At 43.7% G+C, this 136,406-nt stretch overlaps 1 protein-coding gene and 1 long non-coding RNA gene across 5 annotated transcripts; one reads left to right on the forward strand and one right to left on the reverse strand.

The window, feature by feature from the left end:
• Positions 1-13,257: 13,257 nt before the first annotated feature.
• Positions 13,258-79,235, reverse strand: LOC109280370 (uncharacterized). The gene is made up of 5 exons (XR_002086671.2): positions 79,139-79,235; positions 45,751-45,822; positions 43,593-44,051; positions 37,632-37,852; positions 13,258-17,327 (listed from the first exon to the last, which is right to left on the reverse strand). It is a non-coding gene; the product is annotated as an uncharacterized LOC109280370 (long non-coding RNA).
• Positions 32,908-101,274, forward strand: CXADR (CXADR Ig-like cell adhesion molecule). 4 transcript variants are annotated; one of them, XM_019476268.2, is made up of 8 exons: positions 40,161-40,322; positions 74,689-74,858; positions 76,220-76,424; positions 76,665-76,826; positions 78,778-78,900; positions 79,229-79,367; positions 79,776-79,962; positions 100,723-101,274. In XM_019476268.2, the coding sequence occupies exons 1-8, from the start codon at positions 40,253-40,255 to the stop codon at positions 100,762-100,764; spliced, it is 1,098 nt and encodes a 365-aa protein (XP_019331813.2). In that variant the 5' UTR covers positions 40,161-40,252; the 3' UTR covers positions 100,765-101,274. The 4 variants fall into 4 exon arrangements, with proteins under 4 accessions (XP_006270160.1, XP_019331813.2, XP_019331812.2 ...); XM_006270098.4 differs by lacking the exons at positions 40,161-40,322; positions 100,723-101,274 and adding an exon at positions 32,908-32,962 and having other exon boundaries at positions 79,776-85,421; XM_019476267.2 differs by lacking the exon at positions 100,723-101,274 and having other exon boundaries at positions 79,776-85,421.
• The last annotated feature ends 35,132 nt before the right edge of the window (positions 101,275-136,406 follow it).

The following is a 136,406-nucleotide window of genomic DNA, read 5'->3' on the forward strand; positions in this document are numbered from 1 at the left end:
GGCAGGACAAATTATGCTGAGAGGAAACCAGCACAGGTTCGTAGCAGGCAGATCATGCCTGACTAATCTAGTCTCTTTTTATGACCAGGTTACAAAACGCCTGGACACAGGAGGAGGGGTGGATGTCGTATACTTAGACTTCAGGAAGGCCTTCGATACGGTATCCCACCCCATACTGGTGAACAAGTGAAGAGGCTGTGACTTGGATGACTACACAGTCCGGTGGGTGGTGAATTGGCTGGAGGGTCGCACCCAGAGAGTCGTAGTGGATGAGTTGGTTTCAACCTGGAAGGGTGTGGGCAGTGGGGTCCCGCAGGGCTCAGTCCTTGGACCGATACTCTTTAATGTCTTCATCAGCGACTTGGACGAGGGAGTGAAATGTACTCTGTCCAAGTTTGCAGATGACACAAAGCTATGGGGAGAATTGGACATGCCAGAGGGCAGGGAACAGCTGCAAGCAGACCTGGACAGGTTGGACAAGTGGGCAGAAAACAACAGAATGCAGTTCAACAAGGAGAAATGCAAAGTGCTGCACCTAGGGAGGAAAAATGTCCAGCACACCTACAGCCTAGGAAGTGACCTGCTGGGTGGCACGGAAGTGGAAAGGGATCTTGGAGTCCTAGTGGACTCCAAGATAAACATGAGTCGGCAATGTGACGAAGCCATCAGAAAAGCCAATGGCACTTTATTGTGCATCAGCAGATGCATGACGAATAGATCCAAGGAGGTGATACTTCCCCTCTATCGGGTGCTGGTCAGACCGCAGTTGGAGTACTGCGTGCAATTCTGGGCGCTGCACTTCAAGAAGGATGCGGATAACCTGGAGAGGGTTCAGAGAAGGGCCACTCATATGGTTAAGGGCCTGCAGACCAAGCCCTACGAGGAGAGACTAGAGAAACTGGACCTTTTCAGCCTCCGCAAGAGAAGGTTGAGAGGCAACCTTGTAGCTGCCTATAAGTTCATCATGGGGCACAGAAGGGAATTGGTGAGTGTTTATTCACCAAGGCGCCCCTGGGGGTTACAAGAAATAATGGCCACAAGCTAGCAGAGCGCAGATTTAGATTGGACATTAGGAAGAACTTCTTCACAGTTCGAGTGGCCAAGGTTTGGAATGGGCTCCCTAGGGAGGTGGTGCTCTCCCCTACCCTGGGGGTCTTCAAGAGGAGGTTAGATGAGTATCTAGCTGGGGTCATCTAGACCCAGCACTCTTTCCTGCCTGTGCAGGGGGTCGGACTCGATGATCTATTGAGGTCCCTTCCGACCCTAACGTCTATGAATCTATGATTTGGGTCAAACCAATTTATGAAACTTCTGTCTCAGACCCCTTCCAGTTTCAAGTTAAATCAGTCCCCCAGCATGCTCTGTAGGGCTGGGCTGGGCTGTCTGCTCCAGAGAGCAGGGCTGGCCCCACCCCTGTGCTCCTTAGCTGGAGCAGTGAGGGCTGGCTGACAATGGGGTGGGGGAAGGGGAAAACCCAGCTGGGGGTGCAGCTGTCTGCAAGGGGAAGGACTGCCTCTCCCCCTGGGCTGGGGTCTGGGGCCAGGGAGAGGGGTTAAACACCCCTTCCCCTGCTCAAATGTACTGCTGGCTGTGACTGGACTACAAATCCCAGAGACACCTGGAGCAGGAAGAGGAAGTGATAAGCAACCCTGCAGAGTCCTGCTGCTCTAATTCTGGACTGCAAAACCCAGAGCCCTTGGGGGCAGCAGAAAGAGGAAGTGAACACACAGCCAAAGATCCATGCTCTAGCACCCCCAGGCTTCTGGCCTGAGCCACTGCAGTCATGTGGCTGCATTTCCTGAATCAAAGGTAAATGTCTGTTCACTTTTGTTTCAATTTAATCTGTGCAGTTTAGATTAACCTGCAAAGACTAAATCGATTCTACCTTGGGCTTTTTGACTGTACCTAGCCCAGAAGCACAATAATCAGGTTCTTCACCCCGAGCAGCAGCAGAGGCAGAGGTAGTGGCAATACTCCAAGTCAATGCCCGTGGCTGGTGTCCCTGTCACCCCACTTTATTTACGCTACAAGAGCAGAGTCCCTTGTTCTTTACCACAGCTAAGTAAACTACCAACAAAACTGAATTTTGTACCAAGACTGAATACTAGCTTGAATATAAGAAAAATAACTTACAAGACTAAGAGTAAAATTGCCATCCAGTAACTTTGGTTTTAATATGCAACTCTTGTTTCAATGGGTAGTATACATTCATCTCTTGTGACTCCGAGTCTTTCAAGGAAAGATTTTTCTGTGTTAATTTATTATGTTTGGATTCAAGTAGACTCATATACAAGCCTCTTAATTAAGGCAGTGGTTTGAGATAACAGAATCTCTAAATCGAACCAGAATTATCTAAATTGAATCATATAGGCTCTATGTTTGGGAGTAAATCATGGCTGCCCGCACACACGTGTGGAGAGAAGGTGCAGAGAGCAATGAGATGTACTAATTTATGATGAAGCTGCTTGTTCTTTCTGAATGCTGAGTGTGGGTGGAATCAGTAGCACTACATAGCACAAAGGGACTGTGTTTGGGAAGTCTGTGGGTGTGTTCAGGACCTTACTCCTCTGTGCAGCAACTAGCACTATAAAGGTAGCACTGGAGGTGAGCACTGGCTGCACTTTCTGCACATTCATAATGCCACTGCTGAGTTCTTTGACATCAACATATATTATAATTGCCTCTCATCTGTGTATGGGCATATCACAGGGGCAGGCAATTACTTCAGATGGAGGGCTGCTTACCCAGTTTTGGCAAGCTGTTAAGGGCTGCATGGGTAGCCCTGCCCCTTGGCAGGTACCCTGTCCCCTGGTCACCATCTTGGGACCAATAGCCCAGGGCCAGTCCCAGTCGGGCCAAGAGCAGGGCATAGGCTGGCAGGGGTCTGTGGAGCCCGGCTGGGCTGCATCAGCAGGGAGAGCGGGGAATTGGTCCAGCTCCGTAGAGCCCCTGCCGGCCAGGACCCTGTACTCCTGCCACCCTGCTCTGGACCCTGCTGGCGCTGGCCCTGTGCTCCCATGCCTGCTTGCTCCCAGTGCACCCCACCCCCCCAGTCCTGTGGTACAGGCAGGGGGCAGCGCACAGCTCCAACCCCCTGCTCCATGGCAGGGAAGGAGCTGGTGTTGAGCATGGAGAAAAAGCAGCCTCTTGCCTGCCCCATGGCTGGTGCTCCCTGCTGCAGCTGCTTACAGCCCACATGGGTTATCCTGAGCAGGCACAGGCAGCCCCATGTGGGCTGCAAGCAGCTGCAGCACGGGGTGCTGTCCACAGAGCGGGGGGGGGGAGGCTGATTTTCCCCACGCTCCGCATAAGCTTGTAACCTGCCCCCGCTGCTGGCCTGGGCCCCACGCTGGTCCCAGGCTTGCCCGTCAGGGCTGTGTGGTGGCAGCAGCAGCTGCAGCCCCCCACTTGCCATGCCGGGCAGTGTTTGCTGCTGCTGCCACCCAAAGCTCATGTGCTGGGCAGCATAGGGGTGGCGGTGGCAGCCTCACTGAAACTTACCATGGCATGAGCTCCAGGCAGGAAGCAGCAGCAAACACTGCCCAGCGCAGCAAGCGGGGGGGCCACAGATGCTGCCGCCACAGCTCAGCCCTGACCGGCAAGCCCAGAGTCGGCACAGGGACAGGTTACAAGCTGGTGCTGAGCACAGACGGGGGGCGGGGGGTGGAGAGTGGCCACTTGCCCACCTCGTGCCTGGTGCCCCACTCTGCTGCTGCTCGCAGCCCATGTGGGGCTGCCTGTGCCTGCTCAGGACAGCCCCATGCAGGCTGCAAGCTGCTGCAGCAGGGAGCACAGAGCACGGGCCATGGGGTGGAGGAGAGGTTGCCTTTCCTGGGCTCTGTACCAGCTCCTTCCCTGCCCTTCCCTCCCCCCCCCCCCCCCTTACCTGAGGTTCCGGCGCCAGAGCAGCCACATGGTCCCAGGCCAGAAGCCCCTGCTTGGGCTTCCAGCGGGGGGGGGGGGGGAGCGGGGCCAGCTGGGCCCTGCTGTTGGGGGAGCCCGCCAGGCTTCCCCTGGGTCCAACTGTCCCTGGTTCCTGTCATCTTTGACAGGAACCAAGGACAGATACATTTTAAAGTTTCAAAAAAATTTTAGGGGCCCCACAGGCCAGATAGAATGGCCTCGTGGGCCAGATTCAGCCCGGGAGCCGTATTTTGCCCACCCCTGGCATAAGAGCTGTTTTCTTTTCTTTCCAAGTCACAATTTAGTCCTTGCTAATTAGGCCACAAGACTGGTGCTCCATGCAAAATGCCTTCCAAAGAGATGATATGTTCTTATTTTGGTAGAATAAATTAATCCATATTTCTTTGTTTACACAATGCTTTCTAATTTAAATAAAGAAACTCAAGGATATAGACAATGTCATAAAATATTCCCTAGCTTCTGTTTTTTGCTGTCTATTTTTTTTGTTATAATTATTGTTTGGGGATGTTAGTACCTGCATGAATGATGCAGTAGCATTCTACAAGGTTATTTCTTACCCCTTATGGTTGTTTCAGAGAGTTTGTAAATATTAGGAATAGCCATTAAATATAACTTATGAATCTCACAAACCCCAGAAGTTCCTGTTATGTTTAAGATTAATCATAAAGAATCCAGAGGCATAGTTAGAAAATAAATGTATATATGAGCATTACTTCAGAGTTTACAAGCAGCAGAACTAGATAGTTCTCTGAGTAAAGAGAATAGCCAGTTCTTAAAGAGCTCTACCTGCACTTAATAAAGACAGTGAATAAGCAGAAGGATGCAGTGTATGCAATTAAATTAAATGAACTCATGCACGCTCAAAATCAAGTTTGTTCATACATGTACAAAAGAATTTGTTAACAAATAATTGTTGAACGTGGTTACATCCTCATGAAACACAAATCCATCAAACAGAAAAGCTCCATGCTGGTATTCTAATTTGATAGCACTACAGTCTATATTTACATCTCCAGGTCACCTTAATCATGAAGGGGCAAGCAGGCATGAATATATTTTCTTTGCTTGGAAAGGCACAGGTAGCCAAAATTTGAGTCCCAGTCACGTGTCAAATAATTGCTTTGTTTATTAATGCAACAGATGACAAAGCACAGAGAGGCACTGATACTTGTATAATCTAAGATTTAAAGCTGTGTAGCTGTAATGTGGCTGTATCACATAAACCTGCTACAGTGGGTGTGAGATGAGATTTTTTCTTTTACTTAAACACCCCTCTCTTTTCTTCCTTTCACTTTCTGGGTGCAGTTGGTAATGCTTTCTCTTTTTTCCTTTGTGCTCCTTTTCCTCTTTCTTTTTCCTCTGTCCTGTAGTTGAGGACAGAGGCTCTTCAAAAGAAGAAGCCCTACTCCTATTGTCTGGTGCTAGTGAAGCTATAAAGAGTAAATGGCTCTGGTTTTTGCCTTTCCAGACAGCTCTGTTGATGCTAAGCAGCTGAATAAGAATAGGCTGATTAGTAGTAGGTTCTTTTTTCATGTCCCACTACTGTTGATTAGATAAGAGAAGTTACCTAATCTCTAGCAAAAGTTCATCTGCACTTTAAAACAGGCTAGAAAAGTGCTAATATAGAAAGACCTATAGTGACTTGGTCTAAACATGGTTATCATAGTTAATATGTGTTAAATAATGCATGACAGCTCCCCCTGTGTTGTCCAAGACGGCAGATATAAGTTGGGTTTGCTACTCTCAAGGCATGTTGCAGAGCTCCTTTTTTTCTCTGGGGCATCTGAGCAAAGCCAGACAGATGGGCATGTGATATTGTGGTTTGTGTATGGATTGTCCTGCAAGGATTTGTGCTGTATGATTTTTTATTTTTTTATTTTAGTAATTGTACATCTCACTTGTTCTAAAAGCACTTATAACCAAATATAAAGTTTTCAATTAAAATAAAAATGTCTATTTTATATTCTATGTGTGTGCCTTAGTTTCATCCCACGGGGCAAAAATTCCCAGAGTATCAGTCCTAATAGCTTATAGCAGTACATCTTGCTACCAGCAACAAAGACAAACGGCAGCATTGTTATTCTATGGACTGTACCTTTTCAATAGCTGTATTGCAAGCCTCGGGCTTTGTCTGGGTTGGGTGGGATGGAGTGGGGGAAGGCAGGGTGAGATCTGTCTGCAGTTCTCTGGTTTCAGGCTTTGTCAGTTGTTTTAGCAGAAGATGATAGTGCTTTGGCAGGCTGTTGTGGTTTTTGTCTGGTCAGCTTTATCTCGCTCTACCATACAGGGACCTATCACTCTCTGCCTCTGAGGGGTCGGTCTATTTCTGTTGTTGTGAGTGAAAGACATGGAAACAGCCTAAAATTATTTAGGGTACTTTGAATAAGGCATCATACAAATGCCCTATTCAAGTGCCCTTGTACGCCTTGAATAGGGTATACAAATGATGCCCTATTCAAGTGGGGGGGGGGGGAAGTGGGGGAGGAGCTTAATCTTTTTCACTGGTTGCTTGCTTTTACCCTTCTGTATTCAGTGATCTATTATCTGAGAGCAGTAAACAGTGACATAAAATGCAAGGTTCGTTTTGCTGAACACTGTCTTTGACCAAAGGTCATTGAAGAAAAACTACAGCTTGGTGGTGTCAGGCATCTGTATAAAATTATTACATTCTTGACTGACCAGTATTTTTCTTGTATGATTTTGGTCAGGTGAAATAAATGGGCTATTTAAAAAGAGTAGCATAGTTCAGGTATTTAAGGAAAAATCAGCCAAAGTTTTTTATTTCCCAATTAATTATATGTTTACTGTTTCTTTCCATTTTTGCTTGTTCTTCATCCCTTTTTCTACCAGCAAGCGCTCATTTTAAATCTTGATTCTAATTCTCTATCAGAAGAGGAACTCTACATGAAGCTGGTGAGATGGTTTTGTATATGTATGTATGTAATGTCTCTCTCTCTGTTAGAACAGAAAACAGCTTTCTCCTGTTTTCTTCATGTTGTCAGTACTAGCAAATACTAACACTTATCATCTGCTTAACATTACAATCTTAATGGAACCCTTCAAAAAATAAAATTAAACAGCTTAGGTGGTGCATGCTTTCTTCCCCCCACCCCTTTCTGTGGTATATAAAGCAGGCTTTAGTTGTATTAAGGTTTCTTCCTGCATGTTTTTCCCTATGCCCAGCCTACAGTTAAAAGTATTACCAGTTTTTAACCAGGTGGAGGAAGCAAGGGGAAATGCCAATTTTTCACTGTATTTGACCATTAAAAACTATTGTACAGGTACAGTTATACCAACCATATAAAGTAGTAAAATGAAAGAGAAAAAACTTTATGGTATAAGCAAGCCATTAGAAATACCAAGAATATAAACTATGGTCTTCCCTAGCTCTTTTTGGAAGACTCCTACTCATATAGGAAGTGTTTACTGGGAACCTGTAACATATTTCCTGGGTCCCCAAAGTAGGCCACTATAAAGTGTTTGTATGTGGCCCACAAAATAACTTTTTAATGGTGACTGTTTTCAACAGAATGAACTGGGCACTAGGGCTGCAGCCATTGATTATTCAGTAGTAATTTACTAACAAACCTTAGCAGCACCCCAGTAATTCTTCTTATTTTTAAATTTATATGGCTGTAAGGCATACTATATTTCATCCATTGAACATAAAGGTGCTGCATGGTAGATTTATGTTATGTCCCACCCATTAAGCTGCCCTCCATGTACAAAAGTTTGGGATCCCCTGTGACAGGATCTACCTCCAAGGGGATAGCCCTGGCATTCCCTGAAGGACACTCCTATTCTAGTCCTGTCTTGCTGGTCTCTCAGGCCAGCGCCCTATGTCTGCCTGCGATGCTCTGGACAGCCCACACTCACAGCTGCTCTCCCCTGCCCCAAGCAGGAGTGATGCCCAGCCCAACCCCCACTTCCTCCCCCCACCTTCTAACCAGTGTTCAGGAGGAGCCAGGCCAGGCACATGTGGGCAGGATGGCATCTGCTCCAGCTTGCCAACTTTGCTTCTGCATAGCAGCAGTGGTGCCTGCCCACCCGCCTGCCTGGTGCACCATGCTGCTCTGTCTCCCTGCTGGACTGTACCTCATGCCCCTGCCCACCTGCCTCTGTCTGCAGCAGCACCACTGACTTGGGGGCTGCCAAAATGCAAGTTTCCCAAAGGCACCCTTTTCCCTAAGGCTGGTCCTAATGGCCTGACTTTCCTGGACCCCTTCCAGCTCCCCGTCTATTTGCTGTATGGGGCACTTCCTCCTGTTGCTGTATGAGGCGTACCGGCTCTTTAACATGTTGTTCCTTTAGCTGGAAGAGCTCCACTTTCCACATCTTCTGTTTCAGTCTCAGTTGCTTGTCCAGTTCCTGATTTCCTTGATCAGCTTGGTGTTGGTCTGTCAGAGTAGTGTGAGATGTTCGTTGTAGTTGGTATTCTCTGCCATTAGCTTCTCCTTCAGTGAATGGGCCTCCCTCAGTACCAAGTTTAGTCCTGGTGAGCTTTTCTCCTAAGACTTTGGTGTTGCCCTGCTGCCACTGAAGTTCCCCACACTGCTTGCTTGCCTGAGTGGACTGCTCAGCCTGTAAATAGTGGTAGAGGTACCCCACTGGCATTAGCTCATCTGAGGGCTCTAGTACTAGCCAATTCCTCATGTGATGTGGGCAGGAGTAACTCACTCTTTAGGTACTTTTTCTGCCAGCTCTTCACCTCTTGCTGGACCTCTTCCTGATGCTTACCTTGGGCTTTTAGCTGCTTTTCCAGGACCTCCAGTGATGCCTCTTATTTTGACCTCTCCTTGGTCCCTTCAGTGCCATTCAGCTCCACCGTTCTCATGGTCAGATCCTTCTCTCCAGTTCAATATGTCAACCTGGCTACTTCTTCATGGAGCATTCAGTTTCTCTTCCCATTTTTCACTCTTTTCAGTTTCCATGGCAAGTGCTTAGTGATTATGCACTTGAGTTCTTTACTTCTCTTCTTCTTTCCCACCTGTAGTTTCTGTTTCAAAGAACTATCTCTGCCTATGATTGTTCATGGTTACAGAGTTACCATATTTCTAGTGCTAAAAAAGAGGACACCTGGGGAGGGGAGGAGAGCAGGGAGGGTATATGACTGGGGAGAAGGGGGCATTGATATGCCTGTGCCCTGCCTCTGCCCCTCACTCGTAAGCCCCTGCCCTGAGAGTGGTGCCTCTCACTCCTGACTTGCAGCACCCTGCCCCCCTATGCCAGCTGGTGCCCCACACTCCTGACTCACAGCCCTCTTCCCCCTGAGCCCTGCTGCCCACACAACTCCCATGGATGGACGAACACATGCACTGTCTCTTATCTGGGAGCAGTTTGCTGGGGTTTGCGCACAGAGCATGTGACCCCTGAAAGCCAATCACCTTCCCTGCTGCTCCCAGCCCCAAGCAGCCAAACTACTAGTGCCTGGGAAAGCAGAGGCAAAGCAATAACCTGAACACTTGCTTACATTTTAAAAACCCACCCGGACAAAAAAAGAGGATATGTATGGTAACCCTACACCTCAAGCTTGCATTGCAAGCAGTTTGCTTGCTCTGCCATTTCATCCACAAACAGGTGGAACTCCAGTAGTTGGCCTTTCAATTCCTCATAGCCACCAGCCTGGTGATGACTTCCCCTCTGTTTCTGCCACTCTTCGGTTCTTGTCCTTTGGTGGGCAGCTGTTCAACTAGCTTCTGTTGCACCCCCTTGCAAATGTGCTGGGTGTCTGTACTTTGCAGCGGCAACTTTTTAATTTTCATACCTAAATATTGTAAGGTATTTACTGTCTGCTCCAACAATCCCTGACTTGTCTGAGTCTGTGCCCGTCTGTTGTAACCATACCTGGAACATCTCCATCCTCTGTGTCTGTGCCAATTGTAGCTTCCTGTGATCACTTGCCTCTGCATGCTGTTGTGCAAAGAGCTGCAGCACCTGCTCCTCCACAATGGCCATCTCATCCATAGTTCCCCCTGATTTTGACTGGAGTACCTCTCTGTCTTGCCTTTACTGACTTGTTTACACTCACTTCACCTCCTCCCAACTCTGCACACTGGGCTAGGATCTTTAACTGCTACCTGTTCCTACCAGCCCTTGGTTGGCCCAAAGGTCTCCTTCCTTTTAACAGGGAAATGTCTTCATGGCACATAACTTTCTGGCTAATGCATCATGTGTGACAGAATCTGTTTCCAAAGGACAGTTGCGATGTTGCCTAGAGGTCACTCTGATTTCTGTCCTACCTAACTGGTCTCTTGGACCACTACCCTATGTTCTCCTGCCATGACTTGATGTATAGATAAGATATGGGAGGCTTCCCTCAGAGATCAGAGTAAGCCCTTGGTGCTTCACTCAGTCTTGCTCATCCCTGGGTGGCCCCCTCCTGACCCCAATCCCTACTGAAGCAAGAAGTTATGCTTCTGGCCTTCCCCTGTCCACAGGCTGCCTGGCCCTTCATCACCTACCTTTATGGCTCAGCTGTCCCCCAGCTCCTTACCCCTTCAAAATCGGAGCCAGTCTGGGCTGCTGGCTCTGGGTTAGGCTTATACAGCCCTTCCTCCTTCCCCTTTCTGGTCATTTGACCACCAGTCTTCAGGGCCAGGCTCAGCGTTTCCTCTTCCACCCACATTAGCATGCTTATTGTTCTGGCCTGCAGCTTTACATCCCCTCACCTGCTGCCTGTCTCCCCAAGCAACAGAATGACTGAACTGCAGCTAGCTTCTCTGCGGCACTGCACTGTCTCACTTCTAGTAATAGGGGCAGGGTCCCCTCCTACACCCTTGTCTTTGAAGAGCAAGGATGCATCTGCAAAGGCTTCCTTTATTCAACTCATTAATCAGTCACTGAAGTCACACTGTTGTTATGTAGGTGCTAAAATTGAGGCAAAAAAAAGAAACATAAATAAAATAAAGATAAGGGCATGATTCTCTGATGCTGTAATTTAGTACAGTTCATTTTCCTCAATAGGCCTACGCTGATTTATGCTGAGGATACACCCTCAAAAACATCTGATTAAAATAATTTCCTTTCTTCATTGTCATAGAGAAGTAGGGCTGGAAGGGGCATCCAGAGGTCATCTAGTCCAACCCCCTGGCCTGAGGAAGGATCATCCCTATCCAAACTGTCCCATACAACTAGAATCAAAACTCTACGTAAGACTACTCTTAACTCTGACACAACATAGACCTAATAGCCTAACCTGCCACAAGTAAAGCAGTGGAACCACGGCAGCCAGTGTCCTGCTTCTTTGAAATGTTGTCAATATATGCTCAAGAGGTCACAGGCAGAGGTCCAGGCCCCCTGCTACAGAGGAAGGCACAAACCCCCATGGTCCATACCAGTCTGAGCGTAGGGTAAATAAAATTCCTTCCTGATCTGAAATATAACAATTGGTCTAACCCTGAGCAGAAGGGAAAGATCCTTTAGCTAGAAAGCTCCAGCTTTGCTCCTAGCAGGAGAATTAGCACACCCCAATTGAAGCACCCAGCCTTCGCTGTTGCCAACACCCAATGCCTCTTGGGAGGCTTAAAAACACCCTGATGCATATAGCAGAAAAAAAAAAGGGGGGGGGGGGGAGGAGCAACCAGCAAAGCCCAGAAGCATGGGAAATACCCATGGTAGTTTTATAGGCATAGCTTCACCTAGATCACCCCTGGCCAGTGGCTGTCCAACCTCTTCTTGAACACCTCCAGTGATGGAGAGTCCACAGCTTCCCTAGGCAGTTCTAACAGTAAAGTGTTTCTGGATATCCAATCTAAACTTACTTTGCTGCAACTTCAAACTATTGGTCCGTGTCCTCCTCTCTGCAGCAAGAGAAAAATATGCTTTCTCTCTTCTTTGTGGCAGCCCTTCAAGTATTTGAAGACTTTTATCATGTCCCCTCTTAACTGCCTTTACCACAAACTGAACATGCTTAGCTCCTTCAACCTCTCCTCATATAACTTGCCTTCCAAGACCTACATCATCTTTGTTGCCTGCCTCTGGACCCTCTCTAGGTTCTCCACATTCTTTTTTAAAATATGGAGCCCAGAGCTGCACACAGTACTCTAGATGAGGCCTAGCCAGTGCTGAGTAGAAAGTCATTATCACCTCCCATGTCTTGTACTTAATGCTTCAATGGATACAGCCCAAAATCACATTGACCTTTTGTGTGGCTGCAACACACTGCAGACTCATATTGAGCCTGTGGTCTCCCAGTACTTCCTAGTCTTTTTCCATAGAGCTGCCATCCAGCCAGGCATCCCCCATTTTGTATTTGTGTTTTTGATTATTCCTCCCAAGATGTAGCACCCTGCATTTGCCCGCATTGAAATTGTTGCCCTGAGCGGTCAGACCAACTCTCAGGATCTCAATATTGTGCTGTTAGACAGGAGGGTGTGACACAATTGCACCTATACAAACACACAACTCAATTACACACACCCTCTATCAACTCAGGCACATAAACATCCAAACAAGCCTAGGGACATGCATGCCTCTCACCAATTCAAGCACCTACACACTATACACACCAAAAGTTAGACAAAAATAAATTGTCAATACCCACACACTCAGTACACATACACGGATTACTAATTCATATATCATGCACACAATCACATATATACACACTCACCAGTTCACACACATACCACCCGCCTACACATACACATAGGTGAGTTCCTAACTTGAATGGTACGGTATGTATGTGTGTGTTTGGGGTACCTGGGATACTTTGGGGAAGGTTAAGGTGAGAGAGAGAGAGTTGAAGTGTAGGGAGTGAAAATTGCCAGAACCTGGATTAGAAGTTGGCTGAGGAACTGAGGCTTGGGTTTACTTCAGATCAAGTGGCCCCAGGGTTACTCAAGGTCACTGGTGCAAGGGAAAAAAAGCCCGGTGGCAAGGAGGAGACAGCCAGGAAAGAAACTGAGGCAGAAACCTAGGAGCTATGGGGAAAAGGCAGTGGGGACAAGGCAATAACAGTGGCAGAGATCCATGGGAAAGGCAGTGAGGATAAGACAAAGAAGGCAAAAAAACAGGGGGTTTGGAGGCAGAGAGGAGCTCAGGACAGGTGTTGGAGGTGGCAGTGAGCCAGAAGCAGGAGAGGGAGAAATGAGACACAAGTTAAAGGGGTAAGGAGCAGAGATTGGAGCAGGGCCAAACCATAGTAAAGCAAAACCCAACTCGGGATCCAAATAACTGTTTTATTAAACAGACAACACACTACACAGCCCCATGAAGTTATTGGTGTACACAGGCAGACAAGGTTCCTTGGGTGAATTTGATATCTTTTATTAGACCAACCCAAATGGTTGGAGAATAGTTATTAAGCAAGCTTTCAGGTTCAAAAACCCTTCGTCAGGCTAAGGAAGCTTCAGCAGTTGGTGTGTGCTCTTCCTGGATGGAATGAAAAGTAAACAAGCCAGGGGCTGGGCTGGGCTGGGCTGGGCTGGGCTGGGCTGGGCTGGGGACACACACACACACACACACACACACACACACACACACACACACACACACACACACACACACACACAATGGCAGCAGGAGAAAGAGACTTGGTGGAAGGGCTGGAGTCCAGGTAGGGAAGAGAAGCAGAGTCCAAGTCCTTGGTTGATTAGGGGGTGGGGGTGATAGCTACCTATCCAGGCTGGAAAGGGGTCCTTGTCAAATAGGTGTTGTCCAGAGGGGGGTTGCCGGCAGGACATCTGGATGGATAGGTAGTATGGCATGGTGCTGGTCCAGATGGAGAGGGCATCCCAAGGAGTCAGTCTTCACTACCCCTTTTTGTGGGGCAGACTATCTCTGATTTCCTGTGGGAAGGGCCTGTCCAGGCAATGTCAGTCCTCTTCCAAAGGGCTCCAAGTATTCTTATTGAGCATGTGCAGCCTTGACACAATGGTGGGTTTGCCTCATCTTTTGTTTCTTGAATGCTGAGGGTGGTACCAATGGCTGGGTCGTTGGTCCAGATTTTGGTGTTGATGGTTCATTCATTCAGAGGGAGCTATTTTTAGACCTACTGCCATTGTCTCTCAAGCACTCTCATTCATTCCCATTCATCCAGGAACCAAGTTACATAGGAGGGGTACGTATGAGTCATGGGTTACACAACAGGGCATGGGAAAAAGATGGAGACTTGACAAACAAAATGGAAACTTGACATGACTTATGCTAACTTACATATCTAGGCCTAAATCATATAGTACCAGTAAAACAGTAATATAGAACAGTAAAAATCAATATAAACAATAATTATACAATATAAAGAAAGAGAAAAACAAAACAACTATAACTTGCTACCAAAATAAAATGCTGAAGCTTATCCTATGTCTTAGCTCACTCATACTTATCTATAGGGAGTAGAGAGGTAGAGAAAGAGTCAGAATGGTTGGGGAAGGGGAGGGAATGCATTTAAAAAAAAAAGAAAAGCTGGGGGGTTTTCTACAAAATTCATCCTGTTAGCTCTAGCCAAACTTTTCTTCTGAATTGAGCTTGCATCCTCCAAAGTATTGACAGTCCTTCTCAGTTTCATGTTGTCTGGAAACTTGTTCATGAAAAAGGTCTATGCCAGCATCCAAATCCTTCATAAACATGTTGAACAGCAGCAGGCCCAAGACAGACCCTGTAAGATCCACTCAAAACCACTTATTGTGACTGGGACCTGTTAATAATTACCCTTTGCTTATGGCTGTTGAGCCGGGTATCTATCCACCTTGTAGTAGGTTTATCCAACCTACATTTCTCCAATTTATTTATTAGAAGGTCACAGGGGACCTTGTAAAAAGCCTTGCTCTAAAGCCCAGATACATTATATGCACAGCATTTCCTTCATCCACCCAAGTAATTACTTTGCCAAAGAAGATCAGGTTTGACACAATTTGTTTTTCCTAAGTCTGTGGTGGCTGCTTGTTATCAGCTTTTCTTCCTCCAGATGCTTGCAAATGGCCGTCCTTCGGATATGCTCCAGTAACCTCCCAGGTGTTAAGATGAGACTAACTGGTTCCCTGGTTTCTCCTCCTTACCCTTTTCCTTAGAGAGGGGCACTAATATTGGCCTTTTTCCAGTCCTCTAGTACCTGGCCCATCTCCCACAACTTCACGAAGTTTATTGCCAAGGGCTCTGAGATCTCCTCTACCAGTTCTTTCAGGACCCTGGAATAAAGCTCATCCAGCCCTGCTGACTTGAATTCATTCAGACACGGCAAATACTCTCTGACCACCTCTTTCGTTATCTCCTCCCTCAGCTTGCCCCTTTCCTTATCCAGATAATCCCTACTAGGTGTCTGGCAGCTTATTTTTTTTTGTGAAGTCTTTCATTCCCTAATAGGATATTGACATTTCACTTGTTCTCCAGTCCTCAGAGAGGCACCTGAATCTGTAACATAAAAGGAAGTTATATATATTAAGAGCTTTCCAGGCCACCTTAATCATAAAGGGGCAGGCAGGCAGGCATATATTTTCTTTGCTTGGAAAGGCATAAGTTGCCAAAATTTGAGTCCCGGTCACATTTCAGACCATTGCTTTGTTGTGGTCTACAAGAAGAGAATGGGAAGTAGTCCTGCTTCTCGGCAGGATTTTTCTGCTTTCTAAAGATCACTTCCACTGAAACTAATTTGTTATGGGCTTCCCTGTCTTTTACTCTTAAATAGATTCACTTACTTGAGAACCGGAGCTAGGAAATCAGGAGTCTTCAAGGGAAAAGGACTCTGAAAATGAACTAATTTAAATAAACTTTTTTAAAAAGAGGTTTATGTTTCTTCGCATCTGTCCTGGTCTTTAAAACCAGAATAGGCATCTGTGCTGACTTGAATTTAAATGGTCCCTGCAGGCTTTTTAACTCAAAGATTTGTTTATTTTATTCATTTGGTTGCTTCTTAGTTCTTCCGTAGGGATAATTCCAAACAGCCTCTTATGTTTGAGTACTTGCCTTGCTATTTTAAGCTATTGCATCTTCAGTAGAGCTTATCTATTAATTAGCACTTAAAATGTGCTTCACATGTTGAATTCCATCCAGTTTTCTTTACTGTGCAATTTTACCTGGAGCTTTTCTTTCTTTCCTTTGTACATTGTTAATAATAATATAGTTGAATATAAAAAAGAGACCAGTTAGCAGTAAGTATGAAATTTGGAAATGCTCTCATTTGATTCAAGATAGATAATAAACCATCCCCCTCCACTGGTTGGAGCCAGCATTTTCAAACATCAGGGGTTGAAATTAGATGTCTCACCAACATCCTCATCCATTAAAATGCCAGTGACTCCCTGTTTAAGATCTGTCATGGCCATGTATCTTGTTCTTCGACTGCATCTCATTCAGTGCTCTGTAGCTTCAGAGACCAAACAGATCTCTGCAGGCACACAGATCTTTGTCTACACAGGGGGAACATGGCTGCCTTGGCACTGCTGCCTCAGTCTCTCTTTAAATTTCTCACTGGAATTGTGTGACTTTCTGTAGATAATTAACTATTTATTGGACCAGAGACACTGGCTCTACAACTCGGTGGTTACAACACTCACCTATTTGGGAAACCCAGATTTAATCAGACATTTGAGCCTAATTCTACAACATCTCAAGTGCATGCTCCAACTACAGGGATGCAGGCTATTTAGTGTCTCTCTGTATCTGGAAAAGTTAAAAAAGTTGACTCTTTCCCTTGTGGAATGAAAACAAATGTCAAAATCTCTCTTTCATTTTCTGAAAATAGGTTCTTATTTTCTAGCTGCACCTATATTTTACATCTGTGCTGTTGTTGTTTTCTATTCTGTTCAGATTCTCCTTCCTGTTATCGTTAGTGTGGTATCTGAGCATCTTCCATAAATAAACAGAGAAAGTAAATAATAAATATTGACAAGAATTTGTCATGTGCATTGCCCTACTTTCAAGGAGAAATTGCCTACAGTGGGTTTGGGGGGTTATTTTAAGTAAATTGAAAACTGGATTAAAGAAACGAGTTTTCCATTTGGATCAGAAGGTGGTAAGGTTTGAAGTACTTCTTACTAGATGAAGTTGTATGTTCTTGGATTAGTACATGAGGAAGCCCTTGTCTTCTGCACAAATGAGCTGCACTCTTGCAAGAAACAATTTATTGTACTAAAAGAAAGGGGTTGTCAGAGTCAGTGGAGGGCCTGAAGTGTGTGGAGGCCTTCACAGATAAGACCTCTTACATTCTGCCCCTACATGTGCAGTGAACATAGAGACCCTAAATGGTCACCCTGTTCTAATGCTATCTCCAGCTGACTCTGCCATGTTTTATTCTCCCACATTTTATCATAACTTATATGATAATTAAGTTGTAATAGCTCTGCACTAGCTGCACAAACTATGCTATACATCATGAAGTTGTATCATGTTCATATTAGCTCAGCCTCAGTTCATACCTGAGTTTCTTTATAGCCACCATAGATATTTCAGAACAGGAGGTGCAGAACCTGAAAAGTGCAAAGGCCGTGTTAATGCCAGTATGTGAAAAGGCAGTTGCATTGCCTGTATTTTATGCTGGGATTGGGAGGTTGCAAAATCAACAAAGCCCCAGACCTGCTCTATTTAATGTTATGTACTAACATAGAAATCATAAGCCACAAAAGAATTCTAGTGCTACTTTTGTCTCCAATCTGTTTAAACTGCACTGCATGAGCTCAGGGTAGCCTGCATTCTGAACTAGGGGCAAACTGTAGCTCAATTATAAATGAATGTGGAATTCCAGAGCTGTTCTTAAATAACATGCTATTTACTACTTTTATTATCCCAGAGTAATCTAGATTAGGCTTGTCCAACATATGGCCTGCGGGCCACCATGCAGCCCGCCAAGCCATTTTCTGAGGCCCGAGGTGCTGCAATGGGAAACGAAAGTAAATACTGTTTACATTTGTTCCCACCACTTGTCCCTCCCCCAGCTCCTTAGCAGATTCCTAATGGCTGCTGAAGGGCTGGAGAAAGGACAAGGTTCCCACACGCACAGCTTCAGCTTGACGTTGCTGGCGTGGTGAGGCTCCTCCCCTCCCCCCTCATTGCAGGGTTTCCCTTCCTAGCCCTGCCCCTCCCTTCCTCATTTGCATATCAGCCTCACCCCACGCTGGTCCCTGCCGGCCGCACAGGCTGGAGCAGGTCATGGTGTAGCGGACGGGTGCGGGGGGTGCAGACGCTGGCTCAGAGGGATGCTGTGGCTGGGCCCACGGGAGATATTGCTGCTGCTGTGGCTGTGGGGGCAGGAAGCTGGCACTGCTCCTGCCTCCCCTCATCCCCCTGCATGCGCAGACATCACGCTGGGGGTGGTGAGTTGCAGGCTCCGGGGAGGGAGGGAGGGAGGGAGCCCCGCTGGTTGGGCTCGGGCTGCCCCAAGGGAAAGGGAGCAGGGGGGTGTCCCTGCACATCCCGCACCCCCCTGTAGGGTCCCCGCACATCTCCCTGGCTGCTGAGCCCAGGCGCGCAGGTGTGGGAGCATTCTTGAGGCTGCCCAGGTGGCAGGGAGGACACGGTGGGGTCAGGTGGCGCCCCTTGACCTTTGTGCCCCCAGGCCATGGCCAGACTGGACAGGCCATGCAAGTGCCCATGAGTGCCCACCCCTGGCTGGATGTTGCCCCGAGAGAGCACCTGCAAATAAGAAATTAAAGATCTATGATGCATTTCAACCAAGTATTTGAAAACTAGGAGGCATGAAACCATGGTAATAGAAAGGTCTGCTAACCTGGGGAAAAATCAGATCCCTGCAACAATTCTCTGCAGTAAATACGGCACAATGTCAACAGAGGTTTTGCATTCAAAAATGATTTTTGCCTCTCTGCAAATTGTGGCTTTCCATGCAGACAAAGGCAGGGAATTAAGGGTGCAGCAGGGTGGTACGCTCCTCTCCAGCACTGCTAGGGGGTTGTTTAAAACAAAACAGTACTACCGGACCAAATTGTTTTTATTTTGGATTTTAAACCACACTTCCAGACCCATTTCATTGTCACTTCCTGCAACTTCATTGGTGTCAAAGGTCACGTGACATCGCTTCCTGATGTGATACCGCTTCCTGTGAAGTCTTTGAATATGGCCTATATTCAAAGAACTTATATCTGCCTATAAGTTCATCACGGGGGCACAGAAGGGAATTGGTGAGTATTTATTCACCAAGGCACCCCCGGGGGTTACAAGAAATAATGGCCACAAGCTAGCAGAGAGCAGATTTAGATTGGACATTAGGAAGAACTTCTTCACAGTTAGAGTGGCCAGGGTCTGGAACGGGCTCCCACGGAAGGTGGTGCTCTCCCCTACCCTGGGGGTCTTCAAGAGGAGGTTAGATGAGCATCTAGCTGGGGTCATCTAGACCCAGCACTCTTTCGTGCTTATGCAGGGGGTCGGACTCGATGATCTATTGAGGTCCCTTCTGACCCTAACATCTATGAATCTATGGCTTGCAGGCCCGCTGGGTGATAAAAAATTCATGATCCGGCCCCACATTCAAAAAGGTTGGACACCCCTGATCTAGATAAACTACTGTAATTACATTTTCTCTTGCTTTATAGATGTAGTCTTGTGCTGTTACATCCATTGTACACCGTTACAAAGATCTGTCTCCTTCCTAACTCAAAACTATGTCACCTACTCCTTTGCATACTTCCTTTAGTACCTCCCTTCTTACTACTTCTAACAAATGGACTAGTTTTCAGTCTTAAGCCTCTTCAGAATTTATCTTTGGTTTACATATCAGCTTCTAGGTGCTTTACTAACAATGCTAACCTTTTATTGGTGATTTTGTCCCATTTTCCCACAATGACTTCTGTGTGTTCTCTCTGCCTCTATTGTCTTCCTTCAGTCCTTCCATTACAGCTGATATCTCCCAATATAGCTAAATTCTCAGCAACAGGTAGGCACTTGGAGTGCTGTTAATATTGCTTATTACATTTATCAAAACTATTCAATTGTTATCCTAAGGTGCCCCTACCCCATCTGTTGTAGCTGCTACTTCATATTTTTGTACTTAATGTGTGCAAGCATTTTGGACTTTTCCTCACTGGAACTTTTTTTCACCCTCTTACATGCACTGCTTTATATGGCTACATTATATATTTTTTTTTTATCTTGACCAAGTACCATAACTAAATGTATGAGACATCTTTGGAGGCAGCACTGGTTAATGCTGACATTTTTGGTCAAGTCTACAGATATTTGTTCTTTAATCCTCTCAAATGGCTTACCATCACTGCTAGAAGGACATTGGTTATCTTGTGGTAAACCTAAGACGCAGACAGAAGTGACAATTTTTGTCTGATCTGGTCCCTGAAAGTGATCTACAGCTGTGACCAAATACAAAAGCACAGCTGTAGTGCATTCTAAAAGCCCCGATCCTGTGAAAAATCTGAACCCTCGTTAAATGAGGGTTCAGATGAAGGCACTCCAAAGTGGAGCACCCTCAGTAATTTCTATCTCCACTTTCTAGGAGCAGGGCTCAGCTGAAGCGGCCCAGCACTGTTCCTGGTGTGCTTTCTGAATGAGAGGGGAGGAAGAGCATGGAAGGAGCTCATTTTTGGGGTTGCCCAGCTGGCATTGGGGGGAGGGGCAGGTGGATTGGAGGCCTCCACCCATGACATGGGAGGCTCCAATTCACCAATTCCTCCATTCCAGTGCAGCTGGGTAAGCCCCAGAACAGACCTCCCTCCACTGCCTTCTCCACCCTGAGCCAGCATGAGAGCTGGGAGGCAGGGGAAGTGGGGCAGGAGGGAAGGAGGCAAAGCTAGGGGGACAAGCTGCAGAGACACAGACTGTCTCTCTGGATTGGCTCCAAATTGGAACTTGATCTCCTGCCCTCCTGATCCAATGGCTAATGTCTGTTGGGTCGGGAGGATCAGTCTAACTCATAGTGCTTTCTGTGAAGCACTATGAGTTAGACCCAGGAGCTGTACCCCTGTCTGTGCCTTAAGCCTGCAGATAAGCACCTTCAGACAACTATATGCAAACCAACTGCCATCCCAGAAAAAAGCTATTTTGCTCTAGCAGTTATGCTGGATTGGAATAAAGACAAATTCTCATGTTGGGGTAGACATTCTTTGCTCTAAGAGGTTGTATCAGTGTCTGCAACATTTATGTTTCTTGGGGCAGCTCGAATTTTTGCAGGATATCCTGTTAATGTGTCTGTGACCTACAGAGTATGAGCTATCCTCAGATGGAAGCAGTGAAGACCAAGCACAATAGTTTTATTGCCAAGGGAAATGGAGTTGCTTTCTGTGGGAAAAAAATGAGTATGCCAGTCTCCACCATGTTTAAATGTTTAGGATAGGGGAGTTAGTTACCCCAAAAGTAAAAAGCATGCTTTGTGTGTGTGTGTGTGTGTGTGTGTGTGTGTGTGTGTGGTGGTTTGGTTTTTTTAGCAGTGAAGACAAGTCCTAACACCAAATAACGGTATAGCATAGACATACATTCAGGGAAGAGAACAACTTTTTGATATCCATATTCATTGTACTTAGCATAACAGTGCCTAACAAGAGCCTTAGACCAATACTTCTCAACTGGGATGCCATAGCACCCTGGGTACCATGAGAATCTGTCAGGGGTGCCACAACGTTGGCACTGCCAAGGCAAAAAGAAATTGCAAAAACATGTGGGGCAGTTTCTCACTGCAGCAGTGGCAGCCTGGAGATAGATGCTGCTGCCACCATGTAGTCATATTGGAGATGAACTGAGAAGAGCTGCAGCAGCAGTACCCCTGTCTGCATAATGTAATACAGGCAGGTGTGCCTTTCTGCTGCAGCTGTTTCTCAGTTTCATTCTAATGTGCCTTCTGGTAACAGAGTTGCATGGCATAATTTCCTCCACAGAGGCAGCAGTGACTGTGCCACAGCACCCTCTTGGCCTACTCCTCCCTCCTCCCATACCTCGTGTGTCCTTTTGCCCAACCCCTACTCCTCCTACTCCCTTGACACTCCCCACATGATGTGTGTGCAGCTTGGCACCTCATCTCTGTATCTGGATGACCTCAGATTCTGTCCTTTGGGCCTCAGGGCTGGAATCAATGGGGGATCACCCTGGAGAACTAACAGAAGAACTTGCCCTAGTGTTTCCTGATACCACCAATGGTGTGAAGCCATTTGTGGGGAGTCCACTGCTATGCAAAAATATTGACTGGACTAGACAGACCTAGGGCTGCCTGCTAGCACTGTCTGCCAGTCACCTGAAGGAGTGAATATAATATTATGATATTCATCAAATCAATTAATAACATATTAAATAATAAAGGAATTGTACTGTAATAGTATTAATAATCATATTATACTAGTTTTAATTGGGGGGGCCACTAAGGGGACTGACAAATGTGCAGCTCCCTGCTGTAACTCATGGTGCTTCACAGAAAGCACCATGAGTTACAGCAATCCCCCTGACCTAACAGACATTCACTGGTTGGGCTCCAATCCACTGCCCCACCCCCACTCCGGCATGGGCTGGGCAAACCCCAGAAAGCAACTCCCTCCCCTGCCTTTTCCCCTTCCTCTTCTGAAGACAGCACTGGGGTTGGGACTGGGCTACATCAGCCCAGCCCTGCTCTTGGGCAGGGACAAGCAGAAGTTACTGAAAGTGCTCCAATTTGGAGTGCTTTCATCTGAACCCTTCATTACTTTTCATGAGTGTCTTCATTAATTGTGGGTTTAATTTATCCAATGATTGGGCATTTTTAAAAGCACTCTGCAGCTGTGGACTTCTGTTGGTGCACAGCTGTAGAGCACTTTAAAGGGGATGATCGTGTGAGAAACATAACTTCTGTTTGCACCCTAAATTTTGAAAAGATATGGAAGGGTGCCTTAAGTCTAAAAAAGTTGAGAACCACTGCTTTAGACACTATCATAATACAAATAATTAATAGTAAGTAAAGCTCATTTGGAACCAAACCCTGAGGATGAAATCTTGGCCCTATTTTTTTTGAATGGGAGTTTTTCCATTGTCTTCAGTTGGGCAAAGACCTTCATAGGCCAGTTAAAGCCAATGCTGTTAAAAAGTTTTTAAATAGCCTTTGACCTAAAGTTAAATTCCTCTTTTTTTTCTTTCTTTTTTTTTTTTTTTTGCTGTACACATAACCTTCACTTTCCTTTCTAATTGCAAAACATCCTGAATTAATACGCTGCCATTTTTAAGCAGAGAGACAGTTTTTCCAGTTATTCATTAGGTATTCTTGATTAACTAATTATTAACCTAGAGATTATCTTTAAAAGCAAAGTCTCCTTTGGTTTCTTTCACATAAGCTTCTGAAAAGCTTTATCAATACTGGGGATAAAGTACAACTCTCATAGCTCTTTAATGCATTAAAAGCAAAATCTCCTGTACTTTTTCCATCAGTCTCTTCATAAAAGGGTTAGAGTACAAACACTGAGTATAATTCATTTTCAGCATTGCCAAGATCTTTATTTTTCTTAATAAGGGCCAAATCCTGATCAGAATTGAATTGCACACACATTCTTTATATAAACACTTAAATTTCTATTCTGTTGATATTGCAGCATCTTTTCTGCTTTCATCTGTTTATTCAGACTTTGTTACAACACATTATAACAAGATTTCTGAATTTTCAGTACTTAGCAATGCAAAGGAAAGTGAAAATATAGAATGTTTTATATGTAGATGACAACAAATTTTAACAAATATCGATGACTTAATTTTTACAGCACTCCTTTTAGGCAAGTGGATATTATTACAGCCAGTCTGCAGATGTGTTAACTGAAAAATAGATCGATCAATTAATTTGCTTGTCCAGGGATGGTCAGTGGGTAAATGGAAGAACCCAAGAGTAAAATCCAGTTCAAATGCCTCTCAGTCAACACATCACACCTGAATTATTTTTGGTTCCTCCTGCAGCATCGAAGTTACTGATTAAGTTAACACTTTAAAGTATAATTTGAAGTGACACACTCCCCACTGAAATGTGCCTAGCAGGGAAAATAAGTTCAAACCACACAGAAAAGAGGAGAGAAATGCTTTTGTCAGAAAGGAAATATGAATCTGAAGTCTATGACTTGCAAGAGTAGTTTAACTTCCTTATATATGACTATTTGCAGAACCATCTCTAGAATGTCACCTGACAGTAAAACCTGTATTTAGAGCCACTTTCAATAAACAAGGACTTCAGAATCTTTTATAATTTCCCATTACAATACTTTATACTCCTAGACAAACAAAAACCACATCTACAAGACAACCAGTTTTTACTAGCTCACTGGATGTCCCTTTAAAACAGGTTTCACTGTAAATGATTTGTACTAGACAGTAAAACAAATTCTTATCTCTGAAAATAAGCTATTGTTTACAGTGTCAGCATGTTTTCCAGTGTTAGAGTAATTACAATAGAAATTGAAACTTGCCCAACCTGTTTACTCTGTTTTGCAAGATGATTGCATAATCCTAGCTACCTTTACAGCTTTATTGAAAGAGCTTTTAAAGGTCTTATATTGTTTGATTTCACCCAGCAGGTGTAGCAGCTTTAAAAAATGCATCTGAAATAGACTTGGAATAAGAATCAGAACCTGGTCTTTTGCAAAGAGAACAGATTCTGAAAAAATGCTGTAAGAAGAAAAATTCCAAATGCAATGAATGCAGGCAAGGTTCTTTGAATAGATGCGATATCTTTTATTAGACCAACTGAGTAGTTGGAAAACATTTCTTGGCAAGCTTTTGGGCACAGTCACCCTTCTTCAGGCATGGGGAATCGCTGCTGTTCTGAGACTCCAAGAAATGAAAGAAGCTAAAAGTGTGGAAAGATGTCAGTGAAAATGTAAATAGGTAGAATTAGAAAGACAAAAGGTGAGGCAGAGAGGTGAAGCAGAGGGGGGAGGGGCAGGGGGAAGAGAGCAAAGAAAAAAAGGCTGAAGGGAGACAGTGCAGTGAAAGAGTACAAAGTAGAAAAGAGGCTGTCAGGCAGGTACCTGGTGAATCAGATGTCAGGCAGGTTGTAATGTGTCATAAAACCAATGTCTATATTGAGTTCATGATTTTTTGTATCCAGTAGATTTAGGAAGTGAAGTTCGTAGGCTCATCTATGGAAGGTGTTTTGTAAGTTCCCTTTGAAGACCCCTTGCCTGCCTATGTCCTTAGACCAACACAGCTACAACCAAAAACCCAATCCAATGAAGAAAATATAGGAACATAGAACTAGCAGAGAATTTTTAGTCATCTAATCCTCTCCCCTACTGTTCTAGACAACCACAGCTTGTAGTCCTTTTCACTTATGCATGTTTATACACATGCTCCAGGAATGGAGGGGGAGGAATGCTTTAATTAGAGTGGCTCTGAGAGCTGCTTTAATTAAAGCCCCCAGAATGTCACATGTATCATCATCCCTGTGATGAAAAATGGAGGCAGGGGCACTTTAACTAAAGCTTGTCAAATGAACTTTAGTTAAAATGGCACCCCCACCACCATTTTTAATCGTGGGGACGGTAATACACATGACACTGGAGTTTGCTGGAATGCCGAAATTACCACACTCCAGCAGACTTGATCAATCAAGTCTGGAATAGCCTTGCTGTATATGTATAGGTACCCAAATGATCAAGATCCATCTTAACAGTAGTTACTAGTTAGGGGTTTTTGCCCCACCACTTCCATAGAAAGGTTACAGAACCTTGTTTTTCTGCGGGTTAGAAAACTTTTAAAACCATAGGGTCACTGGGCTAGATTCCCAGCTGTGCCCAGCCAGTGCAAGATGCAGTTCAGTCACCTCAAGAGAGAGAAGGGCAAAGGAACACTTAGGACACATCTATACTTCCTCCAAACAGTGTTAGAAAATGCCACATTTGAAGTACAGCACACGCACTCCACACATGCCACTCCTTAAAACATCCGTCAATGCAGTGCTAGCTACTTGCCAGTAAACTTGCTGTCTCAGGTTTGCTGGTACATGCCCAGCACTAGCCAAGGCAGCTATATTGTACTCACGTCAGGGGTAGTGTGTGCAGAGGGGATGAGCTGTGCTTCACTCATGCTCTGTTGTGCAGCCTAGAGGTGGTGAAGCCCCCCTGGTTCTTGAGTACCTACTGAGTGCCTCACTCCCCTGGTTCTTGAGTACCTATGTTCTTAAAGGGCTGATCCAACTCCCCAGTAGAGTCTTCCCTTGATTTTAATGGGGATTGGCTCAAACACTTATATGATTCACAGCAGAGTTTAAAGTAAGGTTCTATGAACAATGTTAAATCATGTTAGGGGCAGTGGTCTGGCCACACTCCTGTTCCTTCCACTAACATTCGCTCCGTCCTGTGCTAAGAGGCAGTTTGATGAAGGCTAGGGACAGACATTACACATGAACTGGTTTAAGTGATCAGAAACTGGTCTAAACCTGTAACAGAACAGAAATTCAGTGCATATAAACCAGTTTGAAAATGGCTGAAACCGGTTTGAGATCAACCTGGTTGAATGTAGTGTGGTTGTAGATCAACCTTATTGTTTTATAGCGTGGTCCTCATCGCTACAAGCAGCACAGTTATACAACAGTGGTACACCAGAGCAAGTAGGTGTGATAGGCTTGCTGGTGGTGATTTGCCGCAGGGGTTTTGAAAGGGTAAGAAATGATTGGAGGGCTTGGGATTCCCTTTCCTCACCAGTCAGGCCCCAGAGACTCACCCTCCATGTCCCCTGAATGGCCCCTTGGGTCACCTGGAGGGGGATAAAAGGGGCAGCGCAGCTGACTCACAGGAGACCAGCGAAGGGCCATGAGGAAGGAGTTTCAAAGAGCTGGCAAGTGCTGGGCCAGCAGGGCAGAAGCAGTTGCCCCAGAAGAGCCTGAAGGAGTGGGACCTACAGGCAGCAGTTGGACCCTCAGCAGCGCGGCATGTGGCTGGCAGGAGAGGCTCCCCACTGGGCTCCAGGATCCCGCTATAAGAGGCTGCAGCCAGCAGGAGAGGTTCCCCAGCTCCAGCAAGAGGTTGAGCAGTGACCCGAGAGGTTCCCAGCTCTGCTTCCTGCTCCTCCAGCAAAAGGCAGGGCAGCTTGACGTGAGGCAGGGGCTCCTGGAAGGTTGAAACCCCTAGCAGTTTGGAGTAAGCTCAGCACTGGTGGCTGTGTGGTAGAGTTTCTGCCCACCATGTAGGAAATCTGAGTTCATGTCCCAATTGGGCCAAGTAGAGGTGTTTGAAATGACAGGAAGAAATTCTTGTTGCAGTGGAAGGAGGTCATTATGTTTTCCCTCACTCCAGGTACCTATACCCTATATCTTTTGTTATTTGACATTTTGTATTTTGTGCCTTTTTATATTTCACCACCCAGTATTGTTTGTTCGGCTGTTAGTATTTTATACTTTGTTAAACCAGTCTTTTGTCAACTGGATGAATATGTCTACAAATGTAAATGCCTAACCTTTATTGAATCCTGCCCCCTCAGGGTGTTGTAGTGTCCCCCATACCCCTTGGTTTATAGGTATGTTCCTACTACTGTTTTCCTCATTAAAAGGTATATGGTTAAGTCCCATTGGTGATTTGGCTCCCCTCTATAGGGGAAGGAGGGTCCCTATACCTCCTACAGTGCTCACGTACCTGCTCTGATCCCTTCAATTGGAGAGGGGGTACATCTTGGAGTACCGCCGGGGTTACATAGGCATATGGGTATTCAGTTTAGGAAGTCAGAGGCATCCAGATGTGATGCTAGCCCCATTGTTCCCTTGTGTGCCACTGGGTAGAGTAACTGACATGCCATGATCATGTTAGCTCAATGGGTCACTTTAACCTAGGATGACCATATGTCCTGGTTTGGCTGGGACAGTCCCAGATTTCTTAGGCCATCCCAGGATCCCAGCCAGTTGGTGAAAATGGAAATAGAAGTCCTGGAATTGGCCACATATTATGACCCTTTGTTTTTGTACTGACTCCACTGCATGAGTGTGCAGCAGGAGAGTTGGCCTCAGGGAAAATGGCACCCAGGGCAAGCCTGTATTTTGCCTGCTCCCACTCCCCGCCTGCCCCCGAGTCAGTGGCACTGCTGTAGGCAGAGGCAGGCCAGCAGGGGTGCAGGGTTCAGTCCAGTGGAGAGGCATGGTACTCCAGACAGGCAGGCAGGCACTGCTGCTGCTGTGCAGGAGCAAAGCAGGTGGACTGGAGCAGACGTCACCCCACCCGCAAAGGCCAGGACCAGCTCCTCCTGAGCAGCAGCTGAAGGTGGGGGGCAGGTGAGGATGGACATCACTCCAGGCCACCTGCCTTGCTCCCACACAGTAGCAGTGGTACCTGCCTGTCTGCCTGGAGCACCATGCCTCTCCATCTTCGCTTGAAATACAGTGTCCTGGATGTCCTTACAAATATATCTATAGGGCGCTGGTCAGTCTATAGGGCGCTGGTCAGATCTATAGGGCGCTGGTCAGACCGCAGTTGGAGTACTGCGTGCAATTCTGGGCGCCACACTTCAAGAAGGATGCGGATAACCTGGAGAGGGTCCAGAGAAGGGCAACTCGTATGGTCAAGGGCCTGCAGACCAAGCCCAATGAGGAGAGACTAGAGAAACTGGACCTTTTCATCCTCTGCAAGAGAAGGTTGAGAGGCGACCTTGTGGCTGCCTTTAAGTTCATCACGGGGGCACAGAAGGGAATTGGTGAGTGTTTATTCACCAAGGCGCCCCCGGGGGTTACAGGAAACAATGGCCACAAGCTAGCAGAGAGCAGATTTAGATTGGACATTAGGAAGAACTTCTTCACAGTTCGAGTGGCCAGGGTCTGGAACGGGCTCCCAAGGGAGGTGGTGCTCTCCCCTACCCTGGGGGTCTTCAAGAGGAGGTTAGATGAGTATCTAGCTGGGGTCATCTAGACCCAGCACTCTTTCGTGCTTATGCAGGGGGTCGGACTCGATGATCTATTGAGGTCCCTTCCGACCCTAACATCTATGAATCTATATGGTCACCATATTTTAACTCCCAGTTCCTAGTAATTTGTTCCCCCCTCCCTCCTCCCTACCACCAGGGTGGGCAGACTGCACCATGGTAGGAGCAACTGTAGACTTCTTGAGTCCATGAAGCAAGTAAGAATCTCCTCCTCACCCCCCAGCTCTCAGTAGCACCTTGTCTCTGGCACTCAGCAGCACCTCCCCTCCCTCATCTCTGAGCAGAGTTTCATAGATTTCATTTTTAGGGTCAGAAGGGACCTATTAGATCATCAAGTCTGACCCCCTGCCCTGGGCAGAAAAGAGTGCTAGGGTCAGATGACCCCAGGCAGGTATTTGTCCAGTCTCCTCTTAAATACCTCCAAGGAAGGGGACAGCACCTCCTCCCTTGGAAGCATAGTCCATATTTTGGCAACCCTCACTGTAAATAATTTTTTCCTGATGTCCAATCTAAATTTGCTCTCCTTCAGTTTGTGGCCATTGCTTCTATTTACCCTGATGGGCACTCTGGTAAACATTGTATTCCCTATTTCCTACTGTCCCCCCCCCCCCCCCCCAATGACCTTGTAGATGGCCACAAGATCACGTTTGAGCCTTCTCTTATGGAGGCTGAAGAGATTCAGGTCCCTCAATTGGTCCTCATAGGGTTTTTCTTGTAGTCCTTTAACCAGATGGGTGGCCCTCCTTTGAACCCTTTCCAGGTTATCTACATCCCTCTTGAAGTGCGTCACCCAAAACTGGATGCAGTAGTCCAGCTGCAGCCTGACCAATTCCGCATAGGTGGGAAGTATCATCTCCTCAGACCCGTTTGTGATGCACCTACTTATGCAGGAAAGAGTGTGGTTAGCTTTACTTATTACTTCATCACATTGGTGACTCATATTCATTTTGAGGTTGACTACGACCCTGAGACTCCTCTCTGCTCTTGTGCTACTCGGTATGGTACTCCCCAAGGCTATAGGTGTGTTGATGATTCTTTCTCCCTAGGTGCAACACATGGTACTTATCTTTGTTATACTGCATCCCATTCTGTTCCGCCCACTTCCGCAGCCTGTCCAAATCTGCCTCAGGTACTCTGCCCTAGAGCACTTTCATCTAATAGCTGATTAACAAGAGGTAATTTTTCATGTGACTGACCTTTTTAAAAAGCGCTTTGCAGTCATGAATGTTTGTTATGTTACAGCTGTAGAGCACTCTCAGGGGCCTCATCACATGAAAAAACATAACTTTTATAAGTGCCCAAAGAGATTTTTTTAGAAGCTAGCCAGTTGAAAAGAGTCTCTCCCAAATAAACATGGTGAAACAAGGGTAGGGTGACCATGGGCGAAAACACACATGCAAGCACGTGCACTTGCAGCAGCTCAAATAGAAGTGGTGCAAATTTCAGCCAGGGCTTTTTGCTTCAGTGCATGTGCCCAGACATGCACTTTGGTGTGGGGCAAAGTAACCTGTGCTGTCCCCAGCAGTATTAAAATCTGCAGTTTCTTGGGCCCAGGCAATTGGTACCTGGGGACACTACTCCTTGTGCCAGATGGATTGCTGAAGCAGCTCTGAGAGTTCCCTGAACCCTTTACCCACTACAGCAGTGTGGCAGTGAGAGGTGTTGCCTGGCTGTGACCTGCTCTGCACCTGCCAGACCCGGATGGGGACTGCACAGCCAGTAGAGGCATCTGCCCCTCTGGGCCAGCTCCCAGTGGGTTGTGGCTACAGAGTTGGCCTTTGTGCAGCACTACTGCCATGTGTGCCCCCTGCCCAGCCATCTGGGAAGCTATTGACTGGAAGATGTTCTCAGTGTAGTGGCCTGCTTTGAACTGTGAAAGCATGTCCTCCTGGCCCCAATTAGCCAGGAGGTCAAGCACAGCCAGCTGGGTCCAAGGTGCCAGGTCTGAGCAGGCAGGGTCCTGCCACTGGCCTTCCTAGCAGGAATTCTGGTGTTCCCTATTGGAAAACTGAAAAATCCCTGATAAAAAAAATCCCAAAGTCATTTTGTAAAATACCCTGAAATTCATGTTCCTCCACAATTAAAAAAAAAGACCAGGAGAGAGAAGGAGGGAGACAGAGAGAGAGATCAGTTGGGCAATGTTTTATTGATATATCTACAGTGTTAAAGCAATTTGGAAGCTTACCAGTCTCTCTATCATCATAATAAAGTGAATTCTAAATACGTATATGTTTTGCTGCCCCCCCCAACAGGGGCCAAATGGCCCCCACAGGGGCTACCACCCCCCTTGCAGGGCCCATATGCCCCACCCCCGCTTGCTCCCCCAGCCCCTCAGATTGCTGCCCCACCTGGCCCCATCCCTTGCTGGCTCCTGCAGCCCCCCACCCTGTTGGCTGCCCCACTCAAGCCCACCCCTGCCTCCTCCCCCAGGCCCACAATGGCTGCCCCCCAGCTTCCAGTACTTTAAAAAAAAAAAAAAGCCTCTACTCACCGCAGTAGCAGGGGCTCTGGGGCCTCCTGGCAGAGCCCCCCCCCCCCCCCCATGAAGCATGGGGCAGCAGGGCCTGGGCTGGGGCTGCTGCAGCTGTCACCCGGCCCTGTGCTGTGCAGAGGGGCCCCAGTGACCCTGATGGCAGCTGCTACTGCTGGTGAGTGCGGATTTTTTTTGTTTTTAATTGCCAGGATGTTGGCGCCCAGAGGGGCAGCAATTGAGGGGGCTCAGGCGGTTGGGGAGGGGGGATGGGGCCAAATGGGTCAGCCATTGGGAGGGCTCGGGGGGCACGGGGGGCAGGCGGGGGCTCGGGCTGGGTGGGGCAGCAATCCGAGCAGCTGGGTGGAGCAGGCAGGCGTCCCCCCATGGTCCCCTTCTCCAGCCCCCCTCACCCTCTACTTACCGGCACTAGATCCTGGGTCCAGCTCTCTGCAGCTGGCACGCTGGCTGCTCTGCATGGGCAGGCAGTGTGCTTCAGCACCAGGGTGAGGGCCAGCCACAGAGACACTTTGACTGCTACCAGAGCATCTCTGTGGAGGACCCAGCCTCCGGTTGCCTCAGGGCATGGCCCCACTTTTTTCTGCTGTGGTTTTTTTTATCTCTGGATATTCAGGGGTCTAATCTTGTCCCTGTGCTGCAAATTTGCAGTGAGGGAATGGTTTCTTGTTCCCACACATGCCTCCTGTAGCGCCTTAAAGGGGTTTGAGACGCACATGCAGGCTCGTCTGGATGCACCCCGTATGTCCCAGAGATTATTGAGCATGCCAGATGGTGGGCACCATTGTGAAACTAGGAAAATATGGTTATTCTAAACCTGGGGTGAAAAGCAGGAGGTATAGAGACTAGCAAATTTCACAGCTGCAGTTCAACACCAATGGTAGTTCACTTAGGGAAAGTCTACTGGTGAAAAATCTTAATGTACCCAATCAGGGAGTTCTGTAAATTATTGATTGACCTAGAAATTACAGCAAAGTACACTAAAAATGCAATGAGATAAGTAAAGCAAAGCAACCCCCCCCCCCCAAAAAAAATTTTATATGGTGTAATACTTTAATAATAAAAAATCTTATTCCTTTTTTTGACTTGACTACATTTTAAAAACTTGTTGGTTTCCCTTTGGGAAAGAAGACATTTCAATTTAGGATCAAATTCTAAATTAAACCATCACAAAATGGTTTAGCTACTAATTAAAAAAAAGAAAAGAAAAAACAACATTTAGTATGTGAAGGAAATTATGTTTCCATTTTCTAATACTGTAGGGTAGGGATTGGCCCATAGGCCAGATCCAGGATCCTCCCTATAAATGTAGGGCTTTGGCAGCAGTTGGCAGTGGGGAGCTTTGGCTGCGCTGTTCCAGTGCCACTGTGGGACTGTGCACCAGCTGCAGAGATGAGCAGCTGCTAGATCCTAGCACCTGCCCTCCCACCTCTGACTCAGGATGGGTTTTTCTGGCCAGCAAGCTGGAAAAGGTTGCCTGCTCTTGTTGCAGGGGCATCAACTGTTCCAAGACAAAGAACAGCTGTTGGAAAGAGCAATTAGTTCATCAAGGTGTTAACTTTGAAAGCTGTTCAGGCTACTTAAATATAGCAGAGCACAGTACTCAAAGCTCATCTGTGTCTCTCCCAACTATATAGTTGGTCCAATAAAATATATCCGTGACAGAAATTCTTGTAGTTCTAAACAATGTTAGGCTAAGAAACCACACACAGCTGAATAGAGTACTTTAACAAAACATTTAATTTTGCACAGATTTTCCTTGAGAGAGAGGACTGGGAATGAGAGATGGATTTTACTCTTGGTTCTGCTGCAGTCCTGGTAAGGCACGCACACTTTTGTTCCTCAGTTCCTATCTGTAGTTCTGGGTGAATAATACTTAGAGCACAAGAACAAGCTACCGTGAGTCAAAAAAGTAGCACCTTTTCTGTGCTGCCCGAGTGGATGCTTTTATCCCATAGCAGATAAAATCCAGCCTCTGGCAGCCTAGCCCTTAGCAAAACTATGGCTTGTTTGCCTTCATGTACTGTGGAGTGAGAGTATGCACTTGAGCAATTGCTGTAGATTCGCTGATATACTGCAAATCTGTTTTCAGAGTGGGTTCCATTTGCTGCTTCATACATATATCCTCTCAGGTGTTAATTACATTACTGATTCTTTCCTGAGAGGTTCAAAGACCTCCTCCTAGCTTCCTGTAGCCTTCTTCTAACACCTGAGGTGATAGTAGGCAGGAATCCAAATTCCAGCTCCAAGAACTACTGCTGCCTCCTTTTCTTCACCTCTTTTTCTCCTCTAAATTTTGTTTTCATGCTTTGAGAAACTTTGCTTCCCCTGCTAGCTATTCCAGTGGAGCAGCTTTCACATCCAGTTCCAGCAAATTGCTTTATCACTTTCCCCATCAGTCAAAGTGGATACTGAAACAGTTTTAAAAAAAGGGGGGGGGGGTGGTATTATTACTGTACTCTGCTTACTTGACATCAGGATGACACCTGTTATTGAGGACTATATTGATCTCTACTACAAGGGAATTGTAGACTTTGTTGTTTTTGTAGTTGACCTGATTGCCTCTGCTGCATGATTTTTAATTTTTTTGACAAATAGTAAATTAATTGAAAAATGAGTTTTGTGAGGATCACAATTATTCATGAATTCAGGATGAATAAAGGTTTCAGATTAATAATAGTAGGGGGAAATGTCATCATCTTTTGTTTCTGCATTTTTTAGAGGAAGCCTTTTGCTTTGGAAATGGTGTTCCATTTTTTTCTGAAATATTGTGTAATGAAATGTTTTCCTCTGTTTTAAAACAGCATTTCTTGTCTTAAAAGAAACTGTATGATTAAAAGAAAAGAACAAAAAGTGGTGGTGATGGCATTAGTAATGTTAGTGATAATGATAATAGTAGATTTAATAACTTGGAAGCAGAACAGAACATTTTGTGTGCTGAGTGAGATTTCCCAGATTGTCTCAAACATAATTTTTTCCCCCCCATTTTTATCATTTTGGAACACCCAGGACAATGATCGGATGTGGTATTCAACAGTTACCTCATTCCAATCTAAACAAAAATAGCAACAAGTTGACTATAAATCTTCACAAGATTATTTCTCTTCTTCTGTGCTTTAATTACCACTTACATTGATAACATGTTGACATTTAAATGATCTATGTTGGCATCCCTCTTGGGACAAAGTAATCATTTAACATTTTTTGACAGAGAGAGAACCCTGTTAATTTGAAGTTAAGCAGAAGGCAGGGCAAGGGGGCACCTTAAAAACTAGTTTTGTTCCAGGCTGTTTCCAAGCTGAGGCTTGCTGATCATTACTTGCTGATCTTTTATTTCTCCTCTGTCAAAGAAGTGGCTTTAGTTCCTTTTTTGGGAGGTCATTTCATCTTTCCCAATAAAGCTGCCTATACCTATTGGTCCAACAACTCCAGTAATCTCAGAATCCACGTGATGTCACACACTGTAATGCATCTGGCAGAGCTCGGTACTTCATCACAAGTATGAGTTATCACTTTTCCACATGAATTCGCTGGACTTGTTGAGATTAATCACTTTTAAACATAATATTATTTAAAATAGTAGATTTTTGTTGATGGAGTACAGTTTGCTTTCTGGTTTTAGGGCCAGCATTTACGAGAGTCAGTGGTAACTTTTCCTTTGATTTAAATGAGAGAAGGACTAGATGTATAGAAACTAAACAGAATATTGACTTCACATTTCTTAACTGCATTAGAGGACTTAATTATAAGGTAGTGTTTACTCCACATCAGGGTGAGGAGCCTCAACCTAAGGATGAATCATTCTCTTTTACTGTAATGAGTATGATTATCTTATTATACTTTTCATGGTGTATAATTTCTTTGTTGACACAAGAGGGTATACAACAAAAGACCTCACTCATCCAGTAAGTCCATGATGCTGAAATCGAGTTAATGTTTAAAATATTAGCCTGCACTGTACGAAAAATGCAGAATTAAGTCTGACAAACAGACCATGGATGTATCTAGACGTATCAGACTATGAAGTTGTTTTATATTTAAACCAACATATGCAAAGGTTTTCAGTTTGTCTCCAGTGGTTCAAATAAGTAACAATTATGTTGCAACTATTTGAAAACCAATGTAAGATTATTTTCATTTTTGCTTTGCAACATATATCTCTCTAGGCCCTATCTGTACATGTCAGTTTAACTGTGGTGACAAGAAGTCAATTGTATTTATCCCCAAGGTTGATATAGTTGAACCAGTTTAATGTTTGCTTAAATCACAGATGCAAGACAAAGCAATTTAAGCAAGGATTAAACTGAATGAAATGTGTTTATGTTATGTGTTTGTCAGTTTACCTACACAGTGTCATTAAGTCACCTAATTAAATGTAAGTTAAAAAGCAGTGCTAAGTCTATAAGGCCCAGCAAGATGATCTGGTATAGTTGTTACTGAAGGGGAGTCTATAAAATTGTTGCAGAACAGAATTGGGGCAATGATACATCCTTGCTCAACCCTAGTTTTAAAGACAGATGGATCTGTCTCCAATCTGCTACAAAGAATGGTCATAGTCATCTGGTTGTGGAGAAGCCTCAGGACCTTGATGCATTTTTCAGGCTATTCCGTTCTTTCCATAAGGCTTCACAATTGATGTAGTCAAAGGCCTTAGTAAAGTCCAGTGAAGACTGTGGTGGTGCACCTTTGGGTGCTTGCTACTTGAAGAGCCTGAACAGGCTGTGAGGCAGCCTGCAGGTGACTGCAGAGCCAATCAGGTGGTCACATGACAGCCAGGAGGCTGCCTGATTGGAACAGAGCTGAGCAGCCAGAGAATAAGAGCAGGGCCTGAGGTACAGAGCCAACAATGGCTGCTGTTATAATATAATCCTGCTACAGAGCTGCTGCTCCCAGGAGAATCTGGAGGTCAGGATAGGAACTATGAGTCTGGAGAAGGTTCCTAGGGACCCAGTGGGGTTCCAGGTCCCAAGGAAGTGGCCAGGGGCTTAGGGAAGAGTGAGGCCAGCCTAGGAAGGGGCTTACAATAGTATGGGCCTACTGAGGGGCTAGGCAAGTCCCTGATTAGAACTGGCTGGGACTGAGGCCAGGGGGCTCAGACAAGCCAAGTGGAATATAGGGCTGCCAGGCATAAAATCTTTGGGGCTGTAGGCAAGCCAGGTAAATTGACTGCTTTATGGTGGGGCCCAGCCCTACTTAATAAGGAGGTCAGCTGCTGCCAGATTATCTCTTTGAATCTTGACTGGTCAATGCAAGTAAGCATATCCAGGGGTCAAAAAAACCTGCAGGAAAAAAAGGTGGAATGGTGCATGCAAGGGCAGTATGCACCACTCAAAACTGGAGTTGTACTCTAGCTGCTAGCCAGGCTCCGCATGGCAGGATCGCCACTGCTGCAGCCCTGGGAGGCCCCCAAGAGCCCAGGCAAGGCTTCTGGGTCCAGCAGAGTGCTGGTCCCAACTTATCATCCATCCCATCCCTGGGGTAACCTGCCATGTGCCAGAAGGTATGTGGCATAGGTGTTCCCTCTGGACAAACAGTGGTGGCACAAGGTGCACCACTGCTAGTTGTCCCCAGGAAACCGAACGTCCACGCATGTGTGGACACAGCCTTCAAGTTATTTCAAGACCCATCAATGAGATGTGGTAGAGATCAGGCTTGAGTTGAGGGACTGCTGCTGATTAGGGAAAAAATGTTAGAGACTGAATAGTTATGTCGTCATAAACAGTACTCTCAACTACTGTTGTAGAAAATAATATGCCTCCTCCCTATACTCTCTGACTATCAAGAACATAGAGGCACAGCATTGGCAGGTGAAAGCTTTAGCTGTATTTATGGTAACCAACCATTTTAGAAGATGACAGTGCACATTCACATAATTATTATCCCAAAAGAAGTGGAGGCATTGTACATCTCATCAGTAGGGAGTTCTAAATGCATAGGTTGAATAACACCCCCCACTTACCTAACTAGTTAGGAAAACACCTTCTTAAAGTTCATTTAGGGAAGAAGGGACCTTGATTTTTTTAAGGTCTTGGCTGTAAGATTTGCATACAGCCACTAGCATAAAGGAATGATATTATACTCTGTAAAATTACCCATTGATTTCATAATACTTTATGAACATTACTCGGGAACATTTGGCCAACTTGTGCCAAAATTCAATCTGTGGATAATGGGAACTTAAGATAGATATTTAAAAACATTTGGTTAGGAATGTGATATATATATATTTTTAAATGGATATCCCATTTGAGACCCTAGTGTGGATACTTTTATACTAATATAAAGTACTTATACACTGTACTGGCTTTAAGTGCATATTCTCAGGACTAAAAATAGGCTATTGTACTTGTCCAGAGTAGGTATTTACCAGAACTCAATGGCTAGGTACAGACAGTAAAAAAAGCCCAAGGCTGAATCGAGTCAGTCTTTGCAGGTTAGTTTAAACTGCACAGATTACATTGAAACAGAAGTAAGCAGACATTTTTACCTTTGATTCAGGAAATGCAGCCACATGCCTGCAGTGGCTCAGGCCAGAAGCTGGCGAGTGCTAGAGCATGCTAGCTCTAGAGCTAGGTGGGGCAAGCATGGCTGTCTTGTGTTCACTTCCTCTTCCTGCTGCCCCCAAGGTCTTGGGCATTTGCAGTCCAGAACTACAGCAGCAAGACTCTGAGGAGTTGCTCATCACTTCCTCTTCCTGCTTCCAGGTGCCTATGAGATTTGTAGTCCACAGTTAAAGCCAGCAGTAAGTTTGAGATGAGGAAGGGGTGTTTAACCACCCTCCCTGGCTCCAGCCCCTAGTTGGGTTTTGCTTGTTGGGGGCAGCTCCACCTCCCACCCCTATGACTGGGCTGCATCCCCAGCCAGGCTTGCCCCGCCACTCTTGTCAGCCAGCCCTCAGTGCTCTAGCTAGGAGCTGAGGAATGGGGCCAGCCCTAATCTCTGGATCTGACAGCCCAGCCCAGCCCAGCCCAGCTCAGGGCTGGAAAGCATGAAGGGGAACTCTGATTTAACTTGAACCAGGAAGGGTCTGGGACAGAAATTTCATAAACTGGTTTGACCCAAATCCGTTAAGTCCAATGCCACATTCAACCAGGTTTATCTTAAACCAGTTTCAGCCATTTTGAAGCTGGTTTATGTGCACTGTGCTTCTGTTCTGTTACAGGTTTAAACCAGTTTCTGATCATTTAAATCAGTTTATGTGTAACTTCTGTCCCTGGCCAATGTAAATGGTGCTCATTACAGAAGCAGTCTGGACTATGTGCCCTCCCAACTTCCCCTGCTCAGGGCTCCTTATACTTCTAAAAGCAGCATTGAAATTGATAGGACCCCTTTCCTTCAGGGTTGCTTTAGAATCCCTGAAATAGAGAGCTCTCATCAACATCACCAATTTTGCAGTTAAAGAGAGTAGAATTATTACAATGTAGACAGTGGGGCCATAGTCTCTGTATTTAAATAGTGCCAATTTTTAAGGTATATGCAGGTATCTGGTGTTTGTTACAATGTAAAAGATAGGCCAAAACTAGGACAGGACTCCTGTTATGCATTTCAGGAATTTATACACTCATTTGAAATACATAGGTGGATAATGTGTCAGTGTGGCTTCCTGCATGATAGTAAACTATGTTTGATGAAGCCCAATTGCAGCACTTGACCACATTCAAACTGAGGATTTCAAGACTAATGTATTTATAGCAATAAATGAAGATAAGGTAGTAGGAATGCTTGTCAAGTGGCTACAATACACTTTTGATAACACAGGTGTTTGATTATGGTTTCTATTTTTGCTGGTGTAGAGGCAACATCCAGGATCCTCCCCTTCCCTGGACTCTTTGGCTCAGATTCCCACCACTGCTGTCAGGTTCCCACTGTTACTCCAAGCTCAGATTGGTATGGACTGTGGGGGGAGGGTTTGCCTTCCTTTGTAGGGGTGGGGGAGCTGGCTTTCTTTCTTGGGCTCTCCAGGTTGTTTTAACCACCCCTGTAGTAGCAGGACATCAGCTGCTGTTGTCCTCCTACTTTACCTGAGGCAGACTAGGATGCAGCTGCTGCCTTTGTGATTCTGTAACAGGGTTGACTGTGTAGTTTTGACTTAGGAACAGGTTAAGACAATGATTTGTATGGGATGCTTTGGGTAGGGATGAATTACCTTGTCTCGGGGGACCTTCCAGCCTTACTTTTCTGATGCTATAGACTACTACTGTGAGCAAGGGCTCTAGGGTTTTGCTCCCCCTCTCTGAGCCTGCTCAGAGGAGATGCAGAACAGTGATTCTCAGCCTGGGGCCCTGCAGGTGCCTCAAGATCCTTTCCAAGGTGCTGCACAGTGTTAGCATTGCTAGGTGTGCAAACATGAGGAACAAACTAAACCCAGAGGTTTCAAACCCAGTGTTAAACCCATTTCCACGTGCTGTGGACTTCCAGCATTCTTTGTGAGGGAAGGATTGCTGCATTCTTGTTCTGGAGTCGGAAAGAAGAGCCCAAAATGAGGAGCTGGAGTTCTTTGAGGGGTGGCAGGAGTCTAACAAGGGCTGAGAGCCACGGCTCTTAAGTGGCCACCATCAGGTGAGCACCAAAGCACCTGAGAAGTGCTGCCCAAATTACCGTGACCCATGGAGCTGAAGCAGGTGTACCTGTGTGGAGATATCTGCCTGTGCATGGAGGGATGGTTCTGTGTGTGGCTGTGTTTGTGTAACGTTTCTGCATGTGGAGGGATCTGCTGGTGTATGTGTGGGTCTCTGTTTCTGTAGGTGCTTGTACTTTGTGTAAGGTGTGCGTGTGCGCGCCTGTGTGTAGAGAGCTCTTCCCGCGTGTTTAAGCAGGGCAGGGGCGCGGGGAGCCGGCGACGCAGCTCTGGCCGGACACAAGCACCCGGCAGGTTGGTGACAGTAGCTGCCCTGCCGCCGGGCGGTACCCGGCAAGGCGCGCCGCAGGGGCGGAGTCTCCCAGGGGGACCTGCAGGGGCGGTGCCTCGCGCCCCTCCACGCCCCCCCTCCCCCGCCCGCGGGGCGGCCGGAAGTGACGGGTGACTCACCTGCTGGGCGGGCGCGGAGCGGAGCGGAGCCGTTGGGCAGGAGCGCGAGGCTGTGGCGCTGCCGCCGTCCCGCCGGGACCATGGGGCGCGCGTGGAGCGGGGCCTCGCTGCTGCTGCTGGTGGTGGTGCTGCTGCTGCTCGGCCGCGCAGGTGAGAGCGGGCTCGGGCTGGCAGGTGCGGGCGCGGGGCCGGAGCCGGGGCTTCGTGCCGGGCAGCTGGCGAGGCCGGGGCCGCGGGCTCCGCTCCCCGGGGGGGGGAGATGTATGTAAATGTATTTTAATTTATGCCGCTGGAACGTACCTCGTTCGAATGTGTCCGAATTGATTTCACTCGACTTTACCCCGAGCCCTTCCCCGCCCGCATGCAAATAGGCTTTGTGCAAATGAGTCGTATGCAAATGGTCTTTATATAAACTTGCTTCGTGCAAATGTGCGTGGTTTTATTTAATGTATATTCACGAGGACTTATTTCATTTTTCAACTTTTTAATTTTCAGGGTTTTTTTAATGTGGTTAATATGATTTGTTAAAATTTGTCATCTTTAACTAGAAGTTACTTTTATTGTCTTTCTGTTTCTCTTCTGTTTGATTGAATTAATTTTTATTCCGTTCGATTGGGGTGGTTTTTTTTTTTGTTTGGTTGGGTTTTTGTTGGTCCCGCTTTGAGCAGGGGGTGTGGACTAGACCACCTCCAGAGGTCCCTTGCAGCCCTCATTTTCTTTGATCCTATGAATGGGTTTAAATGGATGTTTGTGTGTCTCATGCTCTATGTGGTAGAGGCGCTGGCCCCTTGGTCACAGCTGAGCCTGACTCCCCCCTCTATGTCCAGGGGATGGGAGGCAGGTCCCCTTTCTCCAGCCAATTCCCCACCCCCACTTGGGATCGGGTGCCTGGGGTGGGAGGCAGAGGAAAGAAAAGAAGTCCATCCCGGTGGCTGCAATAGTTCAAAGCTTGACAGAAATAAGGAAGAAAATTTAATGAAAGGGGGAAGCAGCATTAGAGCCTCTGAGGCTGCCCATTGTGTTGGAGGAGAGGGGAGGTGGCGGGATGTTTCAAGCCCTTTCACAGTCTTGCGGCAGCCTAGGTACGACTGCAGGAAGCCCGGGGCTGTTTTACTGGGGTCCCCCCCCAGGGAAAAGGCTGGTGCCGTCTCATGTGAAGATGACTTGTAGACAAAGTTCATCTTAACTGACCTGTTTGGTGCCAGGGGCAAAATCCTGGAGGGCAAGGGTTCGCATGTGGTAGGGGTGAGCACAGACCATTTTTCCAGTCGCCCTTTCTCAGGGCTCTGGAGGGGAGCTGTAGGAAACTGCTTCATTTTCAACCAGGAGGGATAGAAATCTGATAAATGAGGCAAGGATTTATCTAACTCCTGAATGGCTTTCACACCAGGAAGGTGAGACTGATGCCCTCCCACCCCACCATTCTCTCCTTTAATAGTCTCTGATCTCCCAGTACTCAGCTGCTTTTCTTTGGCTGATTGTATCTGCTACACCCGGGAATTTTTCTCCCCCTGTGCTATGCTTGGTGTCCTAGACTCAAGAGACCTAAGCAAGAATGTGTTGTGTTTGAAATCTTGTCTGACTATACCAACTCTGTGGTTGGTCCAAGGAAAGATCTCACCCTAAGAAATCCTTGCCTCACATAATTTCTGCATCATCACAGCTACATCATCACTTATGCTGCCGTAAATAAGTAGGCATGTTGCAGTTGAAATGCTTGTTTTCAAAACCTTCCAGTTAACTTTGCATTGATTTGGATTCTAGGCAAAAGATCATAAAGCAGCTGGGGAGGTTAAAAGCCAGAAAAAAAAATCCATTTCAGCAGTGGTAGGGTGAGCCTTTGTTTCCTGTTGAAATGTTAATGCCATTGTCGGTGTTAGTGTTGTGTTAGGGCATTACTCATGGGATCGCCATTCTGTGTAGGATAGCTGCCAAATCCTAATCTCTTATCGGAAAGTATGTTAGTAGTTGGAAATTGCTTTGACGTTCCCTGAAACAACTTAACTTAAACTAAAATCAGTGAAGAGGTTGGTAGGTTTTCTTTTTTAAGTATTTTGGTTCTTTAGTTTGGAGTTTATTGCTAGCTGATAAGTTGAGACCTTCTTTTTTATGCTTTGACTCTTAGACAAAATAGCTGGTAACTTTTTAGAAAACACATACATACCCCACACAATTACTTGTTTTATTTATACTAGTATCACTTCCTAGTTCCAAACCCTTCCTGCTTGTATACAGGCAGTTTTCCTTGATTAGGTAGTAGCATATCAATAGATTCCTTGTAAAAATAAGAGTAAAATAATCCAAACAGTTTGTACTACTAGTTAATAATAAGTATACAACTTTTAATTCTAATGATTTTTGGAAAACATTGCTTCATACTATTGCAGCAATTGCTTACTATACCTAAATTTATAGATATTTCCCCCCCACATTTGTTTTATTTTTCCTCTTCAAGTTAGGGATGCTTGTTGGCACAAATAATTTTTGAGGAAAAACTGTTTTCTGAGCACTTTAAGCAATTTTCTTATTTCCATTGTATATCCAAGGAATTAAGGCAACAAGAAACTCAAGCCAAAAGATTTTACCAATTTTGAGACCACGGTTTTAGATGAGATGAAATGTTTGGGGCCAACTCTCTTACAAAGTATTTAATATGTTGTATATCCAAGTAGGAATATCTTGTGCTGGCTGTGCTTCCTCAAACCTGAAGAAGCAAGTCTTTCATTCAAAAACTTGTTTAATTCTATCCCAGCTAAGTAATTGGTTCAATAAAAGATGTTGTCCTTCATGGGTGAAGATGACTGTATAGGGGGAGGGGGAGGAGGAGAGAAGAGAGAAAAGAAAAGGGAGGGAGAAGAGAGAAAGAGACAGTGGAAAAAGGAGACAGAAAGAGATAGGATGGGCTTAGAGTCTAGGGTTGCATGGGTACGTCAGTGGTTTATAAGCCCGATCTTTGCCTTGAACAGCCTGCGTAGGGTAATAAAATATATTACCCTCAGAAATCCTTGCCTTATGCAATTCCTGGACCATCATGACTGTAACATCACTCAGGAGCTACGCACACATTCAGATCAGAACTGTGTTGTCTTCGTATAATGTTGTGAGTGTTTAATAAATTGAACTAGGATGCCTCAATTTGGACACTTGTTCCTTTTCTCCTGGAACCACCCCCTACAATTGATTGCTTTGGTTCTACAGCCCAAATATCCTTCAGCTAAGGGAGTTAAAGGGTAGCAACAGCAAGTTATCCTCCACATGTGTGAAACCCTCCAGGAAGGTGATAAGTCTGCTTTTCCTGTGAATTTTGCATACATTGGTTGGCAGTGGAGGATTGTTGAGATTATCATATCCTGATTTTAATTTGTGGTTCACAGAGAGAGATTGTGCTTTAATGGTCACAGTCTTTATATCGTGACTTACCCCTTTCTTTCTGTTCTATTCTTTTTACCTTCTGGTAGCTCATTTCAAGTAGGGTTAGTAGTTCCTTGTTTTTGCTGCACCAGCACTGGAGGATTTCTTGTTTCTGGCAAACCAGTGTCTCGTAAGTGGAGAAGAACAGTTGATAGGGAGAGAGTCTTGTCTAGCCTTGGAGCTTTAGGTTGGATTGACTGGGGATGGCAAGCATGTAATCTGGTCAGCACATAGGAGCTGCATAGATAGATGGGTCGTTGCAGAAAGAATCTCTGGCAAACATAGCCACCATGTTCTCAGATAGTTGAAAGAAATTATTCCTGATGCATGAGGGATCCATTCTCAAAACAGATTCCTGCTCTAAAGCATGAAGGTGCCAACATTTCTCAATGAAATATGTCATCATTTTCTTAATGTGGCAAAAGTGCGTTTTTCCTAATCTTGTTATCTGAAATAACTAAATTAGTGCTGAAAAAGAAGAAAACAAGCAGACTGAGCTAGAAAGTCCCAATGTTTAAAGTTTGGTAAAGTTATAAGTAGCTGAAAATAGTCTTTTATAATAGAAAAGCATAGTTGTGCTTGTATTTAAAGTTTGTGCATCACACTAATAAAATGATCTTCCCAAATAAAGAAGATTAAAATAGCTTCAGCACTATGAACAGTAAATGTAGGTGTTTTTAACCACTTCTGTGTTGTAAGATTGGGGGGGACCCCAAATGCCTATTAGCAAAGGGCTAATTTAAATGATGAGTTCTGCCTCCTTTCAGAACTGCTGAAATAGAGTCCTGGGATTTTTGTTTTCCCTGGATCCTGCCTATGGGCTTCACCTTTTAAAATTTTGTGGCCACATAGATCTTTTAAAAAGAAAAAAAAAAAGAAATGAAATGCCCATTTATCAACTGGCAAGTAAAATTGGTTTCTGGGTTGTTGTTTTTTTTCCTCTCTTTTAACCTAGCACTCCTGGTTTAAGGGTGCTTATAGTTAGTTTGCTGAAGAGAGCCCTTTTTTTCCTACTAAAGCAACATGTGGGTCTATAAATTTAACTCTGTTGTCTAACTTTCCCATGCAATTGTGAAGTAATTCATGCCTGGTTCATGCTGCCTTCAGGTTTCTGTAAAGCAGTGATGAAATTAGCCTGTCAGATGAAATCCATTCTGCTGCTTTTGAAGATTTAAAGAAAAGCAGTGTTTTGGTTCACATTGGGAAAGAGATCTTTCTAGTTATAGTATTATAGTAGTTAGGGTCAGGAGGGACCTGATCAGATCACCTAGCCTGACCCCCTGCCACAGGCAGGAATGAATGCTGGGTTCACAAGACCCCAGGCAGGTGGTCATCTAACCTCTTTTTGAATTTGCCCAAAGTAGGGGTGAGGACCACTTAACCTAGGAAGTTGGTTCCAGATTCTGGCCACCCTAACTGTAAAATATTGCCTTCTGATCTCTAACTTAAACCTACTCTGTCAGCTTATTGCCATTGTTCCTTGTCACCCCAGGTGGTGCTGAAGGGAATAGGGTTCTTCCTATTTGCTGATGATCTCCCCTGATGAGTTTGTAGGCAGCCACCAGCCTCCTCTTGCGGAGGCTGAATAGGTTCAAGTCCCTCAGTCTCTCCTCATAGGGCCTTGTCCTGCTGCGCTTTCACCAAACAGGTGGCCCTCCTCTGAGCTCTCTCCAGACTGGCCACAGCCTTTTTGAAGTGCGGCGCCCAGTACCGGATGCAGTACTCCAACTGTGGCCTGACCAAAGTCACATAGAGGGGGAGTATCACCTCTCTGGACTGGCTTGAGATGCATCTTTGGATGCATGACAAGGTATGGCTGGCCTTGCTGGCTGCGGTGTGGCATTGGCAGCTATAAGAATTAGACACTTGATGTTTGGCTATTTTCTTATACAACTTGCCTGAGAGAGCTCTCTTAACAATAGTAAATGGGTGAATACCTTTTTGGCATACTTTTTTTAAAGTATGGCAAAAGGGTTTTTTGTTGGTCTTCACTTTTAGTGTCTTAATTTTGTTATCACTTCTGTTTGATGTTTTTCTTCTTTAAAAATAAAGCATGATTGGAAACTGAGCAGTGATTCTTGCATTCGTGAACTTTAACAGGCTGCATTAAATTCTTTTGGATAAACAAAAAAATTATTTGTAATTTTAATATAAATATCTCTCTTACCTTAGTAAATGATTTGTGGATCCTGCTTCAAATCTGGGTTTAGTAGTAGTATTTGAAAATACATCCTCATGCCTATGGGGAAAAAGAGAGAGAGAACATTAGCTTAAAGTTTATAGCTTTATAGCTTTTCAGGGTCTCCCCCTCTCCCATCCTTCTGAACTCTTCCTTAATAGTATTTGTTTTTCATGCAAGATCCTTCACTTTTACTTTGAACTGTTCTCAAATAACCAAATATCCTAACAACACCTCTGCACTGTCCTCTTTTTTTTTTACTTTTTTTTTTTTTCTTCTCCTTCAAGCTAGGCAATCATCACCTGCTGGATTTCACTGTCCAATGCAGGGTGTCAAGGGCTTACACCAAGGCTAAAGCCCTTGACTTCAGAAGGGCCAACTTCAGTGAGCTTAGGAGACTAGTGGGGGAGGCACTGAGGGCCCAGAAGGTAGAGGAGACGGGAGTCCACAGGGGATGGTTGTACCTTAAGGGGGCCATCCTCCAGGCCCAAAGGATAACAATCCCTGAGAGAAGCAAGGGGGGTAAGAGTGCTGAGAAACCCCCTTGGCTCAGCAAGGGCATTCACCAATGCCTGAGGACTAAAAGTGGGGTGTACTCCCAGTGGAAGGGAGAAGCTATCACCAAGGAGGGAGTACTCCTCCTCGGCCCGTGAGTATAGGAGGGCTGTTCAGATAGCCAAGACAGAGATGGAACTCAGGCTAGCATCCAGGATTCAGGACAACAAAAAGTCCTTTTTCAAGTACATTGGGAGCAAGAAGAGGGCACCAGGCAATGTAGGGCACCTGCAAGATGCAAACGGTAATCTTGTGGGTATGCCAGACAAGAAAGCTGATATTTTTAACAGTTTCTTTGCCTCTGTTTCCTTGAAAAGGGACCAGGACAATCTTGGGGATAGCTCTGTCAGGCTTTCAGTCAGTGCAGATGTAGCTAGGGATCTTCTGGAAGGGCTAGGTATTTTTAAATCTGCAGGTTCAAATGCCCTCCACCCAAGGGTGTTGAGGGAGCTGGCAGGGGTCATGGTGGAGCCCTTGGCCTGGCTGTATGAACATTTGTGGTCATCTGGCCAGGTGCCAGGGGATTGGAAACTGGCTAACATGGTCCCAATTTTCAAGAAAGGGAGGAAGGAGGACCCAAGTAACTATAGGCCTGTAAGCCTCACCTCAGTGCTCAGGAAGCTCTTGGAGAGAATCATCAAGGAGCACATCTGTGGGGGGCCTGCAGGGGAGATCATGCTCAGGGGCAGTCAGCATGGGTTCATCAAGGGCAGGTCCTGCCTGACCAACTTGATTGCCTTTTATGACCAAGTAACTAAATCCTTGGATGATGGTGTTGCCATGGACATAGTCTTTCTAGACTTTAAGAAGGCCTTTGACACTCTCTCTCACCCCATCCTTATCAATAAATTAAGTGACTGGCATTGATGCCTACACAGTTGGATGGGTAAAAAATTGGCTGATGGGGCGTACCCAGAGAGTATTGGTGGACGGGTTGTACTCAACCTGGCGAGATGTGAGCAGCGGGGTACCCCAGGGCTCGGGCCTCAGGCCTGCATCATTTAACATCTTCATCAGCGACTTGGACAAGGGGGTGGAAAGCACACTGTCCAAGTTTGCTGATGACACTAAGATGTGGGACGAGGTGGAAACACTTGAAGGGAGAGAGAGGCTGCAACTAGATTTAGACAGACTACAAAAAAGTGGGCAGATGAGAATAGGATGGGGTTCAATGTAGACAAATGCAGGGTGCTGCACCTTGGGAGAAGGAATCCACAGCATACATACAGGCTGGGGAGTTCCCTTTTTGAAAGAACAGAGGCAAAACGGGATCTGAGTCATTATTGACTCCAAGATGAACATGAGCTGCCAACGCCAGACCACAGCCAGCAAGGCCAGCCATACCTTGTCATGCATCCAAAGATGCATCTCAAGCCGGTCCAGAGAGGCAATACTCCCCCTCTGTGCGACTTTGGTCAGGCCGCAGTTGGAGTACTGCGTCCAGTATTGGGCGCCGCACTTCAAAAGGGATGTGGCCAGGCTGGAGAGGGTTCAGAGGAGGGCCACCCGCTTGGTGAGAGGGCAGCATGACATACCCTATGGGGAGAGACTGAGGGACCTGAACATGTTTAGCCTTAGCAAGAGGAGGCTGAGGAGGGACCTATTGGCTGCCTACGAACTCAATCAGGGGAGATCAACAGCAAATAGGTAGACCCCTTTTCTCCCCAGCACCACCTGGGGTGACGAGGAACAATGGTAATAAGCTGATGGAAAGTAGGTTAGAGATCAGAAGGCAATATTTTACAGTTAGGGTGGCCAGAATCTGGAACCAACTTTCCAGGGAAGTGGTCCTCACCCCTACCTTGGGCAAATTCAAGAGGAGGTTGGACGATCACCTGTCTGGGATCTTGTGAACCCAGCATTCATTCCTGCCTGTGGCAGGGGGTCAGGCTAGGTGATCTGTTCAAGTCCCTCCTGACCCTAGCTACTATAAAGCTATAAAACTACTTGAGGGCAGAATGATGCCACATTTTTTTAAATAATTATACTTGGTTTTTTAGTTGTCAAAAGCACTTTCCAGGATTAAAAATTACTAGCAGTAGGTGTTCCTTGAAACATTGCAGAAATCTCTTGCTAAATCAATTAGTTTCTAGACCAGAGGATTGTAGCATCCAAAAAACATTTACTTTTAAGCACCAAATTTTCTTTAGTTTGAGTAATAACTGTGCCCCTGTCCCCTTTGCCTTTCTGACTTTGCCCACAGTACTCATGTGTGTGCCATATGTTTGACTAGATCCAGGTCTAAGCTGCAAATATTACCTGGTAGAGGTATTGTGTGTGAAGAGACATGATCCCTAATTACCATATCTGTGCCATCAAATGACCTGTATGCAAACTCCACTTTATTCTAAGCAAAATTGTGCTTTTAGCAGTTTCACCTATTCCATTCCAGTGATGGGCTGCAGTGAACTATTAGTAAAAGTATGGTCTTGCTAGTAAAAACTGCATCTATAGCAGGAGCACTCTGCTAGTATGATAAACTGGTATTTTTTTTATTGGTAAAGCATTATTAAATTTTAAAATTTAGCCTAACACTTATTGTCAGAGAAGATACAGGTGGTGGATGCAGAAATCTGTTTTCAAGAAACTACCACTGTACATGGGGATGTGATACCAGCATGTTCAGTCTTTGGCAGGCAAGCCACAATTGAGCACAAATAAACCCTGCATCCTTCCTGAGTGCCACTCTAATCCCCCCAGCCTGCTCCATCTGTTTCTCTACTTCAGGGATGGGCAAAATATGGCCCACGGGCCAGATGTAGCCCACCAGGCCATTCTATCCAGCTGGCCAGGCCCCTAAAAAACTTAGAAAATTAATATTTATCTGCCCCTGGCTGCCTGTCATGCAGCCCTCAATGGCTTGCCAAAACTCAGTAAGCGGCCCTCTGCCCAAAGTAATTGCCCGCCCCTGCCCTGCTTTTTTCTTCCTGTTCTGATGCCTGCTCTTTTCCCAGTCTGCTATATATCACACAGAGGCTGCTGATTCCACCAGTGTCACGTGCCACAGGTTGGATATCCCTGCCTAGTCAATATAGTGATGCCAACGTAGATTTAACTATGCCTACTGAAGTTCTTTGTCATTTGAGTAGTGTTGTATTTATGCTGGCATACTCTGCATACCTGCTAAGGGACTTGGCCAAGATGCTCATATCTATAGTTTCAAACTTTGCCAAGGTCGGTATGCCCATAGTAGGGCTGGAAGTGACATTGGGAAGTTCATTTTATCCAACATTCTGCTCCAAAGTGGGTACATCCCAATCAGGTTATGCTGGCAAAGGTTTCAGACTTATTTGTCCTTCTGCACTTTGGTGACAGACTACCTGCTTTGTTAAATTATGGCTGAACTGTAGAATTGCATCCATCAAACACCCATGTGAAATGTTTAATATTAATTAAATTATATTCAGGAGTTAAACATCTAGTATGCAAGTAGAGTATGGGAACATTTCTAATCACAAAGAGCTGATTTAAGTAGGTTGGCATTTTTGCAGAAAATTATAACCCAAGGAGGACTGGAAGGTATCTCTGGAGGCCATCCAGTCCAAGCCCCTACTCAAAGCAGGATCGTCTCTAAACCACAGGTAGGCAACCGGTGACACACATGCCAGATCATGGCACACGAAGGCATTTTGCTTGGTACTCGTGCCTCGCAGAAGGGACCGGGGCTGAGCTGCTACAACAAGGATCAGGCACCTCACAGCTCCCCTGTCATCAGCCACTGGCATGCCAACATCTTATTAGTCAAGTTCGCAAATGTTTGTCACTCTGCCCAAAAATATTGCTTATCCCTGATCTAAACCATCAAGGTTTTTGTCCATTAAGACCGCTCCAAGCAAAACTACACAAACCATCCTCTCATTCATCCTCAAACACAATGCCTAAAAAAACCATTGTGACAGGCTGGTGTAATCATTGGCCCACCCACCTGTCTAGGGCAGTCTGCCCACCTGCCATGCCTTTGATGCAACTCTAAAGTAGTTGTTTGTAAGGTGGGAGGCTCCCCATTTAGTGCCTGATGCCAAGGGTATAATACATGGCTCTGCCCCTCTACCAGGGGTGGGCAGTTATTTCAGCTGGATGGCCGCTTCACAAGTTTGGGTGAGCTGTCGAGGGTTGCATGGGTATCCTCATCTCTGGTCACCATCTTGGGACCAGAAGTCCCACCCCTAACTCTTGACCTTTGCCACCAGAAGTCCCTCCCCTTGCCCCTGGAAGTACTCCTTTTGGGAGGGGGTGTGACCTTGGAATCAGAAGTTGCACCCTGTTGCATGGGCGATCATAAGACCCACCCACCCAACACCAAACCTTGCTCCACTCACTGCATTTTCACCCAGAATCCCTTGCCCTCATCACATGATCCCCAACATCAGAAGGTCTGCTGTTTGACTGGGAAACACTGTCCCACCACAGGGCCCACCCTCACAGTGCATAGCCTGCTCCTGGTGCCCCAAGAGTTCTGCCCTGTAGGCCACAAACGCAACATATCAAATAACAAGGGGTTGTGACTCCTCATCCTGCCCCATCAGTAGGGTTTCAGGGCTATCAGACCTCTCCCAGAACAGAGCCAAGCGAATTGAGTCAAGGACAAATCATTTTAAGAAAGTATAGATAAAGTATCATGTACTAGAAATCAGACATCTACTATAACAGATTTTAATTCAATTAAAAAAAATAATTTAAGTAGTGATTAATGTAACATAACCCAGTCCACTCCACCCGGCCCTTTTGCAGCAGCAGAAGTTGGCCAACTCTCCTTTCTGCTCACCAGTGCTGGCATGACCCAGCCCATCCCAGCCTGCCCCACGAGGCACAGCAGAAGTGGGCCCTGGCCCAGGTTCCCCTCACCGGCACTGTAGGACCCGTCCTGTCCAGTCCCAAGCAGCGTGGGGTTCAGCAGTGGCTTCCCTTTCCCGGTGCTGGCCTGGCCTGAGTGGCATGCAGCAAAGCTGCAGTTTTCCCTTACTTCTGCTGGCCCATCCCAGCTGATCCCAAGTGGCACACATCTCGGCCACTGCTGCATGTTGCTTCCCCACATGCTGCTTGGAACAGGACAGGCCTGGCCAGGTTGGTACCAGCAAGGTGAAGCAGCGGCTGAGTTGCGCACTGCTTGGGGCCAGCCTGGCCTGGCCGGAGCTGCATGCAGCTCAGCCCCAACTTCTCCTTACCTGCGCCTGCCCGGTCCAGCCGGTCCCAAGTGGCATATGGGTCAGCCAGCTGAGTGACACCAGGCATGTACCTGAGCCGCTGCTTCTCTTCGGTGGTGCCAGCTCGCCCAGGCCCATGCTGTCCCGAGTGGTATGCATTGAAGCATTAGCTGGGCAGTCTTCCCTGCGTGCCTGTCGGGACAGGACAGGCCTGGCCAGGTCATCACCAGCGAGGAGGAGTGGCAGCTGAGCTGCGTGCCACTTGGGACCAGCACAGCCTAGTCCAGTCCAGTCCAGTCCAGCCAGAGCAGCAAATGGCTCAGCCAGCTCAGCTGCGCCTTCCCCTTATCTGTGCCTGCCCTGCCTGGCTGCTCTCAAGCAGTATGTGGCTCAGCCACAGTATGTGGCTCTTCTCCTTGCTGGTGCCGGCCTGGCCAGGCCTGTCCTGTCCCGAGTGGCACATGGGGAGGCAGCAGCTGGGCTGGCTTCACTGTGTGCCTGTTGAGACGGGATGGGCTTGGCTGGGTTGGCACTAGTGAGGAGAAGCAGCAGTTGAGCCACGTGCCGCTGGACCCGCTTAGCCATATGCTGCTTGGGGCCGGGTGCGCACAGGTAAGGGGAAGGTGTGGCTGAGCTGGCTAAGCCATGTGCTGCTCTAGCCAGGCTGGGCTGGTTCCGAGCAGTGCGCAGGTCAGCTGCTGCTTTTTGCTGGTACAGAGCTGTTTGGGCTCGGGATGGGATGGGAAAGGCCCGGCCAGTTCGGCACCAGGGAGGAAAAGCTGCAGCTGAGCCAGTCCCAAGTGGCACACAGCTCAGCCACTGCTTCTCCTCACCAGTGCAGCCCAGCCCAGCTCCACAGACCCCTGCCAGCCCATACCCTGCACTCCTACTGCCCCACTCTGAGCCCTGCCAGTGCTGGCTCCGGGACACCAGCATGGGTCCCACACTTCCACTCCCCTGCTTTCCCCACTTTCCTGTCTACCCACCGGCTGGCTGCTCTCCACCACATGGCTCCCAGCTGCGTGGCTGGACCATGGGACTCAGCAGGAGCTGGCCTGGCCCCAAGGACTGGGGCGATCGCCCGTAGTCCTTCCCTGCCCCCCTCCCAACCCTTCTTACCTGAATTTCCTGCTTCGGCGCAGGCAGAAATAAACAGCCCTATGGTCCCAGGTCAGAAGCTTCTGCTAGGCAGCGGCTTCCGGCTGTGGTGGGGTGGGGCCTGGCGAGCCTTGCAGGAGCCTGGTGTGGCTTCCCCTGGGTCCTACTGCCCCTGTCTCCTGTCATCTTTGATAGGCTGCAAGGGGCAGATAAATACTAATTTTCTAATTTTTTTAGGGGTCTTGCGGGCTGGATAGAAAGGCCTGGTGGGCCGGATCTGGCCTGCAGGCCGTATTTTGTTCACCCCTTCCTTAGACCATGCCCCATGCCTTGCAGGTGGCATCATTGTGTAGCTTCTGTTCCACAATGGACCTCAACTCTGTGCTCTCCAGACATTCGGACCCTACCTGTGTCCCTTCTCCTCAGGTGGTCTACTCCACCCTCATTCTGGGTGACAGAACTCCCTAAGCCCTTTTTACCTCATAGCTTTGTCCCCCTCCAGGACTCTTGGCCTCACCTCTAGGCCAGTCAGGACTCCCAGCCTCTAGCGTCTGGCCATCCCTCTGGCCCTTTGACCGGTCTGGTCCTGACCCCAGCATGGGCCAGGTGAGGTTACTTCGGGTAGGTATTTTGCTGCTCACCCTCACGCTCCCATATGGGTCTGCCTTCTCAGGCCCCTCCAAACACATTTCACTCAGTTGCTGTACTTAGGCCAGCCTATGCGCAGTCATTCAGTCCTGTCTATGCGGACTCTACTCTACACAGCCCGATCACTCTTGCAACCCCTCACTAGGGCCACTACACCACCCTGTCACCAGGCTACTATGCCTTATGCCCCTTGGGCCTCAGGCCTCTGATGATAATGTCTGGACCATCACCTTTCCCCTCTAAGACGTAACACACCAGGTCATGGACACCAGGTCCTCCATCCCCATAGTTCCTATCCTTAACCACCAGAATGTTCTTCTGGGAGCGTGTTCTTCTCCGGCCAGACGCTGTTATCTCTTTGGCTCCCTGCAGTAACTGACCACTTACTTCTGAGGGCCTGGGTTTATACTGAGGCTGCCCAGCCCCATCAATCCAGGGGGCCCTCATGCAATCATGTGACCACCTCATTAAGCTACACTGCACCTGCCAGCTGCTCCACAGCCTCTGCAAGCCTCTTCAAGTGTCAGGCACCAAAGTTGCCCTGCTACAACCATCAACACCACACTAACTTGCCACGGGTGAAGCAAGGGAATGAGTGTGCTGTCAGTGTTCTGACACTGCTCGAAGGTGACTGTAATCAATCAAACGTATGGGAATACCCACACTTACAGTTCAGAGGGGTCTGCACCTATATTTGAAATTTTTTTAGGGGTCTGCAAATGAAAAAAAAGGTAGAAAACCACTGGTGTAGAGTAGTATGTGAAAAATCTGGTGGTATGTAGAGTATATATAGAGCAGCTCAGGAGTGCACGCTTGCAGGATTTTTTGATTTGGAGTTTGAAGCTATGCAGCTAATGCAGGGGTGGGCAAAATGCGGCCTGCAGGCCAGATGCAGCTTGCCAGGCCATTCAATCCAGCCTGCGAGGCCCCTAAAAAATTTAGAAAATTAATGTTTACCTGCCCCTGGCTACCTGTCATGTGGCCCTCAATGGCTTGCCAAAACTCAGTAAGCAGCCCTCCACCTGAAATAATTGCCCTCCCCTGAGCTAATGGGTGTGGTTACTTTATTTAGCAACTGTTTACAACAGTGTAATTGATGGGATGCTACCGATTTAAATAGTGACAGTACAGTGTCTATACTAGGGTTGTTGGTTGTAGCCTTGTTGGTCTAAGAACATAGACAGACCAGTTTCTTTGGGTAGATATAGATGTGATATCTTTTATTAAACCAACTCAATAGTTGGAAAAAATGTACTTTGTAAGCTTTTGGGCACAAACACAAATGCCTGAAGAAGGATGTTTGTACCAGAAAGCTTGCAAACCCCCTTTTTTTCAACTAGTTTGTCTAATGAAAGATATCACATCTACCCAAAGAACCTTATCTGCCTGTGTCTATACTAGCTATTTTATTTTTTAACATCCAGATCAGCTGCATTTTTATTTTTTTTTTTACTGTTTACACTGTATTGCTGAACTGTATCGTCACGGTTTGTTTGTTGTCCCAGTGAACCTGTTTTACAGCCTTGTGAAGCTGTCTTAGAGTGGTATCCAGAAAGGCCTTTTTGAGTAACCACAGAAATGGTGAAGTCTGACTCCATAATTCACTACAGAAAATCCCATAGGTTCTAATGCTGTTACAATTTCCTAGTCCAGTGGTTTTCAACCTTTTTTTCATTTGCAGACCCCTTTGGAAATTTTGAAGGGAGGTGCAGACCCCTTTGAATTGTAAGTGTGGGTATTTGCCTATTTTTGATTGATTATAGGCATCTTTTGTGGACCCCTAAGGGTCTGTGGACCACAGGTTAAAAACCACTATCTTAGTCCATTGCAAAAAATGAAGGCCAAAGTGGAAACAGTGTTACTGCTCCATGTAGAACTGGAGGCTTCTGGTGCTTTTAAGGTTTCTGCAAGGTGGTAGGGATGTTGTAGCAGTCCCTGTAGACTGCTTGAGATTTGATGGATTTTGGAATTAACCTGTGTATGACAGTAGAATCACTGTCTGGAGTAGACAAACGTGTGCGCTTGTTGCAGATTGTTGTTAGCAATTGGACCGTTACTTTTTTGTTTTGGCTCACAACCAAAGACTGTTCTGGAAAGTAGCCCAGTGCTGCTTATAACTCCAGGATGAAAATGAGTTTTACCATACCTCTTTTGTGAACCAGCTCTGGAATGTCAAACATAACATTCCTTCTGGGGAAAATAGTGGTAGATATCCTTTAGAAATGTTTTACTTTGAATAGTTACTGTTTATGTAGACATCATTTTGACATTGGGAAGCCTGTGATGTATAATGATTTGGCAGCCCTTTGAAGTTACAGGGGTGCATGGTCAGTCGTTTAAATAGTTGTGAATTTTAGACTTTGCAAGAGCCATCAAACTTAGGAGTTGCCACACTATATGCATACATCAAATGCAGGTATATGCAAGTGTAGAGTGATTCAAGCTACTTAGTGGTAATGAAACCTGTCATAAAACATTTTGGTAGGGTTGTGAATACATACGTGAACATAATCTTAAGCTTCTCAGGGTGTTTAAACTTGTCATGAGCAAAGCATAGGGGAATTCTTTCTTTTGCTGAACGTTGCTGCCATGGATGGGCTGTTTGCTTTCTTTGTAATTCTGCATGTATGTTTCTGCAGCTGTTTGTGACCTCTACCTGAATACAAAAACCCAGAGAAATACATGCAAGTTCAGAAAGGTGGTAGAAAATGCCTTCAGGGGACTGAAAGCAGAATGTAGCTATCTGACCACAAATGGCTGTTCGCTGCAATAATGTAGTGATTATCATATCTGTTCATGGAATTTTGCATAACATGTTCAAACAGGAAATTTTCATTGAACTGTACAGTGTCAGTATAGCAATATTGGTTGCATCTAAAGCCATTAATATAGTGTGCAGAAAGTGTGTATTAAAAATTGGAAATGATCTGTGTACGTGTTTAGATTGAAGGTGGTGTTGGTTGTAGCTGTGTTGGTCTGAGGACATACGCAGACAAGGTTATTTGGGTAAATGTGATATCTTTATTAGACCAACTGAATAGACTATATTTGCCTGAATATGTGCCTGAATAGACTATATTTATATAGACTATATTTATTTAGTCTATTCAGTTGGTCTAATAAAAGATATTACATTTACCCAAATAACCATGTCTGCCTAGATTGAAGGTGGGCAAGGTTCTTTAGTTAGGGGTGATATTTTTTATTAGACCAACTAAGTAGTTGGAAAAAAGTTCTTAGCAAGCTTTCAGGCGCAGTCTCCCTTCCTCAGGCTCTGCTAGTCTGAGACTCCAAAGAATGAGAAGCTAAAAGTATAGGATGTCAGTGAAAATGTAAATAGGTAAGAGATAAGCAGGGGAGGGGCAGGGGAAGACAGCAGGGAGAAAGAGAAAAATAAAGGTCAGAAGGAGACAACAGGGATAAAATACAAGGTGGAAAAGGGGCTGTCTGTGAAAAAAGGAATAGTTGGAGATCAGGAAAGCAGGAATGAGAGAAGCTAAAAATGTGACAGTCTCTAAAACGTGGCTAAGTAGCCCAAAATGCTATTTACTCCACCTCATAGGGGGTCGAATTTGGGTCCAAGTCCTAGACAAGGCCATAATGGTGGGTTTTGTTTAAAACATGTCTAATCTAAATGGGTGCATTTAATGTTCCTCACACAAAAGCTTTCCCAATAGTATGCAGTCTGGTGCTATGAGGGTCAGTGGGAGAGAGGGAGGTTAGGGATTCAGAAGACAAAGAGCTGTGGTCCAGAGGTTTTTTTGTTCATAGAATCAGAGAAGAGTAGGGCTGGAAGGGACCTTCAGAGCTCATCTAGTCCAACCCTCTGTCTGAGGCAGGATCATCCCTATCATATCATAGAAATTATGGGCTGGAAGGAACTGTGAAAGATCAAGTCCAACCTCCCTGCCCTGGGCAGGAATACTGCTGAGATCAAATGATCCCAGCAAGGTGTGTGTCCAGCCTCCTCTTGAAGATTTCCTAGGTTGGAGACTGCACCGCCTCCTTGGGAAGTCTGTTGCAGCTTCTGGTCACCCTTACTGTAAAGAAGTCCTTCCTTGCATCGAACTTGAAACCATCCTCTAACAGTTTATGGACATTGCTCCTTGTCCTCCCCTGGGGCACCCTAGTGAACAGTTTTTCTCCCAGCTCCCACTATTCACCCCTTACATACTTATAGACAAAAAATCCATTATTTAACCTGTTAGCCAAACTAAACAGTCAACTCTAACACACACACAAGACAACACTGTAACCTGCCATGGAAAAAGCAGGGGGACGGTGGTGGCCAATGTCCTGCTGCTGCTGCATGGAGTGAATTTGTGCCTCATCTGTGATGTTGTGAATGCTCAAAAAAGTAAGTGCTTGAGATGGGGATGGGGAAACTAGGCATAAGCTTTTTCCTCACCTCCTGCTCTTTTTCTTTTGGATTGACATGAACCAAAGATTGCATGTTTGTCATCCCTATTATAAAACCTGTGCCAACAGTGGTGCAACAGGATTTCTTCCCTCTACAGATTCACTCTTCCTAGGTAAAATGAAGAGGATATTTTTGGTTTACAACTTTGAATTAACTATGCCTGCAGAACGAAGTTATGTAGATACCCAAACTTTTCACAGGCAATGGAGGAAATATGCATGTAAATCCCTAACCCATATTTCATTCTTTTAATTAGAGATTGATGTAGTTACCCAACTATGAGGTGCATTATTCATGGACAAGGATACTTCACCTTAGAAGTTCATTTAATGCGAAGATTTAAGTGTGTGTATATATTAAAGAAAATAAAAGAAAAACTCTCCATAACCCTTCAAATGCACAGAACTTTCCTTTGTGACTGTTTAGGCTGGCTAGACCTTGAACTTCTTAGTTTAGCCTTTTCCAGCAACTTTGATTTATCTTATGGAAGCAAAGGAGGACACAACTCCACTTTTGCTTGTCACCATTTTAAAAACATTGTACTGCCAAATTAGTTTCTTTCCATTATTGGCATAATACATGCAACATGGTAAGAAAAAATATGCAAAAGGCAAAATATGCTGTTGCTCACTCTAACACTACCAGGACAAGTTGTCATTCAGTGGCTATGAATAGCTTAATATATGGTCCACATAAATGAAAATTTACATGATCACTCAGTAAACTGCTATATTGTATTAGGCTGAGTGGAAGCAAAAAGGAAAACAGCCATAAAAGGAGTAGAGGTAGAGTTATTTGACGTTGTGCTTTGCTGCTTTCAGGTCCTGTACCTTGTAGCTGGTTCCATCATTCAGTCTTTTTATTTATTTTTTTTGTCAATGCTGATATTGCTTGCACAGGAGAAAAAAAATACCGCTTTTTGTTATGAAGCTGAAACCATAGTACTGGTACTGTCCTTCATGCTATGTGCATTTAAATCCATGTAGAGCTGCTGATGGAATTCATATGGCTTTTACTTAAATGCAGGCTGACCTAGATCATGTTGTGTCATTTAAATTAGTGTCCAAGTCCAACCGAACTTACTAACATAAGTTTTGAGGTTGTCCAATGGAATCTGAAGACCTTGGACAATAGAATAGATAAAACTCCATGCCTGAACTGGTATTTTTATTGACAATTCCTATTATAACTTCTGTAGGTAGTGTCTGCGCAAAAAGAATAGTGCTCTTCAGTTTCCTATGGTAATGAAAGGAATACAAATGTTCCGTGCCTCTGAACTTGATAACTATGTTCCTGTAGAGCAAGGTTGTCAACCACTGTTGTTGCTAGGAAACTTGTTTAGCAACTTGTTCAGTTCAGGAACAAGAGCTTCAAGAATGTGAAGATAAATTGGCAACACAAGGATTGATACAAAAAGAATGGAAGTTTACCTAGATTAAAAAGTTACTGGCTCTTCACTTGTTTGTTTTGATAGTCTGAGTATTTTGAAAAGTCCTGTTTTTTCATGTTGTTATTGCCAGCTCAGGAATTCGTTCTGCAAATGTGCATATAGTTAATTCACATTTGAATAGTTCCCTTAACTCCAATTTCTAGAAGTAAAGCTAAGCACATGGACATGTGTTTTCAGTATCAAAGTCTGTATAATTTGTTAAACTGTTTAAATGCATCTTATCATTGATTGTCTTTGCCTTTGCTGAAGAGAAGTAACTTTCTGGGAATTAAGCTGCAAACAAAACTACAAGAGCAGCAATCGTTCAGCTCAGGCATGCTGTCAATTTTAATAAAATTGAACTGTGAAAATTTTGCTTTCTGTTGTTAAAATTGCATTCTAAGACTGTCATACTACAAACATAATTTCTTTTTCAGTCTGCCTTATGCAGAGATGGACATAACTTTCATCATTTCCTGTTTTTGTGTCAGTTTCTTTTTCCTGGATGGTCCCTTAACACAGTAAAAAGTTGTGGTGATTTGGAGAGTTTAGCCTGAATTCTGGATATGAAATTGCTGAATTATTGAATGCATCAGAACCAGGATATATGTTTACACTGGTGTAAACTAGATGTAGACAGCTGATGGTAGTAACCTTTTTACTGAAGCAGCTTTACCAAATAAAGCTTAGAATTAATCCCTAAAAGAATCCTGATAGTATTACACTGATGTAATTTTACTTTTGTTCACGTTTACTGCAGTCTTTGCTCAATGCAGTGGTTCTTGTCATTTTGAGATTTGAGGCACTCCTTGGAAAATGCCAGCATTTTTTACTACATAAAAACGCTAAAGCAATAGAATTTTTTTTGCAAGCGTCTAGTTGGTTTTGTAAAAGATGTCACCTCTGCCATGTGTTCTGATTCCTAAAGCATTGCACTGCTTTTAATATACAACAGTTTCCTGTTTCAAGTATCTGGGTTTATCATGTGAATCACCTTTGCACACCTAACTGTGCCAATGTTGTGCAGCAGCCCGCATAAACCTTGAAAGGATCTCAAGGTAGGCAAGGGTTCTGTGGTTGAGAATCACTGGCTCAGTGCACCAGCTTCTGTGCCACGTAGTGGTAAGGTATACTGACAGCTGATTCTTTTTCACAGGCACTGCTTGCCTGTCTGTTTTGTACACTGGAATAAGTTTCACTAATATACAGACCTAATGTAAATGATGCTGGTGCAAATGTCTTCTACATAAAACTAGGAACCTACCAAAATCATGATTTCATGGATTTTGTGGTAATCCAGCACTGCCCTCAAAAACAAGCAATGCCTATCAAATCCACAAAAACAAAAAACCCTACAGAAAATAAAATGCTTCAGGGTGCTGTATCAGCCCGCCAAGGCAGGGAATGGGAGAGTGACAGCTGCCCACTCAAAGGGTTGCTGGCAAGATGACTTACGCCCCTGCCCTTTACCACAGATTGGCTGTAAGGGCTGCCTATCATGTGGCCCTGACCCTCTCCACCAATCAGCAGTGAAGGGCGGGTCTGCATGATGGATAGCTTGCACAGCCAATTAGCAGTTAGGGGCAAAGCCATGACAGGCAGCTCTTGCAGCCAATCATTGGTGAGGGCCCCTTGGCCAATCAGGGGCAGTAGTGGGGGACAGTGTGCTTCACCTGCAAAATGGTGCCAGACACTGTATTCTGCCTGCAAAATGCAGGGGGGGGGGGATCCTCACTGAATTCAGGAGGTCCCTACATGTAACTGCCACTCATGTAAGATTACCAAAATACTGCCGGGGCCATACGATATATTCACCAGATTCCAGATAATAGGAGAATGGGATGAATAATTCTAAGGGAAATTGGTTTTCTCTAACTTCTGTGCAGAACATTTGGGGAGGAGCTAGGAGAAGAACTTGGAGAGAACAAAGGTTGGACATTAGTACTGATGTCTTAACAGAACCTAAACATCAGGGGAACTCATAGGACCTGCAAGGAAGAAGGAAAAGCCTTGGTAGGACAGGAGTAGAGGAAAGCAGTCCTTTTTAACTGTAGCACTGATTATGGGGCGGGGCAGTTGTGTGCAAGGAAGGAAGGATTCTGAACTCCTTACCAAACTCATCCAGCCCATGGCATGGGTGTGTGTGTGTGTTGGAACCTTTACAGAACCTGTATTTCTGACTGCTTCCACTGTTTGTCCCTGGAGGTTTACAGTTAACCCACAGGGCTGACAAGGTGGGTGTTCTGGAAAAGGGGGTGCCTGAGCTATGTTGGTGTCCTCTCTGATCTAAAGGGTTGAGGACACTTGGGAACTAAAGCAAAGCAGCCTAATAAGAGTCCAGCTGCAGGAATTTTAACCAGAGTTGTGAAATGGGAAGAGTACTTATTGGTGGGAAAACTTAATTGTATTTATTTTAATTAGCATACATAAACTAAAAATTGCATTTATCCAGTTATCTCAGTCTTTCTGCCATTATATCATGCAAAGAGAAATTGAATTTAAAACACCAGCAGAAATCTTCACTCCCTCAGCTTTATTAATCATGATAGCAAATAGAAGGCTTTTGCTTTGTGCCCAGAAGTCAACAACCTGGACTCTTTTGGATCATGGCAAAGATAATTGCAAATTCTGCTCACTTCTAACTCCCTGTCTCTCTTCGTTTGAGTGGAATCCAGGTTTTGAACCTACAGTGTTCATGTCTGACAGCATGGTACAAGGAAATAGTTGTTTGTGTATTTTAGGTTTTAAAAGATGAATAAAATAATTCTAAGAACAGAAATTAGAATCCACCTCTCCCAGCTGAGTGTCCTTTTTGTTGGGCTACTAATCCATGTTTCCTCTTGTGAAGGCATTTTCTGATTGTATGAGTTTTGCATTCTCTCATGAACAGTGGCATAGGTTCAACATGAAGGGTGGAGAATGCTTCTTGTCACCTTGTTGGTTAGGACGCTCCAGTTAGTTGTGAAAGTGGGGTTTTGAACGATCTCTGGCTGAGAAGGGCAGTGTGTTCAGTTCCCCATTTCCTGGGTGACTTCTCTAAGCTGTTGTATAGTAACTGAGTGATGCCACCACTTCCCTGTCCAATTGAGATTTTGAATGAAAGGGTGTGACTACTGTACTTTCTGGTGAACTCAGTGTTTCTGGCATGTTTCAGGCATGCTCTTAGAGGTCCAATTTTGAGGTGCCTAGGAGGTCAGGCAGAAGCTGTTTTGAATCATTCTTGGAGTTGGGTGCCTAAATTCTTCATAAATCTTGCTTTGACCCCTTTCCTGCATCTGGGGATTGCTGTAGGTGAATAAACAGGCTCCCTCCCCACCCCCACTTGAAAAAAATAATGAAGTTGCAATCCTTTTTTAAGTGTACGTGAAACTGTTCAAAGCTTTAATCTGTACAGTACAGGAGATGTTTTACAATTTTGTGTTGGTGTTTTTTATAAGAATGATTTTATATCCACATTGAATATTTTAATTGCATCATATAGGCAGTTAGGTGTCCCTTTTTCATTATGATCATATGATTAGATTTCTTAGTTTTTAAGTTTAACGGAAAGCTCAATCACTGGATTCCTGTACAGACACACAATACAGCATCCTTTGCTTTCTACATTGTACAATATTTGTGCAGTAATGCTTTCTATGAATTGCCTTAAGCCATATCTGATTTACAAGATTAGTGGTTGTTCTGCTCTGTTTCACATTGAAAAGCAATTTAAAACTATTACTGCACAAAAGAGATTTTATTGTATGACTCCTGACATTGCAATTCTATAAGTCACCAACAGTATGCCAAATGTTACTTTGTTGTTTAAGACTTTCAGAAATAGATAGCATTTGTAGCACAAATCAGTTATGGGTAAACTGAGAAGCTTCTTTGACAACTAAGACCTAAACTGTTGCCTATTGAGTTCTTCGTTTTTAAGTGTCATTTTAAATGATAACTATCTTCATTTTTAGATAACTATCTTATCTAAATATATAGCAATATTGTGCCATTTGTTTTAATCTTGATCACACCAAATTCACCAAATTTAAGTTGGATGTTTTCCAGAGAAATGCAGGGATTTATGACCATGGCATTAATTTACTTTTGTCTTACTTAAATGGGCCATACTTGTATTTTTTCCCCTTTATTGTTTTCACATTTTGTCTCATGTTATCTTTTCCCATTTTTTCTTTTTGGACTGGTCATCTCCACTCCATCATATGTTCTTATTAATACTGGTTTATTTTCTTTTTGTTTAGGGTTTTTTTTAAAGTTAGAACAGGTTTTTCTGTTTTTTCCTTGCTACATCTTTGCTATTTTGTTTGGATTATTCTCTTATTTTTGCTGCCTTTTACTCTTATGTGCTGCCTTGTATGTGTTTCCTGACTCTTCAGGAATAAATGAATCTGGTTTGCTGGTCACAATTACAATAATAGATGTTTTCCTAAAAAATTTGGATTTATGCACCTAGGTAAATATTTTTTTAAATTTTGTCCTGTACACTTGATAAGAGAAACTGTAAAATAAAATGAAGAGATGAAATAACTAATTTTTCCAATGTAAAATGTTAGCCTTAGAAATATTTTGAATGAAAGGTGATTCACAAAAGAGGGAAATGTTATTTCCTGTGTTCTTCAAAATTCATAATGCTATTTTGAATTTCTAGGGGCTCTTCCATTTCTGGAGACAAGATCTAATATTTGGGGACAGTGGTATTATAACTAAGTGCTTACAGTGAATTTTATGAAGGTGTTTGAACCTGAAGTGTTTTGTCTGAAACATCCCAGATTTCATGGACCTTTTTGCTTTGTCTGAAACAAGTGTGGTACTTCCAGGGTCAGGGACCTAATGGTAGATCTGCCAGCTTGTTTATCATAGAAATCGTAGAGAAGTAGGGCTGGAAAGGAGTCATCTAGTCCAGCCCTAGGGCTTGATTTAGTTTAACTTACTTCCCAACATCATTTTCCCCTTCCCTTCTCTCCCTTCACCTGCTTTAGCCAGGTGATTTCTTTCATTCTAGCTGATGTCATAAAGGAGTGCCTCTGCAGGAAAAAAGGTTGCACAAAGTTTACGCTGTGATCCTGAAGAGGAAAGAAGGATTGCTCTTCATCTTGGACTTAAAGAAGCTCAGCACTCATTTACAAACTGATGTTCAAGATTGCTGCATTAGCTATCATTAGAGGTGCACCGATACATTGGTCCAATATCTGATCAGTACTGATATATGTCACAACCCAAGGGTGTGATTTTTGTTTTGTGTGTGCTTCGGCACTGCTAAATTATTTCCCGCCGCTTGTAGCTTTCTTTGCAGGGTGCATTTCTAGGTTGCACAAGGGAAATGCACGGTGCAAAGAGTTCCCGCCACCCGCATGCAAATTTGTGTCCTGCTATTGGCTAGTTCTAAATTATTCCCACGTGGCGGCTAGCGATTGGCTTGCTAGCCGTATAAGAGGCTTGAGCGGTTTCCGCCCAAGTTGGAGGACTCCACGACTATCAGGAGGAAGAGAACTTCACGTCTCGCGAAGATCTCTAAGCGCTGCGGAGCCTATTGGACCCAGCGTGTATATCAAGAAGGCTGTAGGGGTCTGATCAGCCTCTCACCTCTCCCCGTCGCTGCCTAATCCCTTGACGTACCCTTCCCTGCGCGCAAGTTCCACGAAGCCTAGCAAACTTCGTGTGAGTGTATCCAGAACTCTGTCCGAGTCGAGTGAAACTGCAACGTAAGCGAAGTTTTCCTGCCTGCACCGCGACCATCTTCGGTGTAAGTAAACAATCTTAAATCAACCACTAAGCTTCCGTGCCTAATTCTAGCGTGCTGCCTGCCTTCCCCGACCCGGCGTGTCCAGGCTGCTGGCCACAGCCCGCTGTGCGAAAAAGGGCCTTGGACCGCTGCCGGCCCGCACAACATAAAGAAAATTGTCTATATCGGCTGGATGGGGCCAGTAATTTGGCCGATAAATGCCCATGCAGTGCTTAGCCATAGCGCAGCATGGAGCAGAGCCAGCAGCGTGGAGAGCTGCCTCCAGCTGGTAAGTCGGGGTGGGGCTGGGAGCAGAGCTGTGGCGAAATTTGGGGTGGCTGCATCTCCTCCCAGTGCTGTTGCAGCCCGCTCGGGCCCTGTGCAGCGCCAGCTTTGGCTCCACCCCACAGCTGCAGCCCACCCCATGCCATGCAGATCTGGGGGCACATGCCCCCACCTGCCCTCCCAGGGTGCAAGCAGCAATGGGAGCTGCCCCCACCCCACAAGCTGTGCCACCGTCCTGGCCCCCCCCCCCCCCCGGCAGCGCCTATCTCTGCCCGCTCTTTCATTGCGGGGGGCATTGATCTGTACCTCCCTGCCCCTTCCCTCCACCCTTCCCTTCCACCACAATGGACTTACCAGCTGGAGGCAGCTGAATCGGAAATCAGATCAGTATCTGCTGATATGCCTCCTTTAATATCGGCTATCAGTATCGGCCCCCAAATTCTTTACCAGTGCATCCCTAGCCATCATTGTACCATCTTTTTAGGAGAGGGACTACTCTGTATCACTTAACCTTAAGGCTGCATATTTTTATATAACCATCTGACCTTCCCATAGGAAATACTTATGGTTTGTAGTGAGTCAAGACCATTACTTGTACAATGGTCTTTTGTTCAAATTCTTGATAGTCATCACTGAGGTAATCTTGTTAATGGCTATGTATCTTGGACAACAAGGGGTAGGAAAATATTCCCACTTAGGCAGTGCACATATATTCAGATGATCCCGGGAAAATTCTCCAGGGTTTGTTTTCCTGGTTAAAAAAACTAAAAGAAAAAACCACAAAGAACTTACCTGGAGACTCTGAGCTCTTGAAGAGCAGAGAGTTTGCAGTGCTGATGCTGGATAGAGGGGCCCTGTGCACACATCTCAGTGGCTCCGCAGACTGCCTCAGTCAGCCTATGTTCTGCTTCCTGCCTGGCTGAAGCAGTGGAGTCCAGTGAACCCAGGTTTATCAAGGGGTGTCACACCCACCTGGGCCCCAGGCCAGATCTAGACCACTGGGCTCCTTGTGGCCCAGATGCATCCTGGAACTTGAGGAATGTCACTGTGGCCACCATGGTGGCAGTGGCAAGGGGTCCAGAGGCAGTGGTGGGCCCAAGGGAACAAGTCGAGGGGCAGCAGTGGTGAGCCACCCCAGCAGGACCAAGTGGTCCTAGATTCTGGGACAAGTCATACCTCCCAACTTTTGATGCCCTCTGGTAGCCTCGTGGGCTGGATAAAGAAGCTGAACAGGCCAGATCTCTGTGGGCCATATGTTTGACACCTCTGTCCTTAAGGAACAGTTCAAATCTCTGCAAGGTCAAGCATCACTGGACTACAGTAGTCTGGGCCTTATGATTGCTTGCACTTTTATTCCTCTTACGTGTATGCAGTCAAGAAGCTTACTCTGGGGAGGCACTCAGAGATGGGAGACAGTTACTGTATTGGTTTGATCCTGTGTGATTTGGTAGATGCCTTCATCCAATATGTACAAAGGGCTGCCCTTTCTGTCTGTTTTTAAAGGAAACATTTTTAAAGGAAGACTCCCTGTTGGGATGAGGAGCTCACATCAGACCTGAAGGCACAACATGTCTGGTTGTTTTAGGAACTGAAGCACCATATTAGTGTGTTAATATGCACAATGTGGAGAAATGCACTCTTGTAACAGACAGACTGTTTCCCTACAGAGGTGGGATGATTTTGTACAACTGTATCTGATAAGAAACATTGCCATGATGCCATCTGTCATAATGTGCGCATGATGGCTTAGTATGCAGTGCAGGAAAGCTTGACATCGTCTTTTATATTGTCCTGAGCTGTTGCATGAAGTTCATGTGTTGGTCAAGTTGGTTTCTATAAATTACTCTGTCACTTCTTGATGATTCTTTCAGAGATTCATTCCTTAGTCTCATATAGTGAAATCATGTCATGTCAACATCTGTAGGCAGCGTGCCTGACCAGCCTGCTTTCCTTCTACGATGAGGTGATGAGCTCCATGGATAGGGTAGTATCTTAATTTTGGCAAGGCTTTTCACACTGTTTCCCTTGTCGTTCTTATTAATAAACTAAGGAAATGCAGTCTAGGTGAAAGAAAGGTGGATATGCCCTGGATTGTCAGCTGCACCTTTGAGACACAATCCAGAACATTCCCATGGCTTTCAAGAGTGTCCTTCAGCCCTGAGCCCCTCTCTGCCATCTGTTGCTTGACCACTGAAAACAGACTGAGATTTGCCAAGGGAACAACTCCTTGGCCTACTGTGCCTCAGCTTTATCAGCTTTGTCTTGCCAGCTCTTAGCAGAGATTTTGCCATCTTAAGAATCACACTTACACATCTGGCAAGTGCTCAGAAATTGGAGATCTCCTCTGAAAAACAGGCCAGCCTTTTTGGTCAAATAGTCTTATAATTTACCATCCATATGAAGTGTGATATCAGAGAGCTTCCGTAACTGTATGTTGCAGACAGAGATAAGAGCTATGATTTGGTTTTACCCCTCCATCTTCTATTTCTGAGCCAGTCAGAGTTTCTGTTACAGTTAGCATGTGTTGCTCAGCTAAGACTTGAGGGACTAAAGAATCCAATGCCTTGGAAACTAGACACCATTTGTCTGTTCAGAAAAAACTACTCGCTTAAGTACGATTTCTTATCTTGTCATTTACATTGCTCTCTTTAGATCTTAGAAAGCATATTTTTTCATATAAATGTCTTGCTTCCAGTGAACATCTGATGGGAATCACACTTGTCAAATTAATGCTTACATCCTTTTAGCCTAAATCAGTATCAGAGAGAGTGTTTTAGTCTTTCACTGATTTTACTCTAACTGTGAGAAATGTCTGTCTTTGAATAGCTTGTTTGCAGGTGCCATTCTTGTTACAGTCTTTCTAAAACATAAATTTGCCATTGTCTGTAAGGTCTGTGCATGTGTCTTAGACCATGGACCAAGTCCTCAAGGGTCAGTCTGGCCAGTCATTAAGTATAGCTATTTTGGATGTGAATCCTTAATCATTACCCTTTTCTCAGCAAAATCATAAAAATACCATAGCTCATACAAATGAGATAACTACATATATTTTATCTTTAACTATCCATAGACCACATAGCAAATCCAACTCTGGTTCACATTAGTATACACAGGCATTACCCATGGCACCACCTATGTGTGGTATTTCACAAACCACCCAATTACTGTGGGTTCCTGACAGTAGATACCTAATTGGATCATCATGCCCAATGTCTGGTCAGGAGGGAGGTATCAAGAGGAGTTTCCCGCAGGGTCAGTCCTTGATCTAGTATTGTTTATTATCTTCTCTAATGATTTGCAGGATGGAATTGAATGCACACTTAGCATAAGATGGCACCTATTGGGTAGAGTTTCAGACTCTGGAGGGTAGGATTAAGATACAGAATTATCTTGATAAGTTGACTAGAAAATGACTGGCTAGGTTGCAATACTGCAGGAAAGGACCTTGGGTTTATAGTAGCCCAGAAGCTGAATATGAGCCAAGACTGCTCTTGTTGCAAAAAAAAAAAAAAGACAAATAGCATGCTGTATTTAATAGAAGCATCACTTGAAAATCAAGGAAACTGATTCTTCTTCTCTATTTGGCACTGGTGAGCCTCCAGCTAGATAAATCTGAACAATTTTGGGCCTCTCACTTCATGAAAGCTGTCAGCAATTAAGAGTCCAGCAGAGAACAACAAACATAATTAGAGCAGGGGTTGGCAATGTTTTTGGCCATTGTGCCAAAAACACCCTAAATTAACCCACAACTCAACTTGGCATGCCAGGGACAGATGGCAGAGGAGCCCTGAGGGGCCTGATCCTTGTTGCTTGCAGCAAGGTGCATGTGCACCTCCAAGCAGGTAGAGGTTCGCTGCCCCAGACCCTCCCCACCATGCGCCCAGAGACACACTTGCTGCTGTCATGGAGCCTGGCTGGAGGTCTGGAGCCTGGTGCAGCTATTACCAGCCTCCCAGTTGCCTGCCACAGCTGGCCTGGGCCCTGCCTGTCACAGAGCATGGGCTGCTTGCGGCTTCCTGGCCACCTGCTACAATCATCCCAGGCTCTGTGGCCAGCACCAGCTGCCCAGAGCCCAGGCTGACTGTGGTGCACTGAGCAAAATGGCCTCATTTATACCATGCTCTGGCATGCGTGCCAGGGGGTTGCCGACCCCTGGATTAGAGGCCTGGGAAACATGGTTTACAAGGAAAGGCTTAAAAGATGTGGGATTATTAAATCTGGAGAAGACAGGATTGAGGGGGATTTAGATAAGGCTTCAAATACCTGCAAATTGGTTTTAAAGAGAAAGCCAATGTTTCTTTTTATTTATCCTTTTAGGGATAACAGCGCTCTTGATAGTTTACCATCCAAAACATGTCTTTGCCCTTAACTGCCTCCCCCACCCCTAAAACAAAACCTGTCACAAAAATTAACATTTTTTTTAAAAAGTAGTCCTCTAATCTGGAACTAAAAATCCAGTAACCACTATTTTTGTTTGTTAGTAAGGTGTCACTGTGGGGCAGAGGTAAAGGTTGTTTCATTCTATTCATTATCATTTCTTTACTTTCATATGTTTTGTACTTCTAAGTGTAACCTGAATTCCAAATTTCTTTTATGAATATTGCTCAATTATTTATTTATTTATTTATTTATTTTTGGAGGGAGAAGGGGCATAGTTACAGGAAGTTTCATACATTCATAGTTGTTAGGGGCTGGAAGGAACCTTGCAAATCATCAGGTCCAGCCCCCTTGCACGTGGGCAGGAAAGATTGTTGGGATCAAATGATCCCAAAACATCGGTATTAAAACGTTTTTTGAAGATTGCCAGGGTGGATGACTACCACTTCTGGGGGAGCCTGTTCCAAACCCTCAGCTTGTGGTTACATGGTTATACGTTTTCTTTTTAGTTGTTGCTCCGTGGACTTGAGGATGTCACTTTGATCTTTTTCACTGTGGAGAAAGAAGAAAGTTGGGACATCCTCAGTAGTTTAATTCAGAGAGGATGTTTGCTAGTCTGCCTTCTGAAAACCGTAGTCTAACTGAGGCAATTAGTCTAGATTCATTTAACAAGAGTTGTAAAAACTTGTTAGGATACAGCTAAATGTATTTTTAAAGTTTTTTCTTCACATATAGACTTTCCTTTATTGTTTTAACTAAAAATGCAATAGTGACATAGTATATTTCACTGTTCCTTTTAGAATCCCTTGAATGCCTGTTAGACACGTAGCTGTTGGCTGTGTACCTGCAGGTGTTTTTTCCGTAACAAGTAATATTTCAGTCTTAATCGAATCGGGAGTTCGGCCCATCCCACAGTGGGCAGAAATCCTTATTAATAAATGTTATTTGTACTTAATTAACCCCAATTCCAGAAAAAAAGTGCTAACAGGATTTGGCCTGGCGATTGTATGCTGCTTCAAACCATACTAGGTCATTGTTTATCCAGGCAGATGTACTTTGGTAAAGATGTTCTTGCATTGACTGGCATCATTTAGCTGGAAGCTAGTTTTCAGGAAAAATGTTTAAATTGAGTTTCTGTGTATTGTATGACCTCTTGCTAAACTGTCGATTTGTTGTGTCATGTCAAAGAAAAAATACTATTTTAAAATCTTGTCATGTTCTTCTTGCTTTGCTTTCTCAGAAATTGAAATGTTTATTCAGAAATGGTTATTAACTCAGGACTATCTGACTGTGACTGGGAGGTGCACAATGCACAGGCTCCCTCCCCACTCCCATGGGCTATGCCAAGGGCACCTCACCTCCTCCCTTTCCCTGGCTGTGCTAGCAACATGCAAACCTTTGGTCTCCCCCATCACAGGTCAGTAGGAAAGTTGGCTGCCAAGTCTGTGTTTTAAGCACTCACAGGTTACCAGTATGACAGCCGTGAAATAACTGGAGGTTGGTTTAGGGCATGGGTGCCAAAGATACAATTAATTCATGGGCCAGATCTGGCCTGTGGGTTTTGGAAGAACCCCACGTGCCACATGCACAAGCCCCAAGCCTGCATGTGGCACGTGGAGCCTATCTGGTGCACATGGCTTGCAGCACACTGGGCTGAGCCCAGTGCTGCAGTTACTGCACATGGCAGGGGAGGCCAGTCCAGGGCCTGCGCTGCATGCAGCACCCACATTGGACCGGGCCTGTGCACTGGTGGACCCACAGACCATCTGCCTGCAGCAGAGCCAGCACAGGGCTGGTCTAGCCCAGTCACCTTACGCAGCATGTGGCCCATGTGGGCTCAGCACTACAGTCCAGGATTGGGGCCAGTGCATGTGTAGGTCCACATTTATACACTGGACTGGTCCTGTGCATTGGCTCTGGTGTGTGGAACTAGTCTGTGGAACCAGTCCAGCCCACAGCCCAGTCCCATGACCCTCATATGGGCTGTGGGGTCAGATGGGGTTGACACCCCTGTTGTAAGGAGAGTAACATGATTGATAACTGGATGGGGCGGGACAATTTGCTGTGTTAGTCTGAAGTCAGGCAGAAGGCAGGGCAGAGCGGTATCATAGGCTCCGGACAGACTTTCCACTTAAGACATGATTAACTGGTTAAACATGTTTTAAGTAGTAACCTGGCCAAGTGTTCAGTCAATCAATGGTGTGATAAAAAATAGGCATAAGTCACAAAATTATTGCATAAAATAAGTGTAGTAACTTTGTGGCTGGTTCTTATTATGCTTGTAATTGGATGTGTGGCCAGTGCCCCACCTCTAGAGAAAGCAGGAACCTTTCAAGACTGCAGTGTGCTCCAGAGGCTGGAGGTCCCGGTCAGTTGGCTCCCAGCCAGAGGAGTGCACCATGCCCAGGCAAATAGCAAGCTTGGTTCCCAGTTGGGGAAGGACATGGTACAGTTCCCAGACTTGAGACTGATCAGCTGATGTGGCTCCAAGCCACAGAAGTGCATCATATGCTCTCCCAGCTGGGAGCCAAGCTTGCTACCTTCTGGTACAGGGATAGCCCAGGATAAAGCTCCCCCTGAACCAGCAATATGGTGCAATGGGATCTGATGCAGGAGCTCACAATTGTACCTCCTGCTATACATGTATGGCATGGCAAGAAGCACAGTTGTTGGGATCTGGCATTATACTTTTACTGTAATGTCTGTTAGCATGTTGGGCAAGTGTGCCACAAATTAGCCCTGCATCCTATTTAAGTGCTACTCTGATCTCCTTTCCATGTCCAATCTGCTGCTTTTGCCTTCTGCTTCCTTTTCTGTGCTCTCTGCCTCATCTGCTGCTTTTTTCTGCTTCCTGCCCTCTCTGCCACCATGTTGCTTGTCCCCTCTTTGATCCTGACTTCTGCCACGTGCAGAGGCTGCCCATGCGACTTGATATGCATGCTGCAAGTTGCCTACATCTATTATAAACAGATTGACAGAGGAATAAACTTTTGTAAGCAACAACTTGCTTTGTCAAATAGAGGTAGATGTTAGAGGTGAAATTCTTATTGGAGTTGTTCATCTGTGTAATAATATGGTAAAATTAAATTATCTTCAGTATTCTGGTACTTTTAAAATCTCAGTGGTTCTCATCCAAAGTGTGTGCTTCCTCTGAAGCTCTTACTCTATTTAAAGTATCATTTGAATGTGACACTATTCAGTTTTTTGGAACAAGACTGAAGATTAATCCCAATGCATATGTTCCTAAAGGCATGGTTTGTGTCAGAGTTGTCCCTTTTAGGAATCACCAGGGAAATTTTGCATCAGATGTGCACTTATCATTGCAAAACATTTTACACCTTAGTCTTCTGGTCATTTAACATTGACTTTTAGTAAGATAATGTCACAGAGCAACTGATTTCCAATTTTTGGACTTGCAAAATTTCATTTCATAGTTTGCACCAGTGGTTCTTATCCTTTTTAGACTCAAGGTGCTCCTTGGAAAATGCAGACTCTTAGGGCTTTCTTACACATGCTCTGAGGCAGGGTGCTTTAATTAGAGTGGCTCTGAGAGCCACTCTGATTAAAATGCCTGCAGTATCTTGTGTATCAATGTCCCCGTACTTTAAACTGGCAGTGGGGGCGCTTTAATTAAAGCGTGTCAACAAGCACCCCTGCCGCCATTTTGAAGCGTGGGGAACATGTGGAAGTTGGTTGGAGCGCTTCAGCAGGCTTGATTAATTGAATCTGCTCCAACATGCTGTAATTGCAGCATGTGGGAGCAGCATCCGGGCTTGTGTACAAGCACCCTTAGCTTTTAGCTCAGTTTTTGAATACAGAAACAATTCTTCTGTTGCAAAGAGCTCAACAAAAACCACAGCAGGTCAGAATGTTTTTGCCACTAGGGATTCCTTTTTGAATTTTCTGGCTTTATCTTTTCCATCATCTGTAGGTGATTGCACATGTAACAGTACTACTATTGAATGGTAGCCTTAAAAAATATTTCATGACACCCTGATTGAGTATCACGGTACAAACTGGAAGAAGGGCTTCAGTTTGTAAGCTTTCTTATCAAATTGGGTCTGGCTCTTCATTAAAATACATGAATGCACATGTTGTAGATTTACCATATTTACTGGATTCCAAGAGGAGGAATAGAAACTGTTTAGAACAGAGTAACAAGTAAAAATTCTGTACTTGCAAGCCAGTGCTGGGTTCCTCTGGCTCCCCATGGCAAGGGAATTGGCATCATGCCAGGGAACAGCAGGATCCAGCACAGCATAGGAATCCATTCCTGGCTCCATATTGATCCTTTGTTTGTGTTTATTTGTGTTTTACATTAAACTGAACAGAATCTGGCTTGGAAACTTGCGGTTCTTTAGGCATGCCATGCAAATTAAGATTAATATGCAAGCATGCAACTCTGTTTTGTTCTGTCCCCATCCCGCCGCCCCCCCCCCCCCCCCCCGCCAAAGAAAGAATCAAGCAGAAAAGGCTGACCTAAAAATTAAATCTAAAAATGCAGTCATTTTTGGAAGAGACTTAACTTGACCATTCCTTTAAAAACAAAACTATTGTATGCCTTGCAACTAATATAACAGTGTAGCTTGATACCCATCAGCAGTAGCCAACCTTAGCAGTATGTTTTATGCAGTTACGGTACTAAAATTGTGGATGTGCATTTGTTGTTCAGATGAAAATGTCTAAGAGTCAAATGTTTCAGGATTAAGAACATAGTCATTTTGCATTTACTTTTGCACAAAGCTATGACCTGTTGGAGTTGAGGATATGGGAAAGGATGTAACTATGTCCTCATTTCAAGTAATTACTTAGCTGACTTTGGGTTTAATTATTAACACTGTTTAAAAATTTGCTTTGTAGTTTAGCAACACTATACGGCATTTGTTAGATGGGCTCTGCAAAAAATATTGTTTATTTGCCAACAGTTCCAGTATTGTACATTTAATCATTCAGTTTCTCTGAGGTTAGGCTGTTACAGAAATAAGGTAACTTTCAGTGAAGTGGAGCTTCCGATATTCACATTAACTTCAGTGGAAGTTGCTGGGTGCTCAGTATTTTGGATACTAGAATAACATTTAGATGTGGAAGCGTTTAGAAATTTGGCTTTAGACATCCCTGTTTGAAATTCTTGGTTTGTGACTAATGTAGTCTTATTGTGAAAACAGAATGTTTATTGATATGTTTTGGTTTCGGTTGTTGAATTATGAGATATTTAATGCTTTGTTTCCACAACCACTTTTCTTTCTAGGTGTAACAGATAGCTTAAAAATAACTCCAACTGACCAGCCTATGATCGAAAAAGCTCAAGGAGAGAAAGTTACGTTGCCATGTATGTTCACACTCTCACAAGAAGATGAAGGCCCATTAGATATCGAATGGGTTTTAATACCAATAGATAATCAAAAGAATGAACAAACTGTGAGTAGACAGAGCTTTTCAAATGCAATTTAACTTCTAGTTGTAAAAAAAGCTTCATAAATTAAATCCTTCCTTCTACATCAAACCTTTTTTTGAATTTCAAGACAGAAAACTTGTGATCTTGTTTAAGAAGCAACAGTCATAACATTGGTGATTGTATTTACTTTTCATAATAAAAATATGAGTATAAGTATTTGTTTAAAAATATCAGTACTTGCTTGTTATGGACTAGTGGTTTTTAAAAATAAAAAAGTACTAGGATGAAGATTATTTTCCATATTTTGTTGACAGGAGATAGTGCTGTCCTAAACTAAACAAATCCTCATTTGCCACAAAAATAAATAAATAAATAAATAAAAACTTTCGGTTTTATTCATGACATGCTAATCTCCTTAGAACTGATCCTTTGAATGGATGAATATTAGATGAAGCCCTTTGGGGGCTTCTAACTTTCCCTACCTTCCTGACCTCCCCACTCTGGGGCTGAAACTGGAGAGGGAACGGGCTGAGTTACTAAGCAGGCAAACCATATGACCATCTGAGCTGGAACGGGGGCTTAAAAGGGGCTGCCGGTCCCCCTGGCATGATCAGTGCTCAAGGACACACTTTGGCATGGACAGAGATAATGCTGGGGGGAAGATAGTGGAGTGTTTGACGATCTCCTATTTTATTCTCTTTTTTTCAATTGAATTATGTGCTGCCTTGGTAGGGGGAGGATGCCTAGGTTTTGGAGACAGCTATGATATTTCTGAGGGGGGCAAAAACAGAGGGAAGGCCTTGGAGGGAGGACTCCCCAGAGTTAGGTAGGAATGGAAAGGAAAAGAGGTAGGAAGAATTTCCATTTTCTTTTTACCAAGTTATTGAATGTAGGTTGGGAGGGTGGGTTGGGAGGATGTTCTCCTTAAGAGGCAGGAGAGCAGCAGTGACACACTGTTTTTTTGCATGGGTGGGGGGCAGTTAAGTGTTTTCTGCCTTCTTGTTTTAATATTTTCTTCTTTGACTTACTTTCTCTTACTGTAAGCCTCCCTGAACCTTCTGGGGGAAGGGTGACATAAAAAGGTAATAAATAAATATGGAGATTTGTAGCGCACAAGTAGCATGATGTTTTTCTTTCAGCTAGAAGATATTAGCCAATCTTGGCTTATCAGTGAGATATTTGGCTCTAGAAATTGAGATGTTTCATTTCACACCAAAAACATTGTCATGTGGGTTTTTTCTGCATGCTTTTTTTGGGCTGAGTTTATTTAAAATCATGAAAAAAGTAATGGCTGGCCAGTTTTTGAAGAAATAAATTGAGATTATTTTCCAATATTTGATCTACAGATCTGCTTGAAAAATTTTTTTTTCTTTCTTCCTTTTAGATAATTATGTATACTGTAGACAGGGTCTATAGTAATTACTATGAAGGCATGCATGGACGAATGCAATTTTCCAATCCTGATCCAAAATCTGGTGATGCCTCCTTAGAGATTCTAAATCTAAAGTCAACAGACACTGGCACATACCAGTGTAAAGTGAAGAAGGCTCCTGGAGTTCAGAGCCAAAAAATACAATTGACTGTGCTTGGTAAGATATATTTTTCTTCATCCCTTTCTTCCCTTCCCACACCCTCCTCAAACCCTGCCCCCCTCCCCCCCCAATAATGATTGGTTTATATTTTATATATAATGTCTTCTGTTTTGAGTTGAAAAACTATTTTTGATAGCACAAAAAATTCAGCTAAATAATTTACTTATCAAAATTTCATTCTTGAACACAGTTGTTGACTCAATTCTGATATTAATTAAATATAATTTTATCTATTAGTAAAGCCAGCAAGAACTAAATGCTACGTTGAAGGATCACAGGAAATTGGAAGTGACCTGACCCTAAAATGTGCAGCACAGGAAGGTTCCCCTGTCTTGTCCTACAGCTGGAGAAAACTTACTGGCACTGGCACAGAACAACTTCCGGCTACATCTTTACTGAGTACCCTTTATCTTCTGCTATTTTTTATTTTAGTAATATATTTAAGATGGGTAGTGGTTTTTTATTCATGACTTATTCATGGGTTGAACTTGAAGCACTAAATATTTCTTGCCAGTTTTAACATAAGACAGGCAAAGTCTTGACACTTGCATATGAATTAGATGAAAGAAGCCAAAAGACATTCTATTTTAGTTTACTGGTAAATGATAGTGAAATAGAAGTAACTATTATAAAACTAGTCATTATGTAGTCTATACTTCATATTAAAATGAACTCCTAGAGATATAGCGGTATCCCTGAAAGCCAGGCTAAAAGTACTTAGACGTTATTAAAAATGTAAGTACCTATGGTGAACCAAGACGTTTGGAGATGGTGAATTAGGGGAGAACTAATGTAGTAGTGTTTGATTGAAAGTAATTTTGGGGAATGCTTAAAGTATTGGCTCACTAAATCAGAATAGAACATTAAAATTTGAAGTAACAGACTCAAACTGACTATATCTGACACTTGTGTAATCTGTTAAACTCTTTCACTGTTGCTTCATCTTGCTTAAAAGAAGGCTGATGCTTTAAGGCAGAATTGCTGGCCAAAAGGGAGAGCAATATCTATTGTAAACATCCTTGAAATATTTCATTGTATATTATATGGCTATAAAAATAATTATAAACTAAGTAATTCATTCTTAGTTTTGTTGCTACCCCTTTTAACATATGAAAAGGAATCAGTAGGTTACAAAGGCATACTCACTTTTGCTTTTATGGGTGCATCTACACATGCTTTACTGCAGAGTTGACTAATTAGTTCTGCAGTAAAGCATCACTGTTTACACGTGCTGATATTGGGGTACAGTAAATTAACTGCCATAAGATAGTAGTGCCCCTGATAGTACCTTCTTTTGGCAGAGTCATTTACTGAGCAGAAATGCACATGTGGACAGTGACTGGGATTGCAGCAGTATGAGTCAGGGTGGAGCAGCTCTGGGCTGGCAGCAGGTTTTGGGGGTCAGTCCCATGGTTCTGTAGTTTTGGTGCACACATACCCCAGTCAGCCCCAGCATCTGGAGCCTGGGGCTAACTCCCAGGGGCTGCTCCACTAGCTCAAACTGCTGTGGTCCTGGTTGCATGTGAAGATGCCGTGCCTGGGTGCCACTGACAGATGCAAACTGTGCCAGAGTTTATTGAACTGAATGAATAGCTTGTGTAGATACACCCCATATGTCTTAAATTCTTTCCTTATAACTGAAACTTGGACAGGAGTACTGCCACCCATATGGCCACTAGCCTGATGCTTAGAGTTTTCTCTAAGGAAATGGAGAGAATTTGGGTTTCCTAGATTCTGGGTCAGTGCTATAACCATCTGAGCTATTGGGTAGCGAAAAGGCATAGCTTTCTGGCCTTATTTTTTTAAAGTATCTCTTTTTTGCTAAGTGAGAGAGATGTGTAGGCACCTGCCTTTAGCAGGTTTCCGAGTTGTAAATATGTGAAAGGAGGCCACGTATTTATTCAACTAAAAATAAGTCACTTGATCTCAATTTCTGATCTCTCTTTAGATCGAGCCATTAGAATCTAGGGCATGATGACGTGAATGCAAAACTTGCTGTCGGGCAAATTGGTCACTCCCAACAAATCCAGAGAGTATGCATAACTGAATAGTCAATATATAGTTGTTGAAGAGTGTCTACTTTTTATGCAGTTGCACAAGACAATTTACTCTGAACTAGCTGGATAAGAAATAATAGCAAATAAACCCCCCAAATCTACTTTTACTGGCCTTTACTGATACCAAGGTAAAGATTATATGAACTGGACCAGGTGTTCATTAGCATAATGTAAGTAAGGTAGATTAGCTTTTAAAATAATTTCATTTATGCTTTGGTTTAACTCCTTTGAGAATATTGGATAATTACAATAGAAGAAAAATGCTAATCCAAATTTCTCCTTCAATGTTGTAGATAAAAACACAGGAGAACTTTCTGTAAAAAATGCCTCTCAGGATAACTCTGGTACATACAGTTGCATTGTTTCCAACAGAGTCGGCACAGACGAATGTTTTCTTGTGCTGAATGTTACCCCTCGTAAGTATTTTCTTGTACAATATTTGACTAAACATGTTTGTTTATTCAACACAGTTGAACTGATAGTTGCCATTCACTTGAGCATGGAACATTCTTTGAGCTCCAGAAAGGAGGTCAGTGTTTTTATGTGGCTTTCTGTACAAATGAAGAATTATTCAAATTTAACATTACAAATCAACTGAAACCCATTTGTATTATTCAGTAGTTCTATGGCATAGAAAACAGGGAATGTTCTTACCTTTTTATTTAAAGGTAGGAGAGGAGATTTATCTGTTCATTTGATCTTTTGAAGGCCAGTACCATAGTCATTTCTTTTTCTCTGTTCTAGCTGTAAATGTAGGTGGCATAATTGCTGGAGCGATTATAGGAACATTGCTGGGGCTCTGCTTACTGGCTTTTCTCATATCCTATGCCTGTAAGAAGCACAGAGAGAAGAAATATGAAAAAGAAGTGCATCATGATATTAGGTAATGACCCATGGTTTTAAACCTTTGAGTGATAATCTCTGAAAATTAAAAAAAGTAAGTTCTGTCCTTTCATTAATAATATGTTCGTAATGGGAGCTGAACATTTTTCATTGATCTAAGTCAGTTCATTAACTCAGTGTAACAGCTACTTCCAAAACCATATATTTTTAATGTAGTATGAATGTAATTGTTTATGCATACCCTATTTTGTAATATTCCAAAATATTTTGTTTGGTTGAACAGAGATTCTTAGTGTGACAAATATGTTTTTAAGTAAAAAGTTGAGTGCTATGTTTGTTGGGATTTTTGCTGGAATAGAAAAAGCCAATTAGAGAACCTTCACAGAACATGTAAAAACACCAATACAGTCCTGGTTAATCAAGTTTTCTTTGCAATTTCATTTTTCAGAGAGGATGTTCCCCCTCCAAAGAGTCGGACTTCAACAGCCCGCAGCTATGTAGGCAGCAATCGTTCTTCTCTGGGTTCAATGTCTCCTTCCAATATGGATGGATATACCAAGACTCCATATAGCCAAGTTCCAAGTGAAGACTTTGAACGTACCCCTGAACAAAATCCAAACTTTGCACCACCAAAGGTAGCTGCACCTAATCTTAGTAGAATGGGAGCGGTCCCTGTGATGATTCCAGCACAAAGTAAAGATGGCTCCATCGTATAGAATAGGGTTAAGTTTTAGTCCTTTTCTATTCATTATAAGTATTAACGAAACCTATCTTGTTCTACTTACATTTAAAATGCACAAAATTTTCCAGGTAGAAAATGAGCAAGCTAATTTGAATCTTCCTTTTTAATTTCAAGCGTAGTCACAAACCTTCCTTTTAAATGTCAAACATAAAGGGTTTGTCTACACATGCATTTATGCTGGCTTAAATTTATGCACAGTAAGCAGGAATAGGCTGGCGTCAACACGTGCAGGCGTTAAAACACATTAACGCTGTGTGTGGACTGACAGGACTAAAGTTTTAGTCCTGAGTCAGTCCACACACACGGCATTATTGCGCGGTAAGGTGTCTACACATGACATACTGCACAGTAACTAATAGGGCATAAATTTGATACCTTTGTCATGCAGGTATCAAATTTATGCTCAAGTCAGTGTAAGTCGCCATATTTACTGTGCAGTATAGGCCTGCATGTGTAGATGCGTGCTCGTACTACATGGTAATTTTGGTTACTGTGAAGTAAATGCACACATGTAGATGCGCCCACAGTATATTAACAAAGCATTGATGTTCCCAGCTAGATACCAGCACTGACCATAATTAAATTTAAGTTAGGGTGCTGAAAAAATATTGTTAGGCTAATGTGTGATTCTGAGTAGAAAACAAAATTGTAAAAAAAAAAAAAAAGCACTGCAAGTGATAAGACATTCCAGCTGTACAGCAGAGGTTTGTTATCATTCTAGAGACTTTACTCTGTTTGCAGTGACTGAAATGTTTTAACTCGTTTGGGCCACTCTTCTATGAAATCCACAATAACTGAACTATGAAATAAATATTTTACGAAAAGTCTGTGAAAATCTTTTAACTTGATTTGGAGCATTTTCTGAAGTGCTGAAACTTAATTCAGGGACAGACAGTTGCAATGAACTGAAGCAATAAACGTGACTTCATTAGTTCCAACAAGTAAAATTTATAACAGACCTAGCATGATTTTTGGGATCCTACATTTAGTAAAGGAACAAGAACTTATAGTCATGCTAAGAAACTTAAACCTCATTCACGTTTGCTGCCATTAAAAAAGGCACTATAAATGTGTTACTCACAGAACCTAATCTTTCAAAACTTCAGGTCAGCTGTTCCTGTCCCTTAAGCCAGAGTATCAAGGTATATCCCACAGGCCAGATCTGTGTGAAGCTGCTCTATCCTGCCTGGCTACCAGCAGGCCACTGGAAGTGGGGGAGGCATAGCCTGTCACAGGATCCAGGGCTCTTAGGCTCCAGTGGATGTGGTGATCAGTGGCAGGAGGGATGATACAGCCCTAGTCACCCTTCAGCTGCTTTGTCTGTCGCCAGTGCCATGGCTCCACTTGCTCGTCCACTAGCCCCATGCTGGACCTGCTGTATACCCTGTGCTGGAGCTAGAGCTGCCGCCACAGCACAGAACACATGGCTCCAACCTGGAATGGTGCCAGTGGTGGCAGCTCTGGCATGGGGCGTGGTGCATGTGGCCAGAGCTAGAGCTGCGTCCTGTGCCCCAAGCTGGAGAGATGCCACTGTCATGTGGCATTGGGTAGGAATGAGCTGCTATCATATACCCAAGGCTAAATCTAGCCTGCAAAGACCCTGCAAAGAGCGCAGTGGGCTAGATCCATTCCAGGGCACAAGGTGAGGTTGGCACTCCTGCCTTAAGGAATGGACACAGGTCTATTTACATCAGTTCTCAACCTGCAGCCCAGTTAGCACACTGCTGCTGTCCATGTGATATCCTGTTAAAACATTTTTTTTAATGGGTACACAGGCAGTAAATTGTGTGGCTGTGGCCCACATAACACATTGGAAGCTACAAGTGTGGCCCACCATGGCAAATAGGTTGAGAACTCTTGATCTAGTACTACATTATTGTCAAGATTTTCAAAACCTTGCGATGACCTTTAAAACAACAGTTTCCTTCCAAAACAGTGGCCTGTTGTTTTTTTCCCTCCCAAAAATTTAAATATTCAGAAACTGTATTTGACTTCAGTGAATAGCTGTTAAATAGTCAACTTTTGGTAAAATCTGGCCTTTTACTTTGGAATATCATTTTAGAATACCAATACCAAATAGGTCATTCCATTCTTGTTGATAGAAATAAAGAGTTTTGGTGAATTCTCTTTGCACTGTGGTTATCTAAAAATAACTTGTTGAGATTTTTTTTTTCTTGGTTGGGGGGGGAAGCCTAACATTTTGCACCTCTTGCAAACACAGTGCTATAGAGAAGTAAGTGCTTATTTTTTTTCTCTTGGTTTCAGACCTACTAAACTACTCTTCATGAATTCTAATAATGCCTATTGGGTAGTTGTAGATAATGAATTTAAACTTTCAACCAGTTTGTGTTTTTGTGAAAGTGACATTTTTCATAACCGTTTCATGAATTTAAAACATCAATTGTAGATAACAAACTGCCAAATATTTTAGTAAACTGTAAAGGAATATAGTATGCAGCACTATGTCTGGTACTGCCTGTGTGAAAGATACTAGATATATCGCTGTAACAGTGTGAGAGAAAAGGTTTTTCAAGCTTATAGGCTATAGTGTCTTTTTTTAATTGACTAGATCTGTCTGTGATAAGCTTTTCAGCTCATTCCTAAATATTTGTCCTAGCACTAAGTAGGTATACAACTTTTGATCTGGATTGTTATGTAGGGTACATATCCTTTCATACTGATTTTAGAGAGTGAAGTGAATATTAAGTATTCTCAGTTTTTTGTATACAAACTTCCTACATTTGGGACATCTTTTAAGGTTGTAATCTTACTGTTAGAACTAAGAGATTTTCATCTGTGCCTTTTCAATAAACTTTATGCCTGATTGTAACTTAATTTTTAAATGAAATTTCTGGTGCCTAAATTACTGTTTGGACAGGTGCTTTTAGAGATGAAGGTAGTCTTCAAAACACAACACTGTGATCTGTTTTCTTTATTTTCACATATTGCTTGTTTGTACTTCTTCATGTCAATTTTTTGGATGCGACTTAGGGAATTTTTCTTAGTGTTATATATTTTAAAGTGCTTTAGTTTTGTTTGAACTTCTATTTACAATTAGTGAGTACTGTTACTGTACATTGCCAACTTTCCTATTTTATTAGAATGGTGGAGGATTAAGACTCTTTTGTGCTGAATGCTACTTTCTAGTCATTTTCCAGACACAACTACACAAGTTAATTAACAAGGTGTTTTTAAACACTTTTCAAAGTTTGGAGATGAAGATAACTATCTTTCTCACCTGACTATAAGTGCTAAAGAGGTGCTGTTAAGGTTAAATGATATATACTCATATGTTACCTACCCCAAAAGTAAGGTGTTTATTAATTTAAAAAAATACTGTTGTCTCAGTTGTGAGGATAAATTAGCTGTGCAAAACTAGAGCTGACCCATGGATTAAAAACCAGCTGTAGGGCTGGACAACCAGTTTACAACCTACTGTGCTTGTTTTATGTAATTGTTGACATGTGAGGTAGTTAACATTGCATTTTCTATTACTCTTGCACTCCCATCAGGTAATCATGAAACACTAAATCTTATACTAATGTAGACAAAAGCAGGATTTGTACAAGTATGTCTCAACATTGCAGGAATTTTGAAATAAAAACATTTTGTGTGCAGTGAATGGGAAACTGCAAAGCAGCAGAGAACCCCTGGTGCTGGCATTGTCTAACAGCCATTGTTTACAACTGTGCAGAGAAGTTTACGTGATCCAGCAAATAATCATTGCACATAAACATGATTTTATTTCAAAATTGCTGCTACTTTTTGAAACTTCCTTGTACGTATAGTAAACTCAAGTTAATTTGCTGCAGTACCAATTTGCTGCTGTTCTAATACCCAGCTAGCACCATTCTGCTCCCAGATTTGTATTCCCTATAACTGGCTGCTACTGTTGTTTGCATTCCATTTGGAGAGACAAGTTAACCAGAGCATAATGTATTTAATGCTCTGCCAGTTAACAGGAAAAGTCTGTGTGGACATAATGGGAAAACAGCATTATGTACCCTCAAGACATAACTATCAGGTCTGTCTGTCTGTCATTGCTTAGGGAATTAAGGATGTTGTCACTTCCCATGACTGTCTGAAATACAGAATCCTCTTGACTTGGTAGACTTTACCCAAAACTACCTAATATTCAGGCCTTATTAAATGGTTAAAGCACTGAGAAGACCATTTTATTGCTATTATAAATGGATTTTAAGTGTCAGTTTTTTCTTTGGAATTGATGCATTCTACTATTCAATTTATAAATAGTAATGATTGTTAAAGCAAAGACTGGTTTAACAGTATTTTGCCTATTAAGAGATTGGATGGAGGCCAGCAGATTGCACAATGTCAAAAATAATAGATAAGACTACTAAGGAAAACTCTTAGAAGAAGTAAGGACAACTGGTATACCAATTAGAACACGACTTTATCAGTACTTCATTCCATCAGTTGTAAATGATTAAATCCAAATGAACTGAAGAAACAATTACTAGTTACCTCCATGGCGATGTAATTACTTATCAGCTAATATATTTGCTTGGTACAAAGAAAGCATTAGTTTTCATTAAATAACAAATTTTGAGGGCAAGGGAATTAAATTAGCCCTGTTCTGAAACAGCTGTTAAGTGTTTGGCTTTTTCCCACTGAAATTTCATGCAGGTAAATTTTAAAGTATGTACTAAATCTTAAAAATGTATTGAATGCAGCAAGAGAGAAATTAATGTAATTTGTCACTTATAGTTACTCCATTAAATGTGGCATTTTATTTATTCAATAAGTGCAAATGGGCATATTTAAAAAAAAATGTTATCAACTTGTAACATGTCATATTAAATGTTGGCATTCTTCCTGCCTAGTAACTATATGACTAAATGCTACAGGCATGTTTAAAAACATCCATTTGCGGAAAATCTCTAGTTAAAGGAAGTAACTTCTGTATATAGTAATTTTCAGATGAGGATTTTTGCCTTTGCCACACAATCTTTCTTAACTAGAAGTACCTTCCATCAAGCATGGTAAGGCCTCATAAGGCATTTAGATCATGTAACCCCTATTTAGACATTGTTTTTAGCTTTCCTGTGGCCTTTGTGTTGGATCCACAATATTGGGGTGCATTTCAGTTCAACCCATAGCTTAAATACCTACTGGAACTAAAGAAGTTATACACTTCACAAGCACAAAACATAATGTTTGATATTGGTATGAATTTGAGATTTTGTATTTAATTTTTTTTAAGTATTTAAAGTACAGGCATTGAAATTTGTAGGAGTTCATTTGTAAAGGAAAAAAAACTTTAATATACAGTACTGTAGCTTGGTGACAGACTTGTGTACTCTGTTGAAATAAAATTGTTAGAGAAAATAAGAGTCTGTCTTTATTTTAAAGCAGGGCTTGTGTGTGGCTCCACTTTCTCACTGTGTTTTGAAGCATCCTAATGAATGTGACTGCCCTACTATGTTTGTACTAATCACGTTCTTCTTCTAGTATCTTTTATAAACCTAAATGGAGAAAAAAAGCAAACAGCTGAGTGGTTTAAATTCTTTATGGGAATATATATGCACTTTGTTTTTCTATTTCTGGTTTTCTATTTTTGCTGTTCCTAAATTCTAGGTTTGATTTGATTTTCAAATTGTTGTTGACTGCATCTTTCATTGTAGGAATAAAATATTTGACTATAAACGTCACCTTCTCAAGGCAACTATGATACTATTCTAGATATAACTCTTTGAGACATTATATAATCACTGCTCCTCTTACTGAGTGTATGTATTCAAAATAAGTTGTTTTTTTCTTTGAAGGGCTCATCAGCTTCCATAATCTAATTTTTAGTGTTTGTAAATTTCTGTTTTTCACAAGATAAACTTGTTCTTAAATCTGCAAACACTGCAAATTCTAAGTCTATGTAGAATAGGTTCAGTGGTATTAGCTACACATTTTTAATGCTTTCATTGACATTTGCAGATTTATATTCAGATTATTTAATTAAATTATAAGATTCTAGTCACGTGACCCCTGGTCATAGCTTTATACCACTATGAATTTAAGGAAGCAGCTGCTTAAATTTCATTTTTTATCAAGTATTGCAGTGAGAATACCTTCTAATTTTAATTGTGCAATATCAGATGTTATTTTTAACATCACTTTACCAAATATAATTATTGATCAGCTAAGTCTAAGAAGATAGTATGCATGAAAAGCCTATGATAAAAATATTTTGCCAGTATAGCAGTTCTTTAACCTTCCAGTCCAGAGTCATAATATAATCTAGGTATTAATATTCAAGGGTAACCTTTATGCAGAAATTTAAAGGAAATTTAATAGATTAACTGGGTTCTAAATCTAAGAAATGAAAGCAGATAGATTTGATTTTTAAATGTATACACATCTGAGGCATTGCATTCTTAACCAAGTGTCTTGAGTCATCTCAAGGGTGTGACCCAGTTACTTCAGTTGATGAGTATTCACTGTGTGGGGGAGGAACAATACCCGAGAGGAGATAAACCATAAATACTTAATATGTACATGTATTTAATGAGTTCATGATGAAAACAGGTACAGAATACTAATTCAGAAATAGATTGTTTTTAAACTTTAATAAATCTGGACCCACTGATTTCCTTCTGTTGCCTGGATTTTCTAGTTGGAATGGTCAGTTGCCTATTCCAGTAATGCTAGCAGTATTTCTTGATTTCATATTAGCCTCACATCTGGGCAAAGACCTTCTAGATCTTTATAGAACAAGGGGCATTCAGACTGGCAGAAATCCTATTGGTATTGGTATTACTTAGATTTCTCCAGTAGCCTTTGTGGGTGCCTGTAGAGGTGCAGGGATGCTGCTGCGACGTGCTGTAATTACAATGCATCAGAAGTGATCTAATTAATCATGCTAATTAGCACACTCCAGCAGCCTCTGCCACTTGTTTATTCAGTGTCCCCATGCTTTAAAATGGTGGCTGAACTTTAGTTAAAGCACCCCTGTCGCAATTTGGAAGTGTGGGATGCTGAATGCACAAGGCGCTACAGATGTTTCAATTAGAGCGGATCTCGGAGCTCCTGTAATTAAAGCCCCCCCCCCCCCCCCCCGCACCTGTAAAGATGCCTTGCATTTCCATTTTTTAATTTTCTTTGAGACAAAATACAGCAAGCCCATCTTTATGCTTTTCATCCCTTTGAGCAAGAAAATTTTTTTGGCTGTTGAAGCAGACTAAGAAATTCTGGATATTGCTATTTTTATTGAAATTTAGGTGAATTAATACATTGCTCCATTTCCCCCAAGCTGTTTCCTCACTTGATCAGTTCTTTTTTTCCATTTCAAAACAAAATCACCAAGGTTGTACTCTGGTTTGTCTCCCAATTCCTTCTACCTAATTCAGACTCTTACATCAGAAGGTTAAATCCATAAGAACTAGGTAGCTAGTCCTGAATTTCCACATGTAAATATGTATGGGCATCTCTAAGCCATTAAAAACCCAAGCCACTCGGGCCATCATGTGAAACTGAACAAATATTCCAATTCTGTTTGCATATCAGAAAACTGCCATCACATAACACCTTTTCAGTGCTACTGATTTGAACAGCCTTGAATGGCCTTGGAATTCTATTTTATCCATTTATCCAGTGCTCTTAATTCAAGTTCCCATAATTCAGCTCACATTTGCAGTATTTTGTTGTGAACAAAGCAAGCAATAAGACAGCTGCTCCAGTTTTTACTAAAGTTAGATCAAAGATGTAGAGTGCTTGTTTGTCAAAAACTCATTTGTACTGTATTTTGGTTCTGCATTTGTCATTGAATGGGTATAACAGGATGGGACCTTGACCTTGATAGATATACAAACTGATACTGCTTCCAACTTTTTAACTTTAGATTATCCACAAAGAACAATGAATGTGTAATAATTCTTGAGAAAAAAAAATCTCACTCTCTTCTCTTCCTCCTCCTAATCTAACAGCTCTATGTTTATCAGGTACCACAAATTTATAATATTCTTTTTCATTAAAAACAATTCATAAGTATATTCTCCAACTATTTATTTTCAAGTGTCAGGAAAAAAAATACTCTTTTAGAAGGATTAACCCTTAACTCTTAACTGGTGAGTTAAGAATTTTAGGGAGGGGGGGAGGAGGAGGAAGTCTTCTCTGACTTGAGAAGGAGCTATAGCTAGGGACCAAGTCAAATTGCAACTTCATGAATTTCACAAAATCTGTGTGTGTGTGTGTGTGTGTGTGTGTAGAAGGGGAGGTTGAAAGGGGGTGTTACTAAAACTAAAATGCTGGCTACCCAGTGGGATCCAGTAGTCCTCCTGGCCATACAGCTTGCTGGGGGAGGGGGAGCTGCTGGCATGAAGAGCTGGCAAGATGGTTGCCACCCCCTCTCCTCTCGTCACTGATTGGCTAATAGGGCTGCCTGTCATGTGGCCCTGCTCCACCAATCTGCACTGAGGGGTTGGGTTATGTGACGGACAGCCCTCTCCACCAATCAGCTGCAGGGCCACTAGAGCCCATTGGCCAGTCAGAGATATGTGGGGCACCATGATAAGGCCTGTGAAAATGGTATCTGGCCCTGCAATCTGCCCATGAAATTGGCTGTCTGCCTCTTTGAGTTGAGTAGACCCCTAGCTATAGCTGTTGAGAGAAGGGATTGAGGAGGGAATAGAGAGAATAACTTCTCCTTTGCTACATAGGAATGCCAGCTGCTGTCAAGATTCTGGTCACCAGGCACAGTTAAGTTGTTGAATAAACCTGATCACGATTTTTTTTAAATTTGGACTGGAACAAGCAAGTTAAAAAACAAAAAACAAAAAAAAACGACTCTTCTTACTTTATTTTTAGGAAACAACATTCCATTTTTTTTAAATTTCGGGTTAATCAAAATATTTTAATTCTGATAGTTTTGAGGTTTTAACTTTCAAATAATATTTCAGTATGAAAAGTTGCTTCTAAACCTTTATATCCAAAAAAAAAAAATGTTAACACAGGCTATATTGACACTTTTTAAACGTTTTTCTAACTTTCTAAATAAGATTTAGGGAAATTTTTCAAACAGTACTTTGGCATGGAAAACTGTTTTGACAGATTTTTCTTTCATTCGGATCTCCTGCCAACTCGCTTCAGTCTACCATTGCAGATTGGCATCCCTCCCAGCTGCCTGTTACTTTCAATGTATAGTAATCAATCAGCATCTGTTTTCATGTTTTTTGTGTCTTATCTCTCCCACTCCCACCAAAGCAGAAAATGGTTTGGGAACTCTTTTTAAAAAAAAAAATGAAATTCAAGATTCTCCTCCATAAATCTTAAAATGTAAATTTCCCCAAGTTCACACCAACACATCAGTGAAGGTATATTGGTATTTCAACTCCTCTCCTACCCCTCCCATTGTGTCAGGTCTTACAATAGTAGAAAATTACTATTGTGAGTTACTGACCTGATTCAGTAGAGGGGGAAAATGTACTTTATTAAAACACGTTTTGTTTTGACAAAGACGATTTTCAAGAGGAGGCTAGACAATCACCTTGCTGGAGTCATCTAACCCCATTATCTTTCCTGCTTGGTGCAGGGAGCTGGACCTGATGATCTTCCAGGTCCCTTCTGGGCTTACAATCTATGAATCTATAACAGTTTTGTTTGAGAGGCAAGGATTTCTTGTGATATCTTTCATTGGACCCATTGTATAGCTGGGAAGCTGTTTGACAAACTTTTGGGCATCAAATGCCCTTCCTCCATTCTGAGAGAGAAGAATTTAGTCTAAGCTAAATATCAGAGAAAATCCATCATGCAAACATGATTTTTTGTTTTGATTCGTAATAGCGTGCTGGCAGATGATATACTGTAGAAATAAGGAAGCCTTAAGAACACTATTCATGTTCTCCGTGTTTTACTGTGAATTATATCTGTTGATGAGAGAATTTCCTCCACCGACAGTTTACAGTGATAGTTTCCTGTTCTAAAACTTTATCTCCACTATACAGTCTTCTAGCACCTGAGAAATAAGAACTGGCCACTAAGTTTTTTCAGATATAAGTTTGTTGCAACTGATGAGAAACAAATACAAGGACCCACTACAAAGTGTGCACTTGTCAAAAGACATTCATTACTTTTATCTTTTCTTCCATTATGGTTTCCACCCACCATACTAGGTCAGGTGGAACAGCAACAGACTTGACATGAAATGTGTAGAATATTGTTAATGCAGAAACTGAATTACTTTTGATGTTTAAACTAGATGACATCTCTTGGGTGCAGCTGGTGGTTTGTGAAACACTGTGAAGCACTTAAGTTGTGGCAGCTAGGCACTGTATTTTTTATGAGTAAATAGAATGTCCATTCCCATTGCTTTTAATTCCATAACTGTCAAGAGGAGAAACATTTCTTCAAGATTTAAAAAATAATATGATAGTACATGGCAAAACTTTAAAGGTGCAAGCACCTGTTTTGAAGAAAAATATTCCTCTGGTGCTGATCATGCATGTAATATTATTTTTTTTCTTAAGCAAAAATAAAAAGAAATTTATCTCAGATGAGCTATTTACTCATGCTTAGCCCTAGATGTTTTACATCTAGATACACGTTTTATACAAAAACAGTTACTACTAGTAAATTAAATCTTTTGAAATGTTTCTTCCATCTTACCTGCCCATACTTTATCTTGTAAACAGGTAATGATGTGAGCATTTCAGAATTTGCATTCCTGTTTGTCTAGTGACTATCATGTATGCTTTGAGTTATATAATGAGAGCAATAATGCATTAATAAAGCTGGGTGATGATGCAAATGTAGAAAATTCATTTAAAGATTACAAAATGAATGTGTGTTGGTGATGTGTAAATGTGACCTACTAAAATAACAAAAACTCAGCTGCTTTGAGAGGCCCAGGAAATTTCAAGGCAATTGTATGGTTAGGCAAGAGAAGTTAAAGGGAATAGATACCCTGCAGTGAGCTTCCAACACTCAATATCCCTAATGCCCCAGAACAAGTGGTCTGCATCATGATTTCTCACATACGTTTATCAGAAGTTTTTTTTATTAAACAAACTTACCCCAAAAATTACATCTTTACCTGGTTTCCAGTCCCTTTTGATAGTCCATTGATATGTTGATGACACTTAGATGTTGTATGGTACCAGAGCCATCTAAGATGCTTTACAAATAACATGACTTATCGGTACTGAATATTATCTCAGTCAAGTACTAATACACCACTTGACTCCAGTACTAGTCAGTAGGAGTCATTTGTGCAATAAATGTGCTTCAAAGAATTAGATCTTTTTCTATTTTAAAAAATAATTATTCAAATGAGTCAGTGAATTAAATGCCTCACAGTATTAAAACTGAATTTTAAAATTCTGATGCAATGTTTTCATAATCTTGTTTACATGTCTTAAGCTATTGAAAATAATATATCGTATCTAGATGATTGTAAGTTTTATTCAAAGTGTACTTTGCTTCTCATGCACAGACAATGCTTCAATATGGATTGTAAACATTTTACAGCAAAAGCTCTGTCATCCAGCATCCTCTGGGAATGGGGGATGCCGGGTAATCAACTGTGCACCATCCAGTGCACTCCCTGGTATCAGTGTAACGGGGGACAGGGAAGGAGGTCCCGTGCAGGCTGCTTTGCCCCAGGCCATGGGCAGAAGAAGTGAAGAAGAACTCGGCTCATGGGGGCAAAACTGGAAGTAGGACTTCCAGTTTTGCTTTTGCTGTGTCCCTCAGATGCCGGTTAGTAGAGCTTTCCGGCTGATAAAGTGCTGGATAACACAGCTTTTGCTAGTATTAAGAAAGAAGTTCTGGACTTTATTTTTTTTTTTTTATTTTAAAGTGACTTCATGTATTAATTTTTGAATATGCACCTATTTTTATAATTCTGGTTTCATTTATAAGTTTACATGCTTAAAAAAAACACATGGTAAGGCTAATTGGACTGAGCGTCTCCCACAGCAACAATGTTAAAGCATTTAAAAAACCCTCGGTTAATAAGAAAAAGTCCTGTAGGATTTGTGATTCATAATATTTTCTGATTTTTGCAGAACGAAAAAAAATGTGAATTTTTGGTAAAACTGAAAACTAGCTAGTATGAAAGGGTTAGTAAATGATCGACTGATTGCTTATAGAATCTACTATTTTACTATTAATCAATTGTTACAAGTTCAGCTACATCATGAATCTATGATGCTGAATCTACCCAGCTGAATCTATTCAGCCTCCACAAGAGAAGACCAAGAGGGGATCTGGTGGCCGTCTATAAACTCACCAGGGGGGAACAGCGGAAAATAGGTGAGGCTCTGTTCCCCCGGACATCACCAGGGATAACAAGGAATAACAGCCACAAATTGATTGAGAGCAAGTTTAGGCTTGACATCAGGAGGCATTACTTATTGGTTAGGGCTGCCAGGCTGTGGAATGGGCTCCCAGGGGAGGTGGTGCTCTCCCCTACCTTGGGGGTCTTCAAGAGGAGGTTGGATAGATATCTGGCTGGGGTATTATGATCCCAGCACTCGTTCCTGCCCAGGGCAGGGGGTTGGACTTGATGATCTGTTCAGGTCCCTTCCAACCCTAGAAACTACGAAACTGAAATTGTAGGAGATTACTATTAAATAAACAGAACTAATATACATTTCTTTCAGTATGCTGTAACATCAATTTATAAATGATTAACAGCTTTAATATAAATTACACCTTTATTTTCTGTTTGTTTGCTTCATAAGTCTTTTCAGGAAGGGAGAAAATACCTATATTCTATACCTCTCTTCATGTTGGTGGTTTTCCTGCACTCACATAAAGCTCTTCTACCTGTACCAGGGCTTAAAAACTTGAGTGAAAGAATCCATTTACCCAAAACAAGTTGCAGGATTGGGGCTATGTACAAGATGCCAACAGACACAGCAAATTAAAACAAATTAGACATATCTTCTCCTCTTATTTCAATTACGTTCCTTTATAATCTGTAAGTGTAGTTAATAGACAGTTTTAGAAGCATTATCAAAGATTTTTCAAATTGCTAATGTTTCTTTTACATAAGTATAAATACCATTCAAAGTGATCATTGAATCTGATGCCAAAATAATATTTTACAGTACCAGTATATTTTAAACAGTGCATTAATAGGTTGCAGTACTAGCCTTACCAGCTAATTACCATCTTTTAAGTGTGGCATTAATAAAGCATCATTACATTTAAGGTCTAAGCCAAAATCTATTGAAGTTGGTGGAAAGATTCCTTCTGGCTTCAGTGAGATTCATAAATGTTAGGGTCAGAAGGGACCTCAATAGATCATCGAGTCCGACCCTCTGCATAGGCAGGAAAGAGTGCTGGGTTTAGATCGCCCCAGCTAGATGCCTGTCTAATCTAGATTTGGATCAGGTAACTTTATTTTTTCAATCCTTAGGGTACAATCCAGGAATAAACAAACAAACAAAAAAAGTACGGGAAATGAAGTAATCTGAAAAAACATTAGTAAATACATTGGTCTCCAACCTTCTCTGAAACTTTTCTCTATCAACTTTCAGCAGCATTGTGTTTGGAATTAAAATAGGCTTATGAAATTAGGCTGTTGATTTGAAAATGTTACCAAATGTACCCGATTCCAAGGTGATGCTGAATTTTAAGATGACCTCTCCACAATAATTCGATTCTAAATATTGTTATAATTTTCCATGTCTAGAATGTAATTATTGGAGGATTGTCTTAGCAGTGCAGGGGGATGAGGCAAATTTAAGGCTGGAAAGCAGGGGCAGAGGGCTGGGAAGCAGGGGTAAGGGGAAGAGGCAGCCTGACTCCTTCCCCTCCCCCCTCTGCTGCCTGCCTCTCCACCACTTGCCTCCCCACCTGCCCCTCTCCCCCCCACTGTTTTCCTCACTAATGTGGATGCATGGGGAGCCCAAGAACTGCTCTTACCCTACACTGCAAGGAGCAGCTGTGCTGAGTCTAGCTCAGCAGTATACAGGTTCCTCCTTCCTTGCCCGGCTCCCCTGCCCCCTCCCCCATCTCTGGCCAGGAGCAGATTGGAAGGAGGAATCTGCACGTTGCCACAATTGCTCCTTTCAATATGGAGCAGGAGTGGTTCTGGAGCTCTTGGGTGCCTGCAGCAGCTGAGAGTCAGACCTCTACAGCTAGGAGCTGTGGGGAGTTGCTGTGCAGGGGGCCCGGCTTGGCTAGAGACTACAGCAGCAGCACTCAGATTCCTCTTTCCCCGCTTGGCTCCCTTTCAGCAAGGGGAATGAGGGGAGGGGAGCAGACTCTGGAAGCAGGCATCTACACGCTGCTGCTGCTGTCCCTAGCCCAGCCATGCTCTCCAAACCACTGCTCCTGACCACTCCCAGCTGGAGCAGTTTGGTCCCCAATTCTAAGAAGTGGCTTTGTTTTTTCCATTATTAAAACATAAAACTAAAGTTTTGTTTTGAACGTAATTGCAAAAATCAATTCACTTCTCTCAAGCCTTGTCAGGAAAGTGAATATATAACAAAAGGCAAGATTTTTTTAAAATGATACGGTTGTACTGTTGTCTTGTTACTGTACGTTCTTCTCATGTCACGTCTTGCACAGTTGAACAAAAACATCAAGGCCGTACATCATCAATAACAACTTTAAGATGAAGAAGAAGCTAAGAAATTAATTAAATGAAATTTCTGATTTAAGATTTGTTGATGAACTAATTTCAAAGTTAGCTATGAGTAAGAATACATTTATTTTTCATTTCTTTTTTTTGTATATGTTTAAAAGTTAAGTTGCTTGGTACCAAAATACTTGCATTAGTGTTCAAATTTACCAGCTAATTTTTAATATGTAATTTAACCCCTTTTCCTAGGCTTAGTCCAATATACATGTTGGTAAAAGGCATGTATATTTTTCTAGTAGGACTAATTGGCAGAAAAGCCACTAGTTTGTTGGTTGGTTTTATTTTGTGTTTTCCAGATTCTGCAACTGGAAGACATTGTGGAGTCTCTATGCCTTTAAAATTCTTAATAGATGTCTGAAAGTGAAAACATCTGTCTCTGGTTGCACCTAGTTATGCTGGAATTTTAATCAGCACTTTGGGCATAAACAGTAACCTGCTGACAGTAAAAAATGGGTCACTTGAGTGCACAGGAGAATTTTGATTAGGCAGCATCCTCCATTCTGGCCAAACCACATTTAACTAACCTTTTTCGGTCCCAATCATATGCTTTATAGTTCATAAAGAAAGATTGTGGCAACTGCAGGATCCTCACTGATGCCAACAGGGCCCTGCGTGAGAGAATTTCATGTGCATTGAATGCCATCTTTTAGGATTCCAAGATGGTATGCATAATATTTGAGGAGATGTGGTCTTAGTCCAATGAGTTGGAGTAGGACTTGAGATATAGGCTTATTTCCTGATGCTGCCACTGCTTGCTTGAATTATTTTTCACACTTGATTTCCATCAGTTTCTCCATCTGTAAATATGTATAAAAGACTTTTATGGATGAATAGCGCTCAAGAATCAGAAAAATAGGCTTGGAAGGTGAAATCATCCCCATCTAAGCCATCCAAAGATGTTCATTTAACTTACTCTTAAAGACTTATAAAGATGGAGATACCACAGTATTTCTAGGTAATTTGTTCCAAAGCTTAGTTATACCTTCATAGTTATAAAGTTATTCTTAATATACCACCTAAATTTCCCTTGTGCAATACAAAACATTTACTTGTCCTATCCCCTGTAACCACAGATACTAGTCTATCTCCATCCTGAGTATAAATCACCTTTTGGATATTTGAAGATGGTTATAAAATTCCTCCTCAGTCTCCTCTTTCTCCAAACAAAATAATCCCATTTGTTCTAAGCTTTCCTTTTGTTTTCTAGACCTCAAATATTGTTCTCTATTGGGCTCTAATTTTTCTACAATTTTCTTGAGGGTTGATGCCTCTAGATGGACCTACCATAATAGATAATGTCTCAGTGCTTCAAGTGTCTTTAATAAAGTTGATAATGTACCCTTGAGGTACCATGAGATACTGATACCATGGAAAGATTATTTTTGTTAACTGTTCCACTAGCCATAGAAATATACCACGTTAATTGTGGGTTTAAACTAACTTTTTTTGTTCTAAAAATAGATTTACAACAACATGAAAACTAATGTAGTTTTGCAGAATTTATGACCAGAAGGGACTTCTGGATAATCTAGTCTGACCTCCTGTATCCTGTTAAATTGCACTCAGTTTCCCCTTTATCGAGTCCCATAACTTGTACTTGATAAAACCATATTTTCCAGGAAGTACTCCAGTCTTGATCTGAGGATCAAGAGATATAAGAGATATATCATTCACCATTTCCTTTGGTATAATCTATTCCATTAAATAATCTCCACTGTTAATAATTGTCTGTCTTTTTCATCATTTGTTTTGCTTCAGGTTCCAGCCATTTGTTCTTCTAAGCCTTTCTGTACCAGAATGCTCTATAGTACAAAATATTTTGTCCCTAGGAAGATGCTTTTACAATGAGCCTGTTTTATCAATTTAATCCCACATTAATTTTTCCATAATCCCATAGTGTGCCCATTATTTTGCTCTGGACTAATACCAGGCTAAAAAAGCCTATGCTTAGGTCATTCTGCTTACCTTACTTGAGTCAGGCCTGGGCATTAACCATACTTCCAGTCCTAAGTAATTTCCATAGTAAACTGAATCTTATTACATTGTCAATTCTTTTAGGACTGGCACAGAAATTACTGTCATTCACATATGATACAACTACTTCATCTTTTTTTCTTTTCAAAGCATGTCTTTTACTTCATCAGTGAAATGGGCATTACACCGTTCTATTTTTTTTTAATTGTGATTTGTCTATTTAGTTAATTGCTAAACCCCCAACTTTTATTTACGTTTTTATTTATTTTTCTCTCTCAGTTGTCTTCACTTATAATTTCCGGAAGCTTTTGGAAACCACTCCTTGTGAAACAACAAAATTATGTGCATATATAATTTTTTGTTCAGACTTGTCTGTTTGACCACTTCCGATGTAGCTAAGTCATGATCATAGTGCCCTTGGTCAATTACCAGTGTTCAGTTTAGGGCTTTAGTATGTTTTAATGAGATCTAAAATAAAATTGCCTTTTGTTGGGTGCAATATTTCTCTTGCCTTAGAAGTTACCATCTATAACGTATGGAAAACAAAGGATGTTTTATCGCTGATTGTACAAAACCACCTACTGTATGTCTCCAAAACTGAACTTTCATGTTGCACTTGTTGATTATTGTTTATTTCATTATCATATTGTTGTTTAAGGGATTTACCAGCAGGGGAAGGATGAGTTAAGGAAAATAAAGGTTGAAGGTCTTAGGAATGAGAGAACTTTGGACAGGAAAATCTTGAGAAATGGGAATTGACCCACTGAAAAAACAGATTTGAATAACAGATCATTAATCCTCCAAATGTCAGATAAGAATTTATTTTGCTTTTGAAGCAATTATAATCTGAAAGGTATTCCTCTTGGGAATGCTGGGCCCAATTTAGATTGTTAGGAATAGTTGTTAATAGGAGTTTGTACCTGTTGATACCGGAGCAAAACATAGCTTGCTACTTTTTTTCTTGCCCAGTCCTTTCTACATCCCTATTTTCATAGATTCATAGATGTTAGGGTCGGAAGGGACCTCAATAGATCATTGAGTCCGACCCCCTGCATAAGCAGGAAAGAGTGCTGGGTCTAGATGACCCCAGCTAGATGCTCATCTAACCTCCTCTTGAAGACCCCCAGGGTAGGGGAGAGCACCACCTCCCTTGGGAGCCCGTTCCAGACCCTGGCCACTCGAACTGTGAAGAAGTTCTTCCTAATGTCCAATCTAAATCTAAAATTGTAATTTTAATGCCTAACTGCAAGTTCATTTGCATTTTTAATATCCATGTAGCCGAAGTCTAATGTTTTACAATATCACAATAGGTTCTGTGTGTATTTCACATATTTTTACCAGAATAGGAATGTCTTGTTAATTGTACCTAGATTTGTTCATAAAAGGAATTGGGACTAGGGCATGCATGACAGAAGGCCCTCGATTCAGGGATTTGCATCCCTATTATGTTATTTGACAGAAACTGTTGACATCTTGGTGCATTGAATGGCAACCATCTTTGCAGGCTTTTCTAGAAGGGCTGAGTACCTGGGGCAGATTCAAGGGCCAGGAGTTTAATCTTTTATTGGGAAACATTATTTATTACTTACTTGGAATATGATACTACAATAAATAACAACCTGGGATGTGATTCTATTTTGTTAGGTACTGCATGGGCAAAACAATAAAGAGCATGCCCAAAATTTTTCAGTCTAATTACAGCAGGTGTAACAGGGTAGTCTGTGCCCATAAGAGGAGGCAGCTAGCTTGGCTGAGGTGGTACAGCTGTGTGAAGTCTAATGAGGGAATGGCTCACTGGGATAAAAAATCCCAGTAGGCAGAACCAGAGGGAGATGCTGAGAAGAAGCACCGGGGACAGGAGACTTCTGGGCTACAAGGAGGATAACCTGGGATTTGAAGGCTGAAGCCACAACAGACCCCTCTGTGTCAAGGACAATAAGGATTTTCATTTACTTGCTTAATTTTTTAAATGACTGCTTATTACTGTGTCATGGTGACACGCTCCGGGCAGCAAAGGCCAATGGGTTTAAAGACTGCATATTACCAAGGCTTGCTGAGAGATACTCAAGGAAGGGGAAAAGCCGGATTGAAAAGGTTGAGAGGCAGCAACCTGCTACAGCATGGATGTAACCAGAAGACGTAGTCTGGATTTGTTTTTATAGGTGCATTACATGGAGTGTAATGTAAATCAATATCTTAACAAAATATCCCTATACTCTGAAAAAGAGAGAGAGCGCATAAGATAAATATATCTGATTATTTTTGCATGGTGGATTGATCCCTTCTAAGTTACTGGAAAAAATAATAAAGAGAGAAATCTAAATTTGCAAGGTAAATCCCAGGAGGATTCTTGGAAGAATGACACCTTCTTTAGAGTGTTTCTTATGACTACAAAACCACCGTATCTGCATGCAAGCCACATGTACCATTTCCCTAAAAATTAGGCATCCAAAACTGAGGTGAGTTTGTTTTGTTTTGTTTTGTTTTCAAGTGAGGAACCTGATTTCCATGCTGCAATAGAGACTTGGGGATGCTGGAAATGACTGCTGGGGCTGGCTCCATGCTAGGTTCTGGCTGCACACACAAGTGACAGTCTCTACTCTTCAGTCAGCTCATTCTCTCTTTGCAAGCTCCGCAGTCAAAATTTTAACCCTAACAGAGCCACCATTGAATTGGCAGCAACTTTAGGCTGAAGAATAGACTTTTCGTATCCTGCATGCAGCTTGCATTTAGCAGTGGCTCCAGGGATTTTTTTTTTTTCATTCTGCCTTCCCAGAACAAGATCCTTGTTTTCTGAGAAGGGGAGGGGGATGATATACAAAACAGTATGGTTGTAAATCAAGGGAACAAAGCAAAGTAATGTTTGAAAATATAATCTAGATTTGTGCAATTGTCACTGACGCATGCAGCTGGAGGGTTCTACACAAGATTAATTAGACCCAACAAGTGTGTCAAATGCTGGGAGAGTGAGGAGTGATGTAATACAGTATTAGAGGTACAGTCTGAGTCAGCGTCTTCACCGATGATCTAGGAAAAGAGATAGCTAGTATGCTTATTACTTTGATAAATAACATGGAACTAAGGTAGCTTACCTTCATGAAGTACTGAACAATATTAATAAAATGGCATGTAATACATTTGGAAACTAATATATGAAAGTAAAATGCCACTTGAGTAATCTTAGTTGTCTGTATATACTCTGTGTAGGTGGTATCAACTAGTAAAGGGTGTTTTTTGTAGAAGGGAAACTATAGGAAAGAAGTACTTCCAGAAGACAGAAGGGGTGAAAGCAGACAATATGATTATGTTGTGGCTCTACATATAGGTCTAAGCTATTTGGCATACCATGTCACAGAGCCAAGAGGTGATTGCTCCTTTTCAGATAGATTGAACTACAGCATTGCATTAAATTTTGGAGACCATAGTATCCATAGACAACTAACCAAAAGGATTCAGTGACTGATAAGACTGAATTATAAAGAACAGTTCAAAGAAAACAACCTAAGTATGATTAATGTGACTAAATACCAAGATTGATGGGGAGGGACTTAATAACTATAATAAGTATTTGGAAGGATGTCACAAACAGAATTTTAAGGGCAAAACAATCGGTGTTTAGAAATGATGGCATGAAATTAAGGTAAGGTAATTTTAGGTAGAATTTCACAAAAATGTCTGCAGGACAGCAATGAATGCAGAAATGCCAGGAGACCCCTTGCTTGTGATTTTAAAATGGGTTTGATAACAATAGTAGAAGAGATGCTGTAGTGTAGATGAGATTGTGGCAGCTGTTGGATGAAGACGGTAAGTGTCTGATCCTATTTTCTGTCATGAAAGGCAGTTACAGAACTCCATTGACTTCCGTGGTAGCACAAACAGGTTCTAGATTTTTTTATTGTGAATGGGTCTTGTTCTCCACTACTTTACAGTGATTGTATGTAAGGATAACTCCATTGATTTCAGTTGTATTAAATTTAGCATAATGTGAATTAATTTAGTGTTTATCTTGGTTACAAATTTACTTAATTGTAACAGTGTAGCACCTTTTATAAATTAACAATATTCACTTTTTTACAGCATACCATCTCATACAAGATTCGTGACATAACAGTGGTATAAACATGAAGAAACAAGCAGCATTTTCCCCATGAATTTCAAGTACGGATAAACTGAAGTCTGTTGTGAAATGAAGTATTGTTTTTGTTCTTTACCTATTTCACTTAGAGCCAAATTTGTATTTTTTATTTTAAGTAGCAGTCCTTTCTATTAATTTATAAATCAAAATTTGAAATGTGACTGTTTAAAATAGTTCTGAGTTTTTTAAAAATATATTAAAAACATTTTGACAAAACAATTAATGAAGTTTACACAAATCAACTCAGGTAGCATAAATGTATTTTGGTGCTTAACTTAAATTCACTTGCAATTTTTTAAAGTTTAGAGTGAACCTGAATACTGGACTTTTTATAGGAAATGTGCCTTCTATTTAAATATTGTGATTGTACTCTTAATTCTGTTATAAATATAAACCTTTTATAAATATGCTTCTTTGAAATAATTTTGCTACTTTGTATTCCAAGCCTGTAAATTTTGTAATTCACTTTTAATAAAACATTGCATTATGATGGATACAGCACAAGTATATTATAGCATAATCTAGTTGTGCCATAAGTGGCATCAATTCATTGCATTATCTTTACTTTTGAAGTCTTTATTGTACAGAAAAAGGAGCAAGGGGTGTGAAAGTAATGATGACATGGTAAAACTGGAAAAGATTTATTAGTCTAGTTTTCTCCTATTTTAGATAGGTTTTAGATGATGCTGACAGAGCAAAGGGACTCATAATCAGGTTCAACCAGCTGTGAGAGGCTGACCTTGCAACAGGTGGATCTGGTGAATAGTACAGATAATCTGACAGAGACTGTGGTTAGGAGGAAAAAGGCCTGGTGAAGGAGGCACTTCCAAGTGCCTCCCCATAATTGCCAAACATTTTAGAGGTGCCCTGTCCCAATCACAACTACTGTAATTTGGAGCATCTTGAAGGACCAAGCTAATATGGAGTGACCAAGTATCAAGGGAGCACAATTGAAATGTAAATCCATCTTTTTACCATCATATTCTTGAGGTACACTGTGTATTTGTGTACATGTGCACTCATATACTCTGCTGAGCTGTAGACTTACTATAGCGCTTTGAGGTAACAAATTAGACAGCCTAAAGTCCAACTGGCAAGAAATTAGTCAAAGTAAAAATCAGATAAGCATGATAGTTATCTGGTGGGGAAGCAGAAACTGTCTTTTTAGTAATATATCTCAAAGATTTCTGTAGATTTAAAGATAAGGTTTATCCCTAAATTCCTTTGGTCAGAATGCTAAGTAATCAAGATTAATAAGTACTTAATGTATATCTGCCATTAACTAATCATTGCTTAACTACTGAAAAACATTGTAAGAGCTGTTGTCCTAAATTGCAGTGTCCTTTAAAAACTGAAGTGTTGCAAAAGATAAAGCTTTACTTCAGGACAAATGTGCATAACTTGACTGAGCACAGGGAGTTCTTGACAGAACTATGAGAAAGCAATTATAGTCCATACTTAGTTCAGATTTCAAACTAAGAGAAAGCAAAGGCTAATATTTAAAATAAGATGTGCATTTTTTGCAAAGGGAAAACGTAAGAATCACCATTTATTGGGTCAGACCATAGGTCCACCTTGCCCAGTATCCTATGTCACAGGGGCTGAGTAGATGCTGAAAAGGAGAGTAAACAGTATGACCCAAGCTTTTTCCCACTGTTCCTCTCGCTTGCAGCCTCCAGCCTTTAACGTCCATGAAGTTCTCGTTCAGCGGCTGTATCCTTAACTCCTATGCTCAATAGCTACTGATGCCCCTTTTCTCCAAGAATTTGTCCAATCCCTTTTCTTCTTTTTTTTTTTAATCTGGCTAAACTGTCAGCTTCCACAACATCTGATGGCAGGGAGTTCCACACTTTAATTATATGCTGTGTGCAAAAGAACTTCCTTTGGTTAGTTTTACACTTACTATCTAATAGTTTAATTTCATCACCCGTAGTTCTTGCATTGCATGAGAGAGTAAATAATAAATCCCTATTAACTTTCTTTTTGCCATTTAGTATTTTGTGAACCCTTACTGTGTCCCCCACCAGCATCACTTTTCTAAACTAAATATGCCTGTCCTCTTTAGTGTCTCCTCATATGGAACTTCCTCCATATCACTAATCATTCTTGTTGCCCTTCTCTGTACCACCTTTGGTTCTTCAGTATTCTTTTTGAGATGTGGGGATCAGAGCTGGGCACAGCATTGAACACGTGGACGGACACACCATGGATTTATAAAGAGGCATAATGATACTTTGTTTTGTTCACAATTCCTTCCCTAATAATTCCTTACATTTTGTTTGCCTTTTTGATGGCTGCTGAGCACTGAGCTGATGATTTTAGCAAGCTGTCCGTAATGACTCCCAGATCTCTTTCCTGTGTGATAACACCTAATATAGAGCCCATCAGAGTGGTAGGTATAGTTTAGGTTATTTTTCCCCAGATGCATCACTTCACAGTTATCTACACTGAGTTTCATCTGCCATTTAGTTGCCTATTCTCTCTGTCATGCCAGACCCTTCTGTAGTTTCTCACAGTCCACCTTGGTCTATACAGCTTGGAATAATTTTGTCATCTGCAAATTTGGTCACCTTGCTACTCCCCCCCTCCCCCCCCCTTTTCCAGGTCATTTATTTAAACAGCACTGGTCCCAACCCAATGGACTTCTTTCCATCCTGAAAACAAACCATTTATATGCTTTGTTTTCTCTTTGAGCCATTTTCTAATCCACAAATTGACATCCCCTTTAATCCCATGACTATCTAATTTACTTAAGAGTTTTTGATGGGGGACCTCGTCAAATGCTTTTTGGAAATCCAAATATATGTCAGATGGATCACCCCAATCTGCTTGCTTATTGACACCCTTAAAAGCTGTGGTAGGTTGATGAGGAATGATTTCTCTCTAACAGAGCCAGGTTGATTCTTCCCCAGCAAGTCAAGTTCATCCATGTGCAAAGCATTTTTTTTGGTATATTGTTTCTACCCATAAACTTATTGAAGCTCTGTGTGGGGGCCTGTGTAGTCCTCCCAGCACTTTAAGGGCCTAAATTATTCATATATTAAAATTGTGGCTGAATTGAATGGTATCAAGGAAACACAATAGAGTTATGAATAATTAATTTACAACTTGATCTCTCATAACCTGGAAGGCAAAACTGAAAAACCTAAATCTGAACATTTAGCTTTTGTTAAACGGGTAGACATGCCAGCTTAATGTGGTCCCAGGGAGCCAAATTTGCATTAGGGATGCCAGGTTTTTAACATAAATATCTGAGATTTTGGATGTGCTCTATACTGAGTGGGCTTGGTACCAAGCAGCAGCTGTTGACTGAAAAATATATTGTGTTAAGAACATTAAGTCATTTGTTCTGAACTGATTGCTTACCCCATATAGTGCAGGATGTACTGATGTTCCATAATCTGACAGAGTTGAACACAGTCTGAGTTAATTAGCACTGAAGTATAAAAGTGCTTACAAAACATGCTGCATGCACACTGTACATTATAATTTACTCTACATTAAGTCAAATCATGGTTCATTAATTACAATAATTACAGTAGTCAACCCTTCTAGACAAAGGACGGACAATGGAATTATTCTGGTTACTACACTAGCACCATGTTCTGCTGTCACCACCTTTGAGTCTGCTGCTTGCCAATGTTATTTCCCTTTGCTCTCAAGCTTGGGATACAGTTTGAAGCAACAAGGATATTTGTTGCCCACAGGAAAGGCTCAGTGTGGGCTTCCCTTATATCTTCTGCCAGTCTCATATTTGTGCCTCTGTGCAGACCTCTACACTTGAAAATCCCTCCTTTATCTTTAGACCAGTGATTCTCAACCTTCATAGACTAAAGATATCCTTCAGAAAATACCAGCTCTTTGCTTTCCCTTGATTTTTTTGACTACAGAAAAATAGTAGAGCAATTTTTCTGTTGCAGAAAACTCCAAAAGACCACAACAGCTCAGAAGTTCTTTGACGCAGTAGATATTTGAAATCTCTGAGTTTATTTTGTGAATTGTTAGTTAGCTAGAACACACTGAGGGTTTGTATGGTTGCAACAGCCCTTGTGAACTGACATGGAACTTTTAGCCTAATATGTAGAGATTTGTGTTAAGGAATTAAGAATCACATGATTTGGTCCCCATTGCCTTTGTAGGCATGATGCTACAAGGGTAGAATAAAGTGCACCCAGGGCTGTCACTGGGGGGGTGTGAATCAGGGCAACTGCTCTGGGCCCCGCGCTATGGGGGACCCTGTGGAGCTGGGCAGAGCAAGGGCAGCTCCACATCCAGCCGCTCGCAAGCCCCCTGCTGCTGCTGCCGATGGTGGCAGCAGCTTCTTCAGGTCCAGAGCCCTGCACACGGCCGAGGTTGATTCTGAGTGCACCGCTTAATTGCTTATCTTCTTGCGGCATACCACTACTTTAATTTGTATGCTGACCACTTAGTCTCTCACATTACAGTTTGCTCTGTGCAGGTGATCAGGTTGTGGACTCTCCATCCTTGGAGGTTTTTAAGACCCAGCTAGACAAAGCTTTGGCTTGGATAATCTAGTTGGGGGATGGCTCTGCTTTGAGCAGGGGCTTGACTGGTGACCTCGTGAAGTTGCGATTCTATGTTCTTTGTACTCATTTGTAGCTCTTGACTTGACTTCGGTGCGGCCCCATGTTGATGTAGATATTCGCTCCACTAAGTTACACAACAGATCAGCCGCTTACATTATAAACACTCTGACAGAGGGACCATTTCTTGCTTGTTGCAAAACACTTGTGTGGAGTATCTGCTGCTGTTATGGAATGATGTGACAAGGCTCTGGAATATCTGAAGAATTCAAGGGGTCATCTTTCATATAGTTATGCAGGACTTGAGCTCTGAACAGATCATAGAAAGAAGATGGATAAATTAATTGTTTAAATGGTGAAAAATGACCTTGTGCCAGTTTGAAAAAACCGCAACTGGTTGATGTGCTCCATGAAATCGGTTTAAGCCCACCCAATCAATGACATATTTAGCTCTGGATGACTCGGAGCTCCACACAAAACAGCTAAGAATATTTTGAGATGTGGCATTTCTATACAATGCCAGAGCTACAGTCTGGAGTCAGATTCAGTTCACTCTGAATTTTATTTATTTTTTCTTAACTTGTAAACCAGGGGAAAGCAAAATATGGGCCACGGGCCAAATCTAGCCCACAGGGCCCTTCTAAAATTTAGACAACTATTACCCTCCAGTTGCTGCCTGTCTGAAAGCTAACCAGGCACTGGTGGCAGGAGCTGCTGGCTGCAAGAGCAAGTAGCTTGAGTTCTGGTTGCACCCCCCACCCCAGCTAGAGTGCCAGGAGCACCACAAGCATGGAGCCGGCACAGCCTGATGGTGCAGGACTTCCCATGGATCCTGGCACTCTAGCCTGCCACTGGGCTGGGTCTAGCTATCTTCATGCTGTGCTGTGTTGGTCTGAGCCATGCAGCCAGGAACCACATGCTGCCAAGCTGGGCTGGGCTGACTTAATACTGTGCACTGTGGTCCCAGTCATGGAACCAGGACCCATGTGCTGCCAGATCCAGCCCAGTCCAACCTGGCAGTGCACTGTTCCTGGCTGACTCCTGCTGCAGCTGCTCCATGTGGGTCCCAGCCATGCAGCCGGGAACTGCGTGTTGCAGGGCGGGGCCAGGCTGGCTCCAGCACCACACAGCTCCTGGCTGCATGGCTGGGATCCACATGGTCCAGAAGAAGCCAGCCTAGCCCGGCAGCACGCAGTTCCCTGCTGCATAGCCAGGACCCACACTGCACAGCATGAACCACATGTTGCTGGGCCAGGCCAGGCTAGCTCTATGCTGAGCTATGTGGGTCTTGGCCATGTAGCAGGAACCACATGTGGCTGGGCCGGGTTGGCTTCATTCTGCATTGTGTGAGTCTTGATCAGGCAGCCAGGAATTGTACACTGAGATGAGACGGTCAGGGCCGGCTCCGTACCATGCCCTGTGGTCCCAGCCATGCAGCCATAACTGCGTTGTGCTGGGCCAGGCTGGCTCCTGCTGCGCTGTTTGGGTCTCAGCCATGCAAGCAGGAACTGTGTGCTGAGATGGGATGAGTAGGGCTGGCTCCATGCTGCACCCCATGGTCCCGGTCATGCAGCCAGAAACCATGTGCTGCCAGGCTGGGCTGACTCCTGCTGTGCTATGCAGGTCCTGGCCATGTAGCCAGGAACCTTGTGCTGCCCAGATGGGCTAGGCCAGGTTGGCTCTGTGCTGTGCCATGCAGTTTCCAGCTGCAAGACAAGGCATGTGGCCCCCCTGACACCAGTCAGTGACTGGGGGGGGGGGGTCCCTTGGCACTCAATCCTGCTGACTGGGGGGGAGGGGAGTCCCCAGGCAGCCGATGTCACTCACCATAGAAGCGGCTGTACCACTTCTGGAACTCCTGCAGCCATTTCCAGAAGCAGCACAGCCACTGCTGATGGCGGCCCCACTCCCCAGCTGGCACTCGCAGAGGGGCACTGGCGCTTCTGCCTGCCCCTCTGCCCGCTGGATGGATAGGGGGTGCACTGGTGCTCTCAGGGGGTGCACATGCACCCCCTACATGTCGCCTCTTCCAGGCACCACAGCATGAACCAGTCCAGCCCAGCTTGTCCCTATTTCCCACCACTATACCCCACCCCCCAACACACACACACACACACACACACACACCCTTTCACAGCCCCCACACACTCCCACACACACATTGACAGCCTTCCACAGTCCCCACACAGTCCCACCCCCCCACTATAACTGCACACACACTCCCACACCCCTCACCATATCCACAGACACTGACACCCCCCCCACCATACTCTCAAACACACCTATATGCTCCCACAGCCCCCACACACACTCCGACCCCTGTCATACCCACAACCAGGATTTCTCAGTACAGCTTATGGAGGCAGTTGGGTCTAGGGATGTTGTTGTCATGGGGGACCTAAACTACCCAGATATCTGCTGGGAGGAGCAGTCAGCCAGGTCTGACCATTCATGTAGGTTCCTAGCTGAAATATAAGACCTCCACCTTATCCAGGAGGTGCACAGCCCCACTAGGGGAGATGCCTTGCTGGACCTGGTCTTGGCCACTGGGGATGACCTGGTGAGGGGACTGCAGGTCCTTGACCACCTGGGTGACAGTGATCATCCCCTGCTGGAATTCACCATCCAACGCAGAGTGTTGAGGGCTTATACTAAGACTAAAGCCCCTGACTTCAGAAGGGCCAACTTCAATGAATGTAGGAGATTAGTGGGGGAGGCACTGAGGGCCCAAAAGGTAGAGGAGATGGGAATCCATGACGGATGGTCGTACCTTAAGGGGACGATCCTCCAGGCTCAGAGTGTGACAATCCCTGAGAGAAAGAAGTGGGGTAAGAGTGCTCTGAAACCCCCATGGCTCAGAATAGGCATTCGAGAATGCCTGAGGGCCAAAAGGGAGGCGTATACCCGGTAGAAGAGAGGGGCTATCACCAAGGAGGAATACTCCTCCTTGGTCCGTGAGCGTAGGATGGCCATTAAGAAGGCCAAGGCGGGGGTGGAGCTCAGGGTAGCAACCAGGATTAAGGACAACAAAAAGTCCTTCTTCAAATACATTGAGAGTAAGAAGCAGGCACTGGGTAATGTAGGGCCCCTGTTAGACTCAAATAGTAATCCGCCAGATGAGAGAGCCGAAATCTTTAACAAGTTCTTTGCCTCCGTTTTCTTGGACAGGGAACAGGACAGCTCTCCCACCACAGGTAGGGGCAATATTGAGGATAGTACTGCCAGGCCTCAGGTCTGCACAGAAGTAGTTAGGGATCTTCTGGAAGGGCTGGATGTTTTCAAATCTGTGGGCCCTGATGCCCTCCACCCATGGGTGTTGAGGGAGCTGGCGGGGGTCATTGCTGTGCCCCTGGCCTGGCTGTATGAGTGATCGTGGTCCACAGGCCAGGTGCCCGGAGATTGGAAACTAGCTAATGTGGTCCCCATCTATAAGAAAGGGAGGAAGGAGGACCCGAGAAACTATAGGCCCGTAAGCCTCACATAGGTCTTGGGGAAAATCCTTGAAAAAATCATTGAGAAGCACATCTGTGAGGGGCCAGCAGGGGAGATCATGCCCAGGGGAAATCAACATGGGTTCATCAAAGGCAGGTCCTGCCAGACCAACCTGATGACCTTTTATGGCCAGGTAACTAAATCCCTGGATGATGGTGTCGACATGGACGTAGTCTTTCTGAACTTTAAGAAGGTCTTTGACACTCATTCTCATTAATAAATTGAGCGACTGTGACATTGATGCCTACACAGTTGGATGGGTCAAAAATTGGCTGATGGGGCGCACCCAGAGAGTGGTGGTGGATGAGTCATACTTGACCTGGCAGGATGTGAACAGTGGGGTCCCCCAGGGCTGGGTCCTGGGGCCTACACTGTTCAACATCTTCATCAGCGGCTTGGACGAGGGGGTGGAAAACACATTGTCCAAGTTTGCCGATGACACCAAGATGTGGGGAGAGGTAGGCACGCTCAAAGGGAGAGGGAGGCTGCAATTAGACTTAGACAGACTACAGAAGTGGGCAGATGGTAATAGGATGGGGTTCAATGTAGATAAATGCAGGGTGCTGCACCTTGGGAGAAGGAATCCACAGCATACATACAAGTTGGTGAGCACAGAGGCGGAAAAGGATCTTGGAGTCATTATTGACTCCAAGATGAACATGAGCCGCCAATGCCAGACCACAGCCAGCAAAGCCAACCACACCTTGTCATGCATGCAAAGATGTATCTCAAGACGGTCCAGAGAGGTGATACTCCCCCTCTACATGACACTGGTTGAGCCTCAACTGGAGTACTGCATCCAGTTCTGGGCACTGCACTTTAAGAAGGATGTGGCCTGCCTTGAGAGGGTTCAGAGGAGGGCCACCCGCTTGGTTGGAGGGCAAAAGGGCAGGCCCTATGAGGAGAAGCTGAGGGACCTGAACCTGTTCAGCCTTAGCAAACGGAGGCTGAGAGGGGTTTGGTGGCTGCCTACAAACTCGTTAGGGGAGATCAGCAGCAAATAGGAAGAGCCCTATTCTCCCCAGCAGCACCTGGGGTGACAAGGAACAATGGCCAGAAGCTGCTAGACAGTAGGTTCAGGTTAGAGATTAGGAGGCACTATTTCACTGTCAGGGTAGCTAGGATCTGGAACCAACTTCCTAGGGAAGTGGTCCTCGCTCCTACCTTGGGTAAATTCAAAGAGGTTGGATGAGCACCAGTCTGGGGTGTGCTCCAACTAGTGGCAGGGGGTTAGACTAGATCTATTCAGGTCTCTTCTGACCCCTAACTACTATGAAACCACATCCTCCCACACACCCACAACCACTCACCCTACCCACACCCCACATACATGGCCCCACATACACCCACTTATCTCCCCCCACACAGAATATATAAGAGTAAGAATGTATTGTGCTCTATTATGCAATTACCTCTAGATATATGATGCAAACACATAAATCGGGCCAAAAATACTTTTAAAAATAAAATTAACTTATAAAAGGTATATAATTTTTTTAGTTTATGATTGGGGTTTTTTTCCCAGTTTCAAGATGGCACCCTGCCTCCAAAAGGAGTACTTCCAGGGCAAGGGGAGGGAATTCTGGTGGCAAAGGTCAGGGATTAGGGGCAGGACTTGCAGTCCCAAGATGGTGACCATAGGACAGGGTAACTGTCAGGGGGTTGGAGCTACCCATGCAGCCCTTGACAGCTCACCAAAACTTCACCTGAAATAACTGCCCACCCCTGTAATAGAATCTGGGGCCAAATGATCATCAAGGATGATGGGTATTTCCCTGGCACAGCAGGAGCCAAGCAGGAACCACATGCTGCTGGGCCAGGCTGGGCTAGCTCCATGCTAACCCATATGGGTCCTGGCCGTGGTGTAGGAACCACATGTGGCTGGGCCTGGTTGGTTCATGCTGTACCGTGTGCACTCTGGCTTCCTCTTTGCCATAGGCAGATATTCTATCTCTCTACTTACTGACCCTGAACTCCAAAGAAATGGTGCAATACAAAGGGTTGTACAGGTGTACAGAGGGTTCCTTATGTACAGAGATCTGTGGAAAGAAAGAGCAAACCATCTGGGCCATGCTTTGCATGTCCTCATGTGGCGAGTTGTAGCAAAAAGAAATGCCTGTTTTCTGTTCCCTTTTCACTTAGGTCTCCTTAAGTGGCAACAAGATATGCATGGATGTCTGGTGCCTCTTGAGTCATGGGGGCACGTGTCCCCCCTGACACCAGTCAGCAACTGATCCTGCTGGCCTGGGGCAGGGGTCACTTGTGGCCACTTCTGGAAGTGGCACAGCTGCTTTTGCTGGTGGACCCGCTCCCTGGCTGGTGCTTGCAGGGGAGGCACTGGTGCTCCTGCCTGCCTCCCTACCTACCGGCTAAACAGGGAGCATGGCCTGACAGGGGGTGCACCAGCACTTTCAGGGGGTGCACGTGCACCCCCTACGCATCGCCCCTGAAGATATGGGTAAATTGTGAGCAGCTAACTTTACGGGCTTTCTATTTACAAGCAAAAAAATAAACCCTAGAATATGTCCCTGCATGGCTTTTTAAGCAAAAAATCATAAACTTGGAATGACTGACTTTTATTACTTTACCCTGTTGATTTCAGGGTGTTAGTCTGGAGAGTTAAACAAGTTGGCTTGAACCCCAAATTATAAAGTAAAGGTCTTTGAGCATGAAGTAGGAGCTAAATATGATATTGGCATAAAACTGTGGGCTAGACAGCCTTTCAGGGTGCCAGTTTCATAGTTTCATAATTGTTAGGGTCAGAGGAGACCTGAGCAGATCATCAAGCCCAATCCCCTGCCATGGGCAGGAATGAATGCTGGGATCATATGACCCCAACTAGGTGATTATCTAGCCTCCTTTTGAAGACCCCCAAGGTAGGAGCAAGCACCACTTCCCTTGGAAGTTGGTTCCAGCTCTTAGCCGCCCTGACTGTGAAGTAGTGCCTCCTGATGCCTAGCCTGAACCTACTGTTAGTTAACTTACGTCCGTTATTCCTAGTTACTCCGGGTAGTGCTTGGGTAACAGGGCCTCTCCCATTCCCCGCTGGTCCCCCCTGCTAAGTTTATAGACAGCCACCAGATCCCCTCTCAGCCTTCTCTTGTGGAGGCTGAACAGGCTCAGGTCCCATAGCCTCTCCTTGTAGGGCCTGCCCTGCTGCATCCTGATCGTGAGTGGCCCTCCTCTGGACCCTCTCAATGCTGTCTACATCCCTCCTGATGTGTGGCTCCCAGAACTGGATGCAGTACTCCAACTGCGGCCTGACCAATGTTGCATAGAGGGGGGGGAGGATCACCTCCGTGGACCTGCTCATGATGCATCTATGGATGCATGACAAGGTGCAGTTAGCTTTACTGACCACGTCCTCACATTGGCGGCCCATGTTTATCTGGGAATCAATAATGACTCCAAGAACCCTTTCTGCCTCTGTGCTGATGAGAAGGGAGTTCCCCAGCCTATAGGTATATTGCTGGTTCTTTCTCCCTAGGTACTGCACTGGTCAGTATTGAATCCTATCCTATCCACCCACCCTTGTAACCTGTCCAGATCTAGTTGTAGCCTCTCCCTCCCTTCTAGCGTGCCCAACTCTCCCCACATCTTAGTGTTGTCCGCAAATATGAACAAGGTGCTTTTCACCCCTCGTCCAAGTCGCTGATGAAGATGTTGAACAGTACAGGCCTGAGGACCGAGCCCTGGGGGACTCCACTGCCCACATCGCTCCAGGTCAAAAATGACCCATCCACCACCACTCTCTGGGTTCAGCTTTCTAGTGAATTTGTGACCCATCTGACTGTGTAGGCATCAACGCCACAGTTGTCTAGGTTTTAATGAGAATGAGGTGAGAGAAAGTGTCAAAGGCCTTCCTAAAGTCCAGAAAGACTATGTCTACCATGACACCTGCATCCAAGGATTTTGTGACCTGATCGTAAAAGGCAACCAGGTTGGTCTGAAAGGACCTGCCCCTAATAAACCCATGTTGGTTGCCCTGGGGCATAATCTCCCCTGCTGGTCCCTTGCAGATGTGCTCCTGCATAATTTTCTCAAAGAGCTTCCCCAGGACCAAGGTAAGACTAATGGCCCTATGGTTACCTGGGTCTTCCTTCCTCCCTTTTTTGAAAATGGGGACCACATTGGCCTTTTTCCAGTCCTCTGGCACCTGGCCAGAGCACCACGAGTGCTCCTAAAGCCATGCCAGGGGCCCCACAATGACCCCTGCCAATTCCTTCAGCACCCTGGGGTGGAGAGCATCTGGACCTGCTGATTTAAACATGTCCAGCTCCACCATAAGTTCCTTAACTAGGTCCTCCCTGACCCTAAGCCTGGCGGTGTCTCTCCTGAGTCCGTCCAGAATCCCAGTGGGGGGGGGGGGGGGGGGGATGTCCTGGTCCCTGCTCAGAAACGTGGAGGCAAAGGATTTGTTAAAGAAGTCAGCGTTTTCGTTTGGTGCGACCAACCAGATTGGGGCCCCACATTACCTGGTGCCTTCTTTTTACTCCCTATAAAAGATAAATCCTGCTGGATTTCTGCATCCCCAGATAGACTTATGAGGGAATTAAAACATTACACTGTACAATGTTCTGTGAGAGAGAGTCATGTATATGGGCACTGGAAGTGGCTACTCATCTTTTCTGGATTCCAAATATATTTGCTTGGCATTGCTCTTTCATGCAGAAGAGGTCATTTATGAATAAGGATTAAGCTTTTCCATGTGAGAGATGATTCAGGTACAGAAAATGTGCACAGTCAGGAAGCTTGAGATTTCAAAAATAAATTACAGAAGAAAGACTTATGGCAAGAACAGCAATACACTGAATTCTGAAGCACGGAAGACATGTGATTAATGAAAGCCAATTATAATAGGGACCACTCACTGGGTTGAAAGCTGTAGCAATTATGCTCATTCATCTGACAATTTGTGTTGAAGTTACTGCTTCTAATTTTTTTGTGTTTTTAATAGGTAAAACATTGATTCATGTTTCCATTTTGATTTCTTTATGCATATATTCAATTATATTCCCTGTGGTGATTTTCACATTAAACTATAATTCAGCCTTGGTAATACAATTTAAAGGCCTGTAATGATTGTATACTAGCAGTGTTAGATTGCATAGACAAAACTATATTGGTGTCAAACTGTTACTTCTTCAATCTGAAAGTATTTAATGCATTACCTCATACTTTAAAAAAAAGTCTTTTCCCATTTTGATCATAAACATCTTTTTCCTAGGATACTAATATAACTTGATAATTAATGCAAATGCAGTCTAAATATGGACATTTTGAGAACTTATTTTTTCTGCATTTGTGACTTGCGTGTCATTTAGGTGCAGTACATATTTATAGCATGTAATAAGATATGTATTTAGTATGCATAGAACTTTCATATAAATGCATCTATATATTATGAAGGAAAGGGAAAAGAGCATGACAAATATGGCTTAATATATTTTTTCCATGTGAATCAGAAGCAAAATATTCTATATTTTAACAAACACTTTAAGGGCATGTTAATTGAAATGAAAGATTCAGTATGGCACTCATTATAAAGTACTTGGGACTACTCTGAAAGATTATTTAATTAGTCAAACATCCCTATTTTTGCAGACAGAGTGCTCTCCATGGAAATATTCAGGGCATCTAGCTACAACATTAACATTTTAACTCTTTCCCTCAAAGTAGAACTTGCTTTCCACACTGTTATTTTCCTTTGACTTTAGCTTTTATATGCATTCTTTGCAAACCACGTATTGCAGCGTTGTCTAATTCATGAGTACCAAAAAAAAATTAAATTTACCGAAGGCAACTGTAAACAACAAGAAACTGGGGAACAAGCCAACTGAAGATGATACCCGACTAGTTTTTCATAGTTTCATAGTTTGTAGGGACGGAAGGGACCTTGACAGATCATCAGGTCCAACCCCCTGCCATGACAGGAAAGAGCACTGGGGTCAAACGACCCCAGCAAGGTGTTCGTCTAATGCTTAGATTATCAGTTTTTAATGCTTAGATTATCAATTTGAATACACCAAATGTTATTGCCACTGAATGCTGTTTTGGAGCCAGCATGAAATGTGGTTGGCATTCCCATTTCATTTTCCAGTGGCCATATCCTTGTTATGAAGATATCACATTAAAAACATGGTAATTATCTCAAGTGGTCATTGGTAATCACCATTCAGTGAGAGGTCCAAGTTTTGGGAGTGCTGCAAGTTGAGATGCACTACAGTTTGGCCACTGGCTAGTGCCAGTGACTGGTCAGAGGGAAGGCTTTTAAAGCAAGTAATATTATATACTGAATAGACCTGTCATTATTGGGATTCCCATGGCTTTTCCATGGTTTCATGGAAATTTTCATGGTAGATCATGCCATACTTTTCTGAGTAACATGCCCAGATAGTGAAAGCAGTATAGTTTCAGGAGTAACTCTCTGACCCTCTTATATGTCCATGAGTTTTTTAGCTGAGAAGTCAGACTGAATAAGGTATCCCTTAAAACAGCACTATCCTGATGTGTACAGTTAGGATACCTGAGGTATTTTTGTATATTTTGCATAGCTTTGCTTTTAGAAGTGTAATTGTTTTCATGAAAAGGGATCCATATAGCTAATGAGTCAGGACTTATGTGAAGATGCTAGATAGTCATCTAGTAGGAGTGCTTGCTAGCTAATTACATGATGAGGTAATGCTTACTTAAGAGCCAGCAGCAAATTCAGAACCAAATTTACTTAAGGTCAATTTATATTAACTATTTTCCTTGTGTATTCCTAGCCATCAGAATAACTCATTACAACAGCTTCTTATATTAGGTCAAATCCTAATTTCAATTGGAAGCACGTTAATGGACTTTTAAAAATGACTATCATTATTGGTACAGAAGCATCCAGTGACCTCATTCATGCATCAACCTCCCATTTACTGGGTGCTGTACACAGTAGCGGAATGAGAAGTGGGTGAGAGGGGCACCCATCCTGGCTGCCAAGTTGGGAGGCATGCCAGAATCACCCTCCACCTCTGTAGAGTTTGTACCCTGGCAGCATATCATATCTGGAGCTCCAAACTAGTCCTTTTGGCCCCGGTTGGGCAGAGCTTGCAGCAGCTCGGCTGAGAACTGTTTAGGAGTTCCCAGCATGGGTAATACAGCTTCTAACCCCCACCCATCCTCCTGCCCCTCCACTCTCAAAATGTATATGCTCTTCTCCCCAACCAATTTATCATGTCTTCAATATTTGTTCTGTTTTGTTTGTTTGTTCCCCCAGATGCCAGGTGATGAAATTAAAGGATTACAGGAAAATGGCAGCTTTCATTTTTAAAAGCAAATTCCTACACATCATGATGATGGTAAAAAGCTTGGCAATATTATCTAAATGCATTTGCCAAAGTCAAAAGAGCCACCTAAGATGTTGTCTTAAAAACAAAACAGAGACTCCCCGCACCCACATCCACCACCAACCTGACTTTACAGTGATAAGAGCCATCTCTCCCATGAAATATTTATTACCTAGGGAGATCAGGCAAAGAAATTTTGAGAGAAAAGGAGCGAGGACTATTACCCATTTTACAGAAGGAGAACCAAGGTACAGACAGATTAAGTGACTTGCCCCATAGGAAGTCTGTGGGGAAGGCGTGAGTTGAACCCAGATTTCCTAAGCCATAGTCCAGTACATCAGCTACAAGAGTATCCTTCCTTCCTGAAGCAATATGTTCAGTACCCATAAGAGGAAGGTAAAGGTGTGTTAGTAAGCATAGGCATCTTTTGCACTGATGGGTTGACAGAATTATAATTCAGGAGGGATAGGAAGGAAATTGCAGCCTCATCACATTTTGTAGAGGGTAGGATTGCTTAATTATAGCATCATTTTTAGCCTGTGAACTTTTCTTTTCGTACACTTGATAGATGACTGCCAGTGCTCTACAATGAGCCATATTAATTGTATTCTTTGGATTCACTTCCAGGGAGAAGGTCTATAAAATGGTGCAGATCTCTCCTTTAAGGTTTGGTTTAATTTGGGCTGGGGGGGAACCAAAACAACTGTTGTGTCTGTTAGTTGTCAGAGATCAAAGCACTTGTAGTGGAAAATTGTATATATTGTGCCTTTTTGGAATAATTAATTGTGGCATATATTCCCAGTGCAGATCAGATAGTGAATTTCTGATCTGAAAAGAGGATTACTGTGGATTAAGTGTTCACTGAAGCAGGTACTTTGTATAACTAAGCAGACAACTACAGCTGAAGTTAATGTCCTATTTGTACCCCTGGGGTTGGCAGGGTGAGGGCTGTTTGCTTGGGGCTTTTTTATTCATTTGCCTGTTTTTTGAACTTTTGTGTTTCATCACTATTCACTGAATAGTGGATGCCATGCAGGAGTTGAGAGTATCTTGACAATATTTGTGACTAGGAGACAGATTGTCTGAGTTCTAGCTAAGCACCTGACAATCAATAGCTAGATTTTCTGAAAACATTGAACTTGTGGTGGGAAGACTTTGGTTTTCAATAGTTTGTATGTTTTTAAACACAGAGCTGATTGGAAGCTACTGTATTGTAGTTTGCAACATATGTTCAGAGAAGAGAAGAAAATGAGAAAAGCGTCAGAGTCACTAGTTTGTATTTGCCAGTATTCAGTTCTCTCTGTATATGAGTTATCTATAGTTATTGTTAGATCTGAAAAGAAATTTTGTTACCATATTACTGGTAGTGCATACTGCCAGTTGAATACTTGCAGAGCATGTGGTGATAGTGTGTCAAGGCTGTTAGGAGTGCTGTATGTCTGTGTATGGATGGTATGTTCCTATACATATATATGCTAGTTTTTCTGATGTTATATTATTGTGGCTTCTGTCATGGTGTTTTGAGTTTTGATGGTACATTTAGAAAATAAGTATCATTTAGGGTTAGAAAGTTCTGTAGTTTACCACTCCAGGAGTCACTCTCATGAATAGTCGTGGAAGCAGGGTTACTCAGAGGATGCCCTTCTGATTACTCCACCCAAGGTTTCCCAGGGTAGTCCTGTTTACTTAGATTACAAGTTTAACAGTAGGTTGGCTTCTGGTAAATGAGACAGGAGATCTTTTATTATTTACACCTAAAGCACAAGATATGTTCTTATGCCAGTGCCTATCTAGCTGTCCAGTTCTTAGCTATTATTCACTGGGGGAGGGCCAGAAGGATTATACCCATAACAAGGCCCCTCTCAGGCTTCCTTCATTCCCTCCCAATTTTCCTCTGATAAAGTCTATGTATATATACATACACTTAACACTATCAAACATCATTTAATTGGCAAATTTTAATTCTAGTTGTCTTGTTGAGACCCTAGGAATGAGATGGAACCAATTCTTCCATTATGCTTGCAGGTGGCAGTACACTGAAATCTACATCTTTGAGAAACTGAAGGGAAGATTTCTTAATATCATCATCTTGTTTTCATAGATTTAATAGATTTCATAGACATTAGGGGCTGGAAGGGACCTCATGAGATTATCGAGTCCAGCCCACCTCCCCCCCCATTGGCAGGAAGTCAGCTGGGCTCAAGTGACCCCAGCAAGAAAAAATCCACGTTTTTTGAAGGAGTCCAGAGTAGGTGCTTGCACGACCTCTGGGGGGAGTCTGTTCCAGACCCTGGATGCTCACACTGTAAAGAACTCTTTTCTTATGCCTAGCCTAAATCGGCCTTCCTGGAGTTTATGGCTGTTAGACTTTGTTATCCCTTGGGGAGCTCTGGTGAACAGCTGTTCTCCCAGGTCCTGATGTACCCCTCTTATATCATTTTAGGCTGCTACCAAGTCCACTTGTTTTTCTTTCTCCTTATATTATGGTGTTCTCTAACAAACCTGTTTTTGACCTAACTTATTAAAAAACAAACAAAGATGTAGCACAAACTGCCTTGACAATATTTGCTTAAAGCAACCACTATCACTGCTAACATTTAATACTAAAAATAGAGTATATTATATTAGAGCTATTTGATATAGTTTTAATATATAGCTCTATAGCAGGCAGCTTTTCTGCTGGGTCTTTTGTATTATCTAAATTGTAGATCCCATTAGTTAGTTAGCTGACCTCTTAATTTCTTTGAACATTTGGCTGAATGTGCCAGTTGTACCATTTGCACTTTGCAGTCACTTAGGCTAGCTACAAACAGTCAAAAAGACCAAGACTGTCTTTGCAGGTTTGTCCAAACTACATAGATTAAATTGAAACAGAAGTGAATAGATATTTACCTTGATTCATGAATGCAGCCATGTGCCTGCACTAGCTAAGGCCAGAAGCCAGAGGAGCGCTTGAGTACAGCTCTCTGACTGTGTGTTCACTTCCTCTTCCTTCTGCCCCCCAGGTGTCTGGGATTTTCAGTCCAGAATTACAGCAGCAGGACTTTGCAGGGTTGCTCATCAGCCACTGCTTCCTTTTCCTGCTTCCAGGTGCCTCTGGAATTTGTAGTCCACAGTCACAGCTAGCAGTGAGTTTGGGCAGGGGAAGAGGTGTTTAACCCCCATTCCTGACCCCAGATCCCAGCTGGGGTTTGCCTGGAGGAGCAGTCCCTCCCTGTAGACTGGGCTGCATCCCCAGCTGGGCTTGCTCCCTTCTACCTCCCACCGTCTTGTCAGCTAGGCCTCAGTGCTCCAGCTAGGAAGCAGAGAGGTGGGGCCATCCCTGCTCCCTGGAGCAGATAGCACAGCCCAACCCAGGGCTAGAAAGCATGTTGGAATGCTGGGGAACTCTGATTTAACTTGAACCAGGAAAGGGTCTGGGACAGAAGTTTCATAAACCGGTTTGTTCCAAATCAGTTAAGTCCAATACCACATTTAACCAGGTTTATCTTAAGCCAGCTTCAGCCATTTTGAAGCTGGTTTATGTGCACTGAGCTTCTGTTCTGTTACAAGTTTAAACCAGTTTCTGATCACTTAAACCAGTTTGTGTAACTTCTGTCCCTAGCCCAGGAAACAGGCTTCGGGGCCTGGTATCAATAATCCTCCACTGTTTTCCTTTACCAGCAGTAAATTACTCTTCCTTCCATATGCTTACTCAGATGATCTGGCCACTGAATGGCAGATCTGAAACTGTAACTGTATGCATTATTCAACTGTCTGGGACGGGAGCGTCCAGATAAGTAGTACCACTTCCTTCAGTGTAACCTGAGCCAATATCCATGTAATCTGTGTAGGGGTATAAGGAGGAATTAATGAAGCCAGTAGTACATCACACTCTTAAATAACACAACTATGGGCATTGTAGGCAAAAGCATCAACTAAAGTTTTGGTGTGCAGGGAAGTAGTCACAAGGGGGAATCTTAACTTGTGTAACCATGTGGAATGAGTTGAATTTGGGCCTAGCTAAACTTGGAGATAGACAAGAATAAAATTCTCTAAGTAGCATTAAATACTATACTTTGAAGTACAGATCCAGCCATCCATTTTTCTCACTCTTCAAGAATGGACTAAGCTGGAACTTGAATAAACACAAACCCAAATTATCAGCAAGTTTAAATCCAGCTAACATTATGACCCAGCTAATTAACGTAGGTGAAGATTTTGTCATTGAGTTCTACAGGAGCAAGAATGAGATCTTTGAAGTTTAGTGTCAACTCCAATTAAAATGTACTTGGTTGCATAGGAATATAAAAATACTTTGACTTTTTGCAAAAATTCAGTCCCCCAGCTATATTTTTTTCTTTCCAGGTATTCCCAGAGAAGACTTATTTTTTTAGAACTGCAGGTTAGAAATATATGCATTATTTGAGGCTACTATTGAAGTAGGCAAAATGATTGTTGCTCCAGTTTATGCTGTCCTAGGTGAGACACACTTTTGTAGCAATGAGTAAAGTAATATGAAAAGTGACAGGGAGACTTAGGTCTCCACATTGCTGAGATAGAATGAGGTCAAGTTTGGCAGAATGAATTAAAGTCAGTTGGAGAAGTCCTTTTAAAAACAATAGATTATAACTAACTCTGTATATGTTAAACCGCTACTTTTTGCAGTCTTTACCTGCACCTCATATCTGTTGATTTTGTGACAATATTCTCAGATGTGTTTTCATTGTAGTCAATACAAATACATTTTCATTTGGTCTCATTGTCAACCACTTTAAGTCTGTTGGAAAAAAATCAATAATTTTGTTAAGAATGTAAAACAAAACATACTATGAACACCAGCATTTGTCTTTCTTGCTCACAAAGGCACTGCATCCTTCAAGACATCAAAGGGTATGTTGTCAGGAGCTGAAAAAGGGACTATTAAGGAGACCTACAGTCCTTTTGATGGTATGCCAGATATTTTCATAAGGCATTGTTTCAGCATGCTTAGCTGGTTCATTTGGAAAATATATGAATAACTCAGGTTTTACTTTAGCTCTAGAGCTCATGTTTAAATATGCTGAAACAATGCCTTTGTACAAATGTATTTGTATCGACTACAATGAAACCACATCTGAGAATATTGTCACAAAATCAACAGATATGAGGTGCAGGTAAAGACTGCAAAAAGTAGCGGTTTAACATATACAGAGTTAGTTATAATCTATTGTTTTTAAAAAGAAAAAATACATTTTCATTTGGTCTCATTGTCAACCACTTTAAATCTGTTGGAAAAAAATCAATAATTTTGTTAAGAATGTAAAACAAAGCATACTATGAACACCAGCATTTGTCTTTCTTGCTCACAAAGACACTGCATCCTTCAAGACATCAAAGGGTATGTTGTCAGGAGCTGAAAAAGGGACATATATGTTTCATTATGTGTGTATGTGTTTGTGAGAGAGAGAGACCTGAGAGAGACCAAATAATTTTTCTTTTTCTCAAAATTCTCTAGCAGGATCTAATAAACCGGCATGTGCAATTAATGATAATTTATGGTGCTCTTTTATGAAATGCTTTGAATTAGTTACATGTTGAATTCAAAATACTGTGCTGCTTAATCAGTTAAAAAAAAAAGCAAAATGACAAAAAGCCCAATGTAGTTACTAAAGTCTACCACCAGAGAGAGCTTTTGTCCTTCCAAATATTATATTAGTGGTAAATAGCAACTATATTAAAGAGGCATGTACAATGTGCAGTGCTTATATTGTTTTGCTCTTGTAAATGTCAAACTGGCAGTTTTATGCAGTAGTTATAATTGGATTTGGTCTTTATTATATTTATGCTACTTGTGGGCACTGAATTGTTCCTCTTCAGGTACCAAGAGGAAAATAATGCATTGAAATGCCAAATGTTCACTGTGCTGGAAAAAAAAAGATTTAATTGAATCCTTCTAATTGCACACTGTGTTTGGTTCAAGAATAATTGTCAAGACAATTTAGAAACTGGCATAGTTGGAACAAATTGAGGCTAAACCGTTGTACTGGGTGAACTGATTCTGCTACTTTTTCACTGAAGAGCAGTTTATTCCACCAGTAGTCTCACTGGAGTCAATGGCACTACCTGTGAAATAAGATGCTACTTGCAGGCAGAAAGTTATCAAAACCAGGTCATGCACTTTTCATCAGTTACAAGGCTGTATGAGCATAAGAATGTTATGGCAATAAGGGGCAACTAGCATTTCTCCTGTCATCTTCCATGGGGCATCTGACCCACTGGAAAATATTTCTTAAATGCTGTAGTCTCCTTTGCAGTTCACCTGTGCGTCATGTCCTTAGAGCTTTTTCTGGTTTTGCCATTACTTAAGGAAGAGACAGGCTTGTTATTGGGCTAGATCTTGGAAGGTCCCCCCAGGGATCTTTCCTGCCACATCTTGCTGGAATAAATTCTTTTGATTGGGAGGAAGATGGTTTGTCCTGCCCTTCCTGGTACCTTCCTTCAATCTTCCCAATTGTCCTTCCTACTTGGGGCTCCGCCTTCCCTACACCCCAACTAATGCCAGCCAAAGGTGTCATTTCCAGATTACTAGAGCCGGTATGGTATGAACTCTGGTGTTTCGGCCCTCTGAATTTATGACAGTTGGATTGGGATATTATCTCATCCGAGTTTTTCCCGACTGTACTTTGTCCTGCCTAAGCATCTTCCAGGCCCCGGGTTACCTTGCTCCCCAGCATCTCTCTCTGTCTCGGCTCTATACTTGCTGTGGCTCAGACATCCATCTCTTCTTGTCCCTTCAGGTCCCTCCTGGATCCAGTCTGGGTTACAGATGTCCGACATCCACGGTGCTTCTTTGGGTAAGTCAGTGAGCCTTGTCTGGCTCTGCCTATCTGGAAAAGCCCCTTTCTGGGGCAGCCACCATGTCCCTTCGGTGGGACTCTGTTCTGTTCCTGGCCACTGTGGGCCTGTCAGGGACCTCACTTCTGGTCCCTGCAGCCGTTCTTTTGTCAGGCTTTTTATCCCAGTCTCAGGGAGCCGGCCAGCAAATTGGCTCCAGCATGCTGCCATAAAGCATGCCCAATGCGGGAACTGGCCACGGCTCCTCCTGGCTCCATTGTTCTTTTTCCCTTTTTTCTTTTACCGTGGCATCTTCTCTCACTGCAGTTTCACTTTCACCACACTTGTGTTTCGGCGTAGCATCCCGTCAGCTCCGCTCCTTGCCCAGTTGAGGTAAGTCTTTCCTGCCACAAAATCACATGATTATCCATCGTTTTTAAACTTGATTTGCTCAAAGTGCTTAGATGAAGAACTCACCTTAAGTACAGATACCGCAAGACGTGGCTTCACATAGATATGAAAATATTAAGCCTCTTATTTTTATTTTTCTGTTACTGAACTTAGAATTATAGGGTGCCTATACACATGCATTGAAGCTGCTCTGATGTGCTCTAATTACAGCCAGTGGCGATGCATAAGGGGTGCACCCCCTGAGAGTGCTAGTGCACCCCCTGACAGGCAGCGCTTCCTGCTTAGGTGGTGGGCAGTAGGGGCAGGCAAGAGTGCCAGTGCCCACCCTGTGAGCGCCGGCCAGGGAGTGAGGGCACCAGGCGAAGCAGCACTGGCACTTCCAGGAGTGCTGCTGGTACTTCCTGGTTCATGCAATTGGCTGTGGGGGAGCCCCCCCCCCATCAGCATGATTGACCACGGGGGGACCTCCCCCCCCAGTTGCTGACTGGCCGCTGTGGAGCATGTGTCCACCCGACTCAGGTGACACCAGTCACTCATGATTATGGCACATCAGAGCAGAGTCAATTCATTAAGTCTGCTGGAGCACAGTAATTGCCATGCTCTAGCAGACTCCAGCATCATGTGTACTAGTGACCCTGTGTTGAAAATGGTGGTGGGGTGTTTAAAGTGCCCCTGCCACCATTTTTCAGTGCAGGGACATTGATACATGTGACACTCCAGGTGGAGCCAGGCTCTCAGATCTGCTCAAATTAAAGTGCTCACCCCCACCCCCTGGCCTCTTGGAGCATGTGTATAAATGCCCATAAGACTCATTGTTTTGTATTAGTCACCTAAAGCCAACTAAGGGATAGTTTGGAATATATCATTATTGAATGCCTATGTCCATTAAGACTTGCATATATGCTCTGCAAGAGGATACAAATTTCCACAAAGTCCCGTAAACTAATATTGGGGTAACTTTACCCACGAGAGTAGTCCCATTGACTTCAATGAAAACATAATGTTCAGCCCAGTTTCCCCCTTCCCCCTCCTCCTCCCCACCCTCCCCATCTCTACCTGTCTTGCAGGAATTATTGGAATTTTTAATCCAAATTATATGACAGATTTCCATTAATGAAAAGGCAGAAATGAGTAAATTAAGTGAGCCTGAGAGACCATTTTCTAATGTGGAAATTAGAATTTTAACCTATGTATGCGGGGATAAACACATCATACTGTGTTAACTGAAACTTTTGTAGTTCTTTCAAGCCTTTTGGTCCTGATCCTGATTCCTTGCAAAATTGAAACTTTTCCAACTTCACAAGTGTTTTCAATGTATAGAAATATAGATATAGACCTTTCATGAAATCCTTCTGTAATGTTAATGTAGGCTATTTATAGTTAATGCTATCATCTTTCCTAAAACATCTGTTTGCACCTTTGGATAATGCCAAACTCTCATCCTGCTTGTTGATCTATTAAATTGCCCCCTGGGTATAAACTGTCTTTAATGTTGCAAATTGGGCAGTACTGAGCTTCTTGTTAGCCTTAAAAAAATAATTAACAGAATAGCGATAATAGCTTTTAAATTAAGGGTTATTGTTAAGTTCTAAGGATTTGACAAAGCCCTTGTGACTTCAGCAGTATCCCGCTGGGTACAGGTGTTTGAGACAGAAAATCCTGATATAGCATAAAGCCATGAATCGTTCCAATTACTGGTGAAGAGGAATTGAGAAATGCAGCTTTTTTAATGGCCTTAAAAAAAAAAATTCTAACAGAGCCTGAGTTTGAAGCCTAAATTGACTGGAGGGTGATCTCTTATTCTGTTTTCATTCAGAAGTATCAAATTAGACAGTGAGAACAGGTTTTATGTAGTATTCTCTGCTGTGACAATGCTGACTTTTTCACAGTTCCCTGTGATTATTCAGATTCTTAGTTGATCAGCCTAATTGACTGTAAAGGCTTGGGACCTCTTAGTATTGTGCCTCTGGGAAGGTAATCAGACTGCTCTCTCAAATGAAACTGGGTCCCTACCTTGTGAGTTGCAGAGTCTCTCTGGCAAATTGCTGGAAGTCCCCACTTCTCTTTTGCTTCAACCAGGATCAGGTCTCTCTTTTTTTTGTTAACAAAAGTTAGATGTGTCTTCTCCTTTTACAATATTCATAGCCAGAGCTTCTGACTCTCTATGGTATTTTCCAGATATTCTGAAAATAGCAGGTGGGTTTTTCCTGAGCAGAAATCCATCTTTGCTTGTGACATGCATTGCTCAGGAATCTATGGGCATCTTTACATGTGCTTTGGGGTGAGGGGGGCACTTTAATTAGAGTGGTTCTCAGGAGCTGCTCTAATTAAATCTCCCACAGTATCTTGTGTATTCAGTGTCCTGTGCTTCAAAATGGCATCAGGGGTGCTCTGACTAAAGCTTGTTTGACGATCTTTAGTCAATTAAAGGGATGAATTAAGTTGGCTCTGACATTCACCTGTCTAGGTGCCTATTAAGGCTTCAGTTGAATAAAACACTTAGCCAGGTACATGGGTCTGTCACTAACTAGGAAAGTTCTTGCTGCCATTCTTGTAACTTTTAAGCTTGTGTTTAAATGCCATTGGCCTCAATGAAACTTAAAAGCATACTTAAAATTAAGCATGTGTTTTAAGAACCCTCCTTAACTGAGGCCTAAACAAACAAAATACAACTTTTAAAATTTGAGGAGCCTGACTCATCAGTCATCACCAGGGATCCTGGTTTTCTCTAATTAAAAATTGCAAATTCTCTGATTAAAAACCCAAAATCTGTGATAAAATTAAAGGCCCCCCACAGCCCACCACAGCACTGCTGGTACTTCGCACTCCCCCCACAGTCTCAGCATCCCTCCTGATGCCCCTCGCAACAGCCCCCCAGATCCACAGACATGCAGACACTGACACCTACCCCAGCAGGTAAGTGTGTGTGGGGGGAAAGGGAAGGTGCTGGGGGTTACATCAAGACGGGGGGGGGGGGGAGTGTGCCCCTGTACCCACTCCCAGGAGCAGGGCCAGGGGCTGAGGGCAGGGGTGCCACTCTGCAGGCCACACACATACTGGCTGGCCTGACAGGAGGTTCGCACACAGAGGCCGCCACCACAACTCTGCCACTACACCCTGCATTACCATCCCACGGCCACCTACACAGCTTTATGGGCAAGTGGCGCAAGGCATGGCAGCAGCAGTGCAGTGGCAACCACCATGTGCAGGCCACATATGTGCCGCCTAGCTGGGGCATGCAATGTGGGGCTTGCATTCAATGGCATGCCCTGCAACTGGCTGTATGGCTCTGTGGCGGTGCAGGGTGGTGGCGGCTGCATGCAGGGTGGGGGGGCTTTGTGGGCAAGCACTACCACCACAGAGCCGTGCCCTTCACCCCTGGATCCTAGAGGTAAGTGGGGCTTGGGGGCTGTGGGGCAGGGCTGGGGAAGATGGTTGGGTGCTGAGGGAGTGGGGGTGCTGCCGGCCCCAGGCGGCACATCACAGCTGGGAGCAGGGCCAGGGGGTGAGAGCAGGGGTGCTGCTCAGCGGGGGGGGCTTTGCAGGCAAGCAATGCGGAGTGCAGTGTGGTAGTGCCCGCCATGTGGGGGCCGCACACATGCCGCCCAGCCAGCTGCCCAGGGGAGGGGGAGAGGGAGGCTGGCATGTGGCCGGAGCACAGCTCCGTGGCCAACTCTGTAGCCATGATGAAGGATGGGGGTGAGGCGGTGGAAGGCAGGTCCTTGCGCTTGCATGCAGCAGCTGCTGCTGCTTACCTGGAGGCCCGTGACGGTGGTGACTGCTGCTGTCTACAAGCCCTCCCACTGCTGCTGCGGAGCCATGCCCAGCGCTGTGCAGCTGGCCGCCGGGTGGCAGCAGCACCATGGTGGTGGCTGGGCAGCATGCAGCCATCCCCACCACCACCCCACGCCAAGCTGCTGCCGCTGGCCGCACAGCTCTGAGCATAGCTGTGCGGCAGCAGCCGGAGGTTTTGTAGGCAGTGGCAGTCGCTGCTGGCATGAGTGGCTGCTGCTGCTTACCTGTGGAGCTGCCTCTGCCAGCAGTGATGGCCACTGTGTACAAAACCTCCTGCTGAGACCGTGGAGCCATACCCGGAGCTGTGCAGCTGGTGGCAGTGGCTCAGTGCAGGGTGGTGGTGGCTGGGAGCCACGCAGCCATTCCCATCCCCACCACTGCCTCGCGCTTGCACTGCTGCTGCCGGCCACACAGCTCCGGGTACGCCTCCGTGGCAGCAGCAGGAGGTTTTGTAGGCAGCAGCAGGCATTGCCATCATGGGCCTCCAGGTAAGGGGCAGTGGCCACCATGTATGAGCCCAAGCATCCCTCCTCAACCTTGCCCCCATCCCTCACCATGGCTGCAGAGTTGGCCACAGAGCTGTGCTCTGGCCACATGCCAGCCTTCCTCTCCCCCTCCCTTGGGCAGCCAGCGAGGCGGTATGTGTGGCCCACACATGGCGGGCACCACTACACTGTGCCCCGCATCACTTGCCTGCAAAGCCCCCCTGCTGAGTGGCACCCCTGCCCTCACCCCCTGGCCCTGCTCCTAGTTGCGATGTACTGCCTGGGGCCGGCAGCACCTCAGCCCCCAAACCATCTTCCCCAGCCCTGCCCCACAGCCACACTTACCTCTGTGCTCCAGAGGTGAAGGGCGAGTCTGAGCCTGAACCCAGCCTTGGCTGCCTCAGAGGCTCAGGCCCCACCCTCTCCCCTCTCCCTCCGGGCAGGGCTGGGTGTTTCCTGCTCTTTCTGCAATCGGCTTTTGCAGGCTGGAGCTGTGCCAGCCTGCAAGAGCTCGTTGCAAAAGCAGAGAATCTGTGGATTTCTCTGCTAACAAGAGAAATCCGTGTTTTCTCCGATAAAAACAGGGAATCCGTGGTTTTCTCTGTTTTTCCATGGGAAATGGAAAACTTGGATCCCTGGTCATCACCCATCTACACCACATCCTGTAACTCAGGACTGCAGGATGACACCTCAGCTTCAGAGGCAGAATTTCAGGCACACTTCTCTATTCTGTGTTTTTTGTTTTGTTTTTGTTTTTTGGGGGGATTTTTGTTTTTGGCTAGTTTAGGTAGCCCCCATTTTTCATGCTTACTGTTGTGAATCACATTTTGAGGTAGCCAACTTGCCCATGTATTACACAGGGATCCTAGGCACCTAACTCAGGACTGTGATTTTAAGGTACATTGTCGGTCGAGCTTTAAGTACATCTGTATGAAATAGCTTATCTACTTGGGGTTGTTTACATGGGTAAGTTCATATGTCGCAAGCTGGAGTGTAAAATAATAGGGCATTAGCTACTAAGAAGGCTTACTATGGTAAAGTCACACCCCAGTTTGCTATTCAGAATCTTATCTGAATAGACAAGGACTATGAAAGTAAGCCTTTGTGTGAGGTAGCTTAACTCCACTTTCAACTTGCAAGCTACTTTGTGCTTAGGAGAATCAGGTCCCAGATGAATGTGAAGGCTCCTAATGTAAGGAGGTCTGTCACTGACACATTTATACCCTGAGGATTCTGATCTATTTTCATTGCTTTCAGCACTCATCTCAACATATTATATTATTCAACCATTGTTTATTTCTCTTTCCTTGCTGGCATTATGTAGCAAAAGTGGCACACCAGAAATAGTAGCTATGCCCTCCTCCAGAACATGGCAGTGACTGTTTTAAAAAATTGAAATGGAAATTGCATGTTTAAAGTAAATACCTGGATCTGTTGCTTTACTTTTAGTAGCATCTTCAGGCAGGAATTCCCATTGCAACATTCTCATTAGCCCAGGGGTTTAGGTTGTAGCCGTGTTGGTCTAAGGATATAGGCAGACAAGGTTCCTTGCGTGAATTTGATATCTTTTATTAGACCAACCTAAATGGTTGGAGAATAGTTATTAAGCAAGCTTTCGGGTTCAAAAACCCTTCGTCAGGCTAAGGAAGCTGCAGCAGTTGGTGTGTGCTCTTCCTGGATGGAATGAAAAGTAAAGAAGCCAGGGGCTGGGCTGGGCTGGGGAGTCAGTTGCCAGGCAGATTGTAATGTATCAAAAATCCAATGTCTGTGTTTAGTCCCTGATCTCTAGTATTCAGCAGGTTGATGAAATGGAGCTCATAGGCTCGTCTCTGGGATGTGTTGTGTAAATTTCCCTTGAGGATCAGGACTGAGAGATTGGAGAGAGAGTGGCCCTCCTGTGAGAAATGTGCCCCCACCGATAATTGGGTGTTTCTGTCTTTGATGGATTTCCGGTGTGCATTCATTCTGGTGCGCAGTTGTTGTCTGGTCTCTCCTACATATCTTTCATCAGGGCATTTGGTGCATTGGATGAGGTATACTACATTCCTGGAGGTGCAGCTGTAAGATCCAGGGATGCTGATGGCTCTGTTGTGGGGTGTAGTAATAGTGGAGGTGGTAGAGATGTGGGGGCAGGTTTTGCATCTCTTGTCATGGCACGGTCTGGATCCTTTTGGTGTGTTCTGGGGTTGAGAAAGTTTGCTTCTGGTGATGAGGTCGGCAAGGTTTGGTGCTTGTCTGAAGGCTAGGATGGGTGGCTCTGGGAAGATCTTTTTAAGAATAGGGTCTTTTTCTAATATGGGTTGCAATTTTTTGAGGATTTTCCGTACAGGTTCAAGGGATGGGTGATAGGTCATAACCAGCGGTGTGCGATTTGTGGGTGTTTTTCTTCTGTACTGCAGCAGTTCTTCACGTGGTATCCAGGTGGCTCTTTCAAACGTGCGATCCACCTCTCTGGAGGAGTGTCCTTGCTGGGTGAAAGCCTTTTTAAGATTGGTGAGGTGGCAATCCCGGGTGTTCTCTTCAGTACAGATGCGGTGGTATCTGAGGGCTTGGCTGTATATCACAGCTTTTTTGGTGTGTTTCGGGTGATTGCTGGTTCTGTGCAGATGTGTATGTTGGTCTGTGGGTTTCTTGTATACTGTGGTCTGTATTTTACCCTTCTGGATACTGATCCTTGTGTCTAAAAAGGGGATGTTGGTGTTGGAGTATTCTAAAGAAAGTCGGTTGGAGGGATAGTGACTATTGAATTTCTGGTGGAACTCAATTAGAGATTCCAGGTTGTCACTCCAAATGATGAAGATGTCATCGATATATCGTAAGTACAGCAAGGGTTTGATGGTGCAGTTCTTGAGGAAGTCTTCTTCCAGGTGGCTCATAAAAAGGTTGGCATACTGTGGGGCCATTTTGGTGCCCATAGCTGTTCCCATCGTCTGGAGCAAGTGTTGATTATTAAAAGTGAAATTGCTGTGTGTGAGGATGAAGTGTATAAGCTCAGTGATATCTTTGGGTCTGTATTCTGGGTTGTAATCTTGTTCCTGTAGATATGTAAGGCAGGCATGGATGCCATCCTGGTGTGGGATGTTGGTGTATAGGCTGGTAACGTCCATGGTGGCTAGGAGTGTGTTGCTGGGAAGGTGGTCTGTTTTTAAGTTTCCGTAGCAAGTCTGTGGTGTCTTGGACAAAACTTGCTCTGTGGGTGACAAGCGGTTTTAGGATGGATTCAACAAAACCTGATATTTCCTCAGTTAGGGTCCCATGGTTGGATATGATAGGTCTGCCAGGGTTCCTCAACAATACCATCAAATCATTTCCACCAAGATTACAAGAAAAACTACAGACCTTGATCCCCCCACTACCTAACCCAGGGACTTTTTACATGCTCCCTAAAATCCACAAACAAGGGAACCCTGGCAGACCTATCATATCCAACCATGGGACCCTAACTGAGAAAATATCAGGTTTCATTGAATCAATCCTAAAACTGCCCATCACCCACAGAGCAAGGTTTGTACAAGACACTACAGACTTTCTACGGAAACTTAAAAACATTGATGACCTTCCCAGCAACACCCTCCTAGCCACCATGGATGTTACCAGCCTATATACCAACATCCCACACCAGGATGGCATCCAAGCCTGCCTTACATATCTACAGGAACAAGATTACAACTCAGAATACAGACCCAAAGATATTACTGACCTTATACACTTCATCCTCACACACAACAATTTCACTTTTAATAATCAACACTTCCTCCAAATGATGGGAACAGCTATGGGCACTAAAATGGACCCACAGTATGCCAACCTTTTTATGAGCCACCTGGAAGAAGACTTCCTCAAGAACCGCACCATCAAACCCTTGCTATACTTAAAATATATCGATGACATCTTCATCATTTGGAGTGAGAACCTACAATCTCTGATTGAGTTCCATCAGAAATTCAACAGTCACCATCCCTCCATCCAACTTTCTCTAGAATACTCCAGCACCAACATCCCCTTTTTAGACACAATGATCAGTATCCAGAATGATAAAATACAGACCACGTTATACAAGAAACCCACAGACCAACATACACATCTGCACAGAACCAGCAATCATCCTAAACACACCAAAAAAGCTGTGATATACAGCCAAGCCCTCAGATACCACCACATCTGTACTGAAGAGAGCACCCGGGATCGCCACCTCACCAATCTTAAAAAGGCTTTCACCCAGCAAGGACACTCCTCCAGAGAGGTGGATCGCACGTTTGAAAGAGCCACCTGGATACCACGTGAAGAACTGCTGCAGTACAGAAGAAAAACACCCACAAATCGCACACCGCTGGTTATGACGTATCACCCATCCCTTGAACCTGTACGGAAAATCCTCAAAAAATTGCAACCCATATTAGAAAAAGACCCTATTCTTAAAAAGATCTTCCCAGAGCCACCCATCCTAGCCTTCAGACAAGCACCAAATCTCGCCGACCTCATCACCAGAAACAAACTTCCTTAACCCCAGAACACACCAAAAGGATCCAAACCATGCGATGACAAGAGATGCAAAACCTGCCCCCACATCTCCACCACCCCCACTATTACTACACCCCACAACAGAGCCATCAGCATCCCAGGATCTTACAGCTGCACCTCCAGGAATGTGATATACCTCATCCAATGCACCAAATGCCCTGATGGAAGATATGTAGGAGAGACCAGACAACAACTGCGCACCAGAATGAACGCACACTGGAAATCCATCAAAGACAGAAACACCCAATTATCGGTGGGGGCACATTTCTCACAGGAGGGCCACTCTCTCTCCAATCTCTCAGTCCTGATCCTCAAGGGAAATTTACACAACACATCCCAGAGACGAGCCTATGAGCTCCATTTCATCAACCTGCTGGATACTAGAGATCAGGGACTAAACACAGGCATTGGATTTTTGATACATTACAATCTGCCTGGCAACTGACTCCCCAGCCCAGCCCAGCCCCTGGCTTCTTTACTTTTCATTCCATCCAGGAAGAGCACACACCAACTGCTGCAGCGTCCTTAGCCTGACGAAGGGTTTTTGAACCCGAAAGCTTGCTTAATAACTATTCTCCAACCATTTAGGTTGGTCTAATAAAAGATATCCAATTCACCCAAGGAACCTTGTCTCTCATTAGCCCAGTGTTTCCCAAATGTTTTATACCTGGGGACACTTTTTCTGGATTAAAATTGGCAGCAAACTTTACTCTGACACTCGAAAAGGTGTGTATGTACCATATCTACTCGATTCTGAGACAAGATTCCCCCCCCCCCAATTTAACATGTGGGAATTAGCCAGTCATCTTAGAATCAAGTATAAGGCAGTGGTGGGGAGGACCCAAAGCTGCAGCTGCTGCCTGCCCCCTTTCTGCCTCTGCATCCCTGCCTCTTGCCATGTTCCCCATCCCTTCTGCTTCCCTTCCTCCCCTGCAGCCTCTACTACTCTTCTGTCCATGCCCCCCCAACAATTTACCCTTGCTCCAGCACTGCCTCCGCACTGCCTTCCCCCTCCCACTTGCCCCCTACTGTCCGCCCCCAGTGCTCCTCCCACTGCCTGCCTCTCCATTGCCTCCTTTCTGCCTATCCCCTTACTGCCTCCCCCATTGCCTGCCCCTCTGCCACTACTTTCCCCACTGCATTAGTAGGGGAGATGAATTTAAAATGATTCTCCAATAATTCATTTCTATGCATAGAAACTTATAATAAATGTATACAGTTTACATATATTGTGGGGGTTAGCTTAAATTCAGGTTCATTTTTAATGTAGGTAAATATGGTAGGTATGTATTCTTCACAAGATAAAGGGAAATGCTGGACCAGAGAGAAGGAATTCTATACAGAAGTAGTAAAAAGTTCATTGTTTGAAAAAGTTTTATTTGGAATCCAAGAAGAGGCATGTTCTGCTGAACAGGTAAGAGTCTATGGGTTAAACCTTTGCGGTCTCTGGAACTTGTTGGGAAAAGGAGAGAAAGAGAGAGAGAGAGAGAGAGAGAGAGAGAGGGATAGCCAGCACGGGTTTGTTGTGGGTAGGTCTTGCTTGACCAATCTTATTTCCTTTTACGACCAGGTGACCTATCACCTAGACAAGGGAGAAGAGATTGATGTTGTATATCTTGACTTTAAAAAAGCCTTCGATCTGGTATCCCATGATCACCCCTTGGCAAAACTGGCCAACTGTGGCCTCAGCTTCACCGCGATCCGCTGGCTGGGGAATTGGCTCCACGGTAGGACCCAGAGGATGGTGGTTGACGGAAGTCAATCGTCATGATGCCCTGTGACCAGTGGGGTCCCCCAAGGCTCTGTCCTTGGGCCTATACTATTCAACATCTTCATTAATGATGTGGACATTGGTATCAGAAGCAAACTGGCCAAGTTTGCCAACGACACCAAACTCTGGGGTAAAGCATCCACACCTGAGGACAGGAAGGCGATCCAGGCTGACCTGGACAGGCTCAAGAAGTGGGCGGATGAAAACCTGATGGTGTTTAACACCAAAAAATGCAAGGTTCTCCACCTTGGGAAGAAAAACCTGCAGCATCCTTATAGGCTCGGCAGTGCTATGCTGGCTAGCACTACAGACGAAAGGGACTTGGGGGTCATGATTGACCGAAAGGTAAACATGAGCCATCAATGTGATGCTGCAGCTAGTAAAACGAGCAAAATGCTGGCTTGCATCCATATCTGCTTCTCAAGCAAATCCCAGGACATCATTCTCCCATTGTACTCGGCCTTGGTGAGGCCGCAGCTGGAGTACTGCGTCCAGTTTTGGGCTCCACAATTCAAAAAGGATGTGGAAAAGCATGAGAGAGTGCAGAGGAGAGCCACATGCATGATCAGAGGTTGGCAAAACAGACCTTATGATGAGAGGCTAAGAGCCATGGGACTCTTTAGCCGGGAAAAGCGCAGGCTCAGGGGTGATCTGGTGGCCACCTATAAGTTTATCAGGGGTGCTCACCAGGATCTGGGGGAACGTCTGTTCACCAGAGTGCCCCAAGGGATGACAAGATCGAATGGTCACAAACACCTCCATGACCATTTCAGGCTGGACATAAGGAAGAACTTCTTTACTAACCGAGCTTCCAAGGTCTAGAATAGATTGCCGCTGGAGGTGGTTCAAGCACCTACTTTGAGCACCTTCAAGAGACATTTGGATATTTATCTTGCTGGGATCCTATGACCCCTGCTGAATTCCTGCCCCTGGGGCAGGGAGCTGAACTTGAATATCTTCCGAGGTCCCTTCCAGCCCTAATGTCTATGAAAGCTATGAAATGCAAGCTGCAGATCAACAGAGACAGAGATTTGTCTTTTCCTATAACTGAAAATTCATCCTGTTATGTGTGACCATGCCCAGAGCTTGCTCTTAGCATTGAACTAAAGAGATTTTTTTTGAACCATGGACATTGGTCATGGTTGCCAAAGGATCCCAGGCATTTCTGAATATAGTGGGGATAAGCTGCAGAGAGCATCTCGTGTTCAAATACTGAATTACAAATTTGCTAATTAAGAATGCAGAAAGTCCATTTCACAATCCATTGCAAAGACCAACTTTCTGGGTTAATTCTTAGGTGATAATACTGATAACAATACTGCTTTAGATTTCTATAGCACATAACACTTAAAAGATCTCAAACACTTAACAAGCATTTATGTTTAAGCTTTATAAGATACCTTATTTACATTCTACAGATGAAGAAACAAGAGCGTTAGAAACTTATTTGCACAAGGTCATGCCAAAAGTCAGTAACAGATCTAGGAACAGAACCTGGATGACAGAGCCATTCTATCTCTGCTTGTCTTAGCCCTGCTCTCACCCTTTTGTGCTGCTCCTGGGACTCAGAGAAGCAGTAAAGCCAATTAAATTAGGCATCTGTGGTTTCCTTTGATATGGTACAAAAGGAGAAGAAATTCTCCCGTATATCCTTAGCTTGAGATTCCCATGGCAGATCTCCAGAACTGTCTCAGCAGCTAACATCCTCAGAATAGGAGTCATTGTTGGGTTGTGGTGAGGCATGTCTGGCCCATGGGCTAGGCTAAGTGTACTGTAGTAACCCCCACCCAAGATGGGATATTGTTTGTTGTCAACAGATGTCAATTGGCCTAGGTCTGACCAGCTACCAGGTTGGCCCAGACAATATGGAAACTGTGACATCTTCAGGATGCCACCCTCCACACCCAAGGTGCTAGGGTGGCAGAAATCCAGAAACAAAAATTGATGAATCTAACCAGAATTATTAAGTCATGAATTAGGGAAATAAGGGAATTGTGTTTAGGTTGCATATAGCATGTTGTCAAGCTTTTCTTCATAAATGCATGTGCTAGAAACATGATTTTATTTTCAACAAGATGAAATTCTGATGTTGTCATCTGACCTTGGGTTTTAGCCCACCTGTTTGTTCTTGGATTTAATAGCAGGTCCGTGAAAGATTGTTGGAACCTTCACCTATGAGTGTGAAGGGAGTATTCTAGGTTTGAATGCCAGAGACTGGAATTGGCCTTATGGGGTTGGTCAAGTAAAGAGTAGAGGAGGTGTTTGAGACTGTGAGAATATAACTTACATTTGATCTAATTGAAACAATTTTTCCCAAGAAACCATGCTTTTACTTTGATATGTTGACACATTTGATCTGAAAAATAATAAAATCAAAACGTGTTCTTCAGTGTGAGACAAATGCTTATATAAGGGTTTGCATTTTGCAATGAATAGACAGATAGAATCTATGATCTCTTATACAGCAACGTTTTTTTATAGCCAGTA

This window comes from Alligator mississippiensis, chromosome 1, assembly GCF_030867095.1.
Source record: "Alligator mississippiensis isolate rAllMis1 chromosome 1, rAllMis1, whole genome shotgun sequence".
NCBI lineage: Eukaryota > Metazoa > Chordata > Crocodylia > Alligatoridae > Alligator > Alligator mississippiensis.

Coding starts and splice junctions, on each gene's coding strand:
- CXADR (XM_019476267.2), top strand. CDS start 40,253: ATGGGGCGCGCGTGGAGCGGGGCCTCGCTGCTGCTGCTGGTGGTGGTG. Junction 74,859..76,219: donor ATCAAAAGAATGAACAAACT/GTGAGTAGACAG, acceptor TCTTCCTTTTAG/ATAATTATGTATACTGTAGA. Junction 76,425..76,664: donor AATACAATTGACTGTGCTTG/GTAAGATATATT, acceptor TTTATCTATTAG/TAAAGCCAGCAAGAACTAAA.